Genomic DNA, 124,589 nt, shown 5'->3' with positions numbered 1-124,589 from the left:
TGTCAGTTCACAGGAAAGAGGACCTGACATGGCCAGAGGAAGGATGCTCAGGGACTTGAAGTTTTTGTTAGTACAGATAAGAAAGAGGAACGAAATGGACAAAGTGTGACCTAGTCATGGAATATCAGATCATGATCAGGAGATCTGACTTCTTACATATGAAAATAGCAGTTAATTTTATTTCATAAATCCTGTGCTGACAGTGTGGGCATATTCAGTGACTAGAACTGAACAAACATTTACATATTTAACATTTACATATATGTTTAAGGAAAGGTTGGACATGGTGCCTAGGGACATGGTTTAGTGGGTGATATTAGTGGTAGGGGGATGGTTGGACCAGATGATCTTGGAGGTCTTTTCCAACCTTAATGATTCTATGATTCTATTTCTTTCTCTGGACAGTTATGCAACAGTTACACCGAAGCATTCTGTGTAGGGATTAAAATCTGTCTCTTTTCAATTATCTGGTTGATCTCTGTCGAAGCAATTTCACAGAATCACAGAATCACAGAATTATAGGGGTTGGAAGGGACCTCAAGAGATCATTAGGTCCAACCCCCCCCTGCCAAAGCAGGTTCCCTAGACCAGGTTGCCCAGGTAGGCATCCAGACAGGCTTTGAATATCTCCAGAGAAGGAGACTCCACAACCTCCCTAGGCAGCCTGTTCCAGTGCTCCGTCACCCTTACCGTGAAGAAGTTCTTTCACATGTTGGTGCGGAACTTCCTGTGCTCCATTTTTTGTCCATTGCCCCTTGTCCTGTCCCCACAAACCACTGAAAAGAGGTTGGCCAAATCCCTCTGTCTCCCACACTTAAGATATTTGTAAACATTGAGAAGATCCCCTCTCCGTCTTCTCTTCTTACGGCTGAACAGACCCAGGTCTCAGCCTTTCCTCATAGGGAAGATGCTCCAGGCCCCGTATCATCTTTGTGGCCCTCCGCTGGACTCTTTCCAGAAGATCCCTGTCTTTTTTGTACTGGAGAGCCCAGAACTGGACACAGTACTCCAGGTGAGGCCTGACCAGTGCAGAGTAGAAGGGGAGGATCACCTTCCTTGACCTGCTGGCCACACTCCTTTTTATGCATGCTAGGATCCCATTGGCCTTCTTGGCCACCAGGACACACTGCTGGCTCATGGTCAACCTGTCCCCTAGGTCAACCAGGACCCCTAGGTCCTTCTCCACAGAGCTCCTCTCCAGCAGGTCATCTCCCAGCCTGTACTGATACACGCGATTGTTCCTTCCCAGGTGCAGGACTCTACACTTGCTCTTGTTAAACCTCATTTGGTTTCTTCCCGCCCAGGTCTCCAGCCGGTCCAGATCTCTCTGAATGGCAGCACAGCCTTCTGGCATGTCGGCCACTCCTCCCAGCTTTGTATCACCGGCGTACTTGCTGAGGGTGGACACTATTCCCTAATCAAGGTCGTCGATGAAGATGTTGAACAAGACTGGACCCAGCACTGACCCCTGGGGAGCACCGCTAGTCACAGGGTGCTCTGAAGTAGGAAAGTAGTAGTTGTTCTAGATGAAGCAATGATTAAGTTTTGTGTGTGCATGTACATTGCCTTTCCAGCATTAAAATGCAAGCAAGCATCATTATAGATTATATACATGATTGTTGTACAGAGGTTTATCACTGAAGAGCACTGAAAGTTTCCTGCTGCTTTGCACTCATTTGTAAGATATCACTGCAATCTGCTGAACAACACTTTCTTCTGTACTTATTGGAAACTTTAAGCTTTCATTCATTCTCAGGCACTGCCTGTCGGCTACTAGTAGCCACAGAAAGCATGTAGTCAAAACTGTGAACTCACCAAAAGTACTGCAGAGAGAAGTGAATAAAAGCCTGATCCACAGCCATTTGTACCAGTGCTGTTCTCATTTAGCACTGCCCTATACCTGCCCCATATTCAGTTGCTGCTCGTGACCATACCTATACCAAGAAAAGTGTGACATTCAACCAGACTCTGTAGGTACTTCATCGGTAGATAAAGCTGTATCATAAAAAAAAAAAAAAAAAAAAAAAGATTTCAGAAGATCACTATTAGGTCTGAAAAGTGAAGTATCCCAAAGTCAGAATGAATAATGATTTATAGGCTGAACCCTTTATTCAGCTCCTTTTCTGTGCATCCTGCACACAACTCAAACACAGAGAAGTGAGTCCATCCGGCAGAAAGAAACTACTTTTTGAATAGATCACAACTAGATCATAAAGGATTCTTTCATGTATTGGATGCTACTTGATATACTAAAGAACATGGAAATTATACTTGGAACAAAGCTGGGTGCTATAGAAATAAAGCAGGTGTCTTGATACCTGCCATGACTGGAAGTTAATTTCCGATAAAATTTCCAAGTCCTTATCTAAAAGCAGTTTAAGCTATAAAGTTGTGAATTAGTATAAACAAAATAAAATGGGAAGCGGTGAACAATTCGTGTATTAGCATGGGTTACCAGCATAATTTAGAAAAAATCTTTCCATAACTTTACTCAGTAGTGAAAGCTTACCTTTTTACTCTATCATTTGTTAAATTTCATACTTGCCATGTGTTTCTTTAAAATTATATGAAATAGGTACTATTTTTTTTGTTTTTATTTTCTGAGAAAGACAAGGATAGAATTATAAATTCAGAGGTGCAACTGAACCTAGTTCTCTTGTATTGTTGGAGTATTTTGTATCAAATGCACACTGGCTGATCAGTTACATTTTTATTCTCTTTCTATTTTCTCATCTACTTACATTAACAACATGTGTGGGGCCCTTCAACTACAAGTCAAAACACTGCCCTAGTCCCACATCTAAACTAAAAAGATGTCAAGGCAAGTTTTACCATATAGTCTATATAGTCTATAAATCTGTAGAGGACCGAAGAGCAATTGTGTACTTACATACCTAAACAATTATTTGCAACCTGGCAGAAAACACATTTTATTAAAGTGACTGGATCCTTCTCTCTGCATATCTTCCCCACATTGGAAAAAAAAAAAAAAAAAAAAAAAAAAAGAAAAGAGAAAATAAGCAGTCCAAAACTAGCCACAAGTCTTTCCACTACTAAAAAGAAAGGGTAAGTAGGAAGCTGATATAAAAACAGTAATCTTTCCTTATTCCCCTGAATAGCTGCTTCATCGCATGTATCTTGGTACTCCACATGTCCTCACCGGCTGCGTACTATGGGCAGGGGACCAGGAATAGGTCAGAGCATTATTTCATCTTCTAAAAGTTGAACTACTTTGGGATAGATCCAAAAATACTTGCAAGGCACAGTGGTGAAATGCCCATTAGAAATCAAAGGATGAAATGAGAGGACCTGGGAGTTAAATGGTTGTTTCAAGGAAGAGAGGTCTCGCTGATTCTTAGTCTCTCCTATAAGTCACTCACTGGCTGGGGTTGCAGTACCAAAAACCTAGCCTGTCTTTTAAATAGTGAGATAAGCATTATTGGTTCTGAATATAAACTTTTCTTTCCCACACATGAGGAAACTGTGCATTGACCTGTTTAGTGCAGAGATTCATGACTGTCACTGTCAGAGTTTCAGCTTCTGGAGCCCATAACAATATCTGGTTCTCATTTAGCTAGATCTTGTGAAAATTAAATTTAATGAAAGTTGTTAGCAAGGATAAGGGAGAGAAAGAATAAGGTTTGGTCTTAATTTGCTTCTTCATTTGTAAAGAACAGACACTCATTCCCACAGGTGTTGGGTGAGGGATGAATCTGCTAAGAGTTTGGGTTGACAGCAAAGAGCATCATTATAGATTGCCTGCTTTATGCAGCTTGCTGGTAGGGAAAAAGAAGACAGGCATTGGGCAGACATTGGTTTCAAGCCAACGTTCTAATAAGACACTACAAGCTCCAGTGCATACTGGTGGGTCCACAGGAGCTGGGAAACTCCAAGAAATGCACCCTAAAATTTCCAGCATACCTCCTTCCCCCTCCTCCCTCCACTGCTACAGACACTGATGAAGACGAGATAAGGACACAGTTTAAGAGCTCTTCCGGAGAAGTATCTGCACATACAGTTGCATAGGAGATACTGAAACTGAGATAAGAACATTAAGAATGATTTTTTCCATGTTACTTTCAAATTCTTATGAATGCAGTTGCTTTCATGCATCATGACAAAATGTAGTTGTTGGATTTTTCTGCTGCTAGCAGAGCAAAACAAGACCAAAGCTAACATTCTGAGTCAAATTATATTAATGAAATAGATCTGTTTTGTTGTTTACAGTCGTTCAAGCTTTTCATTAGAAAAGGCCAAGTGATAGGTGTTTTCTACTGCATCTTCTATTACTGAAAAGGTGAGAGCAATAGCAAATCCTGTGCTACAAGCTTCCAGCTAGGAGTAAATTTCAAGGAATGGGGCTACATTTACAACATGCACCAACTTTCCATTGAGGGAAAAAAAAAAACCACACACACACACAAAAAACACACCACACTTATCAGTGTTAAATAATGTTAGAATCAGTAGTCTGTAATCACAGGATGTACTGAGATGACTGCAAATTCTTATCTTTGGAAAATGTTGTAATCCTTTTGTCAAGTATTTGTTTTGAAAGATGCAAGTACCACACTCATTTAATTCATAGGGATGTTTACTGCATTTGCTTTTACGGTTCGTTTTTACATAAGATTAACTTTTCACAAGAACAAGCCATCCAAAAACTTCGGCATAACAACGTCATTCTTCTGAAACTACTGAGCAAGGAATTCCAGGAATATAGGATTTTATTTTCAGAATTGGAATTGATCTCTGTTGGTATTTTCTTTTTGAGAATTTTTATCTGCTTTCCCAAATCAGTAAATTTCTTTTTTCCACATGGATATTGACTCAGAATTAACATTTTCCACTTCTAACATGGCTAAATTCAGTCACAGAAAGAACTGCAACACCAGTATTTGAAATTCAGCTCTGTGGACTTGTTCATTGACCTGCTCATTCAAGTCATCATAATTGATAAACCTCTCATAAACCAGCTGAACTTACTGTTTCTGAAAACTCTCACATTTTGCCATTAATGGTGGCACTTTCCCAAAAATATTCCAGACTGCAATTATTGTTTGAATGAATTTTAGTGCTCTCAAGTTTAAATCTTGCAGAAAATCTGATAACACCAAAGATATTTTGAACAGTTTTCACATGACCTTAAAGTCAAGTACTGAGTTAATTTAAAAGATGTTTAAAGTCAGCAAAGAATTTAGGTCATCTATAGGGCAGTGAAGGAATCTGAATGTGAGAGCAGGGGGCCATGAAGGGGAAATATATAGGGAAAAAAATCTCCTTGTGTTGATGTTGCCACCAGGAAAATAATCTCACTTCAACTTCAGTGGTGGTTTTGCACATCTCACTGTGCCAAGGAAACACAAACAGATCCTGTTATGCTATAGCACCTGCAGTGCACAAGTAACATTTGCACTCCCACAGAAAGCAGCAGTCCTTAGTTTTCCAGCATTCTAAACATTACTGGCTTTTGCTAAGCTTTGGGAAGAGGAATTGAATCACACTAAAACTTTGGAAGACCCTGAGAAGAGCTAGATTTGCTGTAAAAATAAATGTTTTGTCACAAGAGTTTGCTTTGAAGAGCATCATCTGCAAGGAGAAGCAAGCAGTGAGCATAGATCCCTGATCTCACAGGCCAAGAAGGCACATACAGCATGTCACCTGAAAAGAGAAAAAAACAAAGACTCTAAGTTTTGTGCTTGCTCTAGGAAGACTGTATTGTTTATTTTCTTTAGTTTTCCTAGTTAGCAAGTTCTTCTCCCACCGTAGCAAGTGCCCAGCTCTCTGAAGCAGTGCTTGAGGCAGTTCCAGAGTGCCCTTCTATAGGAGCAGGCTGGCATGAGAGCTGGCATTGCATGGATCAGGAGAAATCGTCTCTTCCTGATAAGCAATGGCCAGGAGAGCTTCTAGCATTTGTCATGCTGAATAGAAGCATGGTTTTACTTTGATGGATCTCAAACTGTTTTTAAGAAATAAGAAGTCCTGAAAACTTGGTTCACAAGTCATCCAGGTTTGACCTAAACTAACTAAAATACTAAAAGTAAGATTATCTAATTTTCACAAAAGAAACTTGTAAAATGATAACTTTATATAATTTACCCCTAGAAACTGTGTTCCCTATATGTTAAAATATGATCTGTTTTAATGTTTTTTATCCTATATTACTCACACGTAACTCCACAGTGTGTCGGGGACAAGACAGTTTTTCATTTGCAGACATGCAGAATAATGCTATTTGTGTCCTGCAGTGTAGCCTGTTTCAGCACAAGGTGAAAGACAAGCTGATGTTGTCGTCTGGCTTTGGTCTGTGTTACTGCCTAGCCTGTTTCTTCAGTTTCGAGATTTGCTCTTCCAGTACACCCATTACTCTGCAGTAATAAAAATGAGAAAAGATGGGTACCAGGTGACCATATTCTGTAATATAAGAGTATTATAAAATGAAGAACTGTCTTCTCAGAAGCACCTGAAATCAAAGAGCAAACTCAAGAATATTTGGCAGCCAAGAAACAGAGTTTACCAGACATTAAAAGACAAATACATAGTCTCAAAATTTTCATTTAATATATTTTCGGTCAAAAAAAAGTAGTCAATGTAGTTAGTGAAAGTAGCTAAAATTAATTAAAAAGAGAAATCAAGGTGTTCCATAGTAACAATTACAGTGGCAAGAAGAAAATGAAACTTTTATTCGGTAGTTTTCTCACTGCTCCTCATTTAAGTCTTATCTCTTGTTAGTAAAGTATCCCTGTAATACAATTGATATTATTCTTTCCATCTTTTTCATCTACAGAGTAGTTATTTTCTTGCTTTCTCCCCATTTAATAGTAGTCCCAGATTGCAGCATTCCGTTACTCGCTTTAGAACTTAGCACAGGGAAAAATCAAACATTAGAGAGCATTTAATGGGATGAAATGCAGACACATATAGCACTGAAGGAGTCTGTTGGTAAATGAAGCTGCTTGAACTGTTCTGTACAATCATGCAGCTGCAGGTGACACCTCCAGTCACGCATAGCCCTGAAGATCATACAATGAAGATGAGACTCCTCTGTTGGTAAATACAGTTTCCAGTGTTAATCGGCTTTTCTCTTTGAGAATATAGTACAGCTCATGCTAATGTTTTTAGCCAGCTTCCTACAACCTACAGCCTGAACTTGCTGTCATAATAGAGTGGTACACACCACACTTCATTGTCTTGGCATTTTCGTCCACCCTGACCTCCCTCTATGGCAATAGAAAGCTCTTTTTTTTTGGGCAATTGCCTGTTTGGTGGTGAACTCTCAGCACTGAGCCATGCAATAATCAGCTGCTGACAGAATAAATCTCTCCTTAAAAATGAATAGTTGTGAGAAATGTAATATTTCAAAGCTGTTATCCAGTAGCCAGCAGTTTCCATATGACTCTCTACAACTTGGTCACAGGCAAGAAGGAAAGACGCTTCGTGTATCTCTCCTTTGGACCCCATCTCATGTGGGGCCAGGAGCAGCTTAGAACTCTAACTCTATAACTCTACACTCCAGCTTTGACTGGCATCTTCTGCAGGAGGACACAGACATTTGAATGTGCTTTTTCAAGCATGAAATGGGGATGAACTGCATGTGGGTGAAGTCCTGCACAGATTTCTTAAGAAAAATTGGTGTCTACTGAAGATACCACTCTGCTGTCACTAGTTAAGGTGTTAGACTAATGAGCAGTAGCTTCATGAATCTAAAGTGGGGATATTCTGGGGAATAAAGGGAAGCAAAATGGTTTTGAATGTCTGAGTAACTGAAAAATTGAAAACCAGCTAAATTTTAAAACTTTTTAAAAGGGGATCTTATCAAGTTCACCTCCCATGAAGACTGGAGCTGAGAACCGTTATACAGCCAGTCACAGGCACCGAAACAGTCAAATTAGCTTCAGCTGTCCCATCCTGGAGACACAAGCATGGCTATGTCTACCTGTATTTAACCTTGTTAAATTGCTCTAATGCTCTGCTTTCCCCCTGCATCATGTTCCACACTGAAAAACAGAGCACAGCTTCCTTTTACTTATTCCCTCAGTGAAGTTTTACAGTCTTTTCTTTATTATTTTAAAATGTTTATTCAATTTGCAAAAGAAATGCATATGAAAACAATCGTAAAACTTTCAAAAGTGAAAATTGTTATTTCCTGAAAGTTCCAATTTCTTTAAATGAAAAAGTAAATCAAAATTGCAGTAACATTTTAAAATGGTTTTGAATTGAAAAATAACAATAAGAAGAATGTCACTAACTGGGAGGAGTAAATGCATAGTCATCAAAAATATCAAATGTTTAGAGAAAACTTTCCTTTTCAGAAGGTAGCTATGCTTGGATGAAAATGATTCAGGCTTCCCTTACTGAAAATTCTGGGCCTCTTTGAACATTCATGAAAACTATAAGCACTGTTTAAGCTGACACAGGTGGTCACAGCAGCTCTGTCCCTATCATGGGACTATTTGTTCACAGTTTTCTACAGACTTGGTTATAGGACAATGAGCTAAGAAAAGCACAAATAAATAAACCAAAGTAAATGCACAAAAATATAGACCATCACCATGAAAATAAAATATTTTTGGAGGGAGAGGAAAAAAGTAAATGAGAGGATTATGCTATGTCTGCTTTTTTTTTTTTCCATTTGTGTTTCAAATGTTTTAAAAATACATTCCTGATTTCATGCATAATCAGTGTGACATGAAATTACAGTGACTGCTGATGCAAATTAGCTAATTGTGTATGCCAATTATGTGTTACATGGCTGTTGTATTGTTTGAATAAACAATTACTGAATTTATAGAGACAACCATGTTAACTAGGAATGCATATTAGGCACATAATTACCACCACTTAATTCAGAAAATCAGGCAATGTATAATTTAGTTGGAGCAATAGTTATGTATCTTGGCATTTTTCCTAGGTATAAAATTCTTGTTTCATTATATGAATTTCTTGCATTTATAATAGTTTATGCCCCGAAGTGATTTAGAAAATGATACAAGCTCAGTAAAATAAGACGTGCCTATCTAAACATATAAACGGTCATTTGGATTTCTTTGGTACTCTTCCAGTTTTGTGTGCAAATCTTGAGGAAACAGAGTTATCTGTGGACATCCCTCGATTTTCTACTGAAATTTAGTTACCCCACTGTCAGGTTAAGCAGTCCCAAGTACTGCACAGCAGAGGAGGGAGTGAAAAATGCCATAACTGCATAAACCTCAGAAGGCAGATGTTTCGAATCAACACATTGCAACCAAAATTTTAGCCAGAGTGATGGATAATGCCTTCTAATTTTGGATGTTTGGCAGCCTGAGATTGCTAGACTGCATTTTTATGCCTGATCTGAGAAGTGCTGTCAGCTGATGCCATGGAAGTAGTGTTGTAGTGATAATTCCCAGATTGTTCAGAGTCCTTCAGAGTGCTCTGACGACTGACTGCTCTGGGTGGCCTCATCGGTGATTTCTAAGTCTCAAAATGGCATGGATATGTAAAGGCTAAATTTGTTTATAGCCATAATACATTTTGGTTAATTTGAAAAGCAAAAATTGTATCTAGTTCTTCACAGTGGTAGCTTTATCTGTAGTCCCAATGCTAATAAGGTACCAGTAATTTTTAAATAGTTTTCAAAATCAAGAAAAGGTCTAGAAAAACTTACAATAGAATTATTTCAATTGATCTAATTGAAAATTTAGAACAGTTTAAAGAACTCTCATAGGAAGGCCACAGAACTGACAAAGTATTTCTTCCAGACTCAACTGTCCAAATTAGTTTTTTTTTTTCCCAGTGAGAAAATATTCATTTCAATTGAACTACTTGCATGTGTAAGGTTATGTGTACAAGTTAGAAGGATAAGTCACATCTTTAGGAAATTACCTGGAGGTCCTGATTACAACTGAAGAATTATTATTAGAAGTTTATATTTTTCATGTTTGTAAAACCAAGAGTACATGTTGGAAAGAACTCCCTGGAACAGATATTACAAACAAGATTGAAGGATTTGGACTCAATCCTTCAACACCCCATGGAAAACTCAGCAGAAGAGGACTAAAGCATATCATCTAAGCTGACTTCCATTATGCCCCAGGTGTCGACAGTACAGGCTCCAGCATTTCAGCACTTGGGAGATAAAAGCTAAAGCATTGTTTTCAAATTGTATAATTGTATTTGGTATACTGGTGGGCTCCCAGAGATGTAGAAACAATCTACTTCTCTATTTAAAAACAAAACAAATCAAAGCAGCCTCTGCCCCAAAGAAAGCTTAGCCTTACCTCATTTTTCCTCTTCTCTCCCCTTCCCACTTCCCCAAGAAAAGCACATTGGGTTGCATTATATCAATTCCTAATTTTTTCCATATGCAAATTAAAGGAAACAATGAGTCATCCTGGTTTACCATGCTTGCAGAAAAGAGTAGTCATCTATTTCGAGTTCCTTCAATGGTTGTTCTGTTTTACACATTGAAGTACATATTTAGCATAATTTCTCTCTGTGGCAAGGCTAAAGACCTTATCCCTTCCTCCTGTGATACATGCCCTTGTATTATTCATGTACTAACCATTTTTCATTTTAACTTTCTGATGAACACATTTATGTAAAAAACATATCGATTGTTCACAACATCTGTGTAGCTGTAGGATTGCTGCATCCACTTCAGACTTTTAAAAGGTTTGTGTGCTTAAAATCTTCTCTCTGTTTTTTCCAGATTTGTTTGTGAGTTGGTTTCATAAAACACAACATCTTTCCTGACAAACCTTTTTTCACTGTATATTTCTGCATGGACTGTACCGATCATTTTTAATATTAAAACGTTCCTATTAAAAATAAGAATATGACAGATTATTATTTTTTGGGGAGGGGGAGTAACTGCAGTTTTTCTTGCTATTCCTGTGGTAAAATGACAAATGAAATAATAATAATAATAATAATAATAATAATAATAATAATAATAATAATAGTAATAATAATAATAATAAATGTTTGTTTTCGTTTGTTTGTTCATTTGTTTTGATAAGATTTTGTAAGGTCTACTTTACACAAAGAAGGGGGGGAGACACACTTAAATGTGAAGGACCTAATTTCAAATAAATCTTCTGAACACTTGTGAAGTTCCACTCTTGTGAATTGGTATAAAGCTCTTAGTTTTGTCATTTGACAGCTTTTCTGGACTGGTTTTTGCTGGAGAAGTTCATCCAGCAGTGTTACCTTCATAAAAATATGCAAGGATTACACATAAAGGGCTATCTGTTACTTCATGAAGAATTCTGGTTAGTGTTTTTATTTATAGTCACATATTTTAATTAGGTCTAAACTGTTTTAAAGTACTATTTCAAGTAATAAACTACAAAAAAATTTGAATACTTAGAAAAACTTAAGTTTTTCAGCATCTCGAGGTTTTGTAAATCCCAGACATCTCTTTTGCATACTACCAGCTGATGCAGATTTGTCCCCATTCATGTCTGTTTTACCACTTCTTTCATCTGTTCTCAAGTGAACCTATACATGCAAAAGTTTATGAAAATAAAATTGCAAAAGGAAAATTAACTTCACACATTCCATCTTTCTGGTTTGAGTTCTGAATGACAACAACAAAGAAAGACTAATTTTAGCCTGAACTATTTGCTTGTTTTTTTTTTTTCTCAGTCCATAATAGCAAAATTCAGATTTTTTCAGAAAAAAAATATGATGAAAATTCAACACCACATTCTTTTTTTTTTATACTTGCTTTTTTCTTCCATTATAATAAGTGATAGTAATCCTACATTAATCTTTTACAGTAATCCTAATCCTATAATGAAATTTATTTGTGTTTTATGCATAATATTTTAATTATTCCAAAACATATATATATTTCAAATAAAGATTTGTTTTCTTAATCTTAATTAATAGTATAGTGGAAACTCTTAAATTTGACTAGCCATATCTTACTAAAAACTCCTATGCTATGTTTAACCCCAAATGGAATTTTGGCGTCTCCATATGAGCAATTCTGTCTCAACGCTCAACAGAAAATGCTGGACACTTGGTTAAAGTTTTTTATCCTGCCTGCCATTAGCTTAGACCCGAATGGGATATATTGGCTTGAGGAAAGCTTGCACTCTTTTTGCACCTGTGGAAGACTCCGTAGTGGCAAAGATGGCAGGGATGAATGAACATTTAATGATACTCCCTCACACTGACCGAATTGCTGCCCACCATAAGGCTGGCTAAAGATGTTTCTGCTCCCTCAGGCCCCAATTTGCCTGTGTTTCTGAAAAACTATGAGAAAGTAAAATTTCATACAGTAGTGGTTTTGTTACTGTTATTTGTGTCCCAAGTAACACTGCAGATTTAAAGCAAGTCTTGGGGGGAAACCTGCTCATGTATGGAGGATAGTTAAGGAAATTTATTTATACACTCTGTAGCTGATGTTCCTGCAGTCAAGGGGTAGGAGATACATTTCTAGTCTCTGGAGGTCTAGCAAATCTCCACCCTCAGGGAAGAGGATTCTGCATCTGGGAATGCAGTTCATGTACTTTAGCTTTTGCTATATGAACTTTTAACAACAGAATATTCTTGTGTCTTTTTACACTGAAGAATCCCTTTATTGTCCTTAGAAAGGACAATTATGCAAAAATTATCTAAAAGAGAACTGTGTGGTCAAAGAAGCTTGATAGCTTATGTCACAATGTCTAGGTACAGTTTGAACCTTTGTCTATTTTTTTTGTTCCACAAATATCAGCTCACAGAATCACAGACAATCACAGCATGGTTGAGGCTGGAAGGGACCTTTGGAAGTCACCTGGTCCAACTCCTTGCTCAAGAAGGGCCACCCAATGCAGGCTGCCCAGGACTATCTCCAGGCAGCTTTTAAAGATCTCCAAGGACAGAGACCCCACAGCCTCTCTGAACAATCTGTACCAGTGCTCCATCACCCGCACAGCACAGAAGTGTTCAAGGAAACCTCCTGTGTTCCTGTTTGTGCCTATTGCTTCTTGTCCTGGTAACAGGCTAATGGGCACTACTGAAAAGAGCCTCTCCATGTATTTGCATCCTTCCTGAGCCTCCTCTAGGCTGAAGACTCCTAGCTCTCTCAGCCTTTCTTCATAGGATAGGTTCTTCAGTCTCTTCGTGATCTTGGTGGCCCTACTTTAGACTCTTTCCAGTATGTCTAGGACTCTCTTGTACCGGGGAGCTGAGAACTGGACACATTACTCCAGGTGCAGCCTCACCAGAGCTGCGTAGAGCAGAAAGACCACCTCTCTTGGCTGGCTGCTCATACTTTACCTAATACAGCCAAGAGTACTGCTAGCATTCTTAGTGGCAAGGGCACATTGCTGGCTCATGCTCAACTTGGTGTCCACCAGGACTCCTAGGTCTATTTCTGCAAAGCTGCTTTTCAGATGGGTGGCCTCCAGCATGTACTAGTTCCTGGGGTTGTTTCTTCCCAGGTGCAGGACTCTGCACTTCTCCTTGCTGAACTTAATGAGATTCCTGTCAGCCCACCTCTCCAGCCTGTTGAGGTCCTTCTGGATGGCAGCACGGTGAATACACTAGTCCCCACAGTTTGATGTCATTTGAGAATTTATTGATGGTGCGCTCTACCCCATAATGCAGATCATTAATGAAGATGTTAAACAAGATGGGGCCCAGTTCTGACCCCGGGGTACTCCACTTATTACTGTACTCCAACTAGATTTTGCTCTGCTGACCATTACCCTTTGGGCCTGGCTATTCAACCAGTTTTTGATCCATGTCACTGTCTGCTCTTCCAGCCCATATCTCAACAGCTTCTCTATGATGATCTTATGGGGGACAGTGTCAAAGGCCTTACTGAAGTCCAGATAAACAAAATCTATTACTCTTTTCCTTATCCACCAGGTCATCTTGAATGCACTCACACAGCATATGTGGGACAACCAGAGGATCAGGCCCAGTCAACATGGGATCATGAAAGGCAAGTCCTGCCTGACCAACCTCATATCCTCCTGTGACTGGGTGACCCTCCTGGTACATGAGGGAAAGGCTGTTGACATAGTCTACCTAGACATCAGCAAAGACTTTGACACAGTCTCCCAGAGCATTCTCCTGGAGAAGCTGGCAGCCCATGGCTTGGACAGGTACACTCTTTGCTGGGTTAAAAACTGGCTGGTTGGCTGGGCCCAGAGACTGGTGGTGAATGGAGTGAAATCCAGCTGGTGACTGGTCACCAGTGGTGTTCCCCAGGGGTAGATGTTGGGGACCATCCTCTTTAATATCTTTAATGATGATTTGGTCAAGGGAATTGAGTGCCCCCTCAGTAAGTCTGCAGACAGCAACAAGTTGGGGGGGGGGGGGAAGTGTTGATCTGCCGGAGGGTGGGAAGGCCCTGCAGAGGAACTTGGACCAGATGGGTCAATGGGCAGAGGCCAATGGGATGAGGTTCAAGATGGCTAAGTTCCAGGTCCTGCTCTTTGGTCACAAAAACTCCATGCAGCACTACAGGCTTGGTGCACAGTGGCTGAAAAGCTGTGCAGAGGAAAAGGATCTTGGAGTGTTGGTCAACACTCACCTGAACATGAGCCAGCAGTGTGCCCAGGTGGCCAAGAAGACGAACAGCATCCTGGCTTGTATCAGGAGTAATGTAGCCAGCAGGACCAGTAAGGTGATCATGCCCCTGTACTCTGCCCTGGTGAGGCCACATCTCGAATACTGTGCTCAGCTTTGGGCCCCTAACTACTAGGCTCTGGAGCATGTCCAGAGAAGAGCTACAAAGCTGGCGAAGGGCCTGAAACACAAGTCCTATGAGGAGCGGCTGAGGGAACTGGGGTTGTTCAGCCTGGAGAACAGGGGACTTAGGGCAGACATTATTGCTCTCTACAGCTGCCTGAAAGGAAGGTGTGGGGAGCTGGGGGTTGGCCTCTTCTCACAGGTAACTAGTGATAGGACTAGAGGGAATAGCCTCAAGTTGCACCAGGGGAAGTTTAGGTTGGAAACTAGGGGACATTTCTTCTCAGAAAGAGCAGTCAGGCATTGGAATGGGTTGCCCAGGGAGGTGGTGGAGTCACCGTTCCTGGGGGTGTTTAAGGAAAGGTTGGACGTGGTGTTTAGGGACATGGCTTAGTGGGTGGCATTGGTGGTAGGGGGATGGTTGGACCAGATGATCTTGGAGGTCTTTTCCAACCTTAATTATTCTGTGATTTTATGATTCCATAAGGTTTCCTTGTAGGCTTTTCCTTGCTGCAGGTGCTGGAGGTGACCCCTCCCTATCACATAACCTCATGCCCTTTGTTCAGCAGCCCTGTGTGTCACTCCTTCACAGGGCTGCTGGTTACCCTCTCCGTGCCCTCTCCTTTCTAGTTAAAGCCCTCCATATGAGGTCAGCCATCCTTTCATCAAATATATCTTTTCCCCACTTAGTGAGGTTGCATCCCATTTCTCCTAAACAGATGCTGATGCTCAAACAGGATCCCAAGGTGCTAGAACATAAAACTCTGATGCTGACACCAGTTCTGCTGCCAGTTTTTGACCTGAAGTTAATTCTGGTTTGGGGGGGAATCTTCACCCAGGATATCTTCTTCCTTTGTTACCATATGATCCAGCTGCAATCATTACTGTCTGCTGAAATGATCTTTCAGTACAAGACTAACTGGAAGTGAGGTATGCACAGATAATATACTTAAATATAAAAAAACTATTCAAAGGATGAATGGGGAGGGGGAGCCAGCCAAAGAGTCTGTCTCTTGCACCAGCAACAGCTTGGTCTTTTTCTTGACAGTCCCCATTTTGTTTCACACACCCCCCACCCCCCACCCCCCCTTTTCTTTTTTTTTTTTATATAAAAAAAAAAGGAAGTAGGGGCCCTTCTCAGAATTGCAGTAAATGTAATTGAATTTCAAATGTTGTTTTCAAACAAACAAACCATAGAAAAGTTAAGAATGGAGAAATATAAGCAATGTTTTCCAAAATGTCATTGTACAGGCAAACATATGTTTTGAGTTAAGTTAAGCTCATTTCTGGTAACAGTATTAACTTTGTGATGGCCGTGTCCGGCATGCATTTGGGGAATGGAGGGTGGCAGCGTTTATCAAATTAGATCTAAAGGGGAAGAACGTGTATTTGGGGTCTTTTTTTTCTTAGTTTTCTTTAGAAAACAATCTGGAAAGGGCAAGTAAAGGCTGGGAAGGCTCATGGAAAGATCATATTGCTATTGGGCTGGAAAGGAGGACTCTGCTTTTGTTAAACAAACATCTTTTCAAGATGTCCTTTTCTCTTTATTTCAGTTTAAAGTATAGTACTCTTATGGAACATCATGCAGAAAAATTATATCTGCTTTCCCTGAAAAAGTTCTCCTTTGATTTGTTGTTTGGGTATGACAGAGCCTGAGTGCATAAGAATGTAAGCAAGGTACTTTTCATGATGCACTAATATTTCAAAGCTAGTTATATTACAAACTTTTTTTTTTTCCCCTGAAATCCATTCAGCTACAGAGAACTTCAGCAGTCAATGGATAACTACAGCTAAATAAGGTTTGAGCCAAATCCTTGCCCAGCCTCAGTTATAACCTTACACTAGAAAGCGATTCAGTGATATAGTCACAAAATCTAGTCTTGGAGACTCTAAGTAAAAAGTGCACCTGGATCACATACTCACAAAAGATTAGTATGTGACAATTCCATTTGCATTTCTCATGAAGAGAAAAATCACCACTTCACTTTTAAAGGGAGAAAAAATATCTTTAAATGATTAAGAAGCAGTAAACACAAGCTTCCCAACTCCACTGCTCCCACTGTGCACTGCCTCACTCCCAGACAAACCCATTTATGTCACTGTAACTGCAGGGCTCTCGTAGCAGAAACCTTCTTGGTTCACTTAGATGGCAAGAGAACCAAACTGGGAAAGCATCACTCTCAGCTAAGAGATGGTCAACCCGAATGCTCAGCGCCTTGTAACACATACCTTGATTCACAGTTCTCCTTGAGCATACAATGCTGTAAGAGAATGACCTGATCTTATCTTGTTTTCCCTTGCTGTAAATTGCTACCTCAAGTGCACGCCTGCATAGTGAAAGTTTTCAGTCTTTTTCCCCATCTATCGGTTACCAGCCATGAAAATGTGAAATAAGAGATTTTACCCTCTCCTTCACTGAGGGATAAGCCCACCTCATGCTGTTAGAAGAACTACCGGCTGGTATCTGTGCCAGCAGAGCCAACACAGGCTGCAGCCAGTCCCTGGCATCCCTCTCACCATGGAAAGAAAATTAAGCATCAATCAGGCTCATATTCTGGCCCAACGCCGCACTGAAATGCAAACTTTGATTAGGATGAATACATCTAGTGGGGATGACAAACTGGACAAATGACAAAAGGGACTAGCGATTTCTGCTGAAGTCAATGCCACATTAAAAAAGACAAATGAAGTTTAGTGACACCTAACACAGAGTACCTAGAAGGGGGGAAAAAAAAAAAAAAAAAAAAAAAAAAGATCAAGATAGGACTTTTTTTTCCTTTTCCTCTTATCTCCAATTCATTATCTCTTTCATCAAGCAGCAATGCAGAGATAGCAGAGCAAGTTAAACTGAGCAAGTTTAATTTTTTTCTTGAACGAAAATGATTCTCTCTGCCCCAAGTCCATGTTCAGGCAGCATATTTGTGCAAGTATTTTTCTTTGCAGTAGGGGAGGAAGAAGATGGAGAAGTGAGCCAAAATATGAAATATGCCCACTAGTTTAGGTGAGAGACTTTTTCTTGGCATGTGTCCTCATGCAGAGATGCGAGTTTCTGTAGCAGTGCTGTGCTTGCACCTATGACCTGGTCATAACAGTCCATCCAGCATGGCCATTAGAAAGTGCCCCCAGAAGGTCATGAGCCCCTGCCCAAACTCACAGGGTACCTGTTCAATAGGACATTGTTACAGTGCTAGTTTTTATTCTGACCTTGTTCACCATTTCGGGGAGCTTTCTATAGCCTTTTAGTGAATAGATTCCAGGAAAAAAGATATGGGCCAGACCTGCTTGTACCCCTATCAAAGGTGGTCAACTAATCTTAATTTCAAAGGCTATGTATTTTCTTCCCATTGCCAAAAACTTCACAAGAAAGAAGATACAGGAGCTCAGCTCTGAGCCTCCTTTGTTTTCCCTCCTGATGAGGGAGGGAGGGCATGGAATGGTTTCCCCAAAGTCGGCTCCTCTTCACACAGACAAGGCACTCCTTCAGTACTCAGGAAACCAGTCTGGAGGACACCATGCCAAGGATGATGTCCTTGATGCAGGTGGGGAGGGTACCCAGCACCACTGACACAACCACACCTCCAGCTGTGGGTCCCACAAGGGCCAAGGGAGAGTTGTAAGAAGGGAACAAGCACAGTGAGTAACCTCCCCTTTTCTGGCTGTCTGTAGCTCAATAAGCCCCTGAGCTCAGAGGTATGCTTAGTTCTTCATGAATAGTTCTTCATGAATCAATAGTTATTTTATGTTTTGTTTTGTTTTGTTTTGTTTTGTTTTAAATCACCTTTTGCAGCCATACTGACCTTCATCATCCACAGTACTCCTTGGCAAAGATTTTTACAACTTAGCAATGTATGTTGTTGGAAGAGGTGTATCTAACTTGTTAAGTTTATATCCTACTTCCCCTTAGCTATCTCTGTTCCAGGCAGAAGGATCCTATTCTACCTCGTTCATTCTCAGATGCAAGCTATTTCACACCTTCCACCACTGTTGTCTTTCTCTTTCTGCATTTGTTATATTCTTTTTAGATGAGACAACCATAACTGCACGAATTTTTTGAGCCACTGATGCACCCTGATTTTTTATAATGTTGTATTTTCTGGTTTGCTCTTTATTACATTCCTATTAATCCCAAATATTCTTAAAACCAGTCAAAAAGTAGGTGAAAAGTATACCCACACCCTATACAGGAAAAAACTAGATAGACCATCATTCTGTGTTAACAGGATGTTTGTGATATGATTCAACAGATCAAGTTGCAGCTTTATATCAAGTATCATCTAGCTTTTACAAAAATATGGAACAAAACAAAAACAAAACCTCAGCCAACCAACCCCAGCTAGCTAAACAAAAACTACTTTTTTTTATTATTATTTTTTTCTCTGATGTGATGTTTGCAATATTGAAATAACATTTGTCTCAGGAGCATCAAATTTGTTATGAAATAGGTCCTGCTTGCACTATTATACTTCCTCTTTAAGCCAAGGAAGATATACCTTCATCCTGAGTTGATTCTCTGGTGGTGTCTTCCTCTCCCTCTTTGTATAGCTGATGTTGGACTCCAAAATCAGACTCTGCCTTGCTGTGCTGAGCAGCCAGGCTTTGTACAGTAATTTCACATATTTCTCACAGTTTCAATGGAATAAATAAATAATCCATGTACTCAGTGAAAAATTTGTTATTAATTTCAGTTGGAGAGAGATTGATATGCCCACATAAAGTTTACGTGATAGTTTGACTTGCATTCACCACAAGTGCAAAAACTATATTTCAATGACTGAGAGAGCTGAACACATCTTTAGTATGCGTGTAACCACAATAATGGGTTGCATGCTTTGGAAATCAGATATTTAATAAACCCATACTATTTACAAAGAGCTCAGTGTTTATCTCACTTTGTTTCTTTGACAAATAGTTTCATGCTTTTACATGCATTGTGAAACAGTTGTGTTTTTCACAAACCCTTTAACTCAGCTTCACTTAATAAAATACCTTCTTTTGCAGAGACAAAAAAAGGTTCAGCTTTTTGAGTCTGTGAGTTCTTTTCCTCCTTATTGATCATAAAAATAGAAATTATTTTTCAAAATTATTATTAAGTGTGAACAACACCAATCAGCTCATTTGCTGAAGATTTCTAATATTTATGAGACTAAGGAAGTGTTGATTTAATTAAGGTCAATAAGTTTGTTTAACCTCATTAAAGGTCTGATCTTATACATAATATATTAGTATTTTGATAATTTCATTTTTCAGAATATTAGTGTCTTCAAGAACTTTGAGCCTGATTTATTAGGAAAATGAGGCTTGATTGATCACACTGTGTGTATATGGAGGTGTGTCTATCAGTCACCTCTTTTTTCCTTTTAATTCTGTTAGCGAGCTTTAGCCAGATTTTGACCAAAGGTAAAAGACTGTTAAATATTCAGTATTAAAAACATTAAAGAAGCTGTCATCAAGGGAGAGGGCAGAGTCTTTGTCAGGCCAATTCATTCAACCTTCAGAGCCACCAAAGAATCCCCATAGGCAAATGATATAGAGTTCTTTTATTACAGTGCTCATTTGTTTTTCTCTAGCATTAAAACAGCAAATTTAACTTCATATGACTAGTTTGGAACAAAAGGTCCACGTGATAATTTGGAAGGATACAATTTTTTGCTTCTGGCTATATCTCACAGATTCAATCAGCTTAGTATCATGTTCTTAGCTCGTTTTCTGAGATAGTAGTCATGACACCAGGTCAATCTTAGATTTCCAGCAGATGAACCCAAAATTCATCCCACTTTTCTGAGTTAGCTTTAGATGGAATCATAAATGTATATTTCAAGCAATCTGAAAGACATTTTGATAACATTGATCAGTCTTGCGTCTTCTCAAAAGAATTATGAAAATGACAGAAGTTTCAAACTAGCAGGTATATATGTCCAAGACAGGGCACATTCCAATGGCAGGTCTGAGGAAACAAGACACCTTGAGAGCCATTTTCTTATTCACCACTACACTACCTTTCCCAGTCTTTCAGATTTTCAACTTTTAACTGTTTTCCATCTTTGATATTGCTAATGTCTTTCCCTTACTTCATTCCAACTAACTTAATGTGTTGAGCTAGAGCTCTTGTTGTAAGACCATGACCGCTCTACAGTCAAAGGAGAAAAGTAAATGCAAACAGATATCCTCAGGTAAAATGAACCTGGCTTTGAAGGTGTTTGCCTTTCTCCATGGGCTGCAGAGGCTTTCTGGTTTTCTAACAAAGGCACCTCACTTAAGTGGTATGAATTTGGGCACAGGTGTTTCCATATTGTTCCACACAAGTCAGCCTTTATCTCGGTAAAAGGCTTGCCATACAAATATGTCTAAATTTTATTGGTTTGAGGGCCTGTCAGCCATCATGATGATGTGCAAGTGCAAAACTACCATGAAGAAAAGGAAACAAGAAAGGATGGCCAAGTGATCACAGCATGAAGACAGGTACAAAGATGAGGAACTAATTCACTGCTGTTTCTTCACCAGGAAAAAAAAAAAAAAAAGAAAAAAAAAAGAAAAAGTACTAAAGCACTGATGTGAGATCAAACAAAGTAAATAATATAAAAAAGACCCAAATGCAGTGATCATCTGGAGATCAAAGGGACTGGTTTCCAGTCCTCTTGCCTTTTGCAGTGACCTATGCTCAGGCAAGATGAGTGCGGAGTAGGTGTAAATGCAACTGCTCTCATGGGGTAGTCCTGCACATGGCTATATTCTGCCTCACAAAGTACAGAGCAGTGAAATATTCAACTCTGTTATTTAGCCTGAAAGCTGTTACCTGCCTCCTCTGATGACATGTCCTAGGAGTTCTTTCATCCTGTGCACTGACTTTTGGAGAGAACTGTGCTAACCCAACCTGTGGTACCTTAGGATTACATAGTCAAAATCATCATAAATCCAGGACTCTGGTACCTCATACACTAGCTGAAAGGAATGTCTATTTTGCAGTCAGAATCTGATAAAATATGTTTCTCCTCAAAGTCTCACAACTGAGATGCAGTAATTTTAAATATATAATTTAAATATGTTTATAAATGTGGAGAGATCAGAATTGTAGAATACATTTCTTCATGCACTCTGGAGTAGGTTTCCATTCAAGATACACAGTGGTATTGTCTTAAAATTAGTTGAGTGTTCAAAATTATAAATAGATATGATTCCAGAAAAAAAGAAAAAAAAAAAACTCAGCAGTTATAAACCCAAATTTAAGACACTGGTTAGATGCCACAGAGGATGCATATGCCCTGACATCTAGTAAAGCTGTGAACATTTTAGACAGATCCATGACACAACCTGAACAGAAAGCTGGGTGCCCAAGTCACATAGCAGAGAGGCAGCAGGATCCCACCCCACATATCCATTCTGGGAGCTCAGTGAGAACATAGTAGTTTGGGTCCTGAGGCAGGACATCTGCCTGTAGTCACACGGCAGTGCTTAAGCAAACAGCTCCCCTTGTATATCATTAATACATGGAGACAGTCTGAGTATCTTTGAATCACTTTTGGTACCAGAATACTAAAAGCCAGATCCACAAAACTAAAGACCCATAGAGCTGAGCTGCCTGAGGGACCTGACTCATGAAGTTCAAGCATGTTTGTTGCAGTGGTTCACCACCAGTCAACTGCACTGCCTCTCCACTGGAGGTCTGGCAAAAGAAGCAAACTTAACTCTATTGTCAATGCAGACATTTTGCTAAAACAGCCCTCAGTAGTCAAAACCATAGTTGATGTAGCTTGGCTGCAGGCCTAAGTCTCTGTATGCCAGTGCAGCTCTGTGCAGAGCAGTCTCCAAAGATCAGAAAAAGAGGGGCCCATAACTTCTCCAAATTAAGTTGTATGACCTTTTGCCGTTGTCCTAACTTAGCTAGCAGAAAATGCAGAAGAGAAGAGCGCTTCTTGAGCTCCAGTTTTTCATCCTAGCTGATGAGAGTCCTTTCTTTTGAAACATGAGTTTCTGCAAGTACTCCAGAAGCTGGAATAAAATGAGCGGTTTACCAGAAGAATTAGTCATCTGCAGCTTTAGACAACAGTTTAACAAGACAATATGAATTCTCACCACTGTGTATGCAAGAGTCTTTCTACGAAATGTTTTTCTCCGCATTTCCTGTCTCTGGGATATTTCTGTCTGCTAAACAGCCCTGTGGGATAACTGCTGCAACTGGCTTTGGCATTACTGTAGCTATTATCTAATGTCTACTTTATTGTTAATGTCCCCCTTAAAAATGTTTGCTACCAAAGATAAATACACTATGGCTTAAGAATTTGCTGTTGTGAGGTGACTGACTGACATCTAGTGTTTAAAGTCTATTCAAGTTTAAAAAATAAATAAATAAATAAAGTGTGTAGAAAAACAACAAAAAGGATTATTTTTAGTAAGAAGAAAGAGCTCCCAGTCATTTCAAAGAACCACCCCATCAACGGTGCTTCAGGCTGAGGGCTGAGGTGTCCTAGAAAAGCATTTAAAGAGATCACAGGATATACTGTGTTACCAAAACAGTCGGACTTGATAATCACTGTGTTTTTAACTTAATCTTCTGAAGTGTACTGCCTCTACCTCAGACCTTCCTGTGCCATTAAGACTAACCTGTGGCTCTAGAGCTGGTAGAGAAGCAGTAACCTGTAACTCTCCAGTGAGGTGGCCCTAGCACCTCTGTGACCAGGTCACAGGGCATCATGTACTCCTGCAAAGCCCAACATTGTCCCAGTTCCCACTGCTGGGAAAGCAGTTCCTGAACACATTTAGTAAAATTCTGTGTCCTAGCAATATGGCAGGAGACGAGCAACATAAATTTCCCAAGCAGGTTATCTCAAAACCTCTTGATTTCAAATTGCCAAGACTAACAACTGCTCACCAGGCACAGAGCTTTTCCCTTTAACACACACAGTCTACTACCTAAAGGAATCCAAAATACATGCTACATATGGGACAGGTATTCTGGTATTTTATTCTTTATTAGTTTTCATAAAGAAATACATTGAGAAATGTAAAGATGCCAATAATTTACAGTTTTATAAAACTGAATTCCTCATATGTACTTCAGAAACTCTTCAGTCAAGTAGGACAGTTTTACAATGCATCAAAGCTGACTACATTCACAATATAATGAATACATGTTACTGTAAATTCTCCTCAGACTCAAAAAAAATTTTGCTTGTATCCTCATCTTTCTATTTTTGCCAGATGTTGGAACAGTTCATGGTATATGCACCATGTTTTTCTTTTTATTAAATGTCCAAAAGAGATTAGAGATAAAGCCTTCCCATTCAATATATTTTAAATTAAATATTTTGTGAACACCCTATGGTTCAAGAAGCTACTGAAATGATGTAAGTGGATAAATCCCCTCTTCATACTATCACTGGAACTCCAGGTTTAATAAAGTTTCCCCACATTAACACAGTAAAGATGAACTGGGTGACTTTTTGAAGTATTTTCAAAGTTCCCTCTGGTTATCTGAGTGTTTTTGTGTTTTGATGTTAGATGAACAGGATGAATTGCTGTTCACTTGAACACAGAGGTCATACAGTTGGTTTTGGTATCAGTAGTGAACGTATTAGTCACTCAGTAAACACACACCTCAGCAGTTTCTCCAGCTGCTCTATAAATGTGGTCATAATGGATCAGTCCTAAGGCTGACCAGTGGCCCATTTTGGCTCTAATAGTGGCAGTAGCAGGTGGCAGGGAAGAATATAAGAAGAGGTCAGATGTATTTTCCCTGTGTCTTGCCTGGAGGACCACATGAAACAGAATACTTGTCTTTGCATCTAGCAGGTCTTTAATAGATATTTTTTCATGGCTTGGACCAAGTTCTTTTTGAACCCATGTACATTTTCAACATCCTGTGGCAAGCAGTCCTACAGGTTAAAATGCAGATAAAGATTTCCCCAAACAGTGGCCTCTTGAACAAAATCAAGGATGAAAGGATTATCAGATAGCTAGCATGATCTAGAATATTTACATAATCACCATATTTCTCATTTTCTCCACTGTTAAAAAATAAATAAAAATAAAAATAAAAATAAAAATAATAAAAATAAAAATAAAAATAAAAATAAAAATAAAAATAAAAGACAGAAGCCCAAACAAGCTTTAAAATATGATTATTTTTCATCTATATAAATGTGAAGTGGTAGCTTGCTGGACCCAGACTAATCTTTGGAAAAGAGTAAAAACATAAAAATATTGTTGTGTGAACTGGAATACTAATTCTTTCATTCCTTCCCTCAGCTTCCATCTCTTCTTCCCTTCTTCGTTAAAGTTCTGTTTTGCTTATGTATTATACATGCTTTTTTTTTTTTTTTTTATGTTTATGCCTTTTGGATTTATTGCAGCTAGATAAGTATCTAAGTATCACTGTGTTTTTAGAAGATTTTACAGAACTGGAGGGTGGTAATAAGAAGTCTGAGTAAAGCCATGGTAGTTTAGACTCACAGATGTTCACTGGTTCTCTGGGTTTGTATCACTCCAGATGATCTGAACTAAAGACCAAAAACGTATTACCAAACTATTTGTTCAAAGCCCTATGGTTGGGGTTTGTCGCTGATCGCCTGCCAGGTGCCAGGAGAACCAGAGGCATGGATATAGGGTTTATAAACAATTTACACTCAAAACTCTGTTTCTGGCTTTTTCCGAGGAGATTAACAAAAAGATGTTGACATGACTAGAATCATAGAATCATAGAATCATTATGGTTGGAAAAGACCTCCAAGATCATCTGGTCCAACTATCACCCTACCACCAATGTCACCCACTAAACCATGTCCCTTAGCACCACGTCCAACCTTTCCTTAAACACCCCCAGGGATAGTGACTCCACCACCTCCCTGGGCAACCCATTCCAATGCCTGACTGCTCTTTCTGAGAAGAAATGTCCCCTAGTTTCCAACCTAAACTTCCCCTGGTGCAACTTGAGGCTATTCCCTCTAGTCCTATCACTAGTTACCTGTGAGAAGAGGCCAACCCCCAGCTCCCCACACCTTCCTTTCAGGCAGCTGTAGAGAGCAATAATGTCTGCCCTAAGTCCCCTGTTCTCCAGACTGAACAACCCCAGTTCCCTCAGCCGCTCCTCATAGGACTTGTGTTTCAGGCCCTTCGCCAGCTTCGTAGCCCTCCTCTGGACACGCTCCAGAGCCTCGATGTCCTTCTTGTAGTGAGGGGCCCAAAGCTGAACACAGTACTCAAGGTGCAGCCTCACCAGAGCTGAGTACAAGGGGACAATATTCTGATAAGATGCAGAGATACAATACAGTGCAACCCACTGTTGCACCACGCACCAAAGCATTTTATCTTCTCAACATCATTTTTATCTTTAGAATCATTTACATTGTAGGTGCCATCTGGTTCCTTTTGATATAAGCGCACCTGGGGGACAACGCAGTCATTGGTCCCAGCCAACATGGGTTCATGAGGGGTAGGTCCTGCCTAACAAATTTGATTTCCTTTTATGATAAGATCACCCATCTAGTCGATCAAGGGAAACCAGCTGATGTGATCTTTTGGACTTCAGCAAAGCTTTTGACACGGTTTGCCATAGGATCCTACTGGACAAAATTTCCAGCATACAACTTAACAAAAACATCATCCGATGGGTGAGCAATTGGCTGACGGGCAGGGCTCAAAGGGTTGTAGTAAATGGGGCCACATCTGGCTGGCGGATGGTCACTAGTGGGGTCCCTCAAGGCTCCATTTTAGGGCCAGTCCTCTTCAATGTTTTTATAAATGATTTGGATATTGGACTAGAAGGTGTTTTGAGCAAATTTGCCGACGACACCAAACTTGGAGGAGTTGTGGACTCGGATGAGGGTGGAAAGGCCTTGCAGAGAGATCTGGCTGGATTGGAGAGCTGGACAATCACCAACCACATGAAGATTAACAAAAGCAAGTGCTGGGTCCTGCACCTGGGATGGGGCAACCCTGGCTATACATACAGACGGGGCGACGAGACGCTGGAGAGCAGCCCTGCAGAGAGGGATCTGGGGGTTGTGCTTGACAGCAAGTTGAATATGAGCCAGCAGTGCGCCCTGGCAGCCAGGAAGGCCAACCGTATCCTGGGATGCATCAAGCACGGCATTGCTAGTCGGTCGAGGGAAGTGATTGTCCTGCTCTACTCTGCACTGGTGCGGCCTCATCTCCACAGTTCTGGGCACCACAGTACAAAAAGGACACTAAACTGTTGGAGAGTGTCCAGAGGAGGGCGACGAAGATGGTGAAGGGCCTAGAGGGGAAGACGTATGAGGAGCAGCTGAGGTCACTGGGCCTGTTCAGCCTGGAGAAGAGGAGACTGAGGGGAGACCTCATCGCAGTCTACAGCTTCCTCGCGAGGGGGAGTGGAGAGGCAGGTGACCTATTCTCCGTTATCACCAGTGGTAGGACCCGCAGGAATGGTGTTTAGCTGAGGAGGGGAAGTTTAGGCTGGACATCAGGAAGAGGTTCTTCACCGAGAGGGTGGTCGCACACTGGAACAGGCTCCCCAGTGAAGTAGTCACTGCACCAACCTTTAAGAAGCGATTGGACTGTGCACTTAGTCACATGGTCTAAACTTTTGGGTAGACCTGTGCAGTGCCAGGAGTTGGACTTGATGATCCTTATGGGTCCCTTCCAACTCGGGATATTCTATGATTCTATGATCCTATGATTCTATGCAGATTGAGTTGTACCAGTCAGTTAGCACTGGCAATTCAAATGCCAGCAAGATAATGTATAGAGTAGTAACTGATAAATAGAGGCAGTATGCTAAGAATACAGCATGCACTGTACACTTGGCTCTGATAAAATTGAAAAAATACAGAAACATTCTCTTGACCACGTTCCTTCCATATGCGTACACACACACATCACACTCACAAACTTTAACTAATTGATACATTTCACTTTGGTGAAACCTATAACAGGGTACACTTATGTCTAAGTAAGTTGCTTGTGTCCTCCAGTCTCTCCACCTCATAGTGAAAGAATCAAAATGTGGACTCACATTTGACCTAAATACTGAAGGCCAGGCTTGTCTGCCCTTCTTGATCAAGGCTGTTTCTGACCTAAACTGCTGTTGCTGGTATAATAATCTGGATTGAAATATGATTGTGACTTCTTTAAATGTGATGGAAAAACACGCGAAGTTTAAGCTATACCTGACAAGCTGCTCTTTGGCCAAAGTATCTCCTTTTGCCAGAGCAGGGATAGCCAGAAAATAATAGGTCGAGAAAAGTATGTTTTGCCAGCATCTAATCTGAGTCTGACCATTTGGGATCTGTTGAGAAAGAGACAGTCATCTCTAAAGGGAGGATTCATCCTGTCTTGGACATCTGTTTAAGATTGGAATGAAGTGATCCCTGAAGGTCTTCTCTCAGTATCTCAGGTCCCCAGCCAGATATGTTTGATTAAATGCTTAAATTTGAAGAAGCTAAAAATAAGGGAAATATATTCTGTCCATAATAAAGACCAGGTCTTCAAGGTAGAGAGGGAGGTGCATGACTTGAATTATATTAGTGCAGATAAAGCAGAAGACCTACCCTGAGTTAAACCAGTTTGAAAACCACAAATATTTCTCATTAAAAGTAGGTTGTGTGTACTGTAGATGGCAGTACACACAACCTGATCAGCCTTCATGCAGAGTCCTAGGTATCAGGGTTGTTTTGCTTATTCCTTTTATCCTCTTGCAGCTATCTTTTTAAAACAGAGGGAAAGAGCTATTGTGACTTCAGAAGCTACAGTAAGGTGAACCTAATATCATAGAATCATAGAATGGTCTGGGTTGGAAGGGACCTTAAAGACCATCTGATTCCAACCCCCCTGGCATGGACAGGGACACCTCCCACTAGATCAGGTTGCTCAAAGCCCCATCCAACCTTGCCTTGAACACTCCCAGGGATGGGGCATCCACAGCTTCTCCGGGCAACCTGTTCCAGGACCTCACCACCCTCAGAGTAAAGAATTTCTTCCTAATTCTAATCTAAATCTACCCTCTTTTAGTTTAAAGCCATTACCCCTTGACCTATCACTAGAGTCTCTGACAAAAAATCCCCACCCTGGCTTTCCTGTAGGCCCCCTTTATGTACTGGAAGGCCACTGTAAGGTCTCCCCAGAGCCTTCTCTTTTCCAGGCTGAACAACCCCAACTCCCTCAGCCTGTCCTCATAGGAGAGGTGCTCCAGCCACTTGGTCATCTTTGGAGCCCTCCTCTGGACTCACTCTGATACCTCCACGTCCTTCTTTTGCTGGGTGCCTCAGAGCTGAATGAAGTACTTCAGGTGAGGTCTTATGAGAGCAGAGCAGAGGGGCAGAATCACCTCCCTTGACCTGCTGGCCACACGTCTTTTGATGGAGTGCAGGATACAGTTGGCCTTCTGGGTTGCAAGAGCACATTGCCAGCTCACATCAAGCTTCTTGTCAACCATATCTACGTAGTCAACTAATGTTCAGGAAGGAACATAAATGTACAGTAATACTTTTAGCTCTAAATCCTTATGTGCTATATGTATATGGCCGAAGTACACACTCGGAGTTGAAAGCATGATAATAGCTACTCGTGATAGGGCTTTATGAATCAGGCAGAAGAAGAAAAAAAAAAAAAAAAAGATTTTGATTCCAGAACCCTATGCATATACAAAGTGGAGAGGAAAAGAAATCTCTCTCTGTGCACTGTATTGTTCAGTGACTCATCAGGTTGTGCCACATGAATACCAGAAGGTGCAGTGTTGTGAAGGTAACCGCTTCATTCACAGGAGCAATCCAGGTAAGATGAGTGAGATTTTGTAAATACTTAAATCGCCAAACTAAGGATTGTACAGTTTAGATTTCAGATAATTATATTTCATTGTGTAAGTATTACAAATTAATCCACTGTTGGATTAATAGGTCTGGGTTAGGTTTAGAATAATGTTCTTGTTTTAAGGAATATTTATGTCGCTTTGTAGATGTATTGGTCAAGTGTTTCCCATAAAGCTCCAGATACTGATTTTGTTATTATTTTTCATTTCAAAATTTGCACTTTAGGATTCCGTGCAACTAATGTTATAATTTTTGTGTTTGATGTGGTCTGTCTCTGGAATTTGCCATGTGTGGGTGGGTGAACTGTGTGTATCAACCAAAACTGAGTAAGCAGTTGTAAGCAAAGCAATTGTAAGCAAAGCAATTTTGATTTAAAAGAATTATTCTATTTTTGGATAAAGTTACTTTAATCTAGAAGTTCTCTATTTTACTTTAAATTCTTGCACTGGTTTTGGGCTTCAAGCACTGCAAGCCAAAACTATATAAAATATGTGTATATAAAATTTATTTTAAGGAACAATGTAATATTCACTGAGGTCTGATTTCACTATATGAAATCTGGATTCCAGATGTGTTCAACTAATGTGTGGTACTTCTCCACCTCACTCAGCAAACATATGTTCTGATTCTTTCATTATACCAGTTCTATATCCTCACCAAGAAAGGAATTTGTAAATTCACGATACTTGTTTCCTAAATGCCTTCTGTAATGACTTTTAGCTGAAGTAGTAATTCTTCCTGTCCTTTTTGTGAAAATGGGTCTGGACCATGACTGATGGGATGAAGCGCCTTGCCTTCTCACAGAGAAGGTGTCTGACCATCCAGGAGAAAAATAAGAAAGCTGATTCCTGTTTTTCTCTTTGCACTCAAGTCAGAGAAGGAGTTGTCATTACAGGAGCAGACATTACTGAAACCTGATTCAGTACCTCCTATCTACCATTCATCTTCTCCCTGCTGATTTGCCTAGTTGTCAGACAAATATTTACCAGGGGAAGAGCGTTGATGTTCACAGGTAAGGTGACCCTTACCTTCTGTGAAAAACAAAACAAAACAAAAAAAGAAAACAAACAAACAAAAACATAACACTGTGTCAAGAAAGGTAACACTACCTAGTAAAGTTGTTTTTGTTTTTGTTTTTGCTTTATTTTTATTTATTTGTTTATTTATTTTCCTGAATTTAGGAACCTGGTCTTATGGCAAACACAGTCAATGAAAGTCTTTTCATTGCTCAGGTTTTTCCAGCTTGGGCTCTTGAGATCCTCCTTGGAAAGAAAGGAGAAAGAGTGCAGTCCTCCCCACTGTGATAAGAGAGACATGTTGCCAAAAAAAAAAAAAAAAAGGCATATTCATTTGAATCAATACTATGCACAGATGTTTATCTAATTTAGAATCATAGAATATCCTGAGTTGGAAGGGACCCATAAGGATCATTGAGTCCAACACCTTAGTTACTGAATGTTTCAAAAAATTTCACAAACAAAATTTTTATATTCGTCCCTAAAATAATACAAAAGTTGTTATATCGAGTGAAATTAAATATTGCCTTCAGCCAAAATTGTTTTGAACATGAAGAAATTTTCCAGAAAGGAAAGCAAGGATTTTTCAGGTTGCTTCCTAGCCCTCCAAAGACTTAAGTCCATCATTAACTTAAGTCCATACATTTACTTGTATTGCCCTCCTACACAAACATGTCTTCCTTGCAAGATCAAGGCCCTATATTTCTTCTTTTGTAGTCAAACAAACACTGTCTTAGCTAACAATTCAAATAGTCTGCCCCGGTTATATACCTCAAAATGAACTTGCATGGATACAGCTTCATCGAATTAGAGAGAACAATTTCTTCACAAAGATAGGGAAAAATAAATATCAATAGTTAGTCAGTTCTGAACTTTTAATTCTCTGAGTTATATTTATTCAAACAATTATGATACATCAACAATATTGTTTTCTTTACCTTGTCTAAGGTTTTCTGCTTTTGCTAACTACAAAGGAATAAGTCCATCATATTAAAAGACCTAATGTCTTCACACATGACTGTTTCTAGTTAATGTCTACTTACACAATGTAGTACCTCAGAAAATTATTTTTGGAACTTTAAAGAACCCTTGTGAGTTTCTGTTGCTGTTTCCATAAACATTTGTTGCTTCCATCATTTCTTATTTCTGCAATCAGATATTGAATAGTTGGCATGGGATTTGTATGAAGAACCTGTCCGAAGGGAGTGGTTTATTGGACATTTTTTGGAAGCTATTGCAGCATTATAGGAGATAAACTCTAATTCTGTCTTGACCCAAGTGGACTCCAATATTTGATCATACTGTTTGGGCTGCTGTAATTTTACTGGGCTGAAGATCAGTAGTAGTTAGAGACAAACTGCAAGGCAGTGTTTGTGCCCTTTTGAGCTCATTTTAAGAGTTGCACAATGTAAGAGACTATTTGGATCAGACAAACTCCAGTATCAGCCTTTCTTAGATCAGTCAGAATATTGTCCAGCTAACAGAAAGTTAACTCTTGCATGTAAATAAAGAAAGCATATCACTCCTACAGGTCTTCTAATTCAAATTCCTTCAAATGTCCCTGTTGTTGAATGTTGTCTCCATTCTCTTCTAGTATTCCCAGAATAACCTCTGAGTGCATTTCCATTTGCATTGAAGTTTGTTTCTGTTGGATAAAAAATTTGTTATGCACAACATCTGCATTCAATGGTATTACAAATTCTGCTTGAATTTTATTACAAGCATGATACCTATTTGATTTATCTGGGATTAGTACAGATTACTTCCTCTGTCATGATATCTGAGATACAGAGATCACATTAGTTACCCTCTCCCTATAATAGGTGATCATAAACAAATTTGCTTCACTGTTCTGAGCCCTTATTTTGTTGCTTGTTGCCTTGAAGGATGATATAACTGTGTACATAGAGTTTATTTCAAAGTCACACTCTAGCTTTCAGTGGTTGTATTTATGTGTTGGTAAAACAGATTATCTCAGCACCATTCTTTGCAATCTTCTTAACCTTTACATTATGTCCAAAGCCAATGTCACTGCTATTTCAGGTGTCAGCAGTATCTGAGGTACTGATCTGTTCCATATGTTTTATTCAGTTTCTCTTTCCTAGATGTGCCATCAACACTCATCTCAGCCACTTGTAGTAATCATCTAGACAATAACTACATAGATATGCTGAGGTCTTCCTGTCAAAAGTGTGTGTGGTGTTTTGTAATAGTTTGGGGACAGAGATGTCCTTTTTCTCAGTTAGTAATATTTGATATATTTTTTCAGGTGGTCATTAATTGTTCTATTTTTTGTTTTATATAGTGAACAAAAAAAGATGTCTGAAGAGTAGTGCATGCAGTTCAATGGTTGGGGGAGATACAGAATGTATGTTTGATGATAATTTTGTCTTTACATTCTCGTAGTCCATATGTGATAATCACAAGGGGTATTTTTAGTTAATTTGCATACCATTACTCGTGAAAAGTGTGCCAAAGGATTTTTGCATAGAAGAGGTGGCAAATATGACACCTTTAGGTCAAATTCAATCAAACAATTTTGGCCAGAAATGTCATAGAAATGACTTTGAATCTTGAGGATGAAAGACTTGTCTTGACTACAGTTCTGGAGCTCTCTTGGGCTTTTCTTTTCTGAGAAGATGACTATAAAGTAGAGGAGCACAGATTGCTCTTGGGAGCCAGCCCGAGGCTTGTGGAATGAACTCCAGGTGTGGGTTTAAAACACATGCCATTTCTGATATCATTAGGCATATAGACAACAATTTCTTCATATGTTTGCCTTGAGGAGAGGAGAGGAGAGGAGAGGAGAGGAGAGGAGAGGAGAGGAGAGGAGAGGAGAGGAGAGGAGAGGAGAGGAGAGGAGAGGAGAGGAGAGGAGAGGAGAGGAGAGGAGAGGAGAGGAGAGGAGAGGAGAGGAGAGGAGAGGAGAGGAGACTCACTTTTCTTGTCTTACAATCTAGTTGTGATTCATGAATTTAGGTGTTCCACAATTTCTGTCAGGGTTTGTGGTTATGCTTGTATATTTATATTTTAATTAATTAATTAATTTTAAAAAAAAAAAAAACAGCATTGAAAGGCACACTTTTTTTCCCCTGGGAGAAGAGAAGGTGGCATAGGAGCTTACACTGGCAATTGTCAGTTACATTCCTGAATGTACTAATAGAAAACTTTAAGATATTGTAGTATAAGTACAGCAATAGAGTTGAGTAGGACAGTAAAATGAATGAAACAAATCAAAAAAGGCGCTGAAAAAAATGTTTTGAATACACAGGATGGAGAAATTCCTCATAACAGTTTTCTATTTCAATGATATGTCCCCAAAACACACTGTTAAGGCACACCTGCACCTTTCCATCATGTGTTGCAGAAGAACCAGGTAAGAGACAATCTTACTGTGCTTCCTAGAGCACAGTTTACTGTGTAGCTTCACCAAAGTTATAGAGATCTAGACTACTGTCTGACTAAGCCATTTTTTCCTCTAACTCACACAATCACAGGCAGTAATAAAAAGAGTTGAATGCGCCAGCCAAGGAGCTCCATTAATTACAGCCACACAAATATTGGAAATATTTATTTTCTGTTTTGTCCAGTTGACTGAAAATTTTTAACTTGCTGTGAGATAAGCTGGCATCTTAACTTCCATTAGCATATCGTCTTTTCCAGAGTAAATATCTCTGGACATGATTTATCTTGGAGCAGGTGCACTCTTGAGGTAGCTTATATTGCGTGCATTGCTGAGCTTCCTCTTACTTGCTGTATGTACACGTTCATTATGAAATAGCCAATGATTTGCATTTTGCCACAAAACTCTTTCCTTTGATAACTTACCCACATGCTTACACATGTAATACCCCAGAATTGCCTATTCTGCAGGGAGTCATGCTGATTGCTCCTTAAAACATTGGTCCATTGAGTGTGGTTATGCTGAAACCCTTTCTCTCTGAGGCATACTTGACATAATATTCTCTTGAGGACTTTCTCCATCCTTTGTATGGAAATCATTGTCCTGTAATCTGCACAAGCACTCTGTGTGTTTGTTTTTGGTTTTGTTTTTTTTTTGTTTGGTTGGTTGCTTTTTGGGGGCTTCATTACAAGAACTCTGCATACTGTTTTCCCAGTTTTTCTTAATACTGACCTGCTGTTCCAAATACAATGTTGTGCCACTCTGCTTGCAAGTAATATCATGTGTGTCAGTGTAGTGAGAGAAAAAGTACAGACAAACTCTACCTGGTGGTGAGTCTCATCTGCATCTAACCAAGTTTTGATATTATCTGTAGGATGTGGAACAGGCATGGTTAAAACTTCCAGGCATCTATACCTACAAGAGAGTGATACAGACATGCAACTCTAAAATGTCTGCAGGAATTAAATAATACTTTGCAATAGGTGCACCTGCAATGGACACTGGGTAACAATTTAACTGAGTAAGAAACTTAAACACAGAGAGGAGATAACCACTCAAGTGGAGCATGGTCTGTGACCTGTGTGAAAGAAATTATTAATCTAAGGAACACATCTAAATTTAGGTGGTCAGGAACCGCCTAACATCTTTCAGAGATACTGAACTCTTTACACTGACTAGAAAGGGAACTTGAGTATTTTGGGGGAGATTGTTTCCATAGGTGCCAAAAAATTATTCATGATTTAGACATTTAAATTAAACAGACATTAACCATTTCTAAAGCTATACTACATTTTGTTTGTTTGTTTCATTACTGACCTTTTGATCAGCATTTTTCCAACTTTTCTTCTGCCTCACTGGTTTTAACTAGCTAGAGATTTAAAAGGACTCTATAGATATGCACACACATTTGAATTCCACGAAAAGCAAGAGCTTATGGCATACTACTATAACAAGTACAAAAAATACTCCTATTATAATAATTAAAATTACTACCTGTATAATATTATAATCAAAGAAAGAAACATAAAGGACAGGGACAGGCATTACATCAAAGATGTCTTTTAACTCCTTTGATGAAGTCTAGCACAATTCAAGTTGAGTGTGAGTGGTGTTTGCACAGAATCATGAAAACATTTTGTACCATCACAAAGGATTATCTGTTGGTTTTCAACGCTATGTAAATTTACCACAGAAGAGATCTACCAGCTGAATTACTCTCTTGAGACCAGAAGCAATCCTCATTATTTGACCAGAATATTGTTTTATGTTTAGATGCAAATGGCTTTCAATTACATGTTTTACTTGCACATGGGGAAACATTTGATATTGTATTTTAATGTTAACTCTTTCATAGCCATAGTTTCTTGAGTTTTTGTTTATTAAAAGAAGGTAGAGTGTATGGTAACCTCTTTTATCCTAATCAGAAGTTATTTTAGTCATTAATTAATTATTTTGCTTTTAACACTGGTTTCATTTAAATATTACATGTTCCAAATACTAAGGTATCTTGAGTTATTTTACTATCCTGAACTTTTTTTTTTTTCTCAGAAAGCGTTCTCTGTTATGCCAATAGGAAAAATGTGTAACTGAAGAGAAAAGTAGTGGTGTCAAGTCAGTAGGATGCATTTATTAGTGATGGGTGGAGGGCCACTAATGGTACAGCAATGCAAATTCCTTCTGTCAGCATGACTTTCACTTTTTTTTTTTTTTTTTTTTGTAATCTGTTCAGCTTAGGGGAAAAGAATGTTCTAGGCAATACCCATGAATTACGAAATGAACTTGGGCAACATGGGAAATGCAATTCGTCTTCGGTGTGATTAGTGCTGGTGGCCTGAAAGCAGAACCCACAAGACCATGGGGCAAAATCACAGTGAGAGACAGCAGTCAGACTAAGGTAGAAAAATGTCATCTACAGTGGCAGAGATATGGCTGAGATCTGGGTGTGAGACTGGAGCTCCAGGGACTGTGATGGGATCTGTGAGGTACTGCTCAGCAGTAGATGTAGTCTCACATCTAGCACATCTTTGTTAAAGCCATGGCTGGTAATGCACAATGATCTGTTTCTTGTAAACAATAATTCATCTGAGAAGACTGGTGTTTGACTTTAATCCATTGTGTATGGTTTGCTGACCCTTATCTTCATCTCTCTTTTTCCCTGACCTCTCTCATACCAGCAGTTTATATTACCTTCCAGAAATGTATATTACCTTCTACACGCACATATCAGCAAACCTCCAAGGAAAATTAGAAGGCAAAGCAATGTGAGGCTTAGCAGCATGATGTCCACTGTCTTTTCTTAGAAAGAAGAAAGATAATGTTAATAATGTGGGAAATAGAATTTCATAAATGGATGAATTATATATTAATGACTCATAAATATTGCGCCATCCTGAACTGCTAAAGATTTAAAGAAATATTTCACCAAGCTTTTTAGGTGGAACAAGGGCTTCTGCCTTCAGCATTGTTCTTTCCTCCTCCTTTTAGCCCTCAGCTTTTGCTGCTATCTCAATTCCCATGTTCCTCTGCACAAATGGACTCCATCCCTTCCTTTCCCTGGATTTCTCTCACACTGTGCATGGCCTGTCCTTTCACTGGACGTTTCCATTGAGCCCTGATTTCTCTGGATATCAGGCTCCATTTGTTCATCTGTCATTGACGCTCCTGCTGCCCCAGCTGCTCCTGGATTCCTGCTGTTGCCACCTCCCATCTCCACACGCCATAAGACCCATGCTGCTGCCTCCTCACCCCTTCACAGCTGCAATTGATTTAAGGTAAAATGAAAATAAAAGCTTTTTGTCAAACAAAATATTCTCTCTGACTCAAGAAGCAACATTTGTTTTTCATTATACTTATCTTTTTAAACCACATTAGGCAAAGTCCTAAAGAAATGCAAGTAAACATTTTGAAATACATATTTATACTGTTCAGAAAATATTGTTTTGTACCTTGCATTCATTCCTCTAAAATACCCCAAATACCAAAATAACAAAGTCTTTGATAGACTCAAAAATGCATTTTTTGGCAAATTTTATTTTTATTTGATACCTAGCTTTAGAACCATGACTATTTTGGATTCCTTTGAACTAAGTACTTTGAAGAAAAACAGGTAGGAACAGCTCTTAAAATGTTAGTGGTCCTAGGCCAGTTAAACAATGGTTTTAGGACCAATCTAGATCAAATTCAAAGAACAAAAGATTTGAATAAAATTCCTGGTTTGAATCCACTTGCAGTTAAAAACAAGGAAATGAATTTCCACAAATTTGATGTAAAACCAAGAAAAAGCTCTCAAACCTCTGTGTAAAACTAAGTATAAGAACAACCTTTATGTTCTACTAAAATACTAACCTATTCTTTATTCATTTTAAGCTGAAAACAGAGTTTTCCCCTTGTCTTTTGTGTGCTCAGAAAACATGTTCTGAACAATTTCTGGACTGTGTAACATTAATTCTTTATTTTGAGGTGACTGTTCTGCAACCTTCTGTTGCTAACCCTCTATCACGTACACACTCAAGAGAAGAGGAAGCACTGGTCTTTATATAAACCAAACCACAAAGAGGTTTGGTCTTCTTGCTTTCTTAACTCATACATTTTGAAAAGGTGAAAGAAAAAGAAGCACTTATTCTTTTAGATAGACCTTTTTAAGTTTTGTTGTTGTTGTTGTTTTATTTTTTATTGATTGATTGATTGATTTTGTTTTGCTATTTTGTTTTTTGTCTTTTTTTTTTTCAAATGCAAATGTATAAACTTAGTCACAAACAACAGTGGCTTGGCCTGCAAAATTCAGAACACCTCTGAATTACTATTAACTTCAAAGTGATCTATGAATGCTCAGAAGCTCTAAAAATTAGACCAATTATTTCAAGTTTCTATATATGAATAAAGCTGATCAAACATTTCTCTTTCAGCAGAAAGTTTCTATACTGAACAGTTCAGTTTAAATTGTTTTATTTTTCAAGGGCATATGCTAATTTTGATGGAAAATGAATGTGTTTCCCATGAGAAAATTAGCAAATTCTTTTCATGTCAAATGAACATTTCAGAACAAATATTTTAGTTATGTCTTGAATTATGTTATTTCATTTTGAAGTTTCAGCTTTTTTAAGTAGAGGATGAAATGCCTCTTAAAAATGCATTCTTAAAGAAATGTAACATAACTTCCAGATGAAACATCAGAATGTCATGTGGAAGTAAACAAAAAGCAGGTCAGTCCACATTGCTTCAAAACTTTCAGCAGAAAAAATGACACATTCCAAAATAAAATACTGAATTGATGTTTTTCCTTTCAAATTACTACACAGGAAGTCTCAATATTTTAAAAATAACTGTGTCTGTGAAATTAGGTATGTGACTTGCATGAAATTACCATGAATTATACTAATAATAACAGTTCAATAAATAAATAAATAAATAAAATCTAGGCAGCATTAAAATGCACTACATAAAGTCTACTTATTATATGTATTCCCAATTAAAAGCAGCCAAAATCATTTCAACAGAATACAAAATAAAATGGACAGAAAACTCTTTCTAGGCATCAACATAGATGCTTAAAGAAGTTTGCCTGAGCATGTGATCCTTCAGTGTAATGTATTCCATAGATTCGTTTTACAAAAGCCACTAATCCTCTCTGAATACAGGAAGGAAGAAGGGAAATTGGTATATTACATGAATTTGTGCATATGTGCAGTATGCTCCAGAGGTAAATCAACTTGCTGCACTGAACACGTGGAGATATGACATATTATATGCAATGGCAGTCTTTTCTTCTACAAACTTTTCTGAAGGAAAGGAAACAAGCTGTGATTGTTAAGCTCCAACAACAGCTGTAGAGAAAGTTGGGAAACCAGTGGTGTTGAAAACAGTCAGACAGCTGCAGCTGCTGAAAGCAAGGCTTGGTAGGCTGGAATCAGGGTGGATGACTGCTCAACTCCATTTCCTTCTTCTGGTGAGGGGCTGGCAGAGAATGAGTAAACCTACATTTCCCTACTAGGAAAAACCCTTCTAATTTCCCCTCCCTCCACTGTCTACACATCAGCCTGACATGAGGCACCAGGAAGACCTCTCTGCATGCTAATGTCCAAAGCTCATGCTTTCTTCGATGAGAAGAAAGAAACATTTCCAAAGGCTAATTCAAATCTCTGATGGGCTGAAATGTGTCCTCTCATTCACCATAGTGAGCACATGAAGCTCCTCTCTCTGAGTATTTCAGAAGTGAAATGCTTCTGAAATGAAGTGAATGAATCTGGACCGCAGAGATGGTAGCTGAGAGGTGCCAACAGAATAGCGGGATGTGGTAAGGCATTTGGTGGAGTAGACAGACTGCATCATATAAACCCTATGACTGAATTTACATTCAATCCATTGCAAAAATATCAATGTCTGGCCTTGTATTACCTGTCTCTTCAAATAAACATGTATTTGAAACTCAATGAATCAAAAAGACATATGCGAAAAATACAGTCTGTTGCATTAAATATTTATCTTGTATCATTTTATTAACGATAGTATTGAATAGTTTTTCATGTCAACATGCAGAGACAAGTCTATCTACATTACGTAAATATTGAGTGTTACTCATTCCATTATCCAACTTCCCCTTTGCCCAACCTGACATTATGAAGCTGCTGTACATGGAGGCATTTTTCTAATCATGGAAAGCACAAGAGTCACTTGTTAGCATATGAATGTTAAAATCTAGTCATAGGAGGTGAAGGAAAAAACATGGTTCTTGTTTAATTTGTACTAAAGCAAACTGGGAACCAGAGCACATATATTTGAATGTGAGCGTAACTACTTCCTATCTCTGTCAGATGAGAAATTATTCTCCTGATACAGTAATAGAAATATGTTAAATTTAGTCCTTAGGGACTACATGATTTGATGAGCTTTATGACATTCATGTGTTTCTTGGCTTACTGTCTTCAGCTGAAAGCATCCATAAAGAAGTCCATTGCAGAACAGGCAGGGGGATGTTGTGAGCCATGCAGCTGCTGACCATTTTTGTTTTCTAAAGGCTGCCAAATCACACTGGGAGAACAGTCCTGTGCTATTAACCCATTAGATCAGCCCATTAGATCAAAGAGTACATCTCCCCACAGCATGTAGAGCTGTGTGACCTGGTGCATGGCATGGACTTCCACATACTGCTACAGTACAGTAATAATAATACAGTACAGCAAAAAGAACAGAAAGTAAATATGCTAAATGATACTAACATATAATGATAAGAGTTATGAATGATAAATACATGATAACTTACCATCATGAATAATCACTGGTTCACTCCAGTCACTCCATATCTTGTTTCTTATGCATACTTCTTTCTTTGCCCTCACTTGTGCTGTACATTTCTTTGCTGGCCTGTGAAGTGGATACTCATATTTCTCTGCAGCAACATCTACAATCTATCAAGACAGGTTTAAGGGGTTATTTTAGGTGATTTCACATTGCAATTGAAACAGATAAAAGTCTATGGATGTCAAATACTACTTAACTACAATGTTACTTATATATCAAGCCTAGTAAAAAGAGATTTTTAGAAAAAAGTGTTTATATCAGACACAATCTGTCTTTTAGCTGGCATGTATTAAAACTCAACTCAGGTTTAAAAATTAGGAGGTTAAAACTGAAAAGATGGAAGGAAGTATCAGCTGTGTTTGAATGGTCAGAATCTGAAAGCACTTATTCCCTTTTTTTTTCTCTCACACCAAATATAGGATGAATACAGTAATAATGAATCCACAAGTTTCAAAGGTTTTGTTGTGGGTAGTGTGCTGTCTTTAGTTTTCTGCTAGAAAAAAGCTTTCAGTTTTCAACTGTCTAATGGTGAGGGTTGTCCATTATTTTAGTGACTATTTTGAAACATCTTTAATTGTGTCTATAAATGAAAGCATGTCACTTCAAAAGATAAAACATATGCAAGGTTCACCACAGTCTATAACAGCGGGTTCTCAAAATCATTCACCAACTTTGAAAACTGGAGCTAGGTGAAATAAACAAACAATGCTAAAAATTAAGAAAGAAAGAAAAAAAAAAGAGAAGGCAAAAAGGCAGGAAGCTTCTGCTCAGAAAAATTAGCATTACTGTTAGGAATTGGCAAAGAAGAATACTCAGTATTTCTGAATATGCATCTCAGAAATAAATGGGCTCAGAATCTGCATCTTTGGAGTTCGGAAAGCATAATGAGGGCAACTTTAAGAAAAGGTGACCTCCTGCTTTCCTTATACTGATCACAGTATGGATTTGGCTGTGTACCACACAACTTCTTTTTCTTCCTTCACTCTTTGTGACCCTCTTTCCAGATCTGTTGCCAAAAACAGATCCAAAAGTACACATGCTAAGTTTTTCAAAGTAAGTAAAAATGTGTGATATGAGGACTTTCAACAGCAAACTACAAGTAAGTATGATGTTTCAGTGCTCACTACATTCTGTGCCTGAAAATTTTTTCCTAAGGAGCCAATAATAGGGTCATGTCATTGTAAGAAATTACCAAAGTGCAAGAATGAAAGACATTTATAAAATTGTGGAGGCCATCCTATGTCAGTCATGACATGCAGCAACTTTTGGTCTACCCAGACCATTCTTGGAGGATACTTGTCTAACCTATCATCTGTAACTCAATGCAGAGTCACCCCAAGCAGGCCTGCAAACCTCTTGCCTTGCTAGAGTTTTCTTGGAATTAGAACAATTCTCCTAACTTTTTGCCTGTTTTTCTTGCTTCAAATTTAGCTAATTACTATTTATCCTACTCACAAGTAGTCACGAGTATGATACTTATGCTCTCATTAATATCCTTTTATGTACCAGAGGAGGGTTCACACAAGTTACTTACAGTCCTTTACTCTAGACGGTGTCCTCCTAAAGCATGTCTTCAAAGCTTCCGCTCATAAAATGTTGACAAAATGAGCAGAAGTTTTGAAAACATGCTCCAGGTGGTGGAGACTGAAGGACAGGTTTAGGGTAAATGTTCTCTGAACTTTCTTACAATGTATTTATATTTTGTGGTGGTGCCCAAAGCACAATTTGAGACTCCAGGCGAAACTTAGCAGCTAGACGGGAGAATTAGTCATGACCTACGTGTGACATGCCTATCATATATACTTTAATAGCTTTTGACCTTTGTGTAATAACGTAGAATTATTGACTTGGTTTGTGGTTCAATGTAATCCACAGACCTTTTTTCTTCAGCTTTACTGCCTACACATTAATTCCTTTTTTTTTCTTTTTTTTTTTTTTTCAGATTTGACCTATACATCCTAATCATAGGATTTTCCTTATTACTCAGTTTTGTCTTGTTGATTTAAAACTTACCCAAAATTTCAAATTCAGATTTTATTCCCTATACTGCTTGCTAAGCCTTCCTAGCTTTCAGTCACCTGTAGACTTAACTCTCTACTTTTAAGGTTTATCTCTTTGTATCACAATATTCTCTGGGCGATCAGACGCTGGAGAGCAGCCCTGCAGAGAGGGATCTGGGGGTTGTGCTTGACAGCAAGTTGAATATGAGCCAGCAGTGCGCCCTGGCAGCCAGGAAGGCCAACCGTATCCTGGGATGCATCAAGCACGGCATTGCTAGTCGGTCGAGGGAAGTGATTGTCCTGCTCTACTCTGCACTGGTGCGGCCTCATCTCCACAGTTCTGGGCACCACAGTACAAAAAGGACACTAAACTGTTGGAGAGTGTCCAGAGGAGGGCGACGAAGATGGTGAAGGGCCTAGAGGGGAAGACATATGAGGAGCAGCTGAGGTCACTGGGCCTGTTCAGCCTGGAGAAGAGGAGACTGAGGGGAGACCTCATCGCAGTCTACAGCTTCCTCGCGAGGGGGAGTGGAGAGGCAGGTGACCTATTCTCCGTTATCACCAGTGGTAGGACCCGCAGGAATGGTGTTTAGCTGAGGAGGGGAAGTTTAGGCTGGACATCAGGAAGAGGTTCTTCACCGAGAGGGTGGTCGCACACTGGAACAGGCTCCCCAGTGAAGTAGTCACTGCACCAAGCCTGTCCGAATTTAAGAAGCGATTGGACTGTGCACTTAGTCACATGGTCTAAACTTTTGGGTAGACCTGTGCAGTGCCTGGAGTTGGACTTGATGATCCTTATGGGTCCCTTCCAACTCGGGATATTCTATGATTCTATGATCTGTACACATGAGTATTCAGGAAGTCACCTCTTCTGGTATTCAGAATAAATAAATATAGACTTACATATTTTAATCATTATCCTCTTAGGTGGATAAATATCAAACAAATATCTACAACCCTGTTTATGGAATACCCTAACACCTCAAGTAATTAAGTCTATCTGACAACAATTAATACCTGGCTTTGACCAGGAAACTGAACTTCAGTCTTGCTCCACTCATCTCTGTCCCATGTCTCCTGTAACACTGCTGCAGGTTTTTTCCTTACCTTTGTGTCTCAATTTTGTGCTACTTTGCTAGGTAACTACCTTTCAACCATTACTACCATTGATGCTGATTCTCCTCAAATCTGCCTTAAAGCTCCCTCACTTAGCTGGTGCCCTCATATGCTACACTTTATTGTTGGTTGACTCTCTCCTATCTCCCCAACCATCTAATCTGTGAAAAAAGCCCAACAATTTTCCACCGATGTAGGTGTTTATTCTCTTCCACCAGCACCCCAATTTTCCTTTTGTTTCCTTTGCTTTGTTTATATCCTGCATATGTGTACAAAACAGAGGAACAACTCTGTAAGACAAGAAAAATAGAAGAGTTTACTCCATGTAAATAAAGATGCTAGAAAATTTAATGCATTTGACATTTCCTTCCAGAGGGCGAGAGGTGTTAGGAAGCTGGAAAGGGGCAGCAGCAGAAAACTGCAAACGGCAGAACCCAGCTACTCAACTCAGGCACATCCTAGCCTTGGGTTGGCAAAGGACCTCTTACTCCTGGCCCTCCCTGCTTCTACTTCACTTGCTCTGGGTCTTGAAATGGCAAAGTAATCTGCTTGCATTGGCAGGAAGGGATCAGAAGTGTTCCAGCAGCATTTCTGAGCAGCATACCAAGGCTCCAGCATGAACCTCCCTTGCTCACTCTGCTTCCAGCTGTTAGAGATTAGGAACCTAGTGAAAGGGCAAGAGAAAGCCCCCAGATGTATCTAACATGAGTTTTGAAGTGTTATACTTGGGAATGGTTAAGGAGATGATAACTATGTGCTGAGGTGGCCTAGGAGGAGACTACCTGTCTTTCTTCTGGAAAAAAAAAAAGAGGGCTGAGAGGTCTCATATCCACATACAGACCCAAACACCTTTTCCACGTGCTGCAGTGAGGGCATATGAGAAGATCCAATGCAGCTCTGGAAGCTGTTTATGAGGATTAGCTAATAAACTAAACATCTGAACTAATAAACCCTGATGTAATATAGGAAAATATGTTATGTGTCCAGTAATGTGTCTACCTTATTGTACTTTTCCTTTCTACTGTGACTAACAAAGAATGGATATATATTAATTTAGTCATATGTTCTTTCAGACTTTAATAGTCTTATTAGCTAGATAAGCCTTTTATTGCTACAGTACTGTGCATTCAGGCATGTTAGTTAAAATTTAGGTTCTTGACGAAAAACACAGCTTAAAAGAGACCTTGAATGAAAACACCAAAGATTCAGAAAATTCACATTCAAACACATATCTGAGTTTTTTAGTATCATATGTTAAGTTCTTGGCCTTCAACTCTTTGGGAGTGCAAATGAGAATCTGCCTGAAAACATTTCAGCTCTTACTGCTATGTAATTTTAAACCACCAGCTGGCAATGCCACCATATTGCCACCATGCTGCATAAGCAAAACTATAATACTGTTCTATTTTTTACTGTTAAAACTAAGAGAAGCTGCTGATACGACATGAATGATCACTAAATATATAATAAAGTATGTAAACAACAGAAGTGATTATTTTAGTGATGTATATAGAAGTAACAACATTGACATGTGAATTGTGAGCACCATCCTGCAAGGATTCACATGTATTTCACATGAATAATTCACCAAATATAGCATGAATTAAGTATGAGAGAAAAGCTTTGCAAGGCTGAAACCTAATTACAAATTTTAGCAACAAATTAATATTGCAATTTAAATTAGCAAAGATGTTTTAGTTTTGAGGAGTACATTGAGAGCCAACATAGTTTTATTCTGATGGCAGGAAATCATATGCTTTTAATCAACAGCTTCAGCGCGCTGGAGGGAAGGGATGCCATCCAGAGGAACCTGTGAGGTTCTGAGGCACGAGAGGTGGGTCTGTGAGAACTTTACACTGTTCATCAAGGCCAATCCAAGGCCCTACACCTGGGTAAGAGCAATGCCAAGCACAAAAACAGGCTGGGTGGAGAATGGATTGAAAGCAGCTCTGAAGAGAAGGACCTGGGGGTGTTGGTTAATGAGAAGCTCAACATGAGCCAGCAGTGTGTGCTTGCAGCCCAGAAAGCCAAATGTATCCTGGGCTGCATCAGAAGCAGTGTGGCCAGCAGCAGGGAGAGGGAGGTGATTCTCCCCCTCTACTCTTCTCTCATTAGACTCCCCCTGGAGTGCTGCATTCAGGTCTGGGAGCCCCAGCACAAGAAGGACATGGAAGTATTAGAATGAGTCCAGAGGAGGGCTCCAAAGATGATCAAGGGGCTGGAGCACCTCTCCTATGAAGACAGGCTGAGGGAGTTGGGGTTGTTCATCCAGAAGAAGAGAAGGCTCGGGGGAGGCCTTACAGCGGCCTTCCAGTATCTAAAGGGGGCCTACAGGAAATCTGGGGAGGGACTCTTTGTCAGGGGGTGGAGTGACAAGACAAGGGGGAATGGCTTTAAACCAAAAGAGGGTAGGTTTAGATTAGATATTAGGAAGAAATTCTTTACTCTGAGGGTGGTGAGGCCCTGGAACAGGTTGCCCAGAGAAGCTGTGGATGCCCCATCCCTGGGAGTGTTCAAGGCAAGGTTGGATGGGGCTTTGGGCAACCTGATCTAGTGGGAGGTGTCCCTGCCCATGGCAGGGGGAAGGAACTGGGCAATCTTTAAGGTCCCCTCAAACCCAAACCATTCTGTGATTCTGTGATTCTATGATTCTATGATTCTATGATTCTATGATTCTATGAATAGTGTCTTTCTACAAGTAATTAATTTCCTGTTAAAATGCAACATTATGCAGCTACACTTCAAAACAAACACTTGTTCAGTTTCTGTCTAGTTGGGGGAGTGTTTTGAAATATCTACAAGCGTTTTTCAAACAAAATACTTATACATATTATCTTAAGATTCAGGTGGAACATCAAGAAAACACAGATGTTATCCAGGCAGAAATCGATTCAAAATTCTTGGTGTGTGATAGAATCTTATTTACACTCAGCTTATTTAAAAATAAAAAAATAAAATAAAATATATGGGCAGGGCCATCCAACGCAGGCTGTCCAGGCCCATCTCCAGGCAGCTTTTGGATATCCCCAAGGAGGAGACCCCACAGCCTCTCTGGGCAGCCTGTGCCAGGGCTCCGTCACCCGCACAGCACAGAAGTGCTGCCTGGTGCTCAGAGGGAGCCTCCTGTGGGCCTGTTTGTGCCCAGGGCCTCTGGTCCTGGCCCTGGCACCACTGACAAAAGCCTGGCTCTGTCTTCTTTGCACCCTTCCTTCAGGTGTTTGTAGATATTGAAGAGATCCCCCCTTAGCTTCCTCTTCTCCAGGCTGAAGATTCCCAGCTCTCTCAGCCTTTCCTCATAGGAGAGGTGCTCCAGTCCCTTCATCATCTTCATAATCATCATCTTGAATTTGTAAACGTGTTTTCCTACTTTTCACATTTAGCGTCTTTTTTTTTTTTTTTTTTAAGCAATACATACTTTAGATTCAAAAACTTAATTTGTTTCACTAGGAACATTTCAACACTAAACAAAAGATATAAAGTGTTTCAGTGTTTTTAAATAACAATTAAAAATGTTTAACATCCTTCAGAAAAACTCTGAAAATAGCTGTGAATATTGAAACAAGGAAAGAGCTGCTAAGAGTGAATAAATCTGTATACTATTTCTGTAGAAAAGAAGATAGCTGCAGTTCCAGAACAAATGAGATAAGCTGGAGCCTGACCAATACATATTAGCCAACAACCTTATGGCAAAACACACCATACAGTGTCTTTACAGTGCAACTGTAGCCATCCAGTTTTTCCTTGTATGAAAAAAATAAGGTAAAATATGCAAGTCTTATCTTTGGACGGAAAAGACACGGGAACAGTGATATTTAGCATCTTTCAATAACATATTCTTCTGGCTGAAAATTACCTTTCTGAATGAAAGGTTTTTACCCTTTCTTCTGTTTCTCAGTTTTCACAAATAATGTCTTTTTATCAATAGCAAAAAGTCACTAATCTGAGTGATGCTAATGTACAATTCAAATTCAAGATGAAAAGAAAAATAAAAAACAAAACAAAACAAAAAAGCAGTCCACTTGAATGCAAAAATGAATCCGAAAAAAACTTCCTAAAATATGTTGATTTTCTCTTTTGACCAAAAAGACAAAAAATGTTGGGCTATTTAAGAATGATCTTAAGGTTTCTTTAAAGTTTGTTTGAGTTTTAATTCCTTTAAGCTCGAAGTATGCCTCATTTTTATATAAATTTTGCTATGGGGAGTAAGTACATTCCCCCCAGAATGATTACCTTATGGTCCGTTATTTTCACTTGATACATGAAGCAGTTGTTACTTGCTGAACCAATGGTAGGCGGGGGGTTTCCAGTGAATTTTAATACTTCTGTTTTCAAGGGAAACTGAGACGTTGATCGGTGGGTTGAGTTTCTCTGAAAATAAGCACAGAAAGTTCTTCTGTACCTCATGTTGTTTCTCATATTTATGCTGATGCGAAACAACAACAACACAGTACATCAGTCTTTACAATAGACAACTGCCTATTTGAACTGGAGTTTCCCACATGCAGAGCAAGCACTCAGTGAACAAGATGATTTCTTTAAAAGTGCTGCTCACTAAGTGCTATCCATTTGTGCCTCAAAATAAAGGGAAGCAGTCTTTTTTTCATATAACTTTCCAGGGAAGGTAACAAGGGGGGGCAGGAGGAGCAGGCCCTTTGTGTTCACTCCCTGAATTTTGGAGGGTGTCAAGAAGACCCCGGGAGTAGGCTTTAAGCAGTTTAGGATTATTTCCACTGTGTCTTGTGGGATACCCCACGTCTGCCTATAAGTCCAGTGGTTAACTTTGAAAAAATGGAGTTTCAGTTCTCACTGACGTGTAGCGGCTTCTGGCAAGTATTATTCACTTTATGAGTTTTGCTACACAATGCTTAAAACATCTATTTCTTTTTCAGATGAGCACATGAGCACTTGCTATGGAGGAAATTATTTCCTTTGGAGCAAGACAGGCTTAGGAGATGTAAACAATAAAAGAATAATTCCCCACCCCACCACTTCCCATCATGAACTGCAAGGCATGCAGCGGCCATGTGTTTTGTGCAGGGAAGGTGGGCAGGGTGGTAGCAAGGGATGTTTCATTTCCATGGATTTTAGCATTTGGTTTAGATAACCAATTTCCAGCATGGCAAGTGCTGGGGCACTGATCTCAGTCAGGTACAGGTGTGTGCTGGAGTGCTCAGGCAGTGTGAACCCTCTGCAGTTTCTGTTGTGCTGCCACAAAGGGAGGAACCACAGTTGCAGTCCTCCAAAAAAGCTCTCCCAGAAGAGGCATGTATTCACCACAGGGCTATGGGGACAGAACTGGTAAGGCCTGACACTGGCATGGCTGCAGCATGGCACTAAGAAGACAGAGATAGAGACAGAGAGGGAGAGTGGCAACGCTGCTCCTCCATGAAGCAGCTGTATGCGTTTCCTGCAGTTGCAGCTGCATGAACCTGTCTCATTCTACAAGAGTGTGTGTCATGTTAAGGTTTCCTGTTTGGCTTTTCTTTTTTGTTCCCCATCTTGAGAAGTCTCCTCGCTGAGTAATGAGCCCTAGGCAGTCTCCACAAAGTTAGCAAAAGCTTCTTTCGCAACCTCAGGCTTGTAAAGTTGTCCTCTTCCGCCTGCCCCTGAAACTGACCAGCCTTGAGGGTCAAGGTGTACCCCAGCCATGAAAGGTGAGGAAGGTGAACAGCAGCTATTTTGTGTTTGGCCTCTTCAGTGGTAAAAACATGTTTTCACCTCTGAGATATTATTTCCAGAGCATCTCACCCTGCTTGTGAGTGGTAACCGAGAGTAGGAATGCAGCCCTGAAGAGGGCAATTTCTTCAGCCACCTCGGCAGCTAGGGCTGAGTTATCTTGGGCTGCATGCAGCACAGGGCAAGCACAAAGTCCTGCTTAGTCGGGGAGCGTGTCATGGTACGTGAAAAGAACTGGGCTTGCAGGGGCTGCACCCCACAGCAACCTCCAGGAGAGTGGCAGGACAAGGTTGGCTGAAGCCCAGCTGGGTGTGCTCCTGTTGAAGAAGGGAACCAAGCACAAAAGAGCCTTTCTGATGAGTGTGGTACAAAGGGTGCAACTGCCTTCTCAGGGGGAAAAGGCAGCACTGACTTGCAACACTACAGCCTTGCAAGGGAAATGCCTAGTGACTTGCAACGTGTGGAAAAGCATCACCTGCAAGCACCCTTGGGGTTGCTGCACGCTACCAAAATTAGGCAATGGATTTTAGGAGCAAGGCAGGTTTTCTGCTCTACACTGGGACAGGAGGGGAAGCTGTTGGCCGAACCAGCTGTGGCTGGCATGCAGCCATGCTGATGAGTCAATGGAAATGACAGGATGGGCTGGGAGGAAGTGCTGGTGGCCTGGCCTCAGCAAAGGGGAGGCAGTGATATAGCTCTAAACAGGAGGGAGGGAGATTGTAATGCAGTGCAGAGAGAGAAGCAGGGAAGCATCAGATGCTGTGACCAGATGTACTTCTCTGCTGGGGAGGACTAGGGGGTGGGATGGGACACAGGCAGTCATTTTGGAAGTGAGCTCCTCCCAGTTCAGCTATGAAACACCTAACACAATGTCCTGAAGATGGGGGCAGGGGCGGGTAGGGAACAACACAACTATTTACTTGAAATGTGTCATTTTGCTAAAACAGAACATACCGCTTTTTAGGTGTTCTGACTGCAGTATAATTATTTTGGTAAAGCCAATAATTGTATGAGAACAAAAGAGAATACTGTAGTAAGAGCAAAAATGAGATCTAGCTCAGGATAGATTTGATAGTTTTTAATGATGTTTTGCTTTTCATTTGAGGTATGCCCATTCCCATGTCACAGGTCTGAAATATGATCAATACTTACTTTCATGATTTAAAGTATTTGAGTCTGCAATCTGTGCTAAAATTCAGGAGAATTTCTCACTAATGGGATTAATTCAAAACATCACAATGAAGTAAGGAAAATAAACTAATCTGATCATTCAGGACTGTCAGTAGTTAAAAATCACTGGCAAAATAATTTTAACTGAAAAATGCCTTCATAGATAATAGATATGTTACTGATACTTGAGAACACTCATATTCTCAGATCAGTTAGTAGTGAGACTTTGTGGGTTATATTCCTTTTTCTTTATCTCTTTCCTCAGGACTATAAAAGAAAAAAAATGATAGAAAAGAGAAAAACACTGGAGAAAAGCAGAGCATATATTTTTTTTTCAAATTGCATGGAATGAAACCTTTAAAACATTTTCTCACAATATCCTATCATTTTTAAGGGACAATTGTAGATAAACAATAGTCTTACTTCAGAGAAAAAGAAATAAAGCCTTTGAGCCACAATTACTTTTGTTTAATTTTGTGTAAAATTCTCAGAGATATAAATGCGTAGCAAGTTAGAAATAATATTTGACTTTTTTCACACTTCCCCTCTTTCATTTCTTTGCTTCAAGACCAATAAAATAATTAATAAATGAACTTTTCATAACTGGCAGTAATAGATAATGCTTACCTATTTTCTGAGGTAGAAAAGCTTTGTAATAAGAGAGTCCCCTTGAATTATTTTTCAGATCTGTTACAGATATATTTAATTTGATTTTTCTTGATGGCTGGAAATATATGTCTTTCATGTGGCATCCAATATTTTTCTTCCTTGCATTTTTAATATATTGCTGGCATTCAAAATATTTTCCTGTCTGTCTGTGGGAAGAAATATGAGTGTTGTAGATGAAGTTATAACAGGCCTTAGACAAGGTATAATAGACTTGGGTTAAACAAATAAACAAACAAAAAAAAAAGTTTGATACTTATTTTGCACAAGGTCTTTACCTGTATGAAAAAAAAATCTGGATATGTGCAGGGAGCTTCCGTTTAATGTGCCAGTGCAATTGAAGAAAGAAATATTATATATGATGCATGAAAGATTCTGAATATATACTGCAACAAGAAATCAGAAAAAAAAAAGTGAAAATATGAAGTTTATTTTATATGGATTTTCTAATAACAACATGATGGATGACTTTACAAACCCATCAGGCATCCTTATTTCTGGAGGATAACTGGTGGATGAGAACAAAGGGTCTTCAGCTTTTGAGGCCATGATAACTGAGAAGCATTTCTGCTACCACCAAAAGCCTTACTAACACAGTAAAAGATAAAAAAAATATATATATAAAAAATAAAAAAATAAAGAAATGTCTGGAATACTAGCTGAAGATCTCTACTCTTTTAAGTTTTCCTGAAGCAGGTAATACAGAAAGCAATCTCAACAGACATAGGAGCTGTCAGGGAAGATGGAGAGAGTGCTCGGGTTGTTCTGACATCTCACGCAGCGGGGCTAGTTTTCTGAATCTGAACATGTCTAAAATGATTCCGTAATATTTCAAGATGCTATGAGTCATTTTGTTATATCCATACCAAAAAAATGGTGTAAATGGGCTTTTAGAAGCAATATGTCCTCCAAGACAGAATATTGTCATGAGTGCTTGTATGTCTTAACAACATGCAGGAAATAACAGACCTGGAGGAGCCTTGTAAGTACATTCCGTCCAGCCACTCTCCTTAATTAGCTCTTCAGTTTCTTTTGCAAAAAGCTGTGTTTTAACTTTAGCATTAAAACCAGAATGTACTCAAGACGTATTATCTTTTTCTTTTCTTGTAATCTTTCCTAAGAGGAGGAAGATAGACAGTACTAAGTACTGAAAGGAAAATGATGCAAATTTACTTACCAAATGTGTGGTTTCACTTTAAACTACGTGTAACTGTTGAACAACTTACTTTCCTTTCATAAGAGGTATTGAAGAATGTGTAACTCAAAATATACTTCACACTGTACTTCTTTGTCTCTTCTTCTGTCAGGTTATTGTTCCAGGACAGAATAACTCTGGAATCATACTTGGTAATCTGCAGATCATTCTGTAGCCCAAGCTCATCTGCAATTATAATGACATTACTTTGTCATTTATAATGACACATGGGGGGCATGGAAGACCTGCCCCCAACTGCATAGACAAAGGATTTTGCTCCCAGTAAGGCTTGCACATTCATCAGATCCCCGAGAGCTCTGTTCTCACATGGAATAGGTTGTCATATTCAGTAATATGACTTTAACAGTGAGATTTATGTTTACTGATCTATAGCTACCAAAATGTCAGGTGATTCACTTTTAACTATCCTGGACAATTTTCCTATGGGTTTGGTCTCTATGTCTATCCACTGGTTGTAGAAAGAGCCTTGAAAAGAAGTTCTGATCAGACATCTGGGATGGCTAACATAGGATGAACTGTTACTTAATATTTTACTTACCTGCTACGTCTGGTTGTCCACTTGCCAGGCTAGTGGAAAACAGTGTTTTATGCTGTAATAAAGTTAGTATCAACACGACAGGAACAAATGTAATATGTGCCATAGCAAATGCTTTGGGCCACAGGTCTGCAGAAATTGAGACTCTTTAGTTGCAACTTTTGCTGGAAAAGCTCTTAGAACATGATGTTTTCATCTTGCATCTGTGAAATAATATGAAACAGTAACTTAACCACTTAAATGATGTCCAAAATATAGGGAGTAAGTATGAAATAACTCATTGTCAATGGGTCTTGTTGGTCAGTGTCTTCTATTACCAGGATGTTTGTATTTAAACCTAGTCTTTAACTGTATGCCAGGGCCAAGGATGATGCGTGTGCCATATTGAGCTGGTTTTGAATTGGGGTGCTCCTTAGTTTGCATGGCGAGATCACAGAAATGACACTACTGACAGTGCCTGGTAGCAGACAGCTTGGGTGGGAATCATCCAAGATAACTTTATATAGATACAGAAACATCAGCTGTATCTGTGGGAGTCCTCTAGCCTCTAGTGGCAGTAGAGCAACTGTTACTTCTAGGTTGTGATTCACATTACCAGTTTTAGATATCTACTTTAGGATAAAATGAATGGTAACTATCTGAGGAGAAGAGAAATGAATCCTGCCATTTTCAAAGTGAGTATCAGCAAGAATATGCCACATTTGCAAACTTTGGGGTAGAGTGAGCAAACAGATTACACACTGGTCAAAGTTGTTTTTAGAAAGACATGCACATTGATGCTTCTCTGATGGTTGACTGTTCATTCAAAGGCAGTTCTCTTGATGTAAGATGACCTCTCAAACAGTTCTCCACAGAATTAATAAGCCTCTATGTTCTGGGCTTTTCAAAGCCTCTGTGTTCTGGGCTTTTCACTCAACAACTAACTCAATTACCATGGCTTTGAATATTTTCAGTACTAAATCCACATGAAGCGCTATAAAAAATCATGACAGAATGCTTTAAGATAGAGATTCTCCCACCTGGTTCTCTCTGGTATTTGTCTCAGCTATGGCAGCAGCAACAGCTGCAGTATGCATGCCAAATCAGGGCATTTGACCATGTGCACAGCAAATAAAAAAGTATATTTCTCTGCTTGGTGTGCCTGGGAAATAAGACAGTTCAGGGTAAGCTATGCTTGCCCTCACTGCTCTTTAATGATACCCTTGGAATGGTATTGTTTGTAGCGAAAGTAAATGTCAGGGAAAATGTAAAATGAAAACAAGGTTTCATGGGTTTATAACCCAACATGTAGTAGTTATAAAGTTCTCATCCATTCCCATGGTGAAGCCCCCAAAAGTAGTCTTAGGAACATGTATGTACTTAAATCAGTACAAAGGGAAAAATGAGGGTGGAAAACACTAAACAGGTTAAAAATTAAATATTTGTAGCTGTCAGTAACATGACAGTTATGGAAAACACAAGTGAAGAGGGACTTAAAATAGGAAAGGGAACAAAATCTTAAAATAACAAATGCTTCTGGTGTTAGAAACAAAAATAGAAATCATCTGTGTGGCAATATAACCGACTGCATTCAAATGGAGAGAGAAAACACAGGGGCAGAGAAAAGATTTTTGAAGTCTGAATAAACTTAGGGGAAAAAAAAAAAAAAAAGACGGTTTGAGTCAAAGAAAGACATTTCAGGAGAGAGCACTGCTGTTTCCCAAAGGTGGCTTGTTCCTAGGAGTACCTTTTGTACAGCACTGAAGGCAGTCTCTACTCAGTGCATAATGAACTCCTGCACCTTGAAGCCACAGGAAGTGTGATGGCAGACAATATCAGCAGGCTGAGAATAGGACTGGGCAAACTGGCAGAAAGCAGGTTTATGAAAAGGTTCCAAAAAGTATTAGGCATGAATGTAGACTCTGACATCTCTAATTTAGCAACTGTGGATGCTGGGTTGCAAGAGGTGGACAACGTTGTGGAATATATCCCAGTGGTACCTCCTATTGCCATTGCTGCAGACAGAATAGGAGCTGCACCACTGGGCTGACCCCACAGGACATCTCTTATGTTTATACACAATGCATTAGTCCCCAGAATACAGCAAAGGGAAAACACTGTAAAATAAGAACACCCAAGGTGATCACAAGGAAACAAAAAGTCATCCATATGTAAAAGGCTTTTTGATACACTACTTGTCAAAGAATGCATATTTTCATTTATGCCACCATAGATGAGAAGAGTAACAGAACATTTTTTCTCAGATGTAAGCAGACAGGACTCTGTGCTTGTAGTGTTGTTTTAGTTACAAAGGGCTTTATGTTAGCATATGGTGCCAAAATTTAGTCCATGAGATGCAAAATAAAATTAATTGCCTGACTTTTTTTTTTTTTAAAAAAAGAACTCTCTAGTTCTTTATTTCTCCCCTGAAGAAATAAATTGTAGTCAAATGTACTTACAGACAGATTTTAATGGGATAGAAAATACGTAAATAATATAAATAATCTAAAAATAATCACAAAAAAGGGCAGACTGTTTTCTAAACAGTAATCTGCCAAAAAAAAAAATCACTTTTATTATGAAAGTATTCTTAATAATTAAAGAATGTCACTATGCTTATATGTCTTTTTTGTTTGTTTGTTTCTTTGTTTTTGTTTTGTTTTGTTTTGTTTGTCCCCTTGTTTTCACCGTTGAACTTCAACTATAGCCATTGTGCCTGCTGGTTGCTGCCCAGCAATGCTTTTAATCTGCAACAGTGGGTGGATGGAGTAATGTAAAGGCATGGTAACAAATGGGAAGCTGCCCACCATATACCAGAACAGCTGCAGAGACCATAGTGATTGTGCAAAACCCACCTGGCAAATCTGGGAAATAGACAGTCAGGGCCAGAAAATGAAAGTAGTGAAACCAATCTGAGCAAAACTTAGAGCAGTTACTTTTAGTGTAGGGAAAACGAACTGCTTAATTTTAAGAATTCAAGAGACTAGAGAATTTCCTGAAATGTAGATGTGTGCACTGGCTATGCATCTGAAGAAAGGCATTTCTGAAACCTTTGTGGGTCAGATTATTTGACTACTCTTAAATAAAAAAGTAATAATAATAATAATAACAGTAAAATAAGGAACATCACTTTTTTATATTTTGTTTGAGAAAATAATAAAATTGTTCCAAAGTGTTCAATTGCTTTTGAAAAAAAAAGTATATTGTGCATAATTTACAGCATAAATTCAATCACTAAGCAATAAAATCTTGCATTCTTAAACTCAAATTCAATTTACGAAGCAATCTTAAATAACGGGTATCACTAGGACCATTTGTTTTATTAAGACATACCTAAAACTTACACTTCATTTAAGGCTGAGAATTCATATTTTTCAAAGTTCTTATCTGTGATAGCACACAATGTTGATATTGACTAAGGAATAATGATATAAACATCATACATCAAATACATTTTAAATGTCTGGGTAGATAGTTAAAATAGCACTACTATTTACATTTGGTTTTTTTTTCAAAACTTACCTGCTTTCTAATGCATGTTAAATGCATGCAGCATCATTTGGGCTGAGATGACAGCAAGGTCAGCACTGGAGAATGTCTTGATTTAAGTCTATAGTGAGAAACTGATTCGAGAAACTTCCTTTTTTCTCAATATGCCACCTCAGAAAAGCCCGTTGCCACTGTTGCTTCCTCCTATGGGACCAAAACACACCTCTTAATACATGGAACCTTAGCCAAATTCTTCAAAATAACTTGAAAAGGCGCACCTCTCTATGACTAACCCCAGTGGTGAGAGATGTTGCTATTTTTTCTCTATTCATATGAAGGAGAAAGATTTCCAAACATTTTACATATTGCAATGATCTTTGATGTTTTAAGAAAAAGTCAGATTACAGAAGAAATTAAATTGTGTAGGGCAAGTGGTGACTACGAGATCAACATTCCCAAAAGATCATAACCTCCTTGCTGCTGTTCTGTTTTTGTGGTGGCTAATATGAATCTTTTACTGCACACTAATTAAAATTAATTAATGGGTTAAAGCTAAAAATAAACAAATTACCAGACAGATAAAAATCACAGAAATAATGGAAGAAAAATGAAAGAACAAAAGAATCTTAACTTTTGGAAAAGTGTCACTGTTTGTTTTACTCTTTATATCAGAAACTTTGCCCAACTGAGCATCTGAAAGTCTCTTCCTTTAACTTGTTTAGTAAATGGGGTTAATTTCCAGTTATTGCTGCCATACCAAAGTGTTATGAATGGAGTTCTAGAGAAGCCTTGATGATACATAGGTTTGATATTAATTTATAATTTTATTCATGCAAGCTGATATTTTGTATTCCAGCTTTCCACCTTAAGCTGAATTTGATGGGAGAATTATGGATATACTCACTCATGTCTTTCTGGGAATGTGGTTTGGAACAGATATGCCTCCTCTTCATGTTAAGAAGTTTATTTACTGAGCATCTGAAACATTTCAGGTTTTGGTGCAAAGGTTTGAAATGAGCCTAAGGTGTCAAGAATGAATTATTTACTGCCATAATAAGTAAATAATTTTTTTTTTTAAAGGACTTCTTAAAAGTCTCATTTCACAACAGCTGAACAGATCAAAGCATATATCTTCTTTCATTTACTAGCTGCTGTGCTCCCCTCCAGACCATCGAAACTGGCTCTTCTGCTTTGCTTTTCTCCATTTTTAGCTTCCAGACACACAGTGGATAAATGCTGATGGAGGAAGGATCCTATGCCTCCCCTCACTTTGATAGGTTGTTAGGTGAAATGGTAGAGACCTAAAGATTTTCAGCTCAGTTGAAGAGGTTGGTTGAGGAAGAGTTGAAAAGGCAGAAGTTTTAACGGGTAAGAATAGAAACTTTTTTTGTACTTTGTTATCCATTTTAAAAACACAAAAGTTAACGTTAAAACAAACAAACAAAACCAGATGTCATACAAAAGCTCAATACTGTGTTCCAAATTCTTACTATTAAAGCCTCAAAAACTGGTGCTTTGCACCTTGAATATGCACCATGTATCTCTTTCTTCTAATGTTTTTTTGCTATGATTACTGTGACTGTTTCGTATCTATTTTTTTCTTATACATAGATTTAGTAAGCTAATCTTGGCTTTACATTAGTAAATAATGTGTTTAGGTCCACATGTTATTTTACTTTTTAAATTAGTTAATGTAATTATACAACATTTATACAACTATTGTTGTTTTGGTAATATAAATAAATGTAATACAAATAAATAAATTTGTAAAAATAATATACAATTAAATAATATACAATTAAATAATAAAAATAATATACAATTATTGTATAATTGTTGTAATGTAATTATATAATGTAATTATATAATGTAATTAAAGATCAGCTTTTATCTCTTACTGCTCCTTTGTTTTGGTATGTATCAGACCCAAGCTTAAGACAGGTGTATACAGAAAAAAAACTTACCTCTATAGAAATGTACTACATAAAGGAAGGTAAACGATTCATGACGACTTCAACTAAATTTAGAGGTATGTTGCATTTAAGTGAGAAGAGTGTGACTTAGAATCTCAAATCCAGTTATAATAGTAGCAAACCTGGCCATGGGCTCAGTACTTTATTTTTAAAATATAAAAAAACTTATTTTCCTGTTGTGTCTTCTGTATATTAGTAAAACGTAAATTTTATCTGGTTTAAATGCTGTTTATACACTGGATTGATGTCTGCACATTAGTAATTGCAGCACATTTCTTACATCAATAAAATGCTACCATTGCTGAATTCAGAGAAAAACATTCATTACCTAGTAGTAGTATGTTTTCTGGAGTTTTCTCATAATTTAAAGTAATTAAAGATGAAAAGGAAGAAAGATACACCTCAGGGATTTTTTTTTATTTACTTATTTTTAAGAATCATACAGTTTTAACTGTATTCAGAAAAGTAAAAATGATGACAATTCAACACATTTTCCATTTTAGCAGACTCTTACATTGAACTCAGTAATAGATTATAAAAGTGTTTCATTGGAGCCACATATGTATTTGGGCTGATCAAAATGGCATGTCATATAACTAAAAAAAATCCATAAAGCCAATTCACTGAACATCACCCAGCATTTAGCTGCCTGTTAAAAGGAATGACTGCTAACTTTCTTTAAAACCAGTGCCCTATGCAAAGTTCAGTAGTTAGCAATCATTTGTTTTGTGGTCATCTAAGCACTGTGCTGAGATAGTTCCAGTAAAGATGCATGTGGCTGCAGGACATGGGTTTTCCTTTCTCACATTCCCTTAAGTGTTTTACGTTGTATTAGAACAACTAAGGCTTGTAATCATGCTAGGGGCATTTGAGATGCTTATTAATTCCAGCTCTGTTTACATCAATAGAGGAAGAAGGGAAAATCTCATATTTTTTTTGCATAGAAGGGAAAATTACATTTCTAAGATTTGTGCCACTGAAAAAGAAACGTTAAACTACAAAGGAATAGTGAGACAGGCTGAAAGGATATCAGTAAGATAAAGGGGGTGTCCTGAATGCATATGTTCTTGTTAGCAGAAGGGAATGTTGGCATCACAGCTTTCTACTGCAGTGACTAAAATACAACCCTTTGGGTTTTTAATGCTGTTTTGCAGCTAATTTTATGTTTCTTTTTCACATAATAGGGATGGCAACTGTCCATAAGGCCTTCTACTCTGAATCTGTGATCTCAAAATGTAATGTTTCTTTTGTTGTCAAATATTTTTGTAATGCTTTTCAAAATAGATAGATGTACATGTATATATAGTAATACAAGTTTGGCCAGAGAAAGCAATTTCTTGGAGAAGATATCTCTTTGCTTTCCAAAAATTGTCAGCTACAGCTAATAGCCATCTGTTGACCATAAAAGCAAACTTGATACAATGTTTTTGTCCCTCTGTTTTTTCTACATCTATACAGGTTAATATCAATTACAGTCATATCCTACATGTAGAGATTTATCAGAGACCAAAGTACAGGTTTGGGGTGTGCTCTAGGATAAACTGACTTTGCATTGAGGTGGGAATGAGTCCTTTAAAAGAGTGTAACATTATACAGATATGCTTGTTCTCAGCTAATTAGAAAGAAGCAGTGAAAGATTTCAATTAAAAGGCAGTGCTGATAGTATTGCCAGTATCTCCATGGCAGATGTGTTAGACTAAATTAGATCCATTTAACACCTACTATAGAATATGCACTACTTTTAATATGGGAGAGAAAAAGGAGGGAAATGGGGGGGGGGGGGGGGGGGGGGGGGCGTGGTGAAACGGACCTAATCTTTTCTGAGTGAGGAACCGAGGTATAGAGAGATTATACACGTTTTCCAAATCATGCCAGAAATAGCTGAAATATCCAGGAATTTACACTGTTCTGAGATTTCCCTTTTAAAGCTTTTGGACTGCATGGAAAAATTCAAAATACTGATCAGGAGCTAATGTTTCATTACACATACAACTTAACTTCTTTCTGGGGTAATGGTCAGGTCAGTGATGAATCACAGTAATTGTGATGAATAACAGCCTGTGAGACCAAGGCTTGAAATAGATGACTTATCTTTCAGTGTGTGAAAACAACGTATATGTATCCTGAATATTTCTAGGAAGAAAGCTTGCTGTATTATAAAAGATAAGCTATATTTCATAACCATTATACTTCTTTCAAGGAAACTGGTAAAGCATAACACAGAAAAAAAAATCCTAGATGCTTAAGAGCTTATTACTTATTTCCTTATGTATTGTCATTTGATTGCTAATTTGTCTAATATTCCTGATCAGATATTCAAGCATTGACAACAGAAATTGTACTATATATACTTATCAGCTATAAACTTGAGGAATCAATAAGAGAGAGACTCATCTCACCTTAAGGTAAACCCATACAGTCAATCAGATAAATCACACTTTAAACCGAATTCACTAGATCTCTGCTATTTACAATGAATTTCAGACTCCTACAGTTATTAAACATGCAACGCCTGCTCTCCCTGTTTAGATGAAACTTTTAAAAATGGACAGATTTTAAAAAGCAGTGTTTTAATGAAGTACTGTTAATTTTTCTCCATGCTTCCTCTACACAATTCATTTAAGATTGTCCTTCAGAATGGTTCATTCTATTTTCCTTCCCAGTCAGTGTGCAGAAATTGCTTCAGGTGCTCAAAAACAGTCCTTGTCCTTATAACATTTTTAGCCTACAAGTCTTAAGACTAAGGACTGACTCTGGCAAAGCTTCTATTGGTTTGCAGATGGCTATTGAAATACTGATTCCTATTTGGATTCCTGAGGATTTTGTAAAGTGCTGACTCATGTATCCTTCACCTGATTCTTTCAAACTCACAAACCAGGGTTTGATAAGGAGCCATCTATTGCTGCCTTGTGGTGCTCTTTGCCCAGCCAAGAAGGACAACATGTATGTGCAGTTGACATTTTCACTGAAGACAAGCACATTGGTGTCCTTTACACAGCCAAAGCTAGAAGGGGAAAAAAGCTATCCACTTGCTATAACTATCATTTTTGGAAAGACTTTCTCACCCTCATGGCACTCCTCCCCTACCAAACCCTAGCTGCCCAAGATCACAATAGTGAAGAGCAGAATTTACCACGCAGTTTAAAGAAAATTGACTTGTTGCCAAGCAAGCTGATGATATGAAATCCACCAGAGACAATCAGAGGGAAAATGTCTATTTGTCCACCAATCACAAGCAGATTTTTATTTTTTTTTTTTTTTTTTTTTTTGTGAAATAACTTTTGCTAATCCCAGTTCCAAAACACTCAAATTCCTTGCAACTGAACACTCCAACAGAATCACTGGCATTGATTTCACCTAGGCAGATTTTGAAAAAATTCATTCTGCGTTAGAGAAAGATCAGCTTCTAGATCACCTGCGCAGCACTTTTATATACTGATCAACATTGATATTGTGCCTGCTCACACTCTTAGCTCCTTATTACTAATCTAGAGCTCACTCTTTTACATTCTTATGGTCTTTCAGTCTCCTATCAGTGAGAATACACTGAGCAAGAATCATAGAATCTTAGAATCACTAAGGTTGGTAAAGACCTTCAAGATCATCTGGTCCAACCATCCCCCTACCACCAACGTCACCCACTAAACCATGTCCCTAAGCACCACATCCAACCTTTCCTTGAACACCCCCAGGAACGGTGACTCCACCACCTCCCTGGGCAACCCATTCCAATGCGACTGCTCTTTCTGAGAAGAAAGGTCTCCTCTTTTACAACCTAAATCTCCCCTGGTGCAACTTGAGGCCATTCTCTCTAGTCCTATCACTGGTTATCTATGAAAAAAGGCCGACCCAGCAGCTCCTCACACCTTCCTTTCAGGTAGTTGTAGAGAGCAATAAGGTCTCCCCTGAGCCTCCTCTTCTCCAGACTAAACAACCCCTGTTCCCTCAGGTGCTCCTCACAGGACTTGTGTTCCAGGCCTTCACCAGCTTTGTAGCCCTTCTCTGGACATGCTCCAGGGCCTCGATGTCTTTCCTGTAGTGAGGGGCCCAAAACTGAACATGGTACTTGAGGTGCGGCCTCACCAGAGCTGAGTACAGGGGGATAATCACATCCCTGGTCCTGCTGGCTGCACTATTCCTGATACGAACCAGGATGCTGTTGACCCTCTTGGCCACCTGGGCACAGTGCCAGCAACCACACTGAAAGTGAGGGAGCTGTATTTGATAGTCATGACAATTCAGAAGCATTGCAGCAACCAAGCATAGGCTTTGAGCAGCCATTCCATGTGCTCTTTGAAACAATTCCGTTATCACCCTAAAGACTGAGCTGTCTGTGGGCACTGTTTTTTGTCACAGGAAAAAAAAAAAAAAAAAAAAAGAATTAATTGTGATGAAACCTGATGATGCTAAACATTCAACAAATCAGATTTATTCTAAATTTTAGAAAGTTTTGTAAGAAGAGCCTTCTGAAATTAACACATTTGCCTTGAAAAAATAATTTGAGATCAGTTGGAGTTTTTCTGTGGTTTTGTTTGTTTATTTGTTTGTTTTCAGTTTCCCAGTGGAGGACACTTTACTTTCCAGGCTAAACATTGATGTTTTGCTTGAGAGTTACTGGGAAAAAAAAAAAAAAAAAGTTGGATGGAAGTTGGGTTAAAATCTGTCAGTTGGCAGAAGGCTGTTCTAGCACAGTTCTGACTTCCTCCAAGAGGAGAGGATGAGACCTTCATTTTCCAGGGAAAAAAAGGAAAAAAGAAGGAAGGAAAAAGGAACAAGAAAAGAAAGAAAGGAAAGAAAGAAAGAAGAGAAAGAAGAGAGAGAGGAGAGCAGAGGAGAGGGGAGGAAGAGAAAGAGAGTGAGGGAGGAGAGAAAAAGAGGGAGAGAGAGAGAAGAGAGAGAAAAAGAGAGAAAGAGAGAAAGAGAGAAAGAGAGAGAGAGAGAGAGAAAGAGAAAGAAAGAAAGAAAGAGAGAAAAGGAGAAAGAAAGAAAGAAAGAAAGAAAGAAAGAAAGAAAGAAAGAAAGAAAGAAAGAAAGAAAGGAAGGAAGGAAGGAAGAAAGGAAGAAAGGAAGAAAGAAAGAAAGAAAAAAAGTTTTAAAAGGGAATAATATTAATGCCTACCTTTGGCAGAGGTTCACACCTGTTGCGGTCCATGTACAATTCACTCCATCAGTCTTACAAGAAAGGTACACTCAACTCTAATGAAGAAGATCTAATATATGTCTCTCTACTGCGTTATTTCCAACTGCGAAGCTTTGGTAATTTCCCATTTAGCATGTGGGAGAGTCCCAGTAAGACATGTTTCTCATTCTGCAGCTTTCCCATTCCATAGCTTCTGTAGATTTGTCAAGGCTGTAACTTCCATTTTGGACCAGTCATTTCCAAATACCTTCCTGCACTCAGTCCGGTGTTACTATCCTTTTTGCTATAGATCAGTTTACTCACCTCCTTGTGTGTTACCAGATCAGTTAACTCTTAAATTACAGTCAGTCCCAGGCACTACCTCATTTTTTTTAACCCTTTCTAGTACACTTCTTCATGCAAGCAGTACCAACTCTCTTGACGCAAGAGAACTAATATTTTCCCAGATGAGTCAGGGTTGTCATCGTTCTGTTAAACTGCTCACTGCTTTCAGCTGAGTCATATTCATTTCCCCACTTCCATTTTGCTTTATCTGACAAGTATAAGTGGCTAAACATTTTCTTCCTTTTAAGCAGTTGTTCCTTAGTTTAACAAAATTTTATTTCTGAAGAATCACCTCAAGTGTTCCAATGCTGGGAAAAAAAATAAGAGGAAGATAGAGTAAACATTGTGCAAACAAAATAGAGTTAGCTAGTATTTGTAGCAGGTAACCACCCCACTGAAACTACCAGTACTGGTATCAGATGACGAGACATTTGTGGCACAGTGCAAAGATCTATCTCCACATCAGGAGTTTGAGATTCACCTGCCATTTCTTAGGTATCTAAGATCCCTAAGTCTGTGGTCATTATCTTGGGTTCCCCTCATAGAGAAAACAGAAACAAAGTTGTTATGATTTATGTATCTGTAATCGGGTTAATCTCATCCCATCAAGCAGAGCAAAAGAATTATCAGAGCTGCTCCTTTAAAGCCCTCTTGGGTGAGACTCTGGATCCGACTTAGATATAATTTTCAGAGGGTTAACATTAGAGGTAAACCTCAACCCATGCATTTGGAATGACTTTTCTATTAAAAACTGGCCTTTTATATCTATTTATGTCTATTATTATATTATAGATATTATATTATAAATATTGTAATATATCATATATTATATTAATATATATTATATATTATATATATTATTATTATATCTATTTATATTTATTAGGAACTCAGATTTGGAAAAATAACCCCATACTTGAACCAAAGCGTCTTTTGCGTGCATCACATGAAGACTGTTCAAATCTCCATCTTCTCCTGAAGTTACTAGGAACCTATCTTTATTGGGTCATTAGTTCTGATAAACTTACTGTTTAAGTTAAGGAGCAAGAAATGTTCCTGCATACTCTGACCTGTAACTATTTTGCTGGCGAGAAAGACTACACAGATTACACACCTGAGAATGTGCTGTTGCAGAAGAGGAATTCTTCTCAGAGTATGTGGTGTACAGAGTTACTCTAGTTCAATTTTACTTCACTCTTCTGATTGTTTTAGGAAGAAAAAGTAAAAACAGAGTTGCTGAGAGACTACCGACATTTAGGTGGAAAGGGTACTAATAAATCTTTGATACTTAGTGTTTTAAAAAGACTTCAAAGAAGAAAAGGCAAGCAGGATTGGTTTGGATAATACATCATGAACTTTAGCAACAAAACAAAACAATGAATGAATGAGAACAAATCTACTCTAAGGAAAAACCTCACTAGAAAGTAATGATCAGAATATGATAAGCCCAAACTTACAAAGAAATCCAGAAAGGCAAAGGAAGAACATCGTTAGTTAACTTCCTCAACATATTTTTTCAAAAAACTCAGAGTAGCCCAGACTGGAAACCTGAGCACAATTCTCTGTGAGTCAGGTTATAGTAGTGAGTAAACAGAAAAGAAATGAAAATCCTTACATTACTGAGCTGGAGGACTGTTACCATGGTAATGATAAACTCCCAGCCAACCCTGAAGTTGTGAGGGATTCGCTGCTCCATCTGGATGCATATAAGTCTATGGGGCACAGTGGGATTCATCCCAGGGAACTCAAAGAGCTGGCTGATGCCTTCACAAGATCTCTCTCAATTATTTTTCCATAGTCTTGGGAATCTGGAGAAGTCTCAGTCAAGTGAAAGATGGCAAAGATCATTCCAATTTCAAGAAGGACTAGAAAGAAGACCCTGGTAATAACCAGCCTGTCAGTGTCACTTCCGTGCCTGGTAAAATTATGCAGAAGATTATTCTGGAGATTATTGAGAAACACCTGAATCAATGCAGTCATTGATCACAACCAATACAGTTTCACAAGTCCTGGTTAATGAACTTAATTTCCTTTTATGACAAGGTTACCCATCTAGCCATTGGAAGCCTCTTTTTGGATTTCAGTAAAGCCTTTGATAATTTTTCTTGGAGTATAGAGCATAGAGTCCAGCATAGAGCTAGGTAAATATGTAATATGATGGGAGAACAATTAGCTGATGGCTTGGGCTCACTGCAACTTCAAAGACAAATTAATTTTGAATTCAAGAAATGTTTTGTTTTGTTTTGCTTTGTTTTGTTTTTACATTGGAGATATTTAGATGTGCACAAATTAGGTCCATCTATTGTTATTGTCAATGAAAAACTACACTTTGACAAGAAAACATTTCATTCACCCCATTCATTTCACCCAGAAATCATCCATTGTTCATGAAGTGAGCAGACAGCACCAAAACTAAGGTGTAGATTGCAATAATATGGAGTTTTAATCTATGGTCCAGAAATGAATCCCATCCTTGATGTCTCATTTAACCTTCACTGTATGAATGAACTTTAAAAAATGACAGTAAGCAAAAACATTATTTCCTCTGGTCCATAAGCCTACCTGCAAATGCAGCCTTGATCTGCTCTTCATCAGTATATAAAATCTGTTAACAGATCTTTTATTTGGGTATATTTTGATTTTAAAATTAATTCTGGCTATATAAAATAAAATAAAATAAAATAAAATAAAATAAAATAAAATAAAATAAAATAAAATAAAGTAAAGTAAAATAAAATAAAATAAAATAAAATAAAATAAAATAAAATAAAATAAAGTTCAAGACCAGGATTTATCAATATCTGTAACTAAAAATCTTTGTCTAAAGTATGTTCAGTTTTCCTCTTTTTAAGCAATTTGGTGTACATTGGGAAAAAGAAGATAAGATAAATTGACACCATATCAAACATTCAGTTTGGATTTCCTGATGAAGCGATCCAACAAAGAATCCTAGTCAGTTCTGCAATGAATATAATAAGGATGTAATTTATTTTTAAATACTAATTGGATTGTACATGAATAAACATTAGGCCAGTGAAAGAGCCTTTATTTGGTACAAGGTTCTGGTCTACAGTATAGGCTTCCATTCCACCTGGAGATCTTTCCTACCATGATGTCTGCAAAGCTACACCTTAACGTATTTCCATATTTGTTTACTTTGATATACAGTCTGAAGTAATATCTCAGAATCATAAGCTTTGGAGCATGTTGGCTAGATTCCAGCCATACAATCTCATTTACATAAGGATGGTTGAAGCTCTGAGAATGGTGTGCATGAAGAGAAATACACAACATAAATAAACCTGTGTCTTAGAATTTAATGCCTGGAGTATCCCAAAGAAGCTACTTACAGAAAAACTTGCACCTTTTCCTTTCTGAAATGAAGGTACGTTTTGTCCATTTTTAGGGGTTTGTTTGTGTGTTTGAGGGGGAATGGGGGGGGGAGGGGGCGGGTAAAGCAGGACAAAACATACACGAATCAAAGGGAAGAATGCCTAAGAAATAAATGAGTGCAATTAAGAAGCAAAATTAAACCCTCTGAAAGCCACATGTGGATTTGATGGTGTACGTAGACAGTGCCTTGGTGTTTTCCAGGCTGAGAAGTAATCATACTTTAAGATCCTGTTACTTGGGAAGATTCTCAAAGTGGCCACATGATGGTAGCCTGTGATCAAAGACAAGCAAGCATCAACTGCTAAATCACCTAAGGAAAGGAAATAGGGTGAAAAATTACTTCTTGTAAACTGAAATCAAAGGAAACCTCTAAACCCGTTGGTACCACAGAGGGAAGAGCTAAACTACATTTTGGCTTCCAAGCTGTGTAATATCCACAAAAGGGCTCTCTAGTGTACCTATTGGATACACTTGCATCTAGATATGGTCTGTGTCTGGAGCTCTGTGACATCATAGACGAATTTACAGCTAGTGATTGTCCTTACACTTCTCTTACATGTGAGGTCATCATATCATATCATATCATATCATAATCAGCTACAATTTCCAGTTTTATTTTGAAGTGCAAAACAGCAGTAAAAAGTTTAAACAAATCTCCTTGCTACAGTCTCAGAGTCTCTTGTGCACTATACAAAAAAATAGCTTTGGCTGTATGCCATAAATAAGGGAAAAGAGGGCTTTTTTTTTTTTTTTTTTTTTTTTTTTTTTTTTTTTTTTTTTTTTTTTATTGGACACTATCACCCAAATTTATAGGCTGGGGATACCTGGCAGTATTTGCTGTTTTGAACTGATTACAGGTAATAGTTTCTCATTTTTTGAAGGATATGAAAATTGCTTTTAAGATTTTAAGCTTATTTAGTTTGTGTAAAAAGAAAAGCCAGTTTGTGTTCAACAAAAAAATTCACTGCCCCTGAAGCCAGCTTGGGGCCTGAGTAATTCTAGAGCACAAATGTATCTGTTTGTAAAATTAAGAAATAAAAATAATAAGGAAAAAATAAATAAAGTTCTAATCCATACCCAAGTTTCTAATATCACTTTCTTTCTAGGTCTGGTACCTCCAATGAAAGGTGATAAATTTAAAATACATTAAGGCAGAGAAACAAAAATAAAGATGACTGAAAGATTGTCTGATTATCAACTTCTTCCTGATCAGCAATGCCCTTTCTTATGCATGCAGTTCTTTAAATTGTTATGTTTCAAATTTAAGGTTAGAAAGCTAGTCATATAAAGCCTCTGCAATGATTCTGGTTTTGAAAAGACCACAGATCAGCCCTAAAAGTCTGTGGTATAATGTGCTGGTCTAGTCAGCGGTGCTTTTACACTACTCTGGCATGCAACTCCCCTCCATTTCATAAGCAAACCAAATCAATCTTCAGACTGACACAGCAGCTACGGGGAAATTCACTTTCAAGTTGACTGTTTTGGTAAAAACATCCACGTCTAGGTCAAACACTGATAATAAACTGCAAATAAAAATAAAAAATAAAAAAATAAAAAATAAAATAAAAAAGTGGGATCCAAACCCTCTTCAGAGGTTACTTTGTGCATTTTGTGATTTTCTGTCAAGTCATAGAATCATAGAATCATAGAATCACAGAATGGTTTGGGTTGGAAGGGACCTTAATTGTCACCCAGTTCCACCCCGCTGCCATGGGCAGGGACACCTCCCACTAGATCAGGTTGCTCAAAGCCCCATCCAACCTTGCCTTGAACACTCCCAGGGATGGGGCATCCACAGCTTCTCTGGGCAACCTGTTCCAGGACCTCACCACCCTCAGAGTAAAGAATTTCCTCCTTATACATTATCTAAGCCTACCCTCTTTTAGTTTAAAGCCATTACCCCTTGACCTATCACTAAAGTCTCTGACAAAAAATCCCCACCCTGGCTTTCCTGTAGGCCTCCTTTAGGTACTGGAAGGCCGCTGTAAGGCCTCCCCCGAGCCTTCTCTTCTTCTGGATGAACAACCCCAACTCCCTCAGCTTGTCTACATAGGAGAGGTGCTACAACCACTTGATCAGCCTTGTGGCCTTCCTCTGGACTCATTCTAATACTTCCATGTCCTTCTTGTGCTGGGGCTCCCAGACCTGAATGCAGCACTCCAGGGGGAGTCTCATGAGAGAAGAGTAGAGGGGGAGAATCACCTCCCTCTCCCTGCTGCTGGCCACGCTGCTCTTGATGCAGCCCAGGATACATTTGGCTTTCTGGGCTGCAAGCACACACTGCTGGCTCATGTTGAGCTTCTCATTAACCAACACCCCCAGGTCCTTCTCTTCAGAGCTGCTCTCAATCCATTCTCCGCCCAGCCTGTTTTTGTGTTTGGCATTGCTCTTACCCAAGTGTAGGACCTTGCACTTGGCCTTGTTGAACCTCATGTGGTTCTCACAGGCCCGACTCCCAAGTATGTCAAGGTCTCTCTGGATGGCATCCTGTCCCTCCAGCACGTCAACCACAAAACACAGCTTGGTGTCATCTGCAAACTTGACGAGGATGCACTCAATCTCACTGTCCGTGTCACCAACAAAGATGTTAAATAGCACCAGCCCCAATACTGATCTCTGAGGAACACCACTCGTTACTGATCTCCACTTGGACATTGAGCCATTGATACCAACTTTTTGAGTGCAACCATCCAGCCAACTCCTTACCCACTGAGCAGTCCATCTGTCAAATCCATGTCTCTCCAATTTAGAGACAAGGATATCATGAGAGACAGTGTCAAATGCTTTGCACAAGTCCAGGTCGATGATGTCAGTTGCTCTTCCCCTATCCACCAGTGCTGTAACCCCATTGTAGAAGGCCACCAGATTTGTCAGGCATGATCTGCCCTTATTGAAGCCATGTTGGCTGTCACCAATCACCTCTCTATTTTTAATGTGTCTTAGCACAGTTTCCAGGAGGATCTGCTCCATGATCTTACCTAGCACAGAGGTGAGATTGACTCATCTTTAGTTGCCCAGGTCTTCCTTTTTATTCTTTTTAAAAATGGGGGTTATGTTTCCCATCTTCCAGTGAGTGGGAACTTTACCTGACTGCCAGAACTTCTCAAATATGATGGACAGTGGCTTAGCAACTACATCCGCCAATTCCTTCAGGACCTGTGTATGCATCTCATCAGGTCCCATGGACTTGTGAACCTTCAGGTTCCTTAGATGGTCTTAGTTCATTGACTACATCCTACACTGGTTCATCATTCTTCCAATCCCCACCTTTACCTTCTGGGGTCTGGGCTATGTGGCTCGAGCACTTGTCAGTGAAGACTGAGGCAAAAAAGTCACTGAGTGACTCCTGTTTGCTTCTGGAGAGGGCCCACAATTTCCCTAGTCTTCTTTTTACGAATGATGTACATATAGAAGTCTTTCTTGATCCCCTTGGTGTTCCTGGCCAAATTTAATTCTAAGAGGGCTTTGGCTTTCCTAACCTGATCTCTGGATGCTCAGACAATGTCTCTGTGTCTCTTCCAAGCTATCTGTCCTTGCTTCTGCTCCCTGTAGGCCTTCTTTTTCTGTTTAACTTTGGCCAGAACCTCCTTGTTCATCCATGCAGGCCTCCTGGCGTTTTTGCTTGACTTCCTCTTTGCTGGAATGCATCCCTCCTGAGCTTGAGGGAGGTGATGTTTGAATATTAACCAGCTTTCTTGAGCCCCTCTTCCCTCCAGGGCTTTCTCCCATGATATTCTACCAAGCAGATCCCTAAAGAGGGCAAAGTCTGCTCTCCCAAAGTCCAGAGTAGCAAGCTTAGTGTGCTGCCTCCTCATTGCCCTCTGAATCACAAACTGCACCAAATCATGGTCCCTGCAGCCAAGGCTGCCCTTGAATTTCCCATTCCCTACCAGCCCCTCCTTGTTGGTGAGAATGAGGTCCAGCACAGCACCTCCCCTCATTGACTCCTCTATCACTTGAAGAAGGAAGTTATCATCAATGTATTCCAGGAACCTCCTGGATTGCCTATGCCCTGCTGTGCTGTCCCTCCAATAGATATCGGGGTGGTTGAAGTCCCCCAGGAGGACCAGCGCTTGTGAACAGGAGGCTGCTTCTCTCTATCTGTAGAGAGCCTCATCTGCCTGGTCTTCTTGATCAGGTGGCCTGCAGCACACTCCCACTATAATGTCCCCTGTCCCTGCTCTCCCTGTAATCCTGACACTTAAACTGTCTGTCAACTCCTCGCCCATCTCCAGGAAGAGTTCTATGTACTCCAGCTTCATATTGACATAGAAGGTGATGTCTCCTCCTGCCATTTCCTGATGGGAAATCATACATTCCCAGAAGTTAGTTAAAATACTTACACTGAAATTGATAGCACATTGTTTATTCTGTATAGATGAGGGTTTTAACTGTTCTAATCCCTTTTTTTTTTTTTTTTTTCATAATTAAGGAAGTTCACATGGCAATAAATTAACTTTTATATTGGCTAGTTTCCTGTATCCTAATTCACTGTAACAGTTACATCATGACCCAACTTCCCCAGTGCAGGAACTTGCTGTTCCAAGTGTAATCCTGTTATGAGAGTCCGCAGGGTCCAGTTTCAAGAATTACAGAAGCTGAGTAGCCACATGAGTCACAGGACTATCTTCAACCTGTAGTAGGACCCTTTCAGTTCCTCTACAGAGTATTAATCAGAACAACTCAGTTCTGAGCAGCTCCGTTATAATTAGTTCCTTTGCTCTCTCAATTCCTGTTCTATGAATACAGTAATTGTACTGAGTAAATACATTGTCCCATAGTTCACAAGATGACCCAATTTCACATACATTAGCATAATGAAATTTGTCAAAATAAAATTTTGACATAATTGTGGACTTCCATCTGGCACATGTTTATGGGTGTGCTTGATGCAAGTATTTGTGTGAGGACTATAAAAAGCTACACAACTTAGCTCGTCTCAGTTCAGTACCACTATCATTGCACATGCTCTGGCATGCATGTGCTTCAGTGCTTCAATGCTTCACTGCTTCAGGAAGGTGTTTCTCTTGCTGAAAGGACCTTGGTAATAAGCATTATCAGGTTGTGAAGAAAAAGCAAATTCTGTGTCTTCTTACTGAGACCTGTTGGCTTCCTCATCATGACCTGTCCAGTTTGCTCGCTCTACCAGGTTCAAAGAGGTTCTCTTGATTCCCCTGTGAAATAACAACACTAACCATTCCCTGTGTGTTTATCATGTGAAATGTTTCATGAAATCACCTTCAGATCTAACTCAGGGTTACTGATGAAGGAGAAACAAAATTTAAACCATAAAATAAATCCCCACCCCCTCCTTATAACAACCTCACCACTAGCAATAAAGCTTTTATGTAAGACAAATGCATCAAATGAAGTGCCCATTTTCTTTGGGGAGTTCACATTGAAATCGGTCTGCAGAATGCCCTGCACTTCACACCTCTGAAGGCAAGGCAGAGCATTTGTTTACCTTTGTCTTTGGATTCTGTTTCCGTATTTTCACAGTAATTCTGCATATCTTCTTTTATTTGATCCCACAAGCCTCCAACGAAAAGCCCCTTGACATTTATGCAAGCTATTACTCTTTAGAAGTAAGGGAATAAATAAGTCACAATACTTTCTGTTAACTAAGAAGAAACTAATGACTTCCCTCAGCATTACTTCATCTGATGTTAGCCACAGTACATGCATAAACACCATTCATCTTATTGTATTTTATGCTTAATGTACAAGAAGCTAATCAGAAAAAAAAAAAAAAAAAGTATTACAATATAAGTCAACTACCTCATTCCTTGTGGCCACATTATAGTAACTACTGATCATACAATTAGCTCTGTTTCCTTTATTTCTCTGTTTCTATTCTAGACCTTGTGATCTGGTTACCTGACCAATCAACTTCTCTAAAGTGCAGCTTTACAGTGAATTTTCAACTTTTTATCACATTCATTATCACAGTGAAAGTATTCCAGCAAAGGCAACTTTACAATCAGCAGAAAATGGGAAAACATATTTTAAACTACTTTCGCTCCTTGAGAATGTGCAGATGAGAGAACTGCTCACCTGATGAGAGAAATGCTCACTATTGCATTGGAAATGAACTGCAAACCTAGATGGAGCTTGAAAACTGCTTCTTTCCTGAGGTAGGCAGATAGCCTGGCATTCAAAGAAGGTCTCTGAATAACAGGCAGACCTAACCAATTCTGCCTACTCAGCACAAGGTGGAAATTATAGGTAAGGGTATTCTAAGCCTTCCCTTGGCTTGTGGGAGAAACACTAGCAACATGGAACATACCTGTGGTAGATGTATCCATCAAGAAAGTGTTGTGTGGACCCTTGCAGAGGTTTTGAGGGAAGCCATTCCAAGAACTTGCCAAAGCATTCCCTTCACATACATGCACACAGCATGCAGAAATGTTAATATGAAGGAGAAAGGTAGCAGAATTGGTGCTTTGCCTTGCAGCAGGAGTAGAATGCGACTTGATACTTGTATTTTTCTTCCTTACATCATCAGTAAAAGGAGTATGAGTAACTTGCATGCTGGATTGTCATGAGACCACTTGTCTTACATCTCATCTGGTACCAACTTGGCATATTGCCACAGGTGCTACATGGGCAGAGATGATTTGACTGAATTTTCTCTCATAATGAGATTTTCTTAGTGACCAAGGGAAGAATGCACACTAGTCACAAGAACCCCAATTAACTTTTGCTTTACCTGAGCATAATAACATAAAAACACATTTCATAACTTAGTGGTTACCTTTCTGTACACTATAGAACAGTGACATAGAAACAGAAACATATTTGCAATAAGACCTGCCACATGGACTGAAAGATGTGCTCTTATTTTGGTGATTTCACTTATCTCCTGATATTAGGTCATGGTTTTTATTTTGTTTTCATTTTTAGTTGCAAACAATTTATATATTGTTTCAAGGAAGATGGAGTGATTGCATGCAACTTCACCACATGCCACAACTTGGGGCTAAATTAAATACTAAGGTCTGAACCAAATGCAGGGTAAAGTTGTCCCTCTGTCACTGCTGACAAAGAAAACATTATAGTTTTCTACTGTACAAAATAAAACAAAAGAAAACAAAATAGGTTTCTTCTGCATGATCCCACATTGCAGTTTTCAAGAGTGGCTTCACCTGAAGGCTTATGTGTTCCATGAAAGATTATGTAGGAATTTGTATGCAGCACTGATGGGTTTTGAACTCTTCTGCTCTAGCTTTCATTAATCTTTCAATTGCTTTAACTTCCAAGTTTCCCTATACAATTTGCCCTTATCAGGCACAAGAGCAGGGTGGCAAAGTCCTTCCTTTGTCATTGTCCACCAATTTGAAGGGCAGGAGAAATTGGGTTTCTCCCTCCTGCTTTCTATTGCTCTTATACTCATGTGTTTGCCCCTTATATATTCCTTACCTTCCTTTAAAAGGGAAGTGTTAATATGCCAATATGTATTCTGTAGTTCTATCTAGAAAGAAGAAGCAGGCATATTTTGCAGGGATTCAATATACAAAGAAAAAGCAAAGACATTTTTTTGTCAGTGCAGGACCAATGATGCATAAATGTATGGATGTAGACAATAATAGGCAGAGCATCAGACAGGAAAAGTGATATGCTTTTCATCTTGGGGAAGATATATGAACAGAGGGGTCTTTTTTGCCACATAGGTGAGATGAAGAGGGTTTGATAGCTGCAGAGAGAGACCGAGGGCTTGTTGAGAGACCTCTGAATGTCTCAGCCATGTTGTCAGAACTGATTCCATGCCTCTGTCCTGCTCACAGATGATTTTATGTTTTACATCCTTTCCTGTGATACAGTTTAGTAGCAGTCTATTCTGCTTTCTACAAGGGTTAATGTATCACTCTTCTACATCTCATCTTCATATCTACATCTAAATTTCATCTCCAGGGATAACCTCCCCTCTCCCCACTTTCTCAGTTCTTTACCAATCATCCCTTTTAAGGATTCTGAACTATTTTTCAAGGAAAAATTAAAGGAGCAAGAGTTCTTTGTACAGCCGAACTACACTACATCTCTCCTTCCTATGCTGTTTCCTTTTCCATGCTGTTGCCTTCTCTTGATGGTGTAAGCTGGTGGCTTCTTGTTTTCATGCTGGGATGGAGAGAGCTCAATCTCTTGTTATTGACATGAGTGTTTAATAGTCATGCAAGCAGAACTGTCTCATGATGGTTTACTAAATATCCACTGTAGCAGACTCTGGATTTGGTGCCTCGATTATTCCCCTTATTGGTTATTCAGTACAAACTCCAGTCACACACTGCACTCTGCAGAGCTAGAAACAATGCCGATGAATCAAAGAAACCATAGGCCTCTTTTACTCTATTTTTAATATCCTTTCCAGTACTGGCTAGTAGAGCTTTTACTGTGAAAATATGCTATTTGTTTTTTCTGAAAATACAATGAGTAATTATGTTTAAAATCATAGCTGATAAAGAGAATAACCTAAGGGCTTTGGATCCAGAGAACATTACAGCAGATAAGTAACTAATTTAATGCTTTTTGTGCTATAAAGCTTCATATATCCAGCATACATAAGTTACAGTAGTTAACAGCAATGGTTTGCTAAGATTTCCAATACTGTAATTGTTTATTTGTACGTAAGTTTCAGCGGTAAAAACAAAATTGCTCTTAAAAATATTAGCTAAGAAAAATCAACAGTATTCTACCTTTTATGAATTTGTTTCATTAACATAATACAAAAGAAATGGAGAAATGGTGAAATCTAATCTGATGTAATTTCAGTTGAAAGAAGAAATAAAATATAAATAAGGAAAACCTTTTCTGGGTTGAATTCATGTAGCTCTTACTCAGATATATGACCTTTAAAATGGAGTTGTTTTAAAATGTTCATGCAAATAATTTTTTCAGCATAAAATGCTGTTTTGGACTATAACTCAGCAGACCGTCATTCTAAATAAGCTCATCAATTCTGGTCAAATTTGACAAATTGCTTGCATTTTGAGAGAGAAAGAGAAAAAGAGAGAGAATTTAAAAATAAAAATATTTTATTATTTTGCATATGTCACACATTGTTTAACTGACTGTGATATTTTAATTTCAGTGTTTTCTACCCCAATAAATAAATAAATAAATAAATAGTAATTTTCATAGAGGACCAGAAAAAGAAAATGAAGTTACATCTGCTGCCATCCCTGGGAGACAACCCATCACTCCCAGGCCTCCAGAATTCCCCTGCCCCTGTGGGAATTAGATGGAACCTTACAAGTTTACAGCGCTTCTGTTGTATTTTTGCTTCATCCCTACACCTGTCATGTAGTGTGCATTACAATTACAGGAGCAAAACTAGGGTTTCGTGACAGGCACATTTTCCTGCACCTGACAAACTGATCAAGTTATCAAGCACTTGAGGTGGAACACGAGGTTCTCATTTGCTTGTCCTTTTGTTTCTCTTTCCCATGAAATCAGCAAATTCTGGAAAAACAGCTCTTATGTTCAAGCAGATGTAAAACCATAGTAGGAGCAACTTTAGGTGTATGTAACTAATGCAGTTTCATCAGATCCCACTGCTCAGATAAGTCCCAAATCCTTTTCACAGGATCCCAAATGCCATAAGTAATTTGGTCAGCTGTCCAGCTGTGGTTCTTTCTCACCTCCACCTGAAAACACACCTGAGTCACTATAAGGAGGTTAAAGGTGAGTAAACTCCTTATAATTATGGCAATGGATGGGAAAAAAAAAATTTCTTCCTATCTAATCAGTATTATCTTACCAAAGAAAATCTAAATGTTCCTATGTGATTCCAAATGATTGCATGAAGTGAAGCATCAAGTATATGAGAAAACACGTCTATATCTCAACAATTTCACAAGTCTTCCCTTAAAAAAAGTCAAACATACAGTTAACTAAGAGTTGAAGCAGTTTCCCATATCACAAAAGAAACTGTCCATGTACCATGTCATTATTTAATAGAATTTTCTACTTTAGAAAGTACAATTTAAATTAAGAGTAAATTGTGGAAGTAGAGCAAAATTATCCATCCTCATTTATATTTGCTTATACCACCCTATTTCTTTTGGGATGTGTGCATATTAATTGTGACACAGTCTTTAATTACATAATTATATCCTTTCCACAGAAGACCTGTTTCATTCTGTGCACCTTACAGATGAATATGAAGGTCAGTTTTTCAGCTTCCAACCTTCTCAGCACTATTTTCATCTAGCTGGATGGATTGTATATACCTCACTAAAAATGACATTTCAGGCTTGCTGATAAAAATTTATCCCAAAACCACATTTCATTCCAGTTTTAAAATAAGTCTCTACCACAGAAAGTGAGAAAGAGAACAGAAGATCTTATTTGTACAGCTTCTCAAATGAAGTGTCATAGCAGGGAACAGTCTAGTGTCCTGTTGGCTAATCTATGAATACAATTGAGGAATTGAGACCTGAAGAAGAGGAAACATCTTCTCAAGAAACTCCCAATTCCTCCTCTGCTCAGAAGAGCAAGAAAAACAAAGGGTTATAGGAAAGAAGCTGTACAAGACACAAGCAAACAGAAGCAGGACAGATCTCAACTGATTTACCACTCCTTCAGTGATATATAACGAATAAGTGTACAAAGACAGGTACACTCAGTGAACATTATAAGTCATGAGATTTAAATGTTGTTGTTTCATAAACTTATTTTCCTGTTCAAGTAATTCAAAGGTGAGAAAGGCAGAGGAATCAGTAATCACAGTCATAAAATCTTATAATCATAGAATGCTTTGGGTTGGAAAGGACCTTGAGGATCATCTAATTCCAAGCCCTCTGCCATGGGCAGGGACACCTCCCACCAGAACAGGTTGCCCAGAGCCCCATCCAGCCTGGTCTTGAATACCTCCAGGGATGGGGAATCCACAGCTTCTCCAAGCAACCTGTTCCAGGGCCTCACCATCCAATAATTTCTTCCTAATATCTAATCTAAATCTACCCTTTTTTAGTTTAAAACCTTTGTCCCATATCACTCCTAGATAAAGAATAGCTTCCCAGCTTTCCTGTAGGCCCCCTTTAGGTCCTGAAGGCCACTGTAAGGTCTCCCTAGAGCCGCCTTCTCTCCAGGACGAAAAAACCCAACTCTCTAAGCCTGTCTTAATAGGAGAGGTGCTCCAAACCCTTGATCATTTTTGGGGCCCTCCTCTGGACTCGTTATAATAGGTCCATGTCCTTCCTGTGCTGGGGGCCCCAGAACCGAACACAGTACTCCACGTGGGGTCTTATGACAGCAGAGTAGAGGGAATCACCTTCCTCGAACTGCTGACCATGCTTCTTTTGCTGCAGCTCAGGATACGTTTGGCTTTCTGGGCTGTAAGCACACACTGTTGGCTCATGTTCAGTTTTTCATCCACCAATTCGCACAAGTCCATCTCAATCCATTCTCCGCCCAGCCTGCATTTCTGCTTGGCATTGCCCCATCTCAGGTGCAGGATCTTGCACTTGGCCTTGTTGAATGAACCTCATGAGGTTCACACAGACCCAACCCTCAAGTCTGTCAAGGTCTCTCTGGATGGCATCCTGTCCCTCCAGCACGTCAACCACAAAACACAGCTTGGTGTCATCTGCAAACTTGACGAGGATGCACTCAATCTCACTGTCCATGTCACCAACAAAGATGTTAAACAGCACCAGCCCCAATACTGATCTCTGAGGAACACCACTCGTTACTGATCTCCACTTGGACATTGAGCCATTGATACCAACTTTTTGAGTGCAACCATCCAGCCAACTCCTTACCCACTGAGCAGTCCATCTGTCAAATCCATGTCTCTCCAATTTAGAGACAAGGATATCATGAGAGACAGTGTCAAATGCTTTGCACAAGTCCAGGTCGATGATGTCAGTTGCTCTTCCCCTATCCACCAGTGCTGTAACCCCATTGTAGAAGGCCACCAGATTTGTCAGGCATGATCTGCCCTTATTGAAGCCATGTTGGCTGTCACCAATCACCTCTCTATTTTTAATGTGTCTTAGCACAGTTTCCAGGAGGATCTGCTCCATGATCTTACCTAGCACAGAGGTGAGATTGACTCATCTTTAGTTGACCAGATCTTCTTTTTTTCTCTTTTTAATGGGGGTCTTTTCTTTAATGGAGAACTGCACCAAACTGCTGGACATCCATATATAATGAATCTCAACTTCCATAGACTTTTTCACATTCTGGTTCTTCAGATCGAACTGGATCTTCTCCAAAAGTGGGAAGTTCTTCATTCTCTCAATCCCTGTATTTGACTTCTGTGAATTGGGCAGTGTGGCTAGAGCACTTGCCAATAATGACTCAGGCAAAAAAGTTGCTGAGTACCTCAGCCTTCTCCATGCCAGTTGTAGCCAGGTCTCCTGTTTCGCTCATCAGGGGGTTACAGTGTCTTTTATCCTCCTTTGTTATACTATGTATTTCAAGAAATCCTTCTTGTTATTTTTTACATCTCTAGCTCCAGCTGTGCCTTGGCTATCCTGACGCCTCCCTGAACTCCCAGGCCATATCCCTATAATCTTCCCAGGATATTTATCATTGCTTACACTGCCTATGTGTTTTGGTTTTGTGCCTGAATTTGGCTAAGAGTTCTTAACTTAGCCAAGCTGGTCTCCTGTTTCCCTTGCCCAATTTCTTGCATGCTGCAATTGAGCTCTCTTATGCCCTAAGAGAAATGTCTTTAAATATCTCCCAGCTCTCATTTGCTCTATTATCTCTAAGGGCAATTTCTCAAGGGATCCCACGTGCTTGTGCCCTGAACAGCCAAAAGTTTGCCTTTCTGAGTTTTAGGGTCTCAGACTGTACTATGCAGCATAAGAAAAGGCAGGTGCTATGTTTCTCAGTTCACAGAAAGATGCTTTGCTGGACAAATGTCTTTCAGGGCCCAGGCACATGCTTCAGTCTCAAAATCAGTCAAAAAGCCTTGGGCTACTACAGAGCCTGTTAACCTCGGCAGTTATGCATCTCCATGCCTGGGTAGTGTGATAGCTCAGGACTATGCTCACATCACTGAATGCATTTGGAAGGAGGATACAGACTCTGCACCCAGAGGGCAAGAGGGACTGTACACCATCCTAGGACCAGGGCACTAGTACAAGCAGGTGCCATAGTGCTGTTTTGGTACACTCAGGGCATTTGCATGCCAGAAGAAACTTTTCCTTGACTGTGCATTGAATTCACCACCCCCCCAAAAAAGATATGTACGCATAGAGGACATTAACTTTGTCAAGTAGAAAAGTTGTGGAAGCTGGTGATATTGGTTTTCTGCCCATCTATGGAACACTTCATGAATTTGCATGTCATGGGAGCTGTCTTTAAGTATGACTGAGGCAGAGCTGTGAACAGCTGTTATGAAGTCCACAGCACCAGGCATAATCTCCCATGCAGGGCAGTGACCCTGGGCAATAAGCTGAAAACAGTGGTGTGGTTTGAAACAATGGTGCTGACCTATACCTGAGCCAGAAGTTCAACTTGCATCTTCATCTGCCTTTGAGGTTGTGCGCGGTATGGAAGCCTCTATGAAACACAGGTGACAGGAACAAATGAAAATTATGCAAAGGAAGTGGTGAAGAGCGTGTCACTCTCCTCGTACTTATTTGCCTTCCTGTAGCAACACGGTGGATGTAGCCGTGCTTTTTCCCTGTTGCTTTACGGAAGTGTGGGGTAAGGGAAATGAGTAAGATGTAGGCGGTATTTTTACACCCTCTTACGTGAGCAGTTTAGAAGACCTTAATAATGAAATAACACTGTCAAAGCACAGAAAAATATGCCTCCGAGGCAAATTTATGGCTTCCGTCCCTTCCGTGCCCCTTTACTATAACCGCCACAGGGAAACATCTTTGCAAGGAGGAGGTATGTTTATTTTTTTATTTCTCTGTTTTTAACTTTTATCCCAAAGAAGCTAGGCAAAGAAATACTGTATTTTGTCATTGTGTTGTTGTAATATTCTCAAAATAACTCTGTGAGGGGTGGATAGACACTACTTACGAAATGCATGCTTTTGTCTCCAAAGACTGTCTTAGACAACATTTTGATAGCTTATTAGCACATTTTTTCTGCAATCTGAAAATAGTTATTTAAAAATACCTAAAAATGAAAAGTGACCATATTAACAGCATTATTGGGTTCATCCAAGTAGCAGTATTTTGCTTGTTACAGCAAAACCTGCATTACAGTACTGAAGAGTACCTATGTCACTTTCTGTATTCTCTTGCAGAACGCACAGCTTGCCTGGAAATATTCAGATTTTTAAACTCATAGAGCAAAATCTCTATACAGAGTAAATTCCTTTGAGAAGTACTGCATTTAAGTACCAGTTGAATGGAAGTATTTATGTGTCTTTTCTCTTATTCCAATTTTAATATTGAGGTAGAATATTTCACAATATCCATAATTCTCTGAAAATGTCAGAGGAATGTAAGCATAAATTTATCCTCATAGCACATAAAAAATGTAAGCAATAGTTACAGCTCTAATACTCCCCTACAGGCAAAAATAATTCTCTAAATGTCTCAGAGGTAAAGCTGGGAAATAAACTCAGAGGTCTAGTCTTAAGTAAGATGCCCAGCATTAATAAGGTATTCCCTCCCTGCCCATCCCCCCCTCCCAAGGGGGGGGGGGGGGGGGGAGGGGAGTGTTATTTTTGTTTGTTTATTTGTTTTCCAGTAAGAAACCTTCCTTTCCAATGGTTATAAAAGTCATAGCATTATCAGACATGATAAGCTACATGGTCATATATTACTTATAACCAACAGGTTATTGGGCAGATTTTTTCTTGTCTAATCAGTCTCTTTTATTCTCTAATCAGTCTGAATGAGAATAGTCACTGCAGCAGGATTTCAACCTAGATAATATTTCCAAATTTCTAAAATAAACATTGTCAGTGGACATTTCTCAGGACTGAGCATTTTCAGAAAAAAGTAATTAAAATTGACTTATTCTGCAGTATGAAGTCCAGCTGTAGCCAGTTTTCATGGAAAATTCTGCAATGCAGAAAGAAAACAGCTTTGCATGGAAATACTTTGTTTCCTTAAGATTTTGGTCAATAATCTACACAGCAATTACTTGAGATGGAAAAGAAAGTTTCTCCCACCTCTGAGGAAAAAAAGTACAGTTCTACTGCAACTGTTTATCTAAAGAGAATAAATATATGATAATACCACAGGTATAAGAAAGTGAAGGAAAAGATATTTTTAAAAATAGTTTTGTGATTTTCATAGAAAAGGAAGAAAGGCAGCATTTCTGTGTAGTAGTTACATGTGGATTCCAGATAATGTGAGATGCAGAATGAATTATTCCTCCTGGATTAAAGGCAGAAAACTTTGTTATAGAGGGATGCCTCTAGGCTGGTCATCCCGACCTATCTTTCCAGTGACTGCTGGGAAACAAACAGAGTGAAGGCTTTATTCATCACATCCTAGCTTGAATAAACAGTCTTGTTTCTTTCCAGCCACTATAAAGGCAGCATAGAATTACTGGCTCCCTTGTGGGCACAGCTATACAGCACTTGTATAATGTTAAGCGAGATGAACTCCACCCTGCAGTCTGGTGGCATCTTCAGAGTTAGGTTAAAAGGTTAAAGCAATTTAATTTCTTTTTGTTTCCAATAGTAAAGTATGATGTTTTAATTCCAAATATGTTATTTGTAGTCCTTTACAAATTATGTGATCTATTGCGTCCAAGAGCTGAGAAAAGTTTATGCATTTTCTATTCAGGAACTTTTGAATAAAAGGTAAAAATGGTCTTGGACTCAGGGCCCAGAAGTGAGATCCAGTCCTTCCTTGTTAGCAATCGTGATTACCACAAAGAATGCAGAGTCAGATTTATTTTCTTTGACATTTTTCTGCAGATACAACTCCTACAGTTTATAATATCCACAGAAGTGATGGAGCTAATCTAAGTTGACTCAAAGAAAGAAAGATAGAAGCAAACACACAAACAAAGTAAAGAAAACACTGTTTGCTTAAAATAATGTGTTGTTATAGAGTTGGGTGCAATTACAATCATCACATCAGTTCCACTCAGTTAAGTACCCTACCTCTTTCACAAAAAGATATAAAGAATGCCCCCCCCCAAAAAAAAAAAAAAAATCATATATAGTTAAAGATACTAAAATGTGGGGAAATAAATTATTCATGTTTGAAACAAAGGATGCTTGTGAGGATATTATATACAAGCTAGTATAGTTGCTTGTGTATTTCATTATCATTATTAAACAACTTAGGAGAGAGTTCAGAAGAAAGAGTGCACTACAGAGAAACTAAGCTGTCCTTTTGCAGCACAGCATACAGAAAATGATCATGACAGTATGGTCCTACTTTTTTTTTTTTTTTTTTAATGAAATAATGATAAAGAAGTGATCAATACAGGGTTATTAAAAGAGGAGGTGTTAAGCAAGATGCCACTAGAACAATTTAACTAATTCTCAAGCACAAACTGGAAGGAGAAAAAAATCAGTATCTCACTGAAGTAATGGGAGAAACATCTCATGAAGACTTAGTTCCACTCCAGATGTTATTAAAAATAAAAGTAAAATTGTAAAACTAACACTGTAGGTGAATACAGTAGGCTCAAAAATAAACAGCACCTTGAAGAAAGGTTAGCCATAATTTTGTACACCAGAGAAAGGTGAATATAAAAGAAATTTAAAATAAATCTCCACAAAACTTGTAATGAAAGTCCTATCCACAAAGCAAATAATGTCACTCATGCATGTTTGAGTGAGCTTCCCAGTGTGTACTTGTTTTTGATCTGAATGTGACACTTTACAGATGGTCATGGATGGTTTGTATACAGAGTAATGTTGTGGCTGCAGAACTCAGGCTCTTAAGTTTAAAGAATATTTGAGTATGTCTCTATATGCTTCTCTTGGATATAAAAAGCTGAAGCCATCACTGGAGTCGCCAAGGAACTGGTTTCATTTGCCTTTCCTTTTACCACAGTGCCATCTTAGGAGTTCCCTTCACCTTATGTCCTATGTTCCCAGTCAACTCAACTGTTTGTTGGGACACACCTGAACCAGATTGTTATCTAATCTGACACCAGAATAGCCTTTTTTTCTTTTTATTTATTTACTTATTTTTGATTTGTAGCATCACCAAAGGCTTTACAAAACCCACACCTCTAAGACCCTTGTACAGCACCTGTTATCACACTTCAGACTACTGCAGTTACTTGATGGGAAGAAAACTTCCCTATTTCCATTCCAGTAATATTTCCCTTTTGTAAATGCAGATGTGAAGTGCATAGATTTGATTGACCCAGGGTCATAAAGTGAATCTGTGTCGGAAGAGACAACTGAGTGAAGCTGTCTGTCACCTTACTACTGAACCATACTCACTGGACTCTCAGGAGTGGGATGTTATACATATATATAAATATGTATATAAGTTGGGATATGTATATAAGTAATCATTATGATGAGTGCTTACATGTCTCTAGCATCTAGATAAGTTCAACATTTCTTGCAGCAGCAGGAGTAGCTTAGATAGTTCTCCTTAGATAGCTCTTTGTTGCTAACCCACCCCACCATCTCAGGTGAGTTTGTTCCATTACTTATAATAAGAGGTGCAAAGATAGATGGAAAAGCAATATGAAATAAGAACTACTGGGGTGGCAAAGCATTATTGGTTTTGGAGATGATCAGTTCTTCAGCTCAGCTCACTAGGATCCTCTGCAAGGAATGGCACAGCCAGGGAGGCAGGATGGAATCAGGAAGGGGACACAGAGGATAGGGAACGACAGACAATGCTTAAGCCAACACTACTGTTGAAAGAAATGTTGTTGAACTGAGCTCTTGAAAGAGTTCCAACCTTACTCTTGGAAGAGATGAAGCTTTCCAGAGATCCAGGAGTATTATGGCAAATTTGTAGTCTCTTGAACCATTCCACTTTATTTCCAAAGGTGTAAAATTTAGATGGTTGTTACTCTTGGGACTTCTTTGCAAGATCTCGTCCCTGATAACATTTCCCATAGTGTCTGCTGACTACCCATGTGGTGAGTGTTAAAAGGATATTTCCACCGAGGTGTTCTGAGTGATGGGATTTTATTCCTCTATATATATATCTAGCTAAGGTATATAACATTGTATTAGGTCTTCTAGATAGCAGCCTCATTGTATTAGGTGTCCTAGATAGCAGCCTTTGCCTCTGGAAACTTTGAACCAGGCCACATTTATTATGTGCCTACATTCCTAGTATGTTCAAATGAAAAAAAAAAAAAATCCCTTCTGTAGAGTAGTCCCAAAAACCTTTATACAGCACAGTAACTGCCTGAATCTAGCCAAGAAAAAATATGAGGTACAAGGTATAAGAGTGTATTCTTGAGCACCTTTTCTGGAGAAAGATTACTTTTTCTCACATCACTGCTGAGGACAGAAAAGGATCCAGAAGGAAAATACACCTTTTGAATTCTCTCCTTGCTCACCCAAGGAATGTGGTGGAGGCCAAATAAAGCATAGAATCATTAGGGTTGGAAAAGACCTCCAAGATCATCTGGTCGAACCATCACCTTATTACCAATGTCACCCACTAAACCATGCCCCTAAGCACCATGTCTCAACCTTTCCTTAAACACCCCCAGTGACAGTGACTCCACAACTAAAAAAACAGATTTATATGGGATGGAAGAAATTAATGGGGGATCAGGCTTTGTCAGACTGCTAAGTACAGTGATCTATGAAGTAGCTCTTAACTTTGAAACCCCTTAGGACACTTCTCACCAGTAGCTGAGAGACTGTATAAGTGAAGGCTTGTTCTGTGCTTTCTCTTTCTTTTTACTTTTCTCCCTAAGAATTCACTGATATCAGTTTTGGTCTGCTCAAATACAGCATTTTGTTTGAAATCAGTGCTGTCGGCTATGTGATCAATTGCTCTATGGGGAAATAAAGAAAAAGAGGCTTCCAGCTTGGACTGCAGTGAAGCTTGGACAGGAGACAGCCAATTGTTCTCATAAGATGATGACTTCTTAACATTGTTTGGGAACAAGTGTTTGACATGGGGGTGCTTTAAGGCTCACTGTGGAGGTACATCCAATGGTAGGCAGTGATGGTGCTTAAGCTCAACGATTCACTGTCTTGGAAAGCTGTGATGCAGTCCTTCAGTTCATGATGACAGTAGCTACTGCATGATTATTATTTCCCGTTGAAGATCTTACCTTTTGATAGGGAAGACACAACACATGGAACTAATTCCTCATGTGAATATACAACCTGAACAGTTCTTTGATGTAAGCAAATTATCAATTTACACTTCATTTTTTTCTTGTTTTTGCATTAATGACATGGATATGTGGGCATATCAAGTCCTGTGCATTCAAAATTCCCCATATCCTTGAATCCAAAGTGCCTTAGTCTTGAACAGATTAACAATGCTTCTAAATTCAAGATTGAAAATACGCCATTCTCTCCTCAAAATGATGACAGTTCTGCAGGAGCTAGTTTTGGGAAACAGTCTCAGGGTAAGGTTGTAAGCATCTAATTGTTACACAATGAAAGAGGTGGAAAACTTGTTTTAAATCCTTAGTCCTTTATAAATCAACCAAATGTCAGTGCATAACACAGACACAGGATAGAGAACTTCCCTGGCTCATAGTTGTAGAATTTATATTCCATTGTAGGCTGGACCTTAGACAAACTGAGGATCTAAACAAAGGACTCAACAGTGACCGTCTTCATTAGTAGTCTCCACTACATCATGTCCCTGAGCTGACTAAATCATAGTGAAATTTTCAGTATCTGTAGCAACGGTAGATAATCCTCAGACTCAACACAGATAAAATCACTGCTACATTGAAGTAAACATGTAATTGCAAGACCCAACTAGTATGCAGTTGGTTTTGCTAATCAGGTGCTTAAAAATCACCGAATAGGCATGCAGAGCTCTACAGGGTTTAAGCAGTTACACAATCTCTCCACAGAATTGATGTGGGATATTCTTCCTGTGTTTGCAGACATGAATGGCACAGCCATAGAAAATTTTATCTGTGTGATATATAATGTTTCCTTCATGAACTGCACTTGGCATGTGAGCAGGACAGCTCCAGGAGATACCCAATATTTCCTGTACTGGAAGAGCTCACGGTAAGTAGGTCTTCTTGAGTCTTGGGAATTTTGAACTCTGGTCTGACATGTGGCATTGCTAATATTTAACTGAAGCAATTTGTCATATACAGGAAAGAAGATTTCATAGGATGCCAGAATTATGTCAAAGATAATTGTGGAAGGCACACAGGATGTAGATTCCAAAATGTGACAATAGAAAATAAGAGTGCTTATTTCCTGGTAAATGGAAGTGGACAAAACATTCAGTCCTACAAGAATATGATTGCTCTGTACAAAATTGGTAAGGATATATATTTTTTTCAATTTTATTTCATGAATCATAGAATGGCCTGGGTTGAAAAGAACCTTAAAGATCATCTACTTTCAATCCCCCTGCTCTGGGCAGGGTTGCCAACCACTAGAGCAGGCTGCCCAGAGCCACATCCAGCCTGGCCTTGAATGCCTCCAGGGATGGGGCATACACAACCTCTCTGGGCAACCTGTTCCAGTGCCTCACCACCCTCTGAGTGAAAAACTTTCTCCTAATTTCTAACCTAAATCTCCCCTGTCTTAGTTTAAAACCGTTCCCCCTTGTCCTATCACTATCAACACATATAAACAGGCGTTCCCCCTCCTGTTTATAGGCTCCCTTCAAGTACTGGAAGGCCACAATGAGGTCTCCCTGGAGCCTTCTCTTCTCCAAGCTAAACAAGCCCAGTTCCCTCAACCTTTCTGCACAGGAGAGGTGCTCCAGCCCTCTGATCATCTTAGTGGCCCTCCTCTGGACGCATTCCAAAAGCTCCACATCCTTCTTGTGCTGGGGGCCCCAGGCCTTCACTCAGTACTCCAGGTGGGGTCTCACAAGACCAGAGTAGAGGGGGACAATCACCTCCCTCTCCCTGCTGGCCACCCCTTTTTTGATGCAGCCCAGGACATATGGCCTTCTGGGCTGCAAGTGCGCACTGACGGCTCATGTCCAGCTTCTCGTCCATCAGGACCACAAAGTCCTTCTCCACAGGGCTGCTCTCAAGTTCTTCTTCGCTCAGTCTATATAAATACCTGGGATTTCCCCAGCCCAAGTGCAACACCTTGCACTTGGCCTTCTTGAACCTCATTAGGTTCTCATGGGCCCACTTCTCCAGCCTGTCCAGGTCCCTCTGGATGGCGTCCCTTCCCTCTATTGTATCGACTGCACCACTCAGCTTGGTGTCATCTGCAAACTTGCTGAGGGTGCACTCAATACCGTCATCTATGTCATTGATAAAGATGTTGAAGAGCACCAGTCCCAAGACTGACCCCTGAGGGACACCACTTGTGACTGTCCTTCACCCAGACACAGAACCATTGATCGCAACCTTTCGGCCGCAACCAGCCAACAAATTCTTTATCCACCTAACAGCCCATCCTTCAAATCCATACCTCTCCAATTTAGAGAGAAGAATGTGGTGAGGGACCATATCAAAGCCTTTGCTCAAGTCCAGGTAGATGATATCCATCACCCTTTCCTTGTATTTCTAGTATTACACTAAGGGAGTGAAGAATTCTTCTGGGGGTGGGGGGTGGGGGGGAGGGGGGCGGCGCTGGAATTTAAATCTGCTCCTCAGAACAGATTTTTCTATTCCTTTTCCTAGTCTTAATGGCTGAAAAGCCAAATGTACAAGAGTGAAAAAAAAAGAACAGAGAGACAATCTGAAACCACAGGTCAGATAATTTTGAACATTTCAGTCAAATATGTGTTCTATGAAAGAACAAGCTCATCTTTTGGAATTAAGTAGCTATGGATGCCTGAGTGGGACTAACTAGATGTTAGGTCTTTACCAGTATCTCAGAATTCTGAACTCTGTTCATCCACAGAATACAAAAGAACCAAGTGCCTTAGTAGAATGAGTAAAATATTTCTTTCCTTTTTTTTTTTTTTTTTTTTTTTTTTTCTAATGGAAGGACGAGTTTCTAGTTAGAAAAAGAAAAAAAAAAAAAAGGAAGGAAATTGATTCAATTTAATATGAACACAAAAAAAAATCGCTGCTCAGATTAAATTTTTCAATTCAGTAAAACGGGTTTGTTTCATAGAATCATAGAATTATTAAGGTTGGAAAAGACCTCCAAGATCATCTGGTCCAACCGTCCCCCTACCACCACTGTCACCCACTAAACCAGGTCCCTAAGCACCACGTCTAACCTTTCCTTGAACACCCCCATGGACAGTGACTCTACCACTTCTCTGGGCAACCCGTTCCAATGCCTGACCACTCTTTCTGGGAAGAAATTTCTCCTAATTTCCAACCTGAGTTTGTTTGTTTTAATTTCATTTTACCTACAGTTACTTCTGATATTCCAGGCTCCTCAACTGGAGTGTTAAATCAGGAAGTTCTGCTTTTGAATATGGGGTGAATCTGGTAATTCTCACAAAGCTGCATTACAACTTTTTAAACCAGTTGCTTGAACAGCCACCTAGCCACCTATATTTTAAAAAGACACAGTAAAAAGACTTGTTTTTTAATCAGTTGTATTCATAGATGCATAATAGTTTTATTCTTAATTAAATTATTTCAGAGAAGCTCACCCCTCCATTAAATGTCACTGTGAACTGTACAGGACTTTCTCATAGTTGTGAAATTAAGTGGCAACCACCTCGTACAAGTCATGTGAAAAGAGACACTTGTTTCAAATATCAAGTTGTCATAGAAAAGAAGGTAAGAAGAATTGATTATAACACTTAACTCTTTTTGCCTGCTTGTATTTCCACACACACTACCATACAACCGATCCCCTGTTCTTCTGTTTGAGTGACCCCTCCATTTTTTATACAAGGTATCCTTGAACAGTTACAGGAGTGCTTTCAGTCAGCTGGCCATTAAAGAAACAGTGCAAGGATCCCCATGCTGAGGGTGAATACACAGAGCTAAATCTTCCTCACCATTACCACTACCACCTCCCTCCCCTCCCACCTGCACCCCCCCCAAAAAAAAAAAAAAAAGAAAAAAAAAAAAGACACCCCAGTTTGGCCTTCTTGGTTTTGCCATGTGTGGAAGTTGCCTGACATGAACGTAATTCTGCCAAAGGATGTAGTTGGCCAATAAAGTGAATTACATAGTGAATTCAGTGTGTAACTGGAATTCTTGGATTGTTGCAAGGGCTCAAAATTGCCCAAAATTTTAACTTTAAATGTAGCTAGCTGGTTTAAAGATCAGAAATGTATGATGTTACTCATTTGCAGTGCACTAGAGGAAAAAAAGTGAGCGACGCAAAGTAGAAAAGTGGATGGTTTAAATAGATAATGCTAACAGCAACATTTAACATGCTCATCTTATAGCTTGTGCCAAGTTCTCCCTCGTGGTTTTGTTTTTGTTGTTTTGTTTTGTTTTGTTTTGTTTCTTGTGTGTTTCCTGTTTTACTGTTAACTGGAATTCTGTAATTCTTTTGTATGCAGCTTTTGTGCAAACAAGCATCCTCCCAGATCCAACTGTCTACTTAGATGACCTCAAAGTCTGTACCTTATCTGATTCTGAGGTTTAGCTAAAGTAGGTCTGCACCTTATATACAGTTGTGAATTTCACTGCAGCTGTCACAATCAGATATAAATGGGCAGAAATACACATCAGTTCATTGTGGGTTGTGGGAGGGTTTTTTTTTTTTTTTTTTTCAAGTTCAGTATATTTTTTGTTAACTTAAAGTGGAAAGAACCATCCATGTCTTAATATATATATATATATATATATAGTCATGTTATTAGAACAGAATATCCAGGTTTCCCAGAACTTACCTATATATGGTTGTTACTATACATTTTAATAATTGCAAGTATTTTGATGATATGGATGAATAAACACAGTAGTATTATATCCATCAAAAATATTGCTTGAAATATTTGTAGGAACAGTTGAATTCACTGTTCCAAAGGTAAAAAATAAAAATTAAAAGGAAGACATAACATAACTAATTAAAAGATTAACAGTACAAAAGTTACAAAGACAAAAGTTTTGATGGAGAAAACATTGCCCCAGTTTGCTAGTATTTTTTAAGATACTCTTACGTACAAGTGAAACATACACTTTTCATTTGTGGGCAACCTGAGCCTTTTGTTGTTGTTGTTGTTGTTGTTTAGTTCTTTGATTCACAGTTCTGCAATCAAAATTAAAGTGTACATTATTTTAGAGCATTAGTGGTAAGCAAAAATGTTTCAGTGGAAGAACTGTTTAACTTCATGGTCTATAAAAGAAGGCATATGAAGCATGTGGGTTTTTTTGTTGTTATTGTTTTCTGAAAATCAAACATTCATAAGGCAAGGCACCTTATTATAAAGAAACAAAAGGAACAATCATAAACATTCAAGTTCTCTGTTGTTGCTAGGCTGATCCTGAGAAAGGCATCAAAGACACATCTAAAATGGTAAGTCTTTATCACCCTATTAATCTAACGTTTATGCTGGGTTGAAAAGCCATCTATATAAGAACATCCTCCAATCAAATTGCCTTGGTTTCAGTATACTGTGTATGCTTCTTATTGACAAGTTTCCTCAACATAGTTTTAAACTGTTTATAAAATATATTCCTGCATATATGAAACTTTATGTTATTTCTTTGCAAGTCACAAAATCTTCCATTTTACAGTTCATTGTACTTCCTAGCAAACTCAAACTTGTGTATAAATATGGATCATAATTCCACGTTGTTGTAGACAAAAAAAAAAAAAAAGGAGAACTGTGGAGATTTGTACTTTATTAATGGTCTCTGGGAGAGGTTGAGATGAAGGATGCAGGAAAATATCAACTGAAAGATTAAATCAGTATAAAGGAGGAAGAAGAAGAAGAAAAAAAAAAAAGCATGTTTTCAAGAAAGCTCAGTACTCTTCTGAGAAGCATTTCCATATATGTCAAATGTTTCACTTCTATGTAATCTGGTTGTTAAACTTTACTTCAGTTTTGAAAACAATTATGGGAAAGGCAATGCCAATTCTTCAAAGAAGTTCCTGCTAAAAGACTTACAGATTGAAAATACACTATTGATTTTTTTCCAAAATTCTGCTCTTTAGCAGAGGTTAAATGCTGCAAATTTCATCCTCCCAGCATCACCAAAAAAATTGTTCATACAAAAGGAATTAAGATGGAACAAGCTAATTTCTTAAGGGATGATTTTCTATTTGTTATTTCACTCATCTGTCGATAGATACATGTGCAAAATTTGTAAGTGTCTACATCATTAAATGAAGCAGACACACTGTCATCTAGCAAAGAAAAAGCTCTCAGTCTAGTTGTTTTCTATTTAGGAAACAAACATCACTGGAAACTCCTACATATTTGACAGCTTCAATGCAGAAAAAAGATACAGCATCAAAATCAGAGCTACTGACAATGGTTGCTTAGTGAGCAAAAACTGGGGGGAGTGGAGTACACCTGTAGAGTTTGGTAAGAGTGAAAATCATTTTCTTGACCTAATTTTCTCTCAGATATTACTTGTCTGCCTCACTTCTTACTTCACAGATAGAAACATTTTTATATTTGCAAATTTCTTCAATTTGCTAGGATGAAAGGAGCAAAGAACCGGAATATCTCTTAATATAAGGGAGGTTTCCAACCATTCTGTTGTGACAGTTAATTCTTCTTGCAAGAAGATAGTGAACAAAGCACACTTTTTTCAGGTCTTCATTGCTAGCTGTTTTCTTTCTTCCATTTCTACTTCTGTCTTTATAAACTTCTCATTTCCCTGTTGCTCTCTGACACCTTGAATTTTGAAGTACTCGGTAGGCCTCAGAACCTCACAAAACGCTTGGTAGTCTCAAGTTACTGGAGATGGCCCACATACTGTCTGCCATCCTACTCTTTCACATGTTACAGGATCATGAGGAGCTAGGCTAAGGAAGAAGTGACTTCATACTGGTGTTTCACATAGTTGAGCAATCTTTCTTTTTCTGTGATACTAAACAACATTTTGATGACTACATGTCTTTCAGGAGGAGAACAACTTATGTCTACCTCATCATATGTGCTACTTCTGGTATCAGGACTGGCAGCAAGTATCGTATTTTTTCTCTGTGCAGTGTAAGCTTTGTTACTTGTGCATTTTTTTTTATTTTTATTTTTATTCTGTACCTGAAATAACTCCTCTTTCTCCAATAGAAATGTTCCAGTGTCTTTTAAGGAGGGGGGAGGGGGGAAAAAGTGACACTGAATTATTGCAGGAGTCATGACACCATGGACATTCCTCAAGTGGGCTCTACATTTCTGATTGCCAACCTTTTTACTTTCTTGATCAATATTGCACAACTCCTTTCAAGACAAGGTCTTATATCAGTTCCCCTTTCCTACTTTCAGATACTGCAATGTAGAGGGGTGGCATGTAAAATTTCCTTGTTTTAAGAATATTTCTCTTTAAGAGAATGAAAAAACTTCCTATGATTTTTTAAAAAGTCATAAAATAGATTATTATAATCAAAATTCTGAACAATGAACTGATGCCATTGTTTTCAATTCACATAATTTTTAGTTAATCTTTCATTATTTTTGTCTTGGAGGAAGAAAATGATAACTCAGGAGTATAATAATAATATAGTACATTTTGATATGTTTGCATACTGAGTCTTTTCTTCACCACCCCTTTTTGTCACTGTAGAAACATTTATTTGAAAACAGTACCTGCTAGAGTACTACAGCCAAAAGACCCATTCCATGAGATCGCTCCAATGAATTTCCAGGTATATTTTCCTTCCATTTGTCTGAAATTTGTTGTAAACGAGGATCCATTGCAGTTTCAAAGGTATGACCTAAGTGTCAGAGAAATGTGTAGAAGCACAGATTATATTTTTTTTCCTTCTATTGGTGTACTGAAAGAGGAGTTCCATATGAAAATAATTCTTCTGGTTTTCCTTTTCCATTCTATGATATTTGTGATATGTCCACCTGGAGCATTTGACAAATACATAATTTCACCCAGCTCTCCCTATAAACCATATGTTATCACTAAAAGAGAGCTGAGCCTAAGCTCAGCACAATAATAACGTAGATCCAGGCTGCTGCTCAGCTATGGGGTGAGAATGGACAGAGAAATCTACTTCTGGTCAAAAATACTTGTGTCATAGCAGACGCTGAGACCATGTCAATATTTGGCAACACTGCTTAAGAAGGGAAGTTTTTGAGGTTATGGTAAGAAAGCACAGTAGAGAGCTAAGAGATTCTAGCTTACGCAGAGTGCTCGAGAGATTCATGAGAGCAAGGAACAGATTGCAAGTAACAAGGGAACTGACAGTCTGGAGAGCATTGTGCAAAACTTGCTGCAATTCAGAAAGTATTTGAGTTGGCTACAGGCAGGCCTGGAAGCAAGAACATGTCCACAAGGAAACACTGGATCACTGGAAGCCTCTCTTAATCCTTTTAATTTCAGTTCCTTAGTCACACGAACTTTCCAATGTTAAAAAAAAAAAGAAAAAAAAAAAAATAGATTTCTGGCTTTTGAGTGGAATAACCCCAGGCACCAGTACAGACTGGGGGGTGACCTGCTGCAGAGCAGCTCTGCAGAGAGAGACGTGGGAGTCCTGGTGTGCAGCAGGCTGACCATGAGTTAGCAATGTGCCGTTGTGGTCAAGAAGGCCAACAGTATCCTGGGCTGCATTTGGAAGAGTGCTGCCAGCAGGTCAAGGGAGGTGATCCTCCCCCTCTGTGCAGCCCTGGTGAGGCCTCACCTGGAGTATTGTGTCCAGTTCTGGACAAGAGGGACATAGAACTACTGAAGCGAGTCCAGAGGAGGGCTACTAAGGTGATTAGAGGGCTGGAGCACCTGTCGTATGAGGATAGGCTGAGAGAACTCGGCCTGTTTAGCCCGAGAAAGAGAAGACTGAGGGGAGACATCATAAATGTGTATAAATATCTGAGGGGAGGTTGTCAAGAGGATGGAGCCAATCTCTTTTCAGTTGTGCCCAGCAACAGGACAGGAGGCAACGGGCACAAACTGAAGCACAGGAGGTTCCAGCTAAATACAAGAGGGCACTTCTTTACTGTGAGGGTGACAGAGCACTAGCACAGGTTGCCCAGGGAGGTTGTGGGGTCTCCTTCTCTGGAGATATTCAAAACCCACCTGGATGCCATCCTGTGCAACGTGGTCTAGGTGATCCTGCTCGGCAGGGGGGTAGGATTAGATGGTCTTCAGAGGTCCCTTCCAACCTCAGCCATTCTGGGATTCTGGGATTCTGTGAGATGTCCTTTGGTCCTCTTTGGGGAGCTCATCATGAAGGGAATATCTAGATGCTACTACTTCACTCCTCTCACTGACAGAGTCCTACAACAGCTTCTATATAATAAATAACTACCATTTAAATAATAGGAGGTTCAAAATTGTAAACTAGTGACTAATCTAATGCGTGAAACACTAATTAAATGTTTTATTCTTCCTTTAATAGACAGAATATGAGAATCAATTAATAAAGCATGAAACTGAAGAAATAATAACCGTTATTGAAGAAGTGGCATAATGGCATGCAAGTGAAGAGAGTCGGATTTTTTTTGTTGTTTTTGTTTTTGTTTTCACATGAACAATTATGTATCTTGTTGGCAATAATTTATAGGTTTTTCATATTGTCCTTCTTGTAAGCAGAGATAACAGCATTGCCTGTAGAGGCAGCTCCTCAGGAACCTGTCTTTGAAAAAATCCTTGTATTTGCTTGCAGTTTCCAAAAATATTTTCAGTTGTGTGGACTTCCTTCTTCCTATGACGATTTCTTCATTCTTCTTATGAAGACCATTTTTGCAGTGTTTCAGCAAAAATATTTCAGTAGAGCTCTGGAAGTTATTATACTACTTTTCAATCTCATCCAGAAGAATAAAATAGGAGCAACCAAATTTAAGTGTTTTATTCAGAACCTCCAGTGGTCCACTGCCTAGGAAGCAGCTTGATCAAGGCTGTAATCAGGAGTAAAAATTTATCATCTCTATGAAAACCCACTGAAAATAGGCCAAGATTAAACATCTCAAAAATGCTCACTTGCCCACAGAAAATGAATATTGTTAAAGATTTCAGGAGACAATTTTCTCATAAACCCATTTGTTGCCTCCAAACTATGTTGCTGAGTCCTTCAGCACAATATCACCTAGAGGCTGATCCTCACTATTTACAAACCCAAAGGTTTCTTCCCACTTCATATTTGTGGTAGATAAAAATATAACTTGAATTGTGAATACCAACAGGTAGCAGATAACTGGGAAGGGGAGGAGGGATGGTGTGCAATGTCAGAAATTAAACGTTTGAACTTTCAACCAGAAGCCTGTCACTTGCAAGCTGAAGTACAGGCTGGCTGTTTTTATAACATCTGGACAAAACAGAAGTGACACATCCTGAACCTCTAACTAGCAAGCAGATATGAGACTCAACCTTAGTATGGAAGCTAATCATGCATTTCACTTTAGCACGTGGATCGTTTCAGTTGGGGAAACCAAGGATTAGAGGTCATTCATAACCATGGGGTGCCCAGTGGCCCATCTCTTATTCCCCCTGTGCCTGTACACCTCATTACCGTACCCTGTGTCTCCACTTCTAAAGGCCTCTGCTGTCATCCAAGGATACACTGCATCAGTGGTGGTACCTTGGTGGAACCACACAAATATAAAAGTAAACAAATTAGCTACAGAAACCTGTTCAATGGTCTGTTACTAGCAATAGAAATACCATATTACAGGACTACATGGCTACAACAGCTGAGTTCACTATTACTGCCATTGTAAACGATCTGTTTTTCCTCATGCCAGCATTACTGGCACGACTGTCCCTCCAGGCTCAATACTAAACGTCTCCCATGCCTACAAAGCAATTCTGTTCCTTACTGTTTTTTCAAAAGTTTTCCCTGAGACTGCTAAAAAACTTATTCTGGAATTGGTTTCGTCTTTGTTTCTGTGATTCTGCCAGAAAAAGAAACAAACAAACAAACAAAACAAGCAGAGCCCTGGCTGGAGGGAAGCATGCCTTGAGCCATCCCATAGCATGAACCAGGCAGGCACTAAGTGAGTTCCTGCAGCAGAGTAGATCCTCAAAGTCAGGAGGAAGCAAGTGGGGGTAGAGGTCTCGGAGACCCTAGTCTGTGTGGTATGAGAGGACACCTCTGGAATGGTAAGTTGTGTGCCAGGGGCAAAGGTAGCAGATGTCAAAATCTGTTTAAAGATGTTGCTTGGGACTGAAAAGGATGAGCTGTGGTCTGTATCATGGTATCCAAGACACAGCAAGAAGAGAAAGGATGTTCTGGAACCTAAATCCAGGCTGCTGGCAGGACACTTCCATAGAAGTCTCTGAATTACTGCCAGTCTCCTAGCTAATATGTGAGCAACAGACAGAGCTCTGGATCTGAGACCCTATCCTGCCCTGAGCAAGCTGAAGTTGACTCTCATGACATCCAATGCATATATTACACTATTTGCCTTTCTGCTTTCTCTCACGATTTTTGAAGTCCATCACATCATAGTCCTTGCATTCAAGACTGCCCTTGACTCACATCCTTGACCAGTTTTTGTTTAATGAGTTGCAGATCCAGCTGAGGAGCTCCTGTAGTTCGCTTGTCCAGCATATGTATCTAAATATTGTTTCTGGTGATTTCTATAATTCTCCTGTTTTGCATGTACCCTGACACATTGCCCTTCCAGCAGGTCTCAGGATGGTTAAAAACATCTCAGGCAGCTGAAATCCCATCCTGGCAGATAAAGTTCACTCAGGGTGACAAAATTCCACTAGTCCACATGACCTTCAAAAAGTCCCCTTTGAAACCAACTTTTTCTGATTCTGTATTTCCAAACAAGCTTTTATTAACATTTTCTTTCAAATACCTTTCAAAACAGTAACAGAGAAGGAGCCTACTCTTTAAATTATTGCTTCCTAACAATAACAGCTTCTGCATCAAAAGTGTCCAACTAAAGGCAAAGTTTATTTTAATTTAAGGGAAATGAAACAGATAAAGTCTACCGGATCCTCTCACTCCTGTTTCGCTCGCATTCAATCATGGCCATTGGTGAACTCCTTGCATCCACACTGCTTTCACTAGGAAAGCTGATGAGGCTACAAAGCCACTCAACAACCTGGAATTCACTTCTAGCATCCTGATGAGAACATGAGAAATCCTATCCATGACACAGTAGAGGAGGGAGTAGGTGTGGGGTTAAGGCATCCCTTTCCCATCCCTGAGCAAAGGCTCCATATAGTGATCACTACAAAGGGATGGTCAGGCTGTGTAACCTTCTATTCAAGTGATTTGAATGTTCACACAGATAGAAGTCCTGCATTCTGGTCTCCTGCTGCTGTTCCTCTGTTCTGTGGAAAACATCATCTCCTGAAAAACGGAGAATCTTTAGTGCAAGGACCAAAAAGAAGGTCTCTGTAATGTTGCAGTCTATACAAAAGTCATAATACATCAGCAATACAAAATGTCTAGGCAGTTCATGTGAGTGCCCTTATTGCTGTTGGATCAATGAATTATTCTTCAAGCTTTAGGGACTTTTAGGAAAGGTTGTTTTTAATTCTGTTTCCGCAGTGACTTTACTCCTTGTAGAGCTCAAAGGTGGGAACCAATCTCAGTATCTCTGCTCAGTTTTCCTCTGGAAATAGCCTATTCATCTTCCTCTCCTGGGTTATAGTGAGACAGCTCAGCGCTGGTTTCCTAGCCTCCAGAAGATAACAGGCTTTGATAACATCATCAACTGCACTGGCCTTGCTTGGAGATTTTTATTTTTTTTTTTACATTTTTTAAAGCCTCAGGTGAGGTTTTGCCCTAAATATAGTTAAACAAAGAAATCCCCTGGGTAGAAGAGTTCCTTTGTGGTGGTTACAACACTGTCCTTGTGGGCTGTTTGGATTGTTCTGCTGTAATGTTTTCTAATTTAAAAAAAAAAAAAAAAAAGTATCCAAACCCCAAAACCTCAAAACCCAGACTTCCTCAACGTGTTATGCAGATCCACAATCTGAGAGAGTGCCAGAGAGCATGCCACTCCTCTGCTGTTTGCTACAGGCTTGGAAGTTCTTCAGAGTGGGAGCAGGAAGATCCGTCTGGGATGCACAAGTAACCATGTGGAGTTACAGCCCCCTCACACCAAGAGTTGACATTAAACACCATCTCTGAAGTGGTGCAGGACCAACAAATGCAATTTTAATGGAATTGATCCTTCCTCCTCTCCAGCCCAATCTCTGGGCTCAACTCAACTCCCTCCCTTCTTCGCTCCTGCAGTGTGAGGCGCCTGGAGGTGAGCAGAGCTCCTATTTTGGAGGTGTCTGCTGCAGGAATGGGTGGGAGACAGCTTAGCACTCTGGGAGCTATATTGTTGGAGGAGGGAGAAAAAGGGAAGTAAAAGGCTGGGAGAAAGGAGAGTGAAAGGCACAGAAACTCTGTCTTCCTTCAATTTCCTGAACTCCATTTGATTCTCCCAGGAATTTCCTATGGCTTTAATTTTATTAGCCCAGGCACTTTGCCCCCTTCCTTCTCTATAAAATGTAATCACCATAAAAATCTGTTACCACCATAAAAATGAGTGATTTTCTTCCAAAGATGAGGACACAATAAAGCGTGTTTTTGCTTGTTTGTTTGTTTTTAATTCTTTGTAGTCGGAAGTCCTTTCTTCTACCTCTACAGCTCAGTAAGTGTTCAAAAGATATCTGCATGGGCAAGCACGGAATTTCTTTTACCTGCAAGTGCAGTGAATCTTCAGATGATATACTACCTTTTCCTCTGAATGTCCATGCTGGGTTCAGACCTGAAGTCTGAACTTTCAGTTGCTTTGTCTATTGACATCTTCAATGCGATAGAAAAAGTGATTCTCAACAGAAAGAGCTTCTTCTGTAACTAAATCTGTGCTTTTTTTTTTTTTGACAAAAAAAAAAAATCCACCTATTCCCATTTGCTCATCATTCCTGTTTGCTTCACAGTGTTTGTTTGTTTCATAACTATGCTTCAGAAAAACTTTGCCACATTTTTATTCTCTCCTGAAATACAGAGAAAGTGCACTCCCAAGGGACTCATGAATGTATCCTCATAAAACCACCATTCCCTTAAACCTTTCCATTTGAAACCATGAAGGACCAAGCCAGTCTTTCTTGATTCCCTTGTGATTACTGTTTCTAGGGATGACTGGAGGGTTTTTTTGTTGTTGTTGTTGTTGTTTTGTTTTGTTTTTTGAGTTCTGAATGCTCAAGGTGAGTTGTTCATCTTCTAAATCAATACTGAGTAACTGATGGACATGATCAAATGCATGAAATCAGCGACAAGGTGTCACTTAATACATTGCTTTCCAGTTCAGCCTTGTTCTACACTTCTAATACATCATGTGAGCATAAGTGGAGATGGTGTGATTTTCATTTCTGTAGAAAAGACTTTTGCAGTCAAAAAGCTGATAAGGAGATTTACTGTGCCGCACCAGTTCTCTTTTTGACTTGCAGAGAAGAAAGCAGGTCAGAAATCCATTTGGGGGTGATGGTTGGTCTTAGTGACAATTCAGTATCATTTATGTTTACAAGCAGTATAAGAGCATGAACCTGGAAAACAATGGCACACTTACGGCTCATCAGTCATCAGTCTCACACTGCAGCGGGAATTTAGACAGTGGAAATACTCATGAGCCCACTGCGTTATATCTTTAGCTTTTTCCTTTGGAAATAACTGTATCATAGCTATATATGACTAGCTGATATACAAACTAATACTGATATGGTTATATCTTTCCATATGTCAATAAAGCAGTAGCAGGACAGGAATGAACTGGGGATTTTGACAGAGAATGGTGACTCCTGGAGCAGCCTGGTAGGGTGCTGGGCAGCAGCCTTTTTTTTTTTCCCAAATATAATAGGCAAGAAACAGGAGTGGTAAAGGAGCACATAGACAGACTCCTGTAAGATTTTAACCACAGTAGAATGCATCTGCCTGTTCTTAAGAAGAAAATGTTGTCATACTGTCCTGGTTTGGGCTGGGATTGAGTTACTTTTCTTTGTAGAGGCTCACTGGTGCTGTGTGTTGGATTTTTTATTAAAGTAGTGGTGATAGCACACCGATGTTTTAGTTGTTGCTGAGCAGTGCTTATGCTGCCCTGTCAGCAAAGAGGCTGGGGGTGCTCAAGAAGCTGTGAGGGGATAGAACCAGGACAACTGACTTCAACTGATGAAAGGGATATCCCATCCCATATGATATTGTGCTCAACAATAAAAGCTGGGGGACAAAAAAGGAGGAAGTGGTGATGTTTGGAGTAACAGCATTTGTCTTCTCAAGTAACTGTTGCATGTGATATGCCCTGCTTTCCTGGAAATGGCTGAACATCTGCCTGCAGTGAGAGGTAGTGAATGAGTCCCTTGTTTTGTTTTGCTTGTGTAAGCAGCTTTTGCTTTAACTAGTGAATTGTCTTTATCTCAACCCATGAATTCTCACACTTTTTTACCTTTCCATTTCTCTCCCTCATTCCACCTGGAGAGAGTGAGTGAACTGTGTGGTGCTGAGCTGCCTATCAGGGTTAAACCACAATATATATCTTACTGTTTGAAAAAAAAATTTTCTAATGATGTTTCAATTTCAATAAGTGGTGAAATTAGATTACTTTATGTGGACCGCAAAGCTCCTTATTAAGTAAAGTACACTGCCTTGTGTGAAGAAAATCATTTCAGGGTATAAGAGAATTTTTACTTTTTTTAGACTCTTTATAATTACCCTCTCCTCTAGAAAATAGATAGCTGTGACCTGAGAACGGAAAGGATGTTAACTTGCTTTTTTTTTTTTTTTTTGTCTGTTTTGCTGAGCTTCTGTTTTGGGGGATTGTTTGTTTGTTTTCCTGACATTGGGACAACTGGACTCAGAACAAACTCAAGGCATAACTTCTGGTTCAGTTGTAGCTTATGAAAAGACTTGAGATCCAAGATTTGAAGTCCTCTTTTTCCACAAGCTTAAGTAATTTTTAGAGTTTGCATTGTCATGTCACTGAGCATCACCCTTAAACACACCAACCCTGTCCTCCCCCACCTGCCGAGGCCCAGGCCCCCACATCACCCTGGGGTCGCCAGCCCCTGCTCCAGCAAGGCTGCAGCAGGGCCAGGCTCCACCTCACCATGGCCAGGCCCGACCATGAACCCTGCCCAACAGGGTCCAACCACAGGCTCATGTCCAGCCTGTCCCCAGGGAAATGCCCAGGTCTGCAGCTGAGGCTGTGCTTGTGCCCCCAGCTGCCTGCTCCTGGCAGGGTGGTGCGATGGGACCTGGCTGCCAGGGCCCACCCACCCTCAGCAACCATGGGTAGCCCCAATGACTCCTTGGGTGAGAGGCTTTGTATTGAGAGATTCTTTGTACTACTAAGCATTATTTAGAGCTGTGGTGGTTTTACTCAGGCAGGCAGCAGAGCTCCACCACAACCGCCCTCTCACTCCCCATCCTCAAAGGGAAAGGGAGAGACAATACAACGAAAAGGGCTCAAGGACTGAGATAAAGACAGGGAGATCACTCAACAGTTATCATCACAGGCAAAACAGACTCAGCATAGGGAGAATAGAAAAAAATATTGCCCATTACTAACAAGCTAGAGAACTGAGAAACAAAGAAAACAAACAGAAACACTTTCCTTCCCTTCATCCGCCCTCTTCTACTTCCTCCTCCTGAGTGGTACAAGGGAACAGGGAATGGGGGCTGCGGTCAGTCCCTGACGCTTCGTCTCCGCCGCTCCTTCATGGTCACTCCCTGCCCCTGCCCCACGTGGGGTCCCTCCCATGGGATGCCATCCTGCCCGAACTGAGCCTGCGGGGGCTGCCCACAGGCAGCAGCTCTTCCAGCACTGCTCCCACATGGCTCCGTACCATGGAGTCCATCCCCCAGGAGCAAACTGCTCCAGCACGGGTTCCCCACAGGCGGCAGCTCCCCCCAGACCCCCTGCTCCTGCGTGGACTCCTCTCCATGGGCTGCAGCTCCGGCCCGGGGCCTGCTCCTGCGGGGGCTCTCCATGGGCCGCAGCCTCCTCCAGGCCACGTCCACCTGCTCCACCAGGGGCTCCTCCAGGGGCTGCAGCGTGGAGATCTGCTCCATGTGGGACCCATGGGCTGCAGGGGGACAGCCTGCTCCACCAGGGGCCTCTCCACAGGCCGCAGGGGAACTGCTGCTGCGTGCCTGGAGCACCTCCTGCCCTCCTGCTGCACTGACCTTGGGGTCTTCAGGGCTGCTTCTCACTCCTCCCAGCCACTGTAGTGCAGCATTTTTTTTCCATCCTTCTCAAATATGCTCTCACAGAGGCACAAACAACATCTCTTATTAGCTCGTCTCTGGGCAGCAATGGGTCCCACTTTGAAGCCAGCAGAAACTGGCCCTTATCTAACATGGAGCAGCTTCTGGATTCTTCTCACAGAGGCTATCCCGTGCAGTCCCCCGCTACCAAAACCTTGCCACATAAGCCCGCTACAAAGAGCCAGACATAAATATCTGTAAAAGAATTTTTTTATGTACTTATTGGATTCCCTAGCACAAGCAGACTCAATACAACAGAAAATTTAACAAGCTAGCTGCTTGTTTGAGTTTAATGAAATTGTGACTTCTATAGTTGCATTAATTTGCTAAGAATCAGGAAGGAAGTGATGAACATCATACCTTGCAACACTTCCGATGGTTCCGACTGTTCTCTAAAACGCAAGTGACAAGCAAGACAGCCCTATTTGTAACTGTACAACCATTTCAACTGTAAGTCTTTCCATCTTCTCTGAGCCTCAAGACTATGATACAAAAATAAGGGAGACAAAGAAGTTTTGAAATACAAGGTAGGTCCATCTTTGTGTGTGTGTTGCTTTTTTTGTTTGTGGGTTTTTTTGTTTGTTTGTTTCTTTTTTCTTGTAGAGGTATTTGGTAAGGCTCTAGGATAGATACTGGAAGCCCAGGGCTGGAAGGATGATATCCCAGGCAAAATCTTAAAAGCTGCCAAAGAAATACGCGGAGCTAAGTTGAATGAAGTTTTTTTGCAAGGACCTACTGCCTGCTAAGAAAGTTCCCAGCCATATGGTTTATTCTCTTTCTAGTTTTGGTACTGAATTTGTAGTAACAGTAGACACTCCTACTGGATTCACTTTTATGCATGTACTCAAAAATATCCTTGAAAGTACATGAACTATTATGTGGTAACATGATCACAAAACTTACTGATCAATGGGTAACGAAAGCTGACTGATACTGAAAATGTCTCTATCTCCAAGTGGAGGCCAGTGACGAGTGGTGTCCCTCAGGGGTCTGTCCTGGAACTGGTACTGTTTAATATCTTTACCAGTGACATAGACAGTGGGATCAAGTACACCCTCAGCAAGTTTGCAGATGACACCAAGCTGAGTGGTAGAATTGATACAACAGAAGGAAGTGATGCCATCCAAAGGGACATGGACAAGTTTAAGATTTGGGCCCACATAAACCTCATGAGGTTCAACAAGTCAAAGTGCAAGGTGCTGCACCCGGGTTGGGGCAGTCCCAGACATGAGCACAGAATGGGAGAACTCATTGAGAGCAGCCCTGCAGAGAAGGACTTGGGGGTTCTGGTGGACAAAAAAGCCCAACAGGAGCTGGCAGTGCACACTTGCAGTCCAGAAGACCAACTGCATCCTGGACTGCATCAACAGGGGAGTGGCCAGCAGGGCAAGGGAGGTGATTGTGCCCCTCTACTCTTCTCTTCTGAGGCCCCACTTGGAGTACTGTGTCTGTGGGCCACAGCACAAGAAGGATGTTGGTCTGTTCAGGCAGGTCCAGAGGAAGGCCACAAAGATGATCAAGGGGCTGGAGCACCTCTCCTGTGAAGAAAGGCTGAGAGAGCTGGGGCTGTTCAGCCTGAAGAAGAGAAGGCTCTGGGGTGACCTCATTGCGGCTTTTCAGTACTTAAAGGGGACTTATAAAAAAGATGGAGAGCGACTGCTCAATCAGATAATGACAGGACAAGGGGGAATGGTTTTTAACTAAAAGAGGGGAGATCTAGATTAGAGATTAGGAGGAAATTCTTCACTCAGAGGGTGGTCAGGCACTGGCACAGGTTGCCCAGAGAAGCTGTGGATGCCCCATCCCCGGAGATGTTCAAGACCAGGTTGGATGGGGCCCTGAGCAACCTGATCTAGAGGGTGGCATCCCTGCCCATGGCAAGGGGGTTGGAACTAGATGATCTTTTAGGTCCCTTCTAACCCAAGCCATTCTATGATTCTATGATATTGCTGTGACCGATTTTGATATTTTCTGTTTGCAGCTGTTTACCCACATGCTCGAGGTCTACTCATCCTAACCGTTCTATGCACCAGACAGGTGATCTTTAGGCCTTAAGACAGCAGTCATAAAGTGTATGCATTTCTAGAGTGATTCCCAAATAGCTTTATGAATCATCACACAAGTTGTTTTTCTGCAGAAAAGAACAACTTCATTAACTTTGTTACCATTTATTTGAATGTTCCTCTGACTGCTTGAGAGGTGTATTGAATCTTTTCTTGCTCAGTAATTGAGAGGTGGGCAGATCAGACCAGACAAATTCAGGGGACAGTGATTCAGTCTGGTGTCTTTCACCTTGGGCAAGTTCTGCTGCTTTCTGTCTCCAAGGAAGAAGAGATGCTTGCTTGTCTTGGACTCATCTTCATGACCCAGTGGCTGCTTCTGGTTGCCCAGACGTATGTTGACTGGCAATGCACAGATTGTGAGTAGAACACTTCCATGCAGACAACCTCCAAGATGAGGTGTAGCATTTTTCTCTTTACAGGTAGTTGTCTTCCAGTTACCTTTTGTCTTAGACCGGATAGGTAGTAGCCTTTGCACTCCAAAAAATTGGGTAGCATCAATCCTGCACCTTACTGATCCTATTATGTGATATTTTCAGTGGAGATGCCAGAACCACCTATCAGAAATTTGACACTGAATCCTTGGAAAATGCAACTGAGTTGGATAAGCAGTACGAAGTTCACCGAGTACGAGTGTTCTGTGGCAGCAGACAATGAAAAGGCCATTATAAAGGTAAATTTTCTATATAAAGTTTTAACAGAAATAAATCACTACACTTTGTTCTTTCTCTTTCATATTCTTAAGTAATTGAAAAAGGTATTCTTGGTTAGAACAAGATAGTCTCTGTTTTAGCAGTTTTTTCTAGTTTTTATTAAGGCCCATCTTGGTACTGAGATATGTCTGCCCTCTCTGGCCATTCTTGTGAAATTCTTGCCTTGAGATCATCCTTGGGAGGTCAGAACCTTGATGAGACTTAAGTGTAAGATTGCCTCTTTTCCTGGTTTCAGAGGATCTTCAGTGAGAGGCATCTCATGCTGTACAAATGCTGTACTTAAAGTACGGAGGAGAAACTGAGTTAGATACATGTGTCCTGACTGACTTACCTAAAAATAAGGCATTGGAAATGTAGTGATATACCTGCTCAGGACTGACTGATGTGACACAGAAGCCTGTGAAGGGATAACATTTCTGGAGTGGCTCCTGGGAGCTAAGCAGGTTATCTGGGGTATTTCAAATGCAGCAGGCACCTTTGTATAGGCCAACAGAGCCAAGACCTTAAAAAACGTGCCTGAGCAGCCAGCAGCTCTGTAGCTAGACATTCTTGGAAGGCACGCACTCTAGATCACTCTGCAAGTCAGCATGTTCCAGATGCTCATCTTAGCCTGATGCAATTGTTAACCTATACAAAGAGCTAAAAAGGAGAAATACACTGGATTTTTAAACTATAGATCTAACCTTTTGATAACAGACCGGAGGCATGGAACTCAAATCTTGTGTGAATGGATTACCTGAGAAGTGTTCTGACATTATAGAAAGGTAACTTCTGCTTCTGATTTAGTCTGTTTTCAGAAGTTCTCATGTAGAGAAGATTGCAAGCTAAAACTTTCCCTATCTGGTAATTACTATGCATGTTAACCAGAATAGTTTCTCTTTTACCAGCCTCTGCAAACTGCACAGATACATTAAAGCAAGTTGTGAAGTTGTTCCTTTGCACTTATTCTTTCTTGAATACGTGTATTATTCCAGCCTTCACTAAGCTCTCTTCCTCTAGATCCCAAAGTTGCATTAATTTTGAAGTCTATCTGGCCAATATTTCTTGTGCATCAGACAGAGTAGGTTATCTCTAAAATCAAGTTATTTCAGGAAGAGGAACTGTAGCAGAAGTCACTGTTTTTGATGCTGCATTTTGCACTAATAGAGAGTAAGCATGTTATGCTACACAAGTGTGTCAATAAGTCAAATATATACCATGCTTACTGGTTCTGTAGGCAGTTCCTAGAAAAGTCTGACTTTGGGGAACTCTTTTAATACTCCATGCAGTTATATCACCGGTATCGCTAATCACAGATCAGAGTAGGGTTATATCACCCTCATTTCAGCTATCAAAGCGTGGAAATTGTAGTCTTCTAAGCTCTGACAGGTGTGACTAGAGAGGTATAGGCCCTGCCTGAAGACAGTGTATCTCATATGTCTCAGATGCTAACATCTGTGTTCCCCTTCACTGCTGCACAGACAAGGCAGCTATATGAGTTGTTGAAACTGGCTGCTAGTATTCAGAAAGGTAATGTTACTGGAGATGAACCTCAAGCCATCTCCTTATGCAGGCAGTCATTTGTGGGGTATCTGCCTTTGTCACTGAAAGAAGAGTAAAGCACATTGAAGTCATCTTTTGATTCTTATGAAGGAGCATACGCTCCATTTTGAGGAGGCACAATAGATTTGTTGGAAAGAGGGGAGGAACTTCTACTCCTGGCACTGTTCTGTCATGAGATTTTCTGGAGGGAAGCACCAATGTCTTCACCTTGCACTGTTAAAGGTTCATTACACAAAACTTCTGGGAAGGAGGTTCTTAAACCTGGGGAGACATCAGTACCTACTTCACTATTGTAGTGGTTACACTGTTACAAAGCAAGCACAAGATTTCTACAGGAAGTGTTATGTAAACCGTTAGATGAAAAACTGAAAATAAACCACCTGCATGTCATTTTTCAGGCAGAGGACATGACCTGCATATTTGATGGAAATCTAATGTTTCCTCTGCACAACGGGGCAAAGTTTTCAGTTACAGCAGTGAACATCAACAGTACATACTCAAGCATATGCAGATGTATTCCTCGAGGTAATACACTAGACTTTGAGAGAGGATTTGCCTACTTCCAATGGCCTGAGGGTTAAATAAATAAATAAATAAATAAATAATAATAAAAATCTTTCATTACTAAATTCTTTCTTTCCTATAAATGGATAGCTCCCTGTTCACACCCTTATGACAATCTTTCTTAGACAAGTAAAGGAGTTTCCTACAACTAACTCAGTAATTCTTTAGTCCTTAGTTGCTGCCTTGCTTGGTGCCATCTTTTTAATTGCTAATTCTCTTTTAAATGTTTGTGCTAATATTTTGTTGGCTGCATTCGCATGTCTATGCTATTAAAAGTCAAGGTGAAACAGGTTTGTGTCTGTAGTTTTTAAATTCTTCCTTGAGAATTCTATGACACCTTAAATTTTGTCACAGCATAACTCATGGTGTTATGCCTAACACTTTGTTCAATCCACAATAATGAAAGTTCTGACAGAAACTACCCCTCTTTGTATGAGAGGGATAGTTGATACAAGAGTGTTAAGAGAATGAGGTACATGATCTGCTCCTTTAAGCAACATGGAGTTGGCACGTATGAAAAAAACAAACAAACAAACAAAAAAAAAGACACTACTTCCTATCTCATCAAGCTCAAAGAAATCGTTGTTTCCTTATAAAAGGGAGAGTGTCATCCTTCCTCTTAAACAGCATGTTTAGTCTCCTTATTAGTCTTTGCTGGGGGTAGGTGCTAAAGAGCTACTTGAAATGTTTGTGATGCGGGGAAGGTTCCTGGTGTTTATTCCAGGTATAAGAAGGTTTCCCTGCAGAGAACACCTCAGATGTTTACATATTCACTTCCATGAAGTCTGGAAAATCTTCACAGCTCTGCATTTGACCTTCTCTCCCTCTCTGGAGTCCTCAGTGAAGCTCCTCGTGCTCTTCATTCATCTGACAGAATGCTGAAGAACATCCCTCAAACAAAAATGCTATGGCAGGATCCTGAAGGATGATAGGCAGAGATTTCAGTCTGCAGCATTGGACACCAGTGTGTCCTTTTGAATCAGAACAGTTCAAAGCACAACAGTGGCCACTTTGGATGTCAGCCTGTTCTATGGCAGTATAGGCTTCCCTGAGCCTCATTCTAACAAATACAATACTGTTATTATATCTTTGGAGGATATAGCCACATTAAATTTTTCATATCAGTCCAAGTATCTTCCAATGCTGCTACCTAAAATGAATTCCATCATTACTAACACTAGCAGTAATTGGTTGGAGTTGCAGGTATTTAGCATATCTAAACATGTGCCAAGATCCTCCATCTTGGAGCAGTCAAACAGTTCTTCCTCCTAACAGAGATTGCTGTGTTTGCAGGTATGAATGGGTCAGCCATTGAAAACTTCTCCTGTGTGATTTATAATGTTTCTCTCATGAACTGCACTTGGCAGGCAGGCAGGAATGCTCCAGGAGATACCCAGTATTTTCTCTACTGGAAGAATTCAAGGTAAGTAAGCCTGCTTGAGTCCTGGGAAGTCTGAATTCTCACTCAACACATTCCACTGCCCACCTTTAACTAAAACACTTTGTTATATGCAGAGATGATAATGAGACAGAATGTGAGCTTTATATTAAAGATGAAAATGGCAGACATGTGGGATGTAGATTCCAAAATGTGATGATTAAAGACAAAACTGCTTACTTCATGGTGAATGGGTCTAGCAATGTCTCCCAGATCCGGTTCTATGATAAATACATCGAACTGTATACAATTGGTGAGTAAATAATTTATCTCTGGTTTATTTCCATTATTGCATGAGGGTGGTAGAGCACCCATCCCTGAGATGGAGACTGAATTCATTTCAGAATTGTCACCCCACAAGATAGTCTTTTCTTTTCTTTGAAAAGCTTTGATCTTGTCCTCAATTTCTGCAAAAATATAGTTCCAAAGTGGACCACAAGAGGAGGTAGAAACATTCAGAAACAACTGTTCAGAGAAGTCTAAACACCCTAACAGAATTCTCATTGTTGAGAGTTAGGATTTCCTGGTTTGGACATCATTACCTAAAAAACATGTGAGCATTTGATGTTGGTATCAGAGTTTCAAAATTCCAGTTGAAATCTCTACTTATGTCTTCATGTAGCTATAGTGAAATTTTGTTGCCTAGACTGTCAACTGATTTAGCTGATTATTAACCTAAAGGACAATGAATATTGACTTTATCACTGCATTTACTACAGACCTCCATACCATTTTCTATTATACTTAAAACTTCTGAAAATGGTCTTATGTCTGGGATCAGTGCTTGGCTGCATAATTTTACTCCAGTATACTCCCCTGTGTAATCATTTTCTTTTGATGGACTTTCTACACATCAGTTCAGACTGCAGTTAACCACTTACCAGCATCATTGGACAGAATGTTTTTTATTTAAGAATGGTATCCATTGAGGCAAGCCCTGAAATGTCCTTTCACATATTATCATTTTTCAATTATTCTATTCTCACTATACTATACTCACTTCGTTTATCACCTGTGACAGCACCCTGTCATGCCTTTAGACCTAGGGTCAAAAGTAAGAGACTGTAGCTTCTTCAGGAAAATCTGTTCCCTAAGCAAAACAGCCCTGAGGGAAAGGAAGCAAAAAAGCTTCACAGCTGCAGCCTCTCTCAGCTTCTTTAGCAACCTACTCTAATTGCATTTAAGTCTTTCTCTAGCAGGGTCCACAGGACTTAGAAGATTGCAATTCACATTGCTGTCTTTTCAGTGATGGCCACAGACATTTCAACTGAAGAGACTTTGCAGAATAACATTCTTTGGGCAATTGCTCCTCCTTCTCATTGCCAGTAGGGATAGCGTGAATGGACACCATACCCTTGACTAAAGAAACCAACATGTATAGAACAGCTCAGGTTTTCATATGCACTTGCACATATGTTGATCTACTTGGAAGCTTCCTGTGCAATTACTTATACTATTGGTAAAGCCTTTTTGGCAAAGCCCTACTGATTTTGGTATTGCCTCCAAAAATGGACAAAGCTTCATTCTATAAAAAGACATCAAGCTATAATATTACTCCTGGGACATGAAACAGGAGTGTTCTTTGACCAAACAGCCCATCACAAATAACCCAGTTTTGTCTGTAAAGACTGGTGCAAGGTAATCTAACTGAAACTATTTCCTCTATCATCCTTTTATCACCCTTTTAGTCATCAGTGACTATTTGTCTTTTGCTGTTACAATAACCATCAAGTCCTTGGCGATGATCAAAATTCAAAGGTCTGCAATACTTTTGTCCACACCTGTGAAATTAGGGGAGATATATTTGTGAAGTTCTAGATTCGTAAAACTGAACTCTTAAATTTGTATGACTATTTTTGGAGGGGGAATAAGCTGCATAGTTCACAACACCAAGCAAGCCATAAGTTCATGTAACAGAAGAATCATGCAAGGAGTCTTAAAGAAAGAAATGATCTTCAGATTTCTTACATTAGGGCTGTCATCATATTATTCTTCCCTGGTCATGTTCCATGGTTTTTTTTTTTTGTTTGTTTGTTTTTGTTTTCTGATCCTATGGACAAGATCTAGAGACCTCTGGTCTTTCAATTATTTCTAACAGAGCTCCCAAGAAAAAAATAGATATAAATATTTCTTCACAGAGATGTTACCTGCTATTGCACTCTCTTTTATCAAAGCAAAAAGAGATTACATGATTATTTGAATTCTCAATTGTATCATTTCAGAAAAGCTCATGCCTCCTTCAGATGTCACTGTCAAATGTGACAAAAATCAAAATGATTGCATAATTCAGTGGCAACGACCCCAGATAAGTCATTTGGACAAAGACAAGTGTTTTAAATATGAAGTCAAAATAACATATAAGGTAAGAGGAGAGTTTCTTGATCTACATTTAACATTAATACATACACTTTGTTTTCTACTACACATGGGTAAAAAGAAAATCTCTCTCTTATATGGTGTAGCCTTCCTCATATGTAGCACCATATTTTTTGTGGTTGTGCCTTTCTTGCACCCTGCCATGCTATACTGCCCCACTTTTTTATCCCTCTTATCCTGAGTGCCATGCATACACTGAACATACACTCAGTGACTATGACTGCATGGTACTAAGAGGGGAAGGATGTTTAATCAAGACTTGAATAGACTACAACTTCAGTTGTGACAAAACTCAGAAAAGTCACTTCTTTCAATGAGACCTGCTAGAACTGTCCTGGACTGGATTTTTTCCAGTAGCAACTGTATCTTTTTGAAACAGCAGAGCTGGGCTGTAAATAGTGGATGGAGAAATGGACGTCTAGTTAAGGAATACGAATTGGTGGAGGGGACTGAAATTTCTATATATTCAAAATGCAAACAGCTTACCAGATATTATAGACAAGGAACACACATTTTGGTCTAACAATTGAAGCTGCATAATATTATGTAAAATGAAAACAAATGAGAGAAAGCAGAAAGGCAGTGTGACTAAGCACAGGTCATTGTGCAGAACCATTTAAGCTACTGAAAGTGAAGTTCAGATCTTGATTTTACAAGGTTTTTTGCACGAAAAAAAAAAAAAAAAAGAGAGAGAGAGAGACTGCTGTGTGCCATTGCAAGAAGAGTAGACCGAAAATACTGTGTCAGAATTGCGGCAAATGACCACAAGATGGCAGATAGCGACTATGAAGGAAGAACCTGCTTGTACTACTACCGGACAGCCACTGAGACGCTGGTTGAAGGCATTCGTTGGATTTCTCTTATTTGGACTTTAGTCCAAAGACTAAAAGTCTTTAGACTTAGGGGCTTGCTACTTCAGAAATGAGTTGTGTTTTGTTTTGTTTTGTTTTTCACAAGCCCAGCTAGCTGCTGCAAAAAAAATATTACTTCTCTGACTCCCTTTGCCTTTGTTTTTCTTTGCAAAGAAAGCTTATACCAAAGTCCGTGTGACTTTAGCATAAAAATCACAGTAAAACAATACATAATTCTTTAAGACTTCATCTGAGACAAAATAATAATAATAATAATATTTGAATAGTATTTGCAATTAAACATAGTGAAATTTATTTTAAAATACAAATACTAAATTTAAAATAAAAAATCTCAAATATTTTTTTCTGGTATGTGTAAGAATGAAGCTATATGAAGCTATAGTTTTCATTCAGATCAGGTCTGGTTTGTTTGTCTTCAATCACAAATTGGAAATAAAATGTATTTCTTGACTCTAGTAGTAAGGAAAACAAATACTTTTCCAAAGAAAAATTAGCTACTCTATAAAATTGGCATTGCAGTTGAATTACATATCAGAAACTAAACATTAGGTAAATTGTTGGTTCTTCTGAACAAACTGTAAAGTAGATAAGAAAGTAATGTAGTAATGGAGAGAAAGGACACGGTAGGTTAAAATGACATCTCAACAAAAAACAAGCAATCATAAAAATAAAGGTTTTCTCTCAATTTACAGGGTAATTCAGCAGAAGAGGTCATACATACTTTTACAAAAGTAAGTCTTGCCTTTTCTATTTATCAGCATCAAATGTTAGTTTCATAGTCATTTGTGAAAATTAAATAGTATGTAAATGCCTTTAGTATCAGTATCCTATGCTTTATGGGATCGTTATTTGTAAGTTTCTTTTTATAAGTGTCAAACTGATAAATAATTATGATAATTAAGTAATTTATCACACATTTAAAGAGAACTTTATTACTATTCTGCAACTACTCTGGAAAAAAAAAACAACTTCCATTTTACATTATATTGTTCCCTCTGCCCCTCAAATGTTTGGATCAGAACTTGAAGTTATACATTAGTAACAGCAAAGAAAAGAGACACATAAAACACCTCCTAGGAATTGAATTTTATTTCTGAATTACAGAGAACACACAAGCTTTGTGGAATGGGGGCTGTTCTTCAGGTATGCAGCACTTTCTTCTAACCAGTGAAGTTTGGACATCCCCTTGCTATCCTGAAAGTACCTCAGAGTAACCATGTTTCAGGAACTTCTAGTAACACTGAATATTGCAGTATTCTACTTATTTTGCACGTTTGAATGGGAATTTATTCTTGTCCTGAAGAGTCATAATCCAAAGACTGAGGAATGTGAGTGAGGTGCATGGAGACAGTTTATTACTCACATCACGTATTATAGCTGTAATAATATGAGACAATTCAAGATATTTTTCTGCTTCTGTCAACTTGCCAAGGGAAACTATCAATAAATCAGGCTATATCATAAGAAATTGTAGGCTACAATGTCAAAGATTAAAAGCTTCTGAACAGAAGAATTTACAGACTGTCAAACTATTTTTGAAAGAAGATACATAGATACATATCCACTACATATTTAAAAACATGCAAGTTTATTTTTTGCTCTCTAACAGCAGTCTGCTCTAACAAGCAATTCTCTCATTACCTTGTGAAATTTCACTGGTAAATGGAACTTGCATATTGTCAACATCCAGACATGCAAAAAAGTAAAACTCAGTTTAATTGCTTCGTTCATTGTTCTTGTTGTTTGTTGTTGTTCTTGTTGTTGTTTAAGGAAATTGAAAGAAGCCACATACTTCAAAGTTACAATATGGGAAAGAAGTACCTTGTGAAAATCAGAGCAGCTGGCCATTACTGTTTTGTGAATAATGCCTGGGGGGAGTGGAGTGCAGCTGTTGAGTTTGGTAAGAACAAAAATCTTTGCTTTGGTTTACCTCGCCTAGCTATAAACTATCTACTCTGCACAGTACTGCAGTGGTGGTTTTACCCAGCTGGGCAGCAGAGCTCCACCACAACCACTCTCTCACTCCCCATCCTCAAAGGGAAAGGGAGAGAAAATAGGAAGGAAAGGGCTCAAGGATTGAGATAAAGACAGGGAGATCACTCAACAATTATCATCACAGGCAAAACAGACTCAGCATAGGGAGAATAGAAAAAAATATTGCCCATTATTAACAAGCTGGAGAAGTGAGGAACAAAGAAAACAAACAAAAAACACTTTCCTTCCCTTCATCCACCCTCTTCTACTTCCTCCTCCTGAGTGGTGCAAGGGAACAGGGAATGGGGGCTGCGGTCAGTCCCTGACGCTTCGTCTCCACCGCTCCTTCATGGTCACTCCCTGCCCCTGCCCCACGTGGGGTCCCTCCCATGGGATGCCATCCTGCCCGAACTGAGCCTGCGGGGGCTGCCCACAGGCAGCAGCTCTTCCAGCACTGCTCCCACATGGCTCCGTACCATGGAGTCCATCCCCCAGGAGCAAACTGCTCCAGCACGGGTTCCCCACAGGCGGCAGCTCCCCCCAGACCCCCTGCTCCTGCGTGGACTCCTCTCCATGGGCTGCAGCTCCGGCCCGGGGCCTGCTCCTGCGGGGGCTCTCCATGGGCCGCAGCCTCCTCCAGGCCACGTCCACCTGCTCCACCAGGGGCTCCTCCAGGGGCTGCAGCGTGGAGATCTGCTCCATGTGGGACCCATGGGCTGCAGGGGGACAGCCTGCTCCACCAGGGGCCTCTCCACAGGCCGCAGGGGAACTGCTGCTGCGTGCCTGGAGCACCTCCTGCCCTCCTGCTGCACTGACCTTGGGGGCTTCAGGGCTGCTTCTTCTCCCGTGTCCTCTCTCCCAGCTGCTGTTGCGCAGCAGTTTTTTTTCCCCTTTTCTTAACTCTGCTCTCCCAGAGGCCCACCCAGCATTACTTCCTGGCTCAGCTCTGGGCAGTGGAGGGTACCTTTGGAGCTAGCAGAAACTGGCCCTTATCTAACACAGGGCAGCTTATGGATTCTTCTCACAGATGCCAGCCCGTGTAGCCCCTCACTACCAAAACCTTGCCACGTAAACCCGCTACAACTGCAGACACACAAAAATATAAAGGACTGTTAAACATTATCTTTCATTCTACCTTATTGAGAAGAAGAAGAGAGAGAGAATTAGTTCATCTCTTAGCAGTAACATTGGGAATTAATATAAAAGTAATCAATTTGCAAGTGGAGTGACTACCTGCTTACTGCTAGAGATTAACAAACAGGTTCAATGTCAATCCTTCCCAGAAAACTGTACTGCTAAGGTGCTAAATTTAAGAGTTGATTTTATTCCAGGAGAAACCTTTCAGACTGACATTCAGCAGTCACTCATCAGAGACATGTTTGGCATAGCTGTGCATCTATTGCTTTTCATTAACTAAAATACTTCATGACTTTTGTTCTTTCAGGAAACGAAGACATTTTTTCTTCTTCAGCATGGATTTTATCTGTGGTGGCAGTTGCAATATTCTTCGTGGCTTTTTTCACAATTTTGTTCTGCAAAAGGTAAATTTAATTTATGCATTTTTAAAAATTTTTGGAGGTTTGTGATGCATCTGCAATTATTAAACAAATAAATAATATAGAGATGCCTTTGAAATATATGTGCAACTGTTTCACTCACACTGTAGTGGAAGCCAAACCAAAATGGTGGTCCTGAGGCAGGTAATGTAATTGTGATGCCCAATGTCCTTCTTTGGATGATCCACACAAATATTTCCGGGGTCTCTTCTGTCAGTATGGCAAAGAGAGCAATTATATGCAATCACTTAGATTAGCAGTACAGCTACTGGATATCTACAATATAGAATAGAATAGAAAATAGAATAGAAAATGAACAGAACAGAACAGAATAGAATAGAATAGTTCAGATGGAAGGGACCTTCAACGATCATCTGGTCCAACTGCCTGAACACTTCAGGGCTAACCAAAAGTTAAAGCATATTATTAAGGGTTAAGGTTAACCCAACTGTCTGTTGAACACTGACAGGTATGGGGCATCAACCACCTTGCTAGGAAGTCTGTTTCACCACCCTCATGGTAAAGAAATTTTTCCTAATGTCCAGACTGAACTTCCCTTGACACGGTTCTTTCTGGCGTGCAAGGAAGATCAGCATGTACTTCTCAATTTCCCCTCCTTGGGAAGTTGTAGAGAGCAATGAGATCACCTCTCAGACTCCTTTTCTTGAAACCAGACACATCAGGTGTCCTTAGCCTCTCCTCATAGGACATGTCCTCCAGCCCTTTTATCAGACTTGTTGCCCACTTCTGGATGCATTCAAGTATCTCACTATCCTTGTTATACTGTGGAGCCCAGAACTGCACACAGTGTTCAAGGTGAGGCTGCACCAAGTGTAGACTGTCTACCAACATGTAGACAGTCTGCAAAACAAATCTGATTTGTTGAAATGTAGTTATTGCACACAACAGGCTGATTGTACTTAACAGTAAAGATTTTGCAACATTCACTAAAATTGTCCTAGCAAGCGAAATGGATCTAAGACCACAAAAACTAAGCAGGTTGTTTCTTGAAATAAACTATGCCAGGGAAAAAAGAAAGAAAAAGGATAATCTTCTTTATCATACATTTCATATAGAAATATACAGTCATTCAGGGAAGATACTGTTCTTCCAAGTTGTTTAAATGTTTATGTTCACTTTACACTGGTTGCAGTGACTTAAAGAGGAGGACAATAGGAAGTTCCTTTTTCTTTCAAAGAAGAAAATAACTATTAGTGAATCTTTTACCAAAAATGAAACTATTAGCATCCAAATTCTTAGTGTTATCCTTATATATATTCATTCTGTGCTGTGATGATGTATAGTTTTCATTTCTCTTCTATCCTGGAAGAGTAATATAAGAGCTGGGCACAATGGTTTTGATACATGCTAGATACTTATTTTTTTCCTTTTAACTCCATCCCTTTTGACCTCCAGGACTCATTACTGGAAAACAGCATTTCCAAAAGTCCCAAAGCCAAAAAATCCATTTAATGGACAGCCTGATATAAATCCAGAGGTAGGCTTTATTTATATTAAATATATGAAATGCATACTATACTTTACTGAAGGTTGAAAGGTATTATTTAAATGGTAAGGAACTTAACACAAAGAATAACTGTTTTCTCTGCCATATTTTGAGGAATTATGAGAGAAAATTAACAGGGAGTTTGCTAAGGGAGGTCAAATGCAGTGGCCTGCCAGACCCAGAGGGTTTCTCCCATTCCAATCTAACAGGTACAGGGATTGATGCTCCCTTTGGTAGGTCCAGCCAGCAGCAAAGGCTGTGTATTTTCCCAATACAAGGCACACACGTGCACAAACACACACACAGAGGACACTGAGATAGCCAGTCACACAGATCAGCACAGGTGCCTTTACCAGTACCACATTAACGCTGACACCAGTCACATAAAGAGTGTCACGGACACCCCAGTACTATTTTTCCTCTCCACCTGAGCAGGGCTGAAGTTTGCCAGTGAGATGTGCACACACCCTCACTCTGCATTCACAATCACTACACATTCACAAATCCTTCACATCTGATCTTTGTGCCCAGACTCTGGGTCCTCCCACCAAGTCATCATCTCACCTTGTCTTTCCAGGTGTGCATCTTCCACTGACCCATTATCTCAGCTTTAATAAAGTTTGTTAGCGAGTTGCAAAAACGGTGACACAGAAAACAGTTCAAAACAGGATTTTGTAAGATGATAGGGCAGACTGTAATTGTCAGACCAGACAAACATACAGCCCAGCAGCTCCAGATATCCTTTTTCTTGGCCAGCAGGTTCTCATGTGACATTCAATAATTTCTTATGGTCCGCTCAATTAGCCAAGCTTCAGGCCAATGTGTCTACTTGCATACCTTTTTGTTCTGATTCTTTAGAAATGATTTGTGGTAAGCTGTGGTGTGTTGGAGAAAAAGCATGTTCTCCCTATCCACTTCCAGGCCAGCCAAAAATCATGTGTCAGCATTACAGAGATGTTGAAATTTCGATTTTTTTGGCTTTCTAAGGAAAGCTTATTGGCTAAAGAACTAAGAAGCGAACTATTTTTATAAAATATGCAACAGAAGTTGAAATACTGTCAGAATTACACATGAGTAAGTAGAGTTCAACTTATCCATACGTACAAAACTAATGGACATTTTTATTTTCCTCTCAGCTGATGGAGTGCAAAATGCAGTCAATAACATCTGAAAATGAACAGATTTTAGTTGCTGAATTAGTAAAATAACAAAGAAAAATTGAGGAACCTGAAAGTGTATTTCTCAGCTCAGGCAACTGTATGTCCCTGTGGAAATTCGGGAATAATAATGCACAGGCCTTCTTCACTTACTTTCTTTTCTTGGCAAAAACAGTAGTACAGCCAAGAGAGAAGATTACTTCACATGTAATTTTGTAATTTTTTGAAATTCTATTGTATTTTCTTTTAATTTTGGCTGACCTTAACTGTTTGTGTAACTGCCCTTATTGTGTATCTTCCATTTTGTGAATATGATTTAAATATTTCAGTAAAGAAGTTTCAGTTACATTTCAATTTGTTTAAGGAAAAACAATGTGTTTTTGTTTTTTTTTTTCTTATATTACAAAGAATGTGTTCATTGAGGTTAATAAACTTTTTTTGTTGAGATTCCTGGCTGCTGAATGCTATTGTTCTAGTCAAGAATATGCCTATTCATACGTCAAGTTTCCTCAGATCTCTTAAAATACATATAGGCAACCTGAAAATTAAGAATGGGATTAAAAACTGGATGGCATATTCAGTGGTGGTCTGTAATCAACAGAAATCTCAGAGAACATGTAAGTTTGTTATTTACACGTTAAGAGATCGGCCACCATTAACATGATAGCAGCCCAGAATCTACTCTAGGCATCCAGCTCTTTTTGTTCTTACTGCTTACTTGCTTTCTCACTACTTTCGTTTTTCTTTATCTACTTCATATTTTAAAATATGGAGTGTGTGACTCAGTTAATCTCTGTGTCCTTTTATTTGAGTAGAAACCTTTACTACTCAGTATTTTTCAGAGTTATGGGGTTAGTACAAGGTATCAGGAAAATAGCCCAGGCTGTTGAATGCACTGTCTGGCTATGAGCAATGCTTCTACAGGATCAATGCTAAGACTAATACTGCTTCGTACTAACAACAGCTTGGACAGTGGTATGAAATGCAGCCTTGGCAAGACATGTATGACAGCAAACTGGAAATGCTGCCTGATATACTGGAGGGCAGTCCTGCTATGCAGAGGGTCCATGACAGGCTGATGAAATGGGTTGATGGGGACTTCATGAAGTTCAACGTTTGTTTTGCAAATGCAAAGTCCCATATCTGGAACAAACTAAACCCATGAATACTAGAGAATGTCTGACTGGCAGGTTTGCAGAAAAGGCTCTGAAGCAAACACAAATCAGCAACGTATCCTTATGGTAATAAAAGCTATCCATATAGTAGGCTATACTGGGAGGAATGAACCCAGCAGGTCAAGGGAAGTGATTCCCACTGCTCAGCACTCGTGAGCCTGCACATGCAGCTCTGTGTCCAGCTTTCAGCCTTCTTCAGACATTGGCAAACTAAAGAAGTTCAGCAGAGAGGTACCAAGATGACTGGGGAGAGCTGAAGCACACACTGTTTCAAGGGAGGCTGAAGGAATATTTTTTTCAGTATGATGTATAGAAGCTGTGGTGATCTTTTGCTGTCCTCCACTGAATTACTACTGAATTACTGAATTACTACTTACTGAATTACTACTCTGAAGACAGAGTAGTCTTGTCTGGCAGTTGCACAGTATGAGGATGAGTAGGAACAGTCACAAGTTGTAACTAGAGAAATTCCAATTTGACATAAAGAAAAAAATGATTTACAGGTGAGAGTGGTTGGGTAACCTCTGAAACAGGTGTGAAATCTCCATCCTTGGATACAGAATCAGAGAACTATAGAACAGCTTGGGTTGGAAGGGACCTCAAAGATCACCCAGTTCCAACCCCCCTGCCATGGGCAGGGATGCCACCCACTTGATCAGATTGCCCAGGGCCTCATCTAACCTGGTCTTGAACACCTCCAGGGATGGGGCATCCACAGCTTCTCTGGGCAACCTGTTCCAGTGCCTCACCACCCTCTGAGTGAAGCATTTCCTCCTAACAGCTAATCTCACACCTCTTTTAGAGTAAAACCATACCCCCTTGTCCTGTTACTGTCTGCCCGAGCAAAGAGTTGCTCTCCATTTTTTTTATGTCTGCTTTAAGTACTGAAAAGCCACAATGAGCCCAGAGCCCTCTCTTCTTTAGGCTGAACAGCCCCAGCTCTCAGCCTTTCAAAGGCTGTTCAAAGGTCAGCTGGGCAAGGCCCCAAGCAACTGAATATAACATTGAAGTTACCTCTGCTTTAAGTGGGAGGCTGGACTCAATGACCTTCAGAGGTACCTTTTAACCTAAAACTTTCTCTAATCCTTTAAATTAGGAAAAATACCTCTTGTCAAAACTGGCCAGCCTTTATAAATCTCTGCTGTGAAACAATAGGGCCCGTCCATACATTTTGAGCAACAGGAAGTAGATGGAATAGCACTATGTACTGGTAAAGTTTCCTGGAGAACTGCATAACACATGCCTTTTCCATTGGAAGTAGGGCTTGACTCAGAAGGATCTCCTTGTTTCTTTTCAATAGTGAGATGGAGATTGGAGCCCCTTGGAATGTTTAAAATGAACCTAAGAATCAGCATTAGAACACACCTTTGAGAAAACATTGTTTTGGGGAATACTGTTACTGTTTTATGTTGGAGAATGCCTGTAGTTAGTAAGAGACTTAATGTCAGTTTAAGTCAGCACTTCTTTTTCTTTTTCATTCCCTGAGGCACTCTCCAACAAACAAGTAGACTTATGGTTAAGGTTAGGACTTGGGGAAGCATAGCAGCATAGGAAAGCCCAGTACTGTGAAAGATGAGAATCTCATGTAATGCATACATTTCCTGTGGCAGGAAAATGTAATAATGTCATAACCAATATATCAAATTTCAGATTATGTTTTGCAGAAAAGGCCCTGCTTTAGCAGTGCTGGGTAGACTACTGTAAAAACCTTCCCACTATATGCTGGGTTTAGCTGACCATTGCAGCTCGTCTAAGTAAGCCTTAGAAAACTGCTACCATTTCATCCGTTAAATTTCTCCTCCCCTCCTAATGACACAGGGCCAGGTTCCGGTAACAATTTTATTAACTCACAAGTGCTTAGTCCTTCTGAAGCTAAATTGCTGTGTTTCCTCATAGTCTTGCTTTGCTGTATACCTACACTGACCTGCTCTTATGACTTATAAGACTAAGTGGTTTCAGAAGAGATTCTGGCCATTCGATGGTGTCTCCCATTACTGAGGACAGATTGAGTCAGCCATACCCAGATAATTCACACAAAATATTTGGAAAATATTTTAAACCTCCCAAGTCAAACATTTTAAGACTGAACAAAAAAGATCTTCGGAAATGTATCCTATGGCAACAGCAATATACAGGGACATAAAGGCCATACTATAACAGAGCAAAATGTACAATCGGCCAGCCAAGCACTTCTGCATGTTAAGATTTTTCTTAACCATGTATACAACCTTATGTTTACATACATAATATTTCATCTGCCAGTTTATCATCCAGTCACTCACAGCTCTCAGTTTATTGCACTTCCCCGAAGTCATCTTTCTTTTCTATTACACCAAACTACTTATAACTATCCATGTGAGGATCTTCCTTTTATCTCACTGCAGTTTAGGCTTTTCTCATGGTCTAATGATGCAGTGCTGATTTGTTTCTCTAAGTCCTTTGACTGGCACTTCATTTTCAGCATGGTCTTCCTTCACATGCTTCTTAAATAAAAGTTCCAGCATGAAAGAAAAGTTCCAACATCCTTGGGGGCCTCTGCAATATCAATTACTCACTGAGACTTTCTGCTGCCACTTTACCTCCTTTAATAAATCCTTAAATATACCTTGATCATCTGTTTGTCCAGTTATTTCTGGTGAGCTTCCTTTTTTGGGGAAATGATTTATTACTAGATTTCTTTTATTCCTTTTACAGGGTTTTCTGTAATAAAAATAAATAAATAAATAAATAAATGTATATTTTGGCGTGACTTACTGTGCTGTAATATTTATCCTGTTAGGATTCACTTGCTTTCCAATTTTTCTTCTGTGGATAAAGCTCCAGCACCTTGACAGATGCCTTCTTATTTTCTACATCGTCTCCCACCCTGTTACCTTGCTAAGCCAGGATCAGGGACTTTTATGTTTCTAAATAGGCAAAAAGAACCCAAATATTTGATCTGCTTGTATTATCAATGAAGCCCAAAGAAGACATTTCAATGTTTGATTTAGCTGTGTGGGAAGATACCAGAGTAGTCATAGCTGTGTCTTTATCACACACTGCATTAGTGTCTCCACATGTGGTGCTCAGAAACCATCTGACTGCTTTTGTAGAAGTAAAGAATTTTATGTAACATTTGTACAGAATAACAGTACTACCCGTGCTTGACAAAATACTATTTTCTACATCCTCTACAAAGTGTGGTAATGAGCAAATGTAAGCCCCTGTAACAGCTAAGTAGTCAGTAGAGACTGTGAGATCGGCACAGAAGACAAGAGGCAAATATCCTCACCTTCTGTGGCATCTCTTGATCTCTTGGCAGAGATCAGGAGCATAACAACAAATTGGTTTACTGGTATAACTTGATTTTTGAGCTCCTTTCTTTCGGAAGGAAGCATATTCCAGCTAGTAAATCAGAACTTGGTCAGTTAACAGCAGAGCACAGACAAGGCTTCATATTTCACTTAAAGTCTAGTTCCGTACAAGTCTCATTCTGGATCTGGAGTTATACCAAACTAATATCAAAAATATACCAAAATGTCATCTGACTCCCCAGTTTGGATGGCTGTCCACTGAGCCATCCACCTGTTCCAATCTGAGGATGTAATGTTGGAAGCTCACCATGATTTCAAAGGTGGTCTTAAGGTTCAAAGAGAAAATGGACAGGAATTTTGCCCCCATAACAGAAATAGCCTTTGAGTATTTTCATTCACAACAAAAAAAAAACATATAACCATACAACAGCATGGGTTAGAAGGGACCTCAAAGATCACCCAGTTCGAATCTCCTGCCATGGGCAGGGACACCTCCCACCAGACCAGGTTGCCCAAAGCCTTGTCCAGCCTGGTCTTGAACACCTCCAGGGATGGGGCATACACAGCTTCTCTGGGCAACCTTTTCCAGTGCCTCACCACCCTCTGAGTGAAGAATTTCCTCCTAACAGCTGATCTAAATCTCTCCTCTTTTAGTTTAAAACCATTCCCCCTTGTCCTGTCATTGTCTGCCTGAGCAAAGAGTTGCTCTCCATCTTTTTTATAAGTCCGCTTGAAGTATTGAAAAGCCACAATGTGGTCACCCCAGAGCCTTCTCTTCTTCAG

At 39.5% G+C, this 124,589-nt stretch overlaps 3 protein-coding genes and 1 long non-coding RNA gene across 8 annotated transcripts; 2 read left to right on the top strand and 2 right to left on the bottom strand.

Annotated features, from left to right (window-relative positions):
• Positions 1–31,315: 31,315 nt before the first annotated feature.
• LOC121058829 (interleukin-5 receptor subunit alpha-like) lies at positions 31,316–56,710 on the bottom strand. The gene is given in 14 exon segments (XM_040534886.1): positions 31,316–32,111; positions 34,694–34,784; positions 36,578–36,665; positions 40,630–40,774; positions 48,014–48,082; positions 48,084–48,151; positions 51,257–51,444; positions 51,574–51,628; positions 51,631–51,681; positions 52,265–52,372; positions 52,375–52,411; positions 52,522–52,676; positions 53,050–53,249; positions 56,548–56,710. Coding segments are annotated over 13 exon segments (1,278 nt in total). The 5' UTR covers positions 53,153–53,249; positions 56,548–56,710; the 3' UTR covers positions 31,316–31,991.
• Positions 56,711–80,964: 24,254 nt separating this feature from the next.
• LOC121058819 (granulocyte-macrophage colony-stimulating factor receptor subunit alpha-like) lies at positions 80,965–100,200 on the top strand. Of its 3 annotated transcripts, none has more exons than XM_040534861.1 (9): positions 80,965–81,192; positions 87,289–87,418; positions 87,511–87,680; positions 89,933–90,072; positions 91,730–91,768; positions 92,645–92,783; positions 93,329–93,416; positions 93,988–94,069; positions 95,768–97,386. In XM_040534861.1, the coding sequence occupies exons 1-9, from the start codon at positions 81,126–81,128 to the stop codon at positions 95,837–95,839; spliced, it is 927 nt and encodes a 308-aa protein (XP_040390795.1). In that variant the 5' UTR covers positions 80,965–81,125; the 3' UTR covers positions 95,840–97,386. The 3 variants fall into 3 exon arrangements, with proteins under 3 accessions (XP_040390795.1, XP_040390785.1, XP_040390777.1); XM_040534843.1 differs by lacking the exon at positions 95,768–97,386 and adding an exon at positions 99,294–99,404 and having other exon boundaries at positions 80,991–81,192; XM_040534851.1 differs by lacking the exons at positions 93,988–94,069; positions 95,768–97,386 and adding an exon at positions 99,940–100,200 and having other exon boundaries at positions 80,988–81,192.
• Positions 85,124–97,481, bottom strand: LOC121058826. Its single transcript, XR_005814366.1, has 3 exons — positions 97,348–97,481; positions 95,442–95,445; positions 85,124–85,134 (listed from the first exon to the last, which is right to left on the bottom strand). It is a non-coding gene; the product is annotated as an uncharacterized LOC121058826 (long non-coding RNA).
• Positions 100,201–103,553: 3,353 nt separating the features above from the next.
• LOC121058804 (granulocyte-macrophage colony-stimulating factor receptor subunit alpha-like) lies at positions 103,554–120,916 on the top strand. Of its 3 annotated transcripts, none has more exons than XM_040534819.1 (12): positions 103,554–104,106; positions 105,905–105,998; positions 106,179–106,312; positions 108,293–108,419; positions 109,752–109,881; positions 109,974–110,149; positions 112,119–112,258; positions 113,837–113,875; positions 114,915–115,044; positions 116,563–116,659; positions 118,091–118,172; positions 119,318–120,916. In XM_040534819.1, the coding sequence occupies exons 2-12, from the start codon at positions 105,914–105,916 to the stop codon at positions 119,387–119,389; spliced, it is 1,212 nt and encodes a 403-aa protein (XP_040390753.1). In that variant the 5' UTR covers positions 103,554–104,106; positions 105,905–105,913; the 3' UTR covers positions 119,390–120,916. The 3 variants fall into 3 exon arrangements, with proteins under 3 accessions (XP_040390753.1, XP_040390759.1, XP_040390766.1); XM_040534825.1 differs by having other exon boundaries at positions 105,905–106,061; XM_040534832.1 differs by lacking the exon at positions 105,905–105,998 and having other exon boundaries at positions 103,555–104,106.
• The last annotated feature ends 3,673 nt before the right edge of the window (positions 120,917–124,589 follow it).

The sequence above is a fragment of the Cygnus olor genome, chromosome 1 (genome assembly GCF_009769625.2).
Source record: "Cygnus olor isolate bCygOlo1 chromosome 1, bCygOlo1.pri.v2, whole genome shotgun sequence".
In the NCBI taxonomy this organism is placed as follows: domain Eukaryota; kingdom Metazoa; phylum Chordata; class Aves; order Anseriformes; family Anatidae; genus Cygnus; species Cygnus olor.
Note: the sequence above shows the minus strand (reverse complement) of the source record. Positions and strands in the feature narration are given on the sequence as shown.

Bases quoted from the DNA above. Each gene is read 5' to 3' on its own strand.
- LOC121058819 (XM_040534843.1), top strand. From the start codon at position 81,126: ATGGCTTCCGTCCCTTCCGTGCCCCTTTACTATAACCGCCACAGGGAA. The intron at 87,681-89,932 runs GTAAGGATATAT...AAATTATTTCAG, and splicing joins GATTGCTCTGTACAAAATTG to AGAAGCTCACCCCTCCATTA. The intron at 90,073-91,729 runs GTAAGAAGAATT...TGTTGTTGCTAG, and splicing joins AAGTTGTCATAGAAAAGAAG to GCTGATCCTGAGAAAGGCAT.
- LOC121058804 (XM_040534819.1), top strand. From the start codon at position 105,914: ATGCTTGCTTGTCTTGGACTCATCTTCATGACCCAGTGGCTGCTTCTG. The intron at 108,420-109,751 runs GTAATACACTAG...CTGTGTTTGCAG, and splicing joins ATGCAGATGTATTCCTCGAG to GTATGAATGGGTCAGCCATT. The intron at 118,173-119,317 runs GTAGGCTTTATT...TTTTCCTCTCAG, and splicing joins AGCCTGATATAAATCCAGAG to CTGATGGAGTGCAAAATGCA.